We start from the raw sequence: 144,179 nt of genomic DNA on the forward strand, positions 1-144,179 counted from the left end.
ATACTTGGGCTTCACAATCCCTAAGATTAAAAGATGAATTCTGAAATTTAACCTGTTCAGGATCCCGGGCATACAGGTACGTCCTGACACCCTGGGTCTTAAGGACCCAGGACGTACATGTACGTCCGTGGGAATTTCAGTCCCCGCTGCGCGCCGGGCAGGGACCGGGTGACTGCTGATATCGATCAGCAGGCACTCCGCGCAAATGCCCAGGGGGGTCATCAGACCCCCCATGTCGGCAATTGGCGCAAATCGCAAGTGAATTCACACTTGTGATCTGCGCCTATTCTGGGTCATACGGGTCTATGGTGACCCGGTTACCCAGAATATAAGGGAGATCGAAGTTGTCCAAGACACCTATAATCCCCCTGAAGGGATAGGAGTCAGGTGGCAGGTGTACCACCCCTCCTATCCATGCTATTGGTCGTAAAAAGCGACGACCAATAGCAGATCGGGGGCGGCGGGGTTAACTTTCGTTTTCCCCATTCTGCTCACCCACAATAGGCAGGGCAGAACAGAGAAACCGAAGGGGACCAGGCGCCGAAGTCCACTTACCCATCGGTGGAGGCTGCGGAACGCGATCAGCTGCGGTGATCGGCGCTGGCGGCATGTCGTGCGGCTGGCTCCCTGGATCCTACGGAAGTCGTGAGTTGCCTAGCAACATCTGGAGGGCTACAGTTTGAGACCACTATACAGTGGTCTCTACACTGTAGCCCTCCAGATGTTGCAAAACTACAACTTCCAGCATGCCCAGACAGCTGTTTGGGTATGCGGGGATTTGCAGTTTTGCAACAGCTGGAGATCTACAGTTTAGAGACCACTGCACAGTGATCTCTATACTGTAGCACTGTAGATCTTGCAAAATTACAACTCCTCGCGTGCCCACACAGCTGTTTTCTGTCTGGGCATGCTGGGATTTGTAGTTTTGCAACATCTGGAGGTCCACAGTTTGGAGATCACTGTGCAGTGGTCTCTAACTGTAGCCCTCCAGATGTTGCAAAACTGCAAATCCCAGCATGCCCAAACAGCAAACAGCTGTCTCGGCATGCTGGGAGTTGTAATTGCGTACCTCCAGCTGTTGCATAACTACGTCTCCCAGCATCAGTACATGCTGGGAGTTGTAGTTTTGCAACAGCTATAGGCACACTGGCATTAGAAAATACTGAGTTAGGTGACAGAACCTAACTGGAGGTTTTCCAACCAGTGGGCCTCCAGCTGTTGAAAAACTACAACTCCGAACATGCACGGTCTGTCAGTACATGCTGGGAGTTGTAGTTTTGAAACAGCTGGAGGTTTGCCCCCCCCCCCCATGTGAACGTACAGGGTACATTCACACGGGCAGGTTTACAGTAAGTTTCCTGCTTCAAGTTAGAGCTGTGGCAAATTTTCCGCCGCGGCGCAAATTTCTAGCTCACTGTAAACCTCTGCCAGTGCTAATGTACCCTAAAAACACTACACTATCAGATAATAAAGGGTAAAACACTACATATACACCCCCTTACACTGTCCCCCCCCCCCCAATAAAAATGAAACACTTATCGTACGGCAGTGTTTCCAAAACAGAGCCTCCAGCTGTTGCAAAACGACAACTCCCAGCATTTCCGGACAGGCACTGACTGTCCAGGCATGCTAGGAGTTTAGCAACAGCTGGAGGCACCCTGTTTGGGAATCACTGGCATAGAATACCCCTATGTCCACCCCTATGCAATCCCTAATTTAGTCCTCAAATGCGCATGGCGCTCTCTCACTTCAGAGCCCTGTCATATTTCGAGGAAACAATTTAGGGCCACATATGGAGTATTTCCGTACTCAGGATAAATTTCACTACAAATTTTGGGGGGCTTTTTCTCCTTTTACCCCTTATAAAAATGAGAAGTTGAGGGCTACACCAGCCTGTTAGTGTAAAAAAAGAAAAAAAATTACACTAACATGCTGGTGTTGCCCCATACTTTTTATTTTCACAAGTGTTAAAAGGAAAAAAAAGACCCCCAAAATTTGTAATGCAATTTCTCCTGAGTACGGAAATATCCCATATGTGGGCGCACAACAAGCAAAAAAAGAAATACTCACATATGACCCAATTTTGGAAACTACACCCTTCACGGAACATAACATGGGGTATAATGAACCTTAACACCCCACAGGTGTTAAATGAAAATTTTTCAAAGTTGGATGGAAAAATGAAAAACTATTTTTTTTCACTAAAATGCTGGTGTTACCCTAAATTTTTCATTTTCACAAGGGAAAATAGGAAAAAAGCCCCCCAAAATTTGGAACCCCATTTCTTCTGATTAAGAACATACCCCATATGTGGATGTAAAGTGCTCTGCTGGCGCACTACAATGCTCAGAAGAGAAGGAGCACCATTGGGATTTTGAAGAGAAAATTTGTCCGGAATTGAAGGCAACGTGTGTTTACAAAGCCCCCATATTACCAGAACAATGTACCCCCCCCCCCCACATGTGAGCCCATTTTGGAAAGTACACCCTTCATGTAATGTAATAAGGGGTACAGTGAGCATTTACACATCCGACTTTAACAAAAAGTCGTCAAACACCTGTGGGGTGTTAAGGCTCACTGTACCCCTTGTTGCGTTCCTTGAGGGGTGTTGTTTCCAAAATAGTATGCCAGTTCTGGCAGCATAGGGGCTTCCTAAATGTGAAATGCCCTCCAAAAACCATTTCAGCAAAATTTGGTTTTCAAAAGCCAAATGTGACTCCCCCTCTTTTGAGCATTGTAGTGCGCCAGCAGAGCACTTAATGTCCACACATGGGGTATTTCCATAAACCAGCACCATAGGGGCTTCCTAAATGTGACATGCCCCCCAAAAACCATTTCAGAAAAACTCACTCTCCAAAATCCCATTGTCGCTCCTTCCTTTCTGAGCCCTTTACTGCACCCGCCGAACACTTGACATTCACCTATGAGGTATTTCCTTACTCGAGAGAAATTTGGTTACACATTTTAGTAAGAGTTCTCTCCTTTTACCCCTTGTAAAAATTCAAAAACTGGGTCTACAAGAACATGCGAGTGTAAAAAATGAAGATTTTGAATTTTCTCGTTCAATTTGCTGCTATACCTGTGAAACACCTAAAGGGTTAACAAACCTTTTGAAAGTCATTTTGAATACTTTGAGGGGCGCAGTTTTTATAATGGGGTCATTTATGGGGTATTTCTAATATGAAAGCCCTTCAAATCCACTTCAAATCTGAACTGGTCCCTGAAAAATTTCGATTTTGAAAATTTTGTGAAAAATTGGAAAATTGCTGCTATACTTTGAAGCCCTCTGATGTCTTCCAAAAGTAAAAACATGTCAACTTTATGATGCAAACATAAAGTAGAAATATTATATATGTGAATCAATATATAATTTATTTAGAATATTCATTTTCCTTATTAGCAGAAAGCTTCAAAGTTAAAAAAATGAAACATTTTCAATTTTTTCATAAAATTTTGGAATTTTTCCCCAAGAAATCATGCAAGTATTGACAACATTTTACCACTGACATAAAGTAGAATATGTCACGAAAAAACTATCTCGGAATCAGAATGAAAAGTAAAAACATCCCAGAGTTATTAATGCTTAACGTGACAGTGGTCAGATGTGCAAAAAATGGCCGGGTCCTACAGTGAAAATTGGCTGGGTCCTTAAGGGGTTAAACCGAAAGATTTTGGGTAGCTAGTGCTACCATAAAAAAAAAAATTCTCAGACCCAGGCCCAGCAGCATCAGTTAACCATATATTGCCTGAATGACACAGCCTGGATGTTACGCCGAGCGCTCCGGGTCCCTGCTCCTCCCCGGAGTGCTCGCGGCGTTCTCCTCTCTGCAGCGCCCCGGTCAGACCCGCTGACCAGGAGCGCTGCACTGACACTGCCGGCAGGGATGCGATCCGCATAGCGGGACGCGCCCGCTCGCAGGTCGCATCCCAATCTACTTACCTGTCCCGTTCTCCGGCTGTCACGTCCCGGCTCTCTAAGATTTAAAGGGCCAGTGCACCACTAATTGGTGCCTGGCCCAATCAGTGTAATTGCTCCCATCTGCTCCATGCCTATAATACCTCACTTCCCCTTCCCAGCATTGCCGGATCGTGTTGCCTCAGTGCCAGTGAAAGCGTTTTCTGTGTTTGCCTTACCAGTGTTACCAGACCTTCTGCCGTTTCCCTTGACTTCGTACCTTGCCGCCTGCCCTGACCTTCTGCTACGTCTGACCTCGCCTCTGTCTAGTCCTCCTGTCCCACGCCACTCTCAGCAGTCAGTGAGGTTGAGCCGTTACCGGTGGACATGACCTGGTTGCTACCGCCGCAGCAAGACCATCCCGCTTTGCAGCAGGCTCTGGTGAATACCAGTAGCAACTTAGAACCGGTCCACCGGTACGGTCCACGCCAATCCCTCTCTGACACAGAGGATCCACCTCCAGCCTGCCGAATCCTCACAATGGAGTTGGCTGAAGCATGAAGATACCGTATAGTGTCTGAATGGCACAGCCTGGAGTTGGGAGCAGCACGAGTAGATACTAGGGCTTTACAACCCCTAAGATTAACCCCTTAAGGACTCAGCATTTTTCAGTTTTGGAATTTTCCTTTTTTCCTCCTTACCTTTTAAAAATCATAACCCTTTCAATTTTCCATTTGAGGCCTAAATTAGGAATTTACAATAGGGTTGGCCCCCGATACAAGGCGCTTGTCTCCACCAAAACCCTATGGCAGTGTTTCCCAAACAGAGTGCCTCCAGCTGTTGCAAAACTCCCAGCCTGCCTGACAGTCAATGGCTGTCCGGCAATACTGGGAGTTGTTGGTTAGGCGTGTAAGGGTGTGTATGTAGCGTTTTACTTTTTATTATGTTTTAGTGTAGTGTAGTGTTTTTAGGGTACATTCACACAGGGGAGAGTTCACAGTGAGTGTGAAGCTGCGGGGAGTTTGAGTTGCGGTGGAAAATTTGCCGCAGCTCAAACTGGTAGAAGGAAACCCACTGTAAACTCGCCCATGTGAATGTACCCTGTACCTGTACCACTCCAAGAATGCACTGACAGACTATACATGCTGGGAGTTGTAGTTTTGCAACAGCTGTAGGCACACTGGTGGGGAACCACTGAGTTGGGAAACAGACTCTAGCTCAGTGATTCCAACCTGTGCACCTCCAGCTGTTGCAATACCACAACTCCCAGCATGTACAGTCTGTCAGTACATTCTGGGAGTTGTAGTTATGCAACAGCTGGAGGCCCAAGGGTTGGAATCACTGAGTTAGGAAACAGACTCTAGTTCAGTGTTTCCCAACCAGTGTGCCTACTGCTGTTGCAAAACTACAACTCCCAGCATGCACTGACAGCCGAAAGGCATGCTGGGAATTGTAGTTTTGCAACATCTGGAGGGCTTCAGTTTGGAGAGCACTGTATAGTCGACCACGGTTTTAGGTCCGGTTGGAAAAGCTAATACGGGGCAAAAATGAGCCAACCGTAGCAAACGTTTCACTCCAGTCGGCACATTGAAATTAATTACCATACGGGCGCATACGGCCGGGATACTGGAGCGTACAGTTTTAGCTACCCCCAGCCGTATGCACTCCAGTATGTGAACCCACCCATAGCAAAGGGGTGGGATACTTTCCTATTGGTTGCTGGGTATGTTGCTAATCTCTGACAACTGTATTTGCATCATTCTCATTGGCCACAAGCTAAAAGAAAGGAGTGATCAATATTCACGAATATTCGCATTTGCGAATATTCTCATATCGCGCTCCAGTCACACACAGTAGTATTAGAGCTTTCTTTACACCACACAAGCTGGGAGCAGAGAGGGATGATCACTGTGATGTGTACTGTGAAAAAAATACGAATATTCGTAATTACGAATATATAGTGCTATGTTCGCGAATATTCGTGAATAAAATTTGCATTGCGAATATTCGCGAGCAACACTAATTATGATGGTTTTGTGACATCATTGGCCTTACAGTGGCTGAATCTATTCAGTAGTCGAAAGAAGAGGTTTGGGTCTGCAGCGTCGCTGGACATGTCCGATTTTACCACATCTGTAGCAGTTGATAGTTTTGCCGAATGGTCTTCGTTGTGCATCATTCCGAACACGGTTCTGAGGAGAAACAGTTCGGTCCTGAGGGACATAATTATGAACTGGGTATTGAGTAGCTTGCGGTTGGGTTGCTCCATTATACTTGTTAGTGCATCTTGAAAGATTGACATATCCGAGCTCTTCTTAGTAGGTGCCACTTCATTTTGTTTTTCAATAGCACAATGAGTAAGAGCTGCTTTGGTACAAGTGTCACATATTCAGGCCTGATGTCCATAAGTCTTTTGTTGGTAGCATCATGGAGGCCTGTAACAAAGTTGCTAATGAACAGTGTCTTATGGAAGTTGCTTCCTAGGTCATAACCTTGATCCTTGAACAGATTAAGTCGTCTGGAGAAAAACTTTTCAGCTGATTCCTTGGTTCCTTAGAGGCATCAGAGACATTGGTGGAGCTTGAAGCTAGTCTGTCTCTGACCCAGGATTGTAGTTGTCGGCAGAATTCTATTCTAGAAGAGTGTGTCTCCTCGTCCACAATAGCAGAACTATCAAGGCTGGCTGGCGGAAATGATAGGCCGAAAGGCGTCTCCAGTTTTGATAGAGACTAGATTATATTAATCCTTCCATACTGATGAATAGATTTGTTGAATTTGCATGATTCTTCTGTAGAAAGGCATTGGCTGTTTATCTGGGTCAGGTAGTTGGGTGACAAGATTATTTACTTGCACCGAGGTGAACATATTTATAAAAAGTTTATGAAAGAGGTTTCTCAGACCCTTTATTTCCACCACTATAGGTAAGTGGTATTGGCATAGTTTGCGGCAGACTGGGTTCACCGAAACTATGCAGGAGATCTCTGGAATCATCAGGCTGTATGGGTAAGAGTTTAGATGGCGTGGATCTGGATAATCCATGTTGTAGTTTATCTGAATCATCATGTGGCATTGGGTGTTTACGCAAGAGGTTAAATTTCTTGAACAAGTTGACAGCATCCACCAGAGCTTGGACTGTTTCGTATGTTTTTGAGATAAGCTTGATTTCTTGCAAGGTTGGGATTGGCTTGTGATTCTCAACACTGGACACTATTGCATTGGCACAGATATTAGGAGGAAATCCAAGGAGTCCAGAACTGATGGGTGGAATGGCCAGAGAGGAAATTCCAAGGAAGGAAATCCTTCTCTCCAGCTAGATCAAGAATGTGGTGTATTGTGGACTGAAGCTGCCTTATGCAGGCATCATGTTGGGCAGAGGAATATCTGGGACCCCACAACATGTATTATCATGTTGCAAGGCAGTGTCCCTGTAATGGCCAGTTGGGAGGTTGAAATGGGCCCCTGTTGTAGTACCAACAGATCAGAGTCATGCTGTGTACTAGTCCCCCCTGCATGCACTAAGGCCATCATTATGCGGAAGATACAGATTTGCAGGGTTAACTATAGCTTGCACTTGCTGGGTTTCCATGCCAATCAGGAGTAGGATGTTATTCCAGATCTTTGTTCCAAGGGCCGGTTGAATAGATTCAGACATCATACTTGATCTAATGGTTTGGTACATGTTACTGTTGGAGGTATTGGGAGGATCGTGAAATTGCACCACAGAAGGTGTGATTGTATTAACAGGTGAAAGTGGTATCTTTCCAGGGGACTGATGATGATGATGATGATGATCAGTGATAGGAGATTGATGATTATGATTATCATTGGTAGGAGACTGAAACTGTGCATGGGGTTCATCTTGGGCTGTAGGACTGTCTTCACTGGGTAGAGAGGTCTGACTTCTTGGTGAGGCACAGCAATAATTAGCAGAATGAAATACAGAGCTTTCTGGTGAGGGCTGATCCGGGAGTGTGTGGGTTTGATTTGGGTATATGCCAGTGATCTGGTCATTACGTACTCCCATCCTGAGTCATACCTGGAAAGAGATAAAGTACTTAAGCACTAGGATGACTGCTAGAGGAAGTTCCGTTTGGAAACCTTCCAGCAACTAGCAAAGCCTGTTTGGGTGTACTGGATGAGGGTTCATTACAGCGAGTAAGTAGATTGGGTAAGCCCAGATGGCTGACAGTAGAGGAAATGGATGAGACAGCAATTCCTGGTCCCCCCAAGATGGCTGACAGCACAGGAAGTGGGGCGAGCAGTACTTCCTGGCACTCCAAGATGGCTGACAGCACAGGAAGTTACTGTAGTAACATGGCCACCACTAGACGGAGATTGAAAAGCATATAGGTTGAGTACATTTTGGGGGGGGGGGGTTCCATTTTTGCAAAATACGGAGATGCTGTGGCAGTACATGGTGGAGCATTTACAGGCCAGGCTTGGCCAACGGAAACACAGTGTTTTGCTGACCACAATGGGGACACAACCAACAGCTAGGATCATCATCATTATCAAACGGTGATACGTCTCTATTCTTGTACTACAAATACATAATCACATTTCTATTCTCATCTATGTACTCCTCCTCCACATACATGGACCCAGGGAGGAAGGGAGCTTGCAAACAGCTCATATTTTACCCTTTAAAGTTAACCAGTGCAGGAATTGAACAGTTTTAAAGCCTTTTAAGTATCAGGTTGAGTGAGGGTTGCAAATTACCCTATTAGCAAAATCTCTCAGTGCACTGGCCGTACACAAATTGGTATCCAGCACTAAACAAAACAGTGTACATTTGTCAACCAAAGTTTGCCTCCTGATGCTAATCTCTGGTACACAAGTACACTGAACTGGGGGGGGGGGGGATTTTGTTTACACGTGGCTGCATTAAAATTACAGGCAGATTAACTCCCTCCCTATTGCATCTAATCATAGATTTTTTTTTAACCAGCTACACTCAAGCACCATGAACTCATAAATTAGACCAGACAGCGGGAAAATACTCTGCCACTAGGGTTTGTTTAAGAGGTTCGACAAGACCATTAGTGTTGCTCGCGAATATTCGCAAAGCGAATTTTATTCGCGAATATCGCATATTCGCGAATTCACGAATATAAGTGAATATAGCACTATATATTCGTAATTACGAATATTCGTTTTTGTTTTTCTTTCACAGTACACATCACAGTGATCATCCCTCTCTGCTTCCAGCTTGTGTGGTGTAAAGATTAGGCTCTAATACTACTGTGTGAGACTGGCGTGCAAATTTTCGCATATGCAAATTTTTGTTTATGCTAATTTTCGCATACGCGAATTTTCGCGTATGCGAAAATAAAACGAGGGTATTACGAATATGCGAATATTCGCGAATATATGACGAATATTCGTCCATATATTCGTGAATATTCGCGAATATTTGCGAATTGGAATATGGCCTATGCTGCTAAACACTAAAGACCATCTGTTTGGCTTCTCAAAGCCACTCAAAGCAGCAGACTTACCGCGTTCTGTAGGGTTCATCACGCCCTTTGAGTGGCCCCAGATTCCTCTGGATGGTTAAATCTGTCGCTCCCCCAGACTTGGTCTTCTCGCGAGTGTGGTCCTGGGAACAAATTTCATCCTCGGCTCGGAAAGGAGTCACGGCACCAACTGATAAGGATGGTCCCAGAGGAGGCTTTCAAATGTAATTGACTGTGCTGCTATATATTTTGCTAAGTGTTGGCACAAGAAAATATACACCACACAGGATGGTGGTATACACTCTTCCTTAGTAGGAAACTCAGCTGTTCCCCAAAGAGTTTATTACATGAAATAAATTTGGTTTTTACATTTGGAAAAAAAAGGAGGGTTAGTTATGATATCACAATTAGCATGTTACATTTTGATTGGTTGTTCGATTATTGTGTCCGTATATGTTAGCATATCTATTGTCCATTAATTTCTTGGCAGAAGTTTCTCTGCTCGTCAGATATTTTGTCTTTCTACTCCCGCATGGTGTCATCTCAAGGCATATATTCGGAGTCACGAGCAGATAGCATTCTGATGTATATGGGTTAAAGGGTGGGTAACAGATATATTTTTCCTGCAGCAATGGCTTATTAGTATTAGTATATTGATCAGTCATTAGAAACATAAGGGTCATCCCTATCAATTCCACAAGTAAAAACCAAACCTCCCCAGCAGATGATCCCCAGCCTGTAGGAGCTCTATTAGCTGATTAAGAGCCTAGGCCAGTGTTTTCCAACCGGTGTGCCTCCAGCTATTGCAAAACTACAACTCCCAGCATGCCCGGACAGCCGAAGCCAAAAAAAATACAGCTATACCAACCATCAACCCAGCTTGCTTATAACCTAAAGCCTGCACACTGCCTGTAACCATGACAGCCAAAGCCCCTAGTTAATGTGGTGTCCCAGCCATCACCCCCTACCGTTGGAAGATATAACCTGCCGTAGCGGTGCTGCATGCTACCTGCTGATGTTCACAAGCTCCGTTCTTCTCGTGGACTTCGCTGGCTCCTGAATGCTATCTGTTACACCTGCTCCTGAATGCTGCGGAGTAGCTGAATCCGAATCAGAACTCCTGCCAACAAGAACGCAAACCGTTATGATGTCGGTTTTGGAGACGACCTGAGTGCTTTAAGTAGGGACAGTAGCCCCTCCCACAACAGGTGTGAAAGCCTAACACATCAGTGGCACATTAGACATCATTGAACATGACATCAACTGCTGCTTATGAGTGCGGTGTGAATGAGTTGCCCCTCCCACAAATACGGCTAATTTAGCCTAACATATATCCATTACAATTACACATATGAAGTTTCATTCAATTCCAATCTCCTCCTTATTATTTCTGTCAATAAGTGTACAATATAATATATCCTCAAAAATGGAATAAGCAAATATAGTCTTACTGTCATTTGAAAAAAAACTGTGTCCTGAGACTCGCTGTGATCCGTATAAGCCAGTGAAGTGCATGGCGGTGCTCTACACTCCTCAGCCGGCCCCATGTCCAACTTATTAATTTCATAGACTAAAGCAGTGAATGTGTAAGATTTGATTGGCAGCTGGGAAGTGAAGTGACTGTAACTGAATGACATGTTAAAAATGTTTTCATATGACAGTAACACTATATAATACCTACAAAAAATGTATGAACAATTAGGCATACATGCCAATACTGTTCAAACATTTCCTAGTATTGACCTTCCTTATTGTCTCTCCCTCTTCAGTGACTATTATACTTATATCTAGTTATGATTTACTACACAGCTTTTGATTCAATGTAGTTTTACAATATCTCACTTCATATAAATTACCTTTTACAGGAATTATATTGCTTCTCACCAGATTTATGCTGTCCATATATTACATGACACCATTTAATATATCCAATTTAATGCAATGGAAGATCATTGACAAGATTATGCAATTAAATTGCTTCATAACAGAGCAAAGATTACCATAACATAGATGTATTTACTAAAAATAAAAAAAGGGTCAAAAAATGATTGAAAGGAGTAGCGAGATACAACACTTAGATGTGATGATTTCTCAACCATGAGAAGACACTTAAAGAAGCACCCCGGGGAAAATGTTTTTCCACTCCTTGCTTTAGAGAAATAACATTAAAGGGTTGCAGTACTCACTTTCTCATTGGATTGTTAAGTTTCTTCTATTTTACACCAGTTCCAGTCCCTGTTGCCTGTTGCCCTCAAAGTGACTTGATGATGGGGGGGGGGGGGGGGGGGTTGATAAAAGCTAGGTTTATTGGTAACGCCGTTACCAATAAGGCGCTACCAATAAACCAAGCTTTTACTATCAAGTAATGGCCATACTTGTATTGAACTCTTAGAGGGGAAGCGCCAACTAGCATGAATCAGTTTTTTTCTGTTATCGGCTGGCACTCACAAACCTTCCTTATACAGTATATCACCTGGGGATTATTTTGGTCTCCTGGGAAGGATGCTACGGCAGCTGGCCTCCGGACTAGGAGCGGTTCTACATGCATTTTGATGCATTGTGCTCTTAGCACAACGCGATCCGGTAAGCAGAAACAAGAAATGCACAGTGTGAACACTGCTTTTAATTTACTGCACTAGGAGCGCATTTTCTTCCTTTTTTTTCTTTTTCACATAGCTTAATATGAGGGACATAATATACAATGGGGACAATATGAGGGACACAATATACAATGGGGGACAATGCAAGGAACACAACATATAGTGGTGACAATATAAGGGACATAAAATACTATTGGGGAAAATAAAACAGACATAATATACAATGCGGGACAATTTGAGGGACACAATATACAATGGGGACAATACGAGGAACACAATACACAATGGGTAACAATATAAGGGACATGATATACAATGGGGGACAAGATGGGGGACATAAAATACTATTGGGACAATATGAGTTGCATAATATACTATGGGGGCAATGTGAGGGGCATAAAATACTATTGTGGGTTATGTGAGGAGCATAATATTCTATGGGAAAAATATGAGGCACGGTGAGAGACAGAATGAAAGGCACTGCTACTTCCAGGTGTGTGGTAATGCGGGATCCCTATTACGAGACTACGGCCGTGGGTGGTGCACAACTCTCTCGGGAAGTGTATACACAATGCAATCACAGCGAAGCAGATATTGAAAAAGGGCAACTCACTACGTAGTAGTAAGAAACAAACGGCTTTATTCTTTAGACATCGGTGCAGGTATGCGGCAGCACTTCGCCTCGCAGGGCGGACGCCAGCCTTGTTCAGGAAGAAGGTGGTAACAATTGTTTCGCGCATGTGCGCTTCAACAGACGATGGCCTGTTGAAGCGCACACGCGCAAAACAATTGTTACCACCTTCTTCCTGAACAAGGCTGGCGTCCGCCCTGCGAGGCGAAGTGCTGCCGCATACCTGCACCGATGTCTAAAGAATAAAGCCGTTTGTTTCTTACTACTACGTGGTGAGTTGCCCTCTTTCAATATCTGCTTCGCTGTGAATGTAAAAATATGAGGGGCATAATATTCTATGGGGATAGTATGAGGGGCATAATACTCTATGGAGGCAATGTTTGGGGCCTGCTACTCGATAGGGGCAATGCTGAGGCCTTTTAGTATATGGCAGTGTTTCTCAATTCCAGTCCTCAGGGCCCCCTAACAGGTCATGTTTCAAGGATTTCCTTAGTCTTTCACAGGTGATATAATTGTGGTGATGCCTGATTCACTGACCATAATTATGTCACCTGTGAAAGACTAAGGAAATCCTGAAAACATGACCTGTTAGGGGGCCCTGAGGACTGGAATTGAGAAACACTGGTATACGGGGAAACAGAGGGGTCTAATATTATATGGGGCAGTGTAATACATATAGGAGGGGGGGGGGGGGGGTTGTGGATTGGTGCTGCAGTGAGGAACCTAAAATGTTTGTCTGGCAGTTTCGGTGGAGATCAGTTGTGATCGGGAAACGTCTTCATGATGACCAAGGACAGATGGAGAAGAAAGAGGAAAGTGAACGAGAAGACTCCCCCTCTGAGTATGTGACTGTAATGACTTATATGGTCACTCTATGAGGGACAACAATATAGCCATATTAGTCAGTGTTAATGGTAGTGGGCATGGTGTGACAGAATTATTTTTCCCTTGTATATTGATGTTATTGTGATACTGGTCCGTGTGATTTCTTTTTTTCTTACAGTATGGTGGTATTATTTAGTCACTGCAGAAGTAAGTTGTTATCCTGGAGTGTATTTATTATTTTATACACGATACTATGATAAAAATCCACCATGTGCCACAGGGGCCCCAAAATTTCTGATGGCAGCCATGAGTAGTTTACTTTAATCATGTTGGGGGTGTGGCTCGCTCATGGATGGACATGTGTAGATTTAGTTCCATGTCCCTGCCGCCTGAACTTGCGGACCCACGGCTGCTATAGGTTGTATTTCCTGGAAGGCTTCCTTCAATGCTGTGACTTCCACTATTCCTCCTCACTCCATCTCCCATTTCTGTGGCCCAATGGCTTCTCAATCTAAAGCTAGCTCTGTGTCCGGGACAGAGCCAGCAAAGTGCTCTCGCTCCGCAGCACTGCTCTCCTTCCTTTCCTCTTATTCTGGGGCTCTACTTACTACTGGGATTCTAAGGACTTTGAATAAGAATGGGATCTCAAAGCCTACCTCAAAGCCCTGCTGAACTGGAGAGGGTGTAAAGGAGGGTGACAAAGATAATTAATGGCAAGGGAGGACTAGAATGCCAGGTTATCAAGCTTGGGGTTTTTTAGTTTGGAGAAAATACATCTTAGGGGCGTTCACAATGTACAAATATATGAATGGACAGTACAGAGATCTTTCTAGGAATCATTTTGTACCTAGGCCAGTAAATCTGACCTTAGGGCATCCTCTACGTGTAGAGGAAATAAGGTTTCATCATCATCAGATTTAGATTCTTTACTGTAAGTGCAATAAGACTATGGAACTCACATGATGTTGTGATGTCTGACTCAATAAACAAGATCAAGGGGGGCCTGGATGTTTTTCTGGATACATAAAATATTAAAGGGGTACTCCGGTGGAGAAAAAATGTTTTATCAACTGGTGCCAGAAAGTTAAACAGATTTTTAAATTAAATGGAAAGATAACACCAGCGCTGAATAGATCCTGTACAAGCTGCCTAGATACAACAGGTGGTTCTCGGCTAAAACCACCAAAAATGGAGCTGAATACAATATATATAAATGTGTATCGGCGCTCTAATAATAAAAACTATAAATAGTAATATAGGCTCACTTACTAAAATCCTGATGGGGAGTGTACTCAGAATCTCTGCCCAGAAGGAGGTTCTTGTCTCCACTTAAAAATCCTGCAAAGCTGTAAATCCGTATCCTCGATAGTATGGAGCTTGTCCCGTTATACTTGCTTTTTCTGCTTAGAGTAGTTTACAGAAGTCCGTGGTTCCAGTCAGCCTATTAGCCGGGAGATCTGCCCCAGCCGGTGGCGTCTTACCGGCTTGCTGTACTGTTTGTGGATTACGAAGTGCTGTTACCTAGCGCTGCGAGTGACGTCACTACTACAGGGAGAGCGCAAAGCCAAAAAGCATCTAATGCGTTTCGGAAAGTAACGCTTTCCTTCATTATAGATGGATTATCCTCCTAGGTCACAGTGACTTATAGCAGTACCGTATTCCACACCCTCACTGAGACTTAATGAGAGTATTACTACCACCATTCAATGGTTCCCTCCTGCTTATACATCCTTTATATTAGGGGTACCAAATGTCCTTGTATAGCAAGCATTCATTAAAGGCATCTAAAACGCACAATATGAACCTGGTCCAATACATTCTTCAGGAAATATGAATATAAAGGCTGATCTGCAAAAAAATTAAGGTGTAGCATTCTTACATATGCGCAAATAATTCAAAATCAATATTGAGTCCATATGGAATCAAGGTATTTAAATTAAAAATCCATTTTCCTTCAGCTCTTGACATAGCAGCGATATAATCGCCTCCCCTCCAGTGTTTTTTCACATGTTCCATTCCAAAAAATTTTGAATAGGCAAAGGAAGCATTATGGCAATTTTTATGATTCGGCAAGCTGGAGGTGGATCCTCTGTGTCAGAGAGGGATTGGCGTGGACCGTGCCGGCGGACCGGTTCTAAGTTGCTACTGGTTTTCACCAGAGCCCGCCGCAAAGCAGGATGGTCTTGCAGCGGCGGTAGCAACCAGGTCGTATCCACCGGCAACGGCTCAACCTCTCTGACTGCTGAGATAGGCGCGGTACAAAAGGACAAGGCAAGAGCAAGGTCAGACGTAGCAGAAGGTCAGGGCAGGCAGCAAGAGTCGTAGTCAGGGGCAACAGCAGAAGGTCTGGAACACAGGCTTTGGACATACACTAAACGCTTTCTCTGGCACAAGGCAACACGATCCGGCAAGGAAGTGAAGGGGAAGTGAGGTTATATGGACAGGGAACAGGTGGAAGCCAATTAGACTAATTGGGCCAGGCACGCGCGCGCCAGAACGTGACAGCCGGGGACCGGGACGGGTAAGTGGCTTGGGATGCGATTCGCGAGCCGGCGCGTCCCGCTATGCGAATCGCATCCCCATCGTGAATGTCAGTGAAGCGCTCCCGGTCAGCGGGTCTGACCGGGCCCTGCAGAAAGGAGAACGCTGCGAGCGCTACGGGGAGGAGCAGGGACCCGGAGCACTCGGCGTAACAGTACCCCCCCTTAGGTCTCCCCCTCTTTTTGTCTCCTTGTCCCTTCAAATGAGACGAGAACATAGGGGACGCCTCTTGAGTTTCCTTCCGGAACAAAAAGAAGTCCTGGGTAGCTACATCAGCGGCAGGTAAACCAGAAGAAGTGGGAATGGGGAGGGGGGGCAGAGGGTGAAGCTTGTCACGGGGCAGAGTGTCACCAGGAAGGGGGCTATGAGGAGCAGATGTGAGACATCGTTTGTGACAAGCAGGACCCCAATCTCCCCGGTGGTCCAGTCAAGGGTGGGAGAATGACGCTGGAGCCATGGCAGACCGAGGAGGACTTCAGAGGTGCAGTTGGGCAGAACAGAAAATTCTATTTTCTCGTGATGCAGTCCAATGCTCATAAGCAGGGGTTCTGTGCGGTAACGCACAGTGCAGTCCAACTTCACTCCGTTGACCAAAGAAATGTAGAGCGGCTTGACGAGACGGGTCACCGGGATGCAGAACCTATTAACCAAAGAGGCCAGAATAAAATTTCCAGCAGAACCAGAGTCCAAGAAGGCCACAGCTGAGAAGGAGGAGTTGGCAGAAGGAGCAATCTGCAAGGGCACAGTGAGACGTGGAGAAGCAGAATTCCCACCAAGGGACGCCACTCCCATTTGAACAGGGTGCGTGCGTTTCCCAGACGTGGAGGACGAATAGGACAATCCACCAAGAAATGTTCGGTACTAGCGCAGTACAGACATAAATTTTTATCTCTGCGGCGAGTCCTCTCTTCATGAGTCAGGCGAGACCGATCCACTTGCATAGCCTCCTCGGCGGGAGGCACAGGGGTAGATTGCAAAGGATACTGGGAGAGAGGTGCCCAGAGATCAAGGTCCTTTTCCTGGCGGATCTCCTGGTGTCTTTCAGAAAAACGCTTGTCAATGCGGGTGGCCAAAAGGATAAGTTCTGACAGGTTAGCTGGAATTTCTCGTGCGGCCAGTACATCTTTGATGTTACTGGATAGGCCTTTTTTAAAGGTCGCGCAGAAGGCCTCGTTGTTCCAAGATAATTCAGAGGCGAGGGTACGAAATTGGATGGCGTATTCGCCTACAGAAGAATTTCCCTGGATCAGGTTCAGCAAGGCAGTTTCGGCAGAAGAAGCTCGGGCTGGTTCCTCGAAGACACTACGGACTTCAGCGAAGAAGGACTGGACAGAGGCTGTGGCAGGATCATTGCGGTCCCAGAGCGGTGTGGCCCAAGACAAGGCCTTTCCAGACAGAAGACTAACTACGAAAGCCACCTTAGACCGTTCTGTAGGAAATTGGTCCGAAAACATCTCGATATGTAGGGAACATTGAGACAGGAAACTACGGCAGAGTCTAGAGTCCCCATCAAATTTGTCCGGCAGGGACAAGTGGAGGCTAGGAGCGGCCACTCGCTGCGGAGGAGGTGCAGGAGCTGGCGGTGGAGATGGTTGCTGCTGTAGCAGTGGCAGAAGTTGCTGTAACATGGCGGTCAACTGCGACAGCTGCTGTCCTTGTTGGGCAATTTGCTGAGATTGCTGGGCGACCACCGTGGGTAGGTCAGCGAGACTTGGCTGCGGCAGCTCAGCGGGATCCATGGCCGGATCTACTGTTAGATTCGGCAAGCTGGAGGTGGATCCTCTGTGTCAGAGAGGGATTGGCGTGGACCGTGCCGGCGGACCGGTTCTAAGTTGCTACTGGTATTCACCAGAGCCTGCCGCAAAGCAGGATGGTCTTGCAGCGGCGGTAGCAACCAGGTCGTATCCACCGGCAACGGCTCAACCTCTCTGACTGCTGAGATAGGCGCAGTACAAAAGGACAAGGCAAGAGCAAGGTCGAACGTAGCAGAAGGTCAGGGCAGGCAGCAAGGGTCGTAGTCAGGGGCAACAGCAGAAGGTCTGGAACACAGGCTTTGGACATACACTAAACGCTTTCTCTGGCACAAGGCAACAAGATCCGGCAAGGAAGTGAAGGGGAAGTGAGGTTATATGGACAGGGAGCAGGTGGAAGCTAATTAGACTGATTGGGCCAGGCACCACTCATTGGTGCACTGGCCCTTTAAATCTTAGAGAGCGCGCCAGAACGTGACAGCCGGGGACCGGGACGGGTAAGTGGCTTGGGATGCGATTTGCGAGTGGGCGCGTTCCGCTATGCGAATCGCATCCCCATCGTGAATGTCAGTGCAGCGCTCCCGGTCAGCGGGTCTGACCGGGGCGCTGCAGAGAGGAGAACGCCGCGAGCGCTCCGGGGAGGAGCAGGGACCCGGAGCGCTCGGCATAACAGCAATCCAGATAATGTTTCGATAATGAATGACCCGCAAATCTCCTCTGTATATTATAGATGTGTTCCCCTATAAGTTTTGCCACATAAGTTTTGCCACATGGGCATTGTATTCCATAGATCACACCCTTTGTTTTACAGTTTATGTGCGTTTTTATAGTCTTCTTATATGAACCGTCTCTACTTTCAACATCCAATATTGCTTTTTTCTTCTTAGTAATTTTACATCCTTTACAGGAATGGCATGGATGAAAGCCTGATTTCTGGAAAAATATAGATTGACTCGAACTAATAGGGTCTTTGAGATTTTTTGTAGTGGGTGCTATTCTGTTACCAATATTAGATGCTTTCTGAAAAATGAAGATGTGTGCCTTTGGTAATGTCTCGCGCACTACCCTATCTCTGTGCAAAATTTCCCAGTGTTTACGCACAATTTTACGAAAAGCAGAACTTTGACTATTGTACGCTGTGATGATAGGAACCATAATTTTATCTTGTTTATTTTTATTTTTATCCTCGGTTTTGTCCTTGTCAGCCAGTAGTAAATCCCTATCTATTTCCCGGATCTGTTTGATTGTGTCCTCTAAAGTGTCCCTCTTATTTCCTTTCTCAAGGATTTTTTCTTGTAGTTCCTTGGCTTTCTTTTTGTACTCCTTAATTTGTGTACAATTTCTACGGAGACGGATAAACTGGCTTCTGGGGATATTATTAAGCCATGCAGGCAAGTGAAAGCTATTAAGATCAATATATCTATTGCTATCTGTTACTTTTGTGAAGGTTTTGATGTGGATTCCATTATCCTTAATAAAAATGGTGAGGTCTAAAAAAATTAATCTCTGTTCGACTAATGGTAGGTGTAAAAGAGAGATAAAAATCATTTTTATTTAAATTATTTAAAAACAACTGTAACCCATGTTCAGACCCCTTCCAGATAAAAATGATATCATCACTGAAGCGATGCCAGAGGACCAGGTCTGACGCCGGGCCCATGGTAGGGAGGATGTTCAAATTCTCCCTATGACCCATGTAAAGGTTTGAATAACCCTGCGCAAACTTGGTGCCCATAGCGGTGCACCATGTCTGCAGAAAAAATTCACCTTCATATGAAAAATAATTGTGATTTAAAATAAAAGATATGCACTCCCCAATAAAATCAATTTGGTCAAGGGGTAATGTGTTGTCATAAAATGTTCCACTGCTGCTCTTCCCTTCTTGTGCTCTATTATCGTATATAAAGACGTGACATCCAATGTACCTAATATGTACTCCGGAAGCCACGTCAACCCTTCCAATACTTGGAGAATGTGTTTTGTATCCTTCAAATAGGCAGGTAACTGGACCACATATTTCTGTAGCTGTGTGTCAACATACTTAGACATATTCGAAGTTAGACAATCAATGCCTGATATAATAGGACGCCCTGGTTGGTTTAGTGGTGGACTTGTGGATCTTTGGGATATGATACAAGGCTGCGATCTGTGGGTACCTAATGTTGATGAATTCAGCTTCTTTTTTATTAAGGATGCCTTTTGTTGTCCCCACTTGGATCAAATCCATAAGTTGCTTCTTAAAGGGGGCTGTAGGGTCACCCGGGAGTTTCTAATAACGTTTTTCCATCCTGCAGCAAACGCATTGATTCTTCATGGTAATCCTTGGTGTTCTCTATTACTATACTGCCCCCTTTGTCGGCAGGCCTTATTATGATGTCATTATTATCTTATAGAGCTTGTATGGCATCCTGTTCTTTTTTAGTAAGATTAGATTTCTGCTATCGTGGTTTATAGCATCTGATATCTCTAGTAACTAGATTTTCAAATACTCGGAACGAGTCCGAGTATTCATTATTTGGATGGAATGTTGATTTGTTTTTTAGTGTAGTTTGTTGATACCTAGATGGACTACTGGTGTTACTGCTACAGATAGGTTCCGCATAAACTTTTTTATCCCTATGTATGCCTCAATCTTGTTGAAGGTACTCATCGGAGCAAACTTAAGGCCTTTTTGTAGTAATTTGGTTTCATTTTTCTCCAAGGTATAGGTACTAAGATTGTAAATTTTTTTTGGGAGGATTCTTTCTCCATAACTGTAGTCCTTATTTTAGTTCTTATTGATGCATCCCTCTTTTTTTTGGTGAGTTTCCCTCCTTCGTACCTCTCTTGTGGATTTTTTTCCTCTCTTTTGAAAAAAATCTACGTTTTGATTCTTTTTGACCGATGTTTGTGTCTGTTCGACATAAGTCCTTGATGGTTGTGTTTTATTACTACTCATATTATTTTGAGGTCCTTTCGTTTTTGGGTCCCTTTTATTGATACTGTAAGTACCCATATTTGTATTTACCCCAGTGTTATTTTTGATTTTAAGCCTAACTACTGGTTCAGGTTCAGACATCCCTATTAGTTCCAGTTCAAGCTGTGAACTCTGTTCTAAGGGTGCATATCTATTCATAATGGATGCCTGTATCTGTTCTGACTGTGCAAAGGTATTTTGTTGTACTGGGTGTGAATCTCCAGAGGCACCTTGTACCAAGACACCTTCTCCCTCATGATTGGAGAGGGTGTCCAGTAATGATGCAGTTGGTGTCGGACAAATAGAAAATACTCTACTGTCATGTTCAGAGTTAGTATCCGGAACACTTACTTCTCCAATTTCATCAATAGTATGGAGATCTAATTCTCCATTAGATTGAATGATATCACTAAGGAATTGTGAGTCATCTGGTACAGAATCACGCATAAATTTGTTACGTTTCTCTTTAAATGCTAGGTCACAGTACTCCGTAATCCACTAACAGTACAGCAAGCCAGTGAGACGCCACCGGCCGGGGCAGATCTCCCGGCCAATAGGCTGACTGGAACCACGGACTTCTGTTAACTACTCCAAACAGAAAAAGCAAGTATAACGGGACAAGCTCCATACTATCGAGGATACGAATTTTCAGCTTTGCAGGATTTTTAAGTGGAGACAAGAACTTCCTTGTGGGCAGAGATTCTAAGTACACTCCCCATCAGGATTTTAGTAAGTGAGCCTCTATTACTATTTATAGTTTTTATTATTAGAGCACCGATACACATTTATACATGTTGTATACAGATTTTTAAATGACGTCTATTAAAAAATCTTAATCCTTCCAGTACTTATTAACTGCTGTATACTACAGAGAAAGTTTTTTTCTTTTTGGATTTCTTTTTTTTTTTTTTTTTTGTCCACGATGGTCTCTGCTGACACCTCTGTCCGCATCAGGAACTGTCCAGAACAGGAGCAACTGAACTGGGCAGTTCCTGATACAGACAGAGGTGTCAGCATAGAGCACTGTAGACAGAAAAAAAAGGAATTCCAATAACAAAAGAACTTTCTTTGTAATATACAGCCACTAAGAAGTACTGGAAGGATAAAGATTTTTTTTTAGAAGTAATTTACAAATCTCAAGGTAAAATATAGTATAATCACTCCTCAAAGATTTCACCTACAAAAGGTGCATACTGATAATTCAAGAATTGCAAAATGTATTATAAATTTAGATTTATTTGAAATGACAATGTAAAAAATGTATAAAAAATATATAAAAAAATATATATGCTGGCACTAATGCAAGAATATACCACCACTGGGCCCTAGTGGGGATATTCACACAATATATAAAATTCAGAACATTATTCACATTTATATAAAATTCAGAACATTATTCACATTTCTAAATTAGCATCAGTCTAATACTACGGCATCCAATGGTTCGGCAACTGATAGTTCAATGTAACGGCAGTCTGTATGATCTTTTTATAATTATATGGTCCGATCTCAGCTGGACATAAAAAAGACTGCTATGAGTCCAACAAACCAAACTGTCACTGACTTCAATACATGTATCAGTGTGGTAATTGTTACGATCTCACCAAATCCTGGGACTGCCAGATGAATACTGCTGTAGTAGTCTGCTGTGATGGTGCAGGCAGCGATGTTGGAGCTGTCGCTGATTCAGGGGTGCGCTTGGCATAGCGCGTTATGTACCAGCCGTACTCCCCCTCTATGATGGACGGGCAGATGCAATGTTGGTATATTGTGGCGTCCCTCGTGGTGGATGAAATCCTGGCGGGGATAGTTAGCACCCCACGAACTATCCCCGCCAGGATTTCATCCACCATGAGGGACGCCACGATATACCAACACTGCATCTGCCCGTCCATCATAGAGGGGGAGTACGGCCGGTACATAACACGCTATGCCAAGCGCACCCCTGAATCAGCGACAGCTCCAACATCGCTGCCTGCACCATCACAGCAGACTAATACAGCAGTATTTATCTGGCAGTCCCAGGATTTGGTGAGATCGTAACAATTACCACAGTGATACATGTATTGAAGTCAGTGACAGTTTGGTTTGTTGGACTCATAGCAGTCTTTTTTATGTCCAGCTGAGATCGGACCATATAATTATAAATAGATCATACAGACTGCCGTTACATTGAACTATCAGTTGCCGAACCATTGGATGCCGTAGTATTAGACTGATGCTAATTTAGAAATGTGAATAATGTTCTGAATTTCATATAAATGTGAATAATGTTCAGAATTTTATATATCGTGTTAATATCCCCACTAGGGCCCAGTGGTGGTATATTCTTGCATTAGTGCCAGCATATATATTTTTTTATATATTTTACATATTTTTTACATTGTCATTTCAAATAAATCTAAATTTATAATACATTTTGCAATTCTTGAATTATCATTATGCACCTTTTGTAGGTGAAATCTTTGAGGAGTGATTATACTATATTTTACCTTGTGTGAACAAAGAAGTCGTCCAGCTCCCAAGATGCAATAAAAGAAGTATTCTTTATTGATCCAACAGATAGGATTGACACATAGAAGCAGAAGCGTCTGACGCGTTTCGCACAGAGCGTGCTTATTCGTAAACTGGCTTCTCAACTTAACACACAGTTTAAAATACAAGTAAGAAGGGTCACATGACCCGTTACATCATTGGTCCGATACAAGGCATTGCATAAAACCTGGACAGTGGAAGAGTGAATGATGGTCTCCATGTCTTAGTGGGTGGCTACCTGAGATCCATATCCATAGCTTTCCGTGTGTCTTCATATTCCAGTGTCCAAGTTGCTAGACGCGGTAAAATTATGAATCACCTCCTCAAGAGCGTTTTTGATCTAGAAATATATAAAGCAATCACACTGGGAGATTTATAGTATATTGCATATTAATTTTACTTTGAGTGTTGCTGAGGGTAACCACCCAAAAACTTCAGAGACGACCTTCGCTTCTCCACTTTACAGAATATGTAAATTCTTCCTGATTTATCTAAAAGGTAAATAAATAAAGAGATTACAGGACTGTTAGAATACACATAATGAACAATATGAGCCATATTGGACAATGGGAACAGGGATATATAAAATAACATATTCATAATTGTATACTCTGAGAAATGAAAAGGAGATAACAATTTTTTCAAGATAAATGAATAGTTTAATATCCTATAGAGGCTACGAACACGTAACAACTAAGTCTAGCCTCTTATTAAGTCCCTTTGGCTGTCTGGTTTCCAATAGGAACATCCAATATGTTTCCCTATTGTACAGTTTTCTTGTGAGGTCTCCACCCCTAGGGCCTAACCGGACCTTCTCCATGCCTGCAACTCTCAAATGTTTGGGGTCCCCGGCATGGTTGTCCCTGAAATGCCTAGTTAACATAGATACACCAACCGAATTATTATCTATGTCTGAGACATGCTTCCTAAACCTGGTCTTTAGGGAGTTAGATGTACAACCCACATATTGAACACAGCATGCCAAACAGGTAGCCACATACACCACATATTTGGAATTACAATTTATGTAATCTTTTATTTTGTGGGTGGCTCCCGTATGGCATGAGGTGACTTCTTTGGACACTTGCATATATCCACAGGTAAGGTATCTGTTGTGGCCACACCTCCAATTTCCAGCTTCATGTAACCAAGTACGGTTTAATGTGGGCGTACTTTGAAAAAGACTGGGAGATATAGTGGATCCTATCTTTGGTCCTCTTTTAGACACTGTAGATATGCCCCCTGCAACAATTTCTCTCAAGATGTTATCTGTTTCAAGTATTGGTATGTATTTTAAGATGCAATATACAAGGAGAAGGTGAAAAAAGTCGGCAGACTCACCACGGCTTCTTTTTTCAGGGTTGCTTCTTTATTAAATACTCACATACAAAACTTTGTGCGAAGGGGGGAGAGAGGATCACATGGAGGGGGGTATTCACTGTCTGGCGACAGAATCTGTTTCACTCGATAGTCGAGCTTCCTCTGGCCATGATTTTTAGGAACACTGTGCTGCTTCTTATACAGGTGGGTAACCAGGTTCAATCACTTAGAACCTCCCATCTGTCTTGACGTCAGACTTCAAGGTGTTGGCTTTATATCCAGCCCTATAACACCTTTACTATGTCAACGTCATAAGAATACAGCGTATAATAACATACATAGAAGGAATGGGGAAAAGAGTGCATTAAAAACTAGGTACATTAAAAACAAGGTGCATAATCTATCTTATCATTAAGGCCTATGGGGCCGGTTGCTGATGTGCGGATTATCCAGTAAGTTTCTCGTTGCAACAGTAAGCGATCAGTGTCTATCCCTGGTCTGGGTTTAACTCTCTCAATGCCGGAAAAAGATAATACTTCAGGCTTCCCTTCGTGAACTTCCACCATATGGGATATAAAACGAGGAGCTCCCTTTAGTGTGCGAAGCGAATACATGTGTTCCCTTATTCTCGCACAGAGCTGACGGATCGTTTTTCCAATATAGTGGTAGCCACAGGGGCAGAACATAACATAAACCACATATTTTGTTCTACAGGTTATTAGATCTGTGACAGTGTGTGTTATGGATCCCATGCGCATTGTTTTCAACTCTGCATTATATTTACAAAAGTTACATGTTCTACAAGCGTAATTTCCCTTTGGTGTCAATTGTTCTAGCCACTGTGTCTCTTTTTTAGGAGGCATTCTTCTAGTTTTTTGTAATATATCTCCTAGCGATTTATTCTTTCTGTATGAGATAAGCGGTTTCCGACTAGCTACTTCTTTCAGATCAGGGTCTCCTTCTATTATATGCCAGTTTCGTCTGACTGCCTGTTCTATAACTTGATTAAGTGGTGAATTTTGAAAAGTGAATGCAAAGCGTTTATTAGTGGGTACTGATTCTTTTTCTTTTTTGGTGCTCAGAAGGGTTTTTCTCTGGCAATTATCTGCTCGTTTGCGACCTTCTTTTATTAGGGTCCTCGGATAGGACCGTTCCAACAGGCGTTTTTCTAGATCATCTGCCTGTTCCCCATAAATCTCATCCGATTCGTTGTTTCTTCGTAATCTTACGAATTGTCCGTAAGGGACACCCCTCTTCACTGAGTCTGGGTGCGAACTACCATAGTGGAGAAGGGTGTTCCTCGAAATGGGTTTCCTATAGCCTTCGCTGGTGAGCCGCTCTCCCTGTACCTTAAGTTTTAGGTCTAGGAACTCTAATGATGTTCCCCCGTATTGCGAGGTGAAGGACATATTTACTGAATTGGTTGTATTTAGATATGTGACAAAATCGTAAAATTGTGCCTCTGAACCTGACCATGCTATAAGGATGTCATCCACATAACGCATGTATAATTTGATACAGGCGATATATGGATTCTTAGAAGAATAGACGATCTGGCTTTCCAAAACGGCCAAAAATATGTTTGCGTACGTGCAGGACACCGGGGTACCCATCGGGGTCCCGGTGTCCTGCCTGTACCACTGATCAGCAAATTTGAACGTGCTGTTCGATAGAAGGAAGGAAAGGGCTTCCTCAATGAACAGGATAAATTCGTTAGATTTGTTCGACCATTTTAAGAAGTCTTTAATAGCTCCTATGCCCGATTCTGACGGAATACGGGTATATAAGCTGACAACATCAATGGAGCATAAGCTCCAACCCGGTTCCCAAGTCATTGTTTGAATATTCTGTAAAAGGTGGAGAGTGTCCTTAATGTAAGCTGGTATAGATGGAAGAAGTGGAGATAGTAACCATTCTAGATAGTGGGACAAGTATTCAGTTACAGACCCCACTCCCGAGACTATCGGGTGTCCCGGGGGTGGGGTCTGCTCTTTATGTACTTTTGGAAGATGGTACCATGTTGCTGGTTTGGGTGACTCAGGTACTAATCGTTCTGCATTCTTTTTTGATAGCATCCCTTGCTCTACAAATTTGTGTAACAGTGTAGTAAGACCTTTCAAAATTTTTGGTGTTGGGTCTGTTTTAAGGGGGGTGTAAGTAGACCTATCACTTAATTGCCTTTCGGCTTCTAGTGTATACATGGTCTTATACATTAATACGACACTCCCTCCTTTGTCAGCCCTAATAATAACTAGGTCTTCTCTCTTTTTTAGGGCATTGAGAGCTATTTGTTCTGCAGTTGACAGGTTCACAGGAGTTTCTCTGTACAATATAGATCTGACGTCTTGTAAAACTGAATTTTGAAATAAATCCAGTTGTCCTCCCGGGGGTATCGGGGGGTTAAATCTGGACTTTTTACCCTTGGTGAAGGCACTCCGACAGTGCCCAGACTGGGCTCTGTTCGCAGGGTCTTCAAAATCGTGGGCTAGCATCTCAATACATTTCTTATCCATTAATGTACATTCTATGGGAAAAAAACCCAAACTATCTATTTTAGCTGGAGAATCTGCTTCACATTCACTCTGCTCATAAGACTTTTTATTCAGGAAAAACTTAAATAGATTAATGTCCCGTAAAGACTTGGCTAGGTCTATCTCAAAAGTAACTGGGTCAAAACGTTCTGTCAAACCGTAGTTCAACCCTCTGGATAATAGGGTCAGTGTTGCTTCATTCAGTGTCTCTGAGGTGAGATTGATAACATTAGATATGGAAGATCCGGAAAAGTCCTCCTCATTAATACATCCTATAATTCTGTTCTTCTTTTCTTTGGTTCTTTTTGATCTCTTCCTCCGTCCGCGCCGTGTGGACCTTGTCCTAAAGGGTGGGAGATGTCATGTTTTTCTTGTCTTACATCTTTTGGATCCTTGGCTATATTCACATTATATGCGGTTTCAGTGCGGTTGTTAGGGTAATATGAAGCGGGTCGACGTGATTGACGATAATTCTTACTAGTAGATGTAGTAGCTTTTCCATGCCACTGAAATTCTTTTTCTTGGTCGTAGTCGGTTTTATCTCTGAGGAATTTTTCCCGTTTCTTTCTTTTCACGTCTTCCTGTAGTGACAGAATCCTGTTTTCTAATTTAGGAAAAAACGCTTGTTTTTGTTCTTCTGTAGCTCTTTTTGTGTATTCTGTTTTTGCTCTGTTAAGATCTTTGTTAATTATGTCGTGCTCTATTCTGTTTCTAGTTAGCACGATCTGTAGTAGCTTAATGGAATGCTCGTGGTGCGCCTGTTTCCACAGGGTGACAAATGTGAGGTCCTCCTGGAACTGAGCTGGTGCTTTGTACGCTCTAAGTCCTCGTGGAGATCTCTCACTGTGCAGGTAGGACTGGAGTGAATTAATAGTCCAAAAGATGTTAATTTCTTTATCGGATAGATTAAGAATACGTTGCTCTAATGATTTCACTTCAATGAGCTCCACATCCTCTTTATGATTGCATTCCAAAAAATACCCCCCTGGGTCCTCTCTCCCTGTGAGTAAAATATCCTCCATTTTTCTTATCATCCCGTCCGTATCTGTGTCCATGTTTTGTGGCGTGGTGTCAGTCATAGGTAGCGTGCACAAGAACAAAGGCAAGTTCTCAAAGACAATACAGGCAAAAAACAGAGATATCAATGTCCGGCACTGCTGCTGACCACCAAGAAGGACCTGGATCTAGGATGAGTAGGAGTAGTCCCCGAAGCTAAGGTAGTGCTCTGACTTGTGAGACGAGTCAAATACAATATACAAGGAGAAGGTGAAAAAAGTCGGCAGACTCACCACGGCTTCTTTTTTCAGGGTTGCTTCTTTATTAAATACTCACATACAAAACTTTGTGCGAAGGGGGGAGAGAGGATCACATGGAGGGGGGTATTCACTGTCTGGCGACAGAATCTGTTTCACTCGATAGTCGAGCTTCCTCTGGCCATGATTTTTAGGAACACTGTGCTGCTTCTTATACAGGTGGGTAACCAGGTTCAATCACTTAGAACCTCCCATCTGTCTTGACGTCAGACTTCAAGGTGTTGGCTTTATATCCAGCCCTATAACACCTTTACTATGTCAACGTCATAAGAATACAGCGTATAATAACATACATGGAAGGAATGGGGAAAAGAGTGCATTAAAAACTAGGTACATTAAAAACAAGGTGCATAATCTATCTTATCATTAAGGCCTATGGGGCCGGTTGCTGATGTGCGGATTATCCAGTAAGTTTCTCGTTGCAACAGTAAGCGATCAGTGTCTATCCCTGGTCTGGGTTTAACTCTCTCAATGCCGGAAAAAGATAATACTAAAAATCATGGCCAGAGGAAGCTCGACTATCGAGTGAAACAGATTCTGTCGCCAGACAGTGAATACCCCCCTCCATGTGATCCTCTCTCCCCCCTTCGCACAAAGTTTTGTATGTGAGTATTTAATAAAGAAGCAACCCTGAAAAAAGAAGCCGTGGTGAGTCTGCCGACTTTTTTCACCTTCTCCTTGTATATTGTATTTGACTCGTCTCACAAGTCAGAGCACTACCTTAGCTTCGGGGACTACTCCTACTCATCCTAGATCCAGGTCCTTCTTGGTGGTCAGCAGCAGTGCCGGACATTGATATCTCTGTTTTTTGCCTGTATTGTCTTTGAGAACTTGCCTTTGTTCTTGTGCACGCTACCTATGACTGACACCACGCCACAAAACATGGACACAGATACGGACGGGATGATAAGAAAAATGGAGGATATTTTACTCACAGGGAGAGAGGACCCAGGGGGGTATTTTTTGGAATGCAATCATAAAGAGGATGTGGAGCTCATTGAAGTGAAATCATTAGAGCAACGTATTCTTAATCTATCCGATAAAGAAATTAACATCTTTTGGACTATTAATTCACTCCAGTCCTACCTGCACAGTGAGAGATCTCCACGAGGACTTAGAGCGTACAAAGCACCAGCTCAGTTCCAGGAGGACCTCACATTTGTCACCCTGTGGAAACAGGCGCACCACGAGCATTCCATTAAGCTACTACAGATCGTGCTAACTAGAAACAGAATAGAGCACGACAAAATTAACAAAGATCTTAACAGAGCAAAAACAGAATACACAAAAAGAGCTACAGAAGAACAAAAACAAGCGTTTTTTCCTAAATTAGAAAACAGGATTCTGTCACTACAGGAAGACGTGAAAAGAAAGAAACGGGAAAAATTCCTCAGAGATAAAACCGACTACGACCAAGAAAAAGAATTTCAGTGGCATGGAAAAGCTACTACATCTACTAGTAAGAATTATCGTCAATCACGTCGACCCGCTTCATATTACCCTAACAACCGCACTGAAACCGCATATAATGTGAATATAGCCAAGGATCCAAAAGATGTAAGACAAGAAAAACATGACATCTCCCACCCTTTAGGACAAGGTCCACACGGCGCGGACGGAGGAAGAGATCAAAAAGAACCAAAGAAAAGAAGAACAGAATTATAGGATGTATTAATGAGGAGGACTTTTCCGGATCTTCCATATCTAATGTTATCAATCTCACCTCAGAGACACTGAATGAAGCAACACTGACCCTATTATCCAGAGGGTTGAACTACGGTTTGACAGAACGTTTTGACCCAGTTACTTTTGAGATAGACCTAGCCAAGTCTTTACGGGACATTAATCTATTTAAGTTTTTCCTGAATAAAAAGTCTTATGAGCAGAGTGAATGTGAAGCAGATTCTCCAGCTAAAATAGATAGTTTGGGTTTTTTTCCCATAGAATGTACATTAATGGATAAGAAATGTATTGAGATGCTAGCCCACGATTTTGAAGACCCTGCGAACAGAGCCCAGTCTGGGCACTGTCGGAGTGCCTTCACCAAGGGTAAAAAGTCCAGATTTAACCCCCCGATACCCCCGGGAGGACAACTGGATTTATTTCAAAATTCAGTTTTACAAGACGTCAGATCTATATTGTACAGAGAAACTCCTGTGAACCTGTCAACTGCAGAACAAATAGCTCTCAATGCCCTAAAAAAGAGAGAAGACTTAGTTATTATTAGGGCTGACAAAGGAGGGAGTGTCGTATTAATGTATAAGACCATGTATACACTAGAAGCCGAAAGGCAATTAAGTGATAGGTCTACTTACACCCCCCTTAAAACAGACCCAACACCAAAAATTTTGAAAGGTCTTACTACACTGTTACACAAATTTGTAGAGCAAGGGATGCTATCAAAAAAGAATGCAGAACGATTAGTACCTGAGTCACCCAAACCAGCAACATGGTACCATCTTCCAAAAGTACATAAAGAGCAGACCCCACCCCCGGGACGCCCGATAGTCTCGGGAGTGGGGTCTGTAACTGAATACTTGTCCCACTATCTAGAATGGTTACTATCTCCACTTCTTCCATCTATACCAGCTTACATTAAGGACACTCTCCACCTTTTACAGAAGATTCAAACAATGACTTGGGAACCGGGTTGGAGCTTATGCTCCATTGATGTTGTCAGCTTATATACCCGTATTCCGTCAGAATCGGGCATAGGAGCTATTAAAGACTTCTTAAAATGGTCGAACAAATATAACGAATTTATCCTGTTCATTGAGGAAGCCCTTTCCTTCCTTCTATCGAACAGCACGTTCAAATTTGCTGATCAGTGGTACAGGCAGGACACCGGGACCCCGATGGGTACCCCGGTGTCCTGCACGTACGCAAACATATTTTTGGCCGTTTTGGAAAGCCAGATCGTCTATTCTTCTAAGAATCCATATATCGCCTGTATCAAATTATACATGCGTTATGTGGATGACATCCTTATAGCATGGTCAGGTTCAGAGGCACAATTTTACGATTTTGTCACATATCTAAATACAACCAATTCAGTAAATATGTCCTTCACCTCGCAATACGGGGGAACATCATTAGAGTTCCTAGACCTAAAACTTAAGGTACAGGGAGAGCGGCTCACCAGCGAAGGCTATAGGAAACCCATTTCGAGGAACACCCTTCTCCACTATGGTAGTTCGCACCCAGACTCAGTGAAGAGGGGTGTCCCTTACGGACAATTCGTAAGATTACGAAGAAACAACGAATCGGATGAGATTTATGGGGAACAGGCAGATGATCTAGAAAAACGCCTGTTGGAACGGTCCTATCCGAGGACCCTAATAAAAGAAGGTCGCAAACGAGCAGATAATTGCCAGAGAAAAACCCTTCTGAGCACCAAAAAAGAAAAAGAATCAGTACCCACTAATAAACGCTTTGCATTCACTTTTCAAAATTCACCACTTAATCAAGTTATAGAACAGGCAGTCAGACGAAACTGGCATATAATAGAAGGAGACCCTGATCTGAAAGAAGTAGCTAGTCGGAAACCGCTTATCTCATACAGAAAGAATAAATCGCTAGGAGATATATTACAAAAAACTAGAAGAATGCCTCCTAAAAAAGAGACACAGTGGCTAGAACAATTGACACCAAAGGGAAATTACGCTTGTAGAACATGTAACTTTTGTAAATATAATGCGGAGTTGAAAACAATGCGCATGGGATCCATAACACACACTGTCACAGATCTAATAACCTGTAGAACAAAATATGTGGTTTATGTTATGTTCTGCCCCTGTGGCTACCACTATATTGGAAAAACGATCCGTCAGCTCTGTGCGAGAATAAGGGAACACATGTATTCGCTTCGCACACTAAAGGGAGCTCCTCGTTTTATATCCCATATGGTGGAAGTTCACGAAGGGAAGCCTGAAGTATTATCTTTTTCCGGCATTGAGAGAGTTAAACCCAGACCAGGGATAGACACTGATCGCTTACTGTTGCAACGAGAAACTTACTGGATAATCCGCACATCAGCAACCGGCCCCATAGGCCTTAATGATAAGATAGATTATGCACCTTGTTTTTAATGTACCTAGTTTTTAATGCACTCTTTTCCCCATTCCTTCTATGTATGTTATTATACGCTGTATTCTTATGACGTTGACATAGTAAAGGTGTTATAGGGCTGGATATAAAGCCAACACCTTGAAGTCTGACGTCAAGACAGATGGGAGGTTCTAAGTGATTGAACCTGGTTACCCACCTGTATAAGAAGCAGCACAGTGTTCCTAAAAATCATGGCCAGAGGAAGCTCGACTATCGAGTGAAACAGATTCTGTCGCCAGACAGTGAATACCCCCCTCCATGTGATCCTCTCTCCCCCCTTCGCACAAAGTTTTGTATGTGAGTATTTAATAAAGAAGCAACCCTGAAAAAAGAAGCCGTGGTGAGTCTGCCGACTTTTTTCACCTTCTCCTTGTATATTGTATTTGACTCGTCTCACAAGTCAGAGCACTACCTTAGCTTCGGGGACTACTCCTACTCATCCTAGATCCAGGTCCTTCTTGGTGGTCAGCAGCAGTGCCGGACATTGATATCTCTGTTTTTTGCCTGTATTTTAAGATGATTTGTCTGATTTTATTGAATTGTACACTATATGGTGTGACAAGGAACAGTTTTTTGTTCCTTTTTATATTTGCCTTTCCTCTTTTAATTTTCTCTTTGTTGGTCATGATAACTGAATCTGCACTACTGCTTGCATTTATTTGTAAGGTGGGTGGGTCCGTTGGTTGGTTAATCTGCCTTCTTGAGTACCTTAATAGGTCCTCCCTGGGGATCAAAAGTTTGGACACCCCAAGTAAAAATTTGTATTAATGTGCATAAAGAAGCTAAGGAATGATGGAAAAATCTCCAAAAGGCATCAAATTACAGATTAGACATTCTTATAATATGTCAACAAAAGTTAGATTTTATTTCCATCATTTACACTTTCAAAATAACAGAAAACAAAAAAATAGTGTCTGCAAAAGTTTGGGCACCCTGCAGAGATAATATCTTGTACTGCCCCCTTTGGCAAGTATCACAGCTTGTAAACGTTTTTTGTAGCCAGCCAAGAGTCTTTCTTGTTTGAGGTATCTTTGCCAATTCTTCCTTACAAAAGTCTTCCAGTTCTTTGAGATTTCTGTGCTGTCTGTCACGCACTGCTCTTTTAAGGTCTATCCATAGATTTTCAATTATGTTGAGGTCAGGAGATTGTGAAGGTCATGGCAAAACCTTCAGTTTACGTCTCTTGATGTAATCCCCCGTGGATTTCGAAGTGTGTTTAGGATCATTATCCATTTGTAGAAGCCATCCTCTCTTTAACTTCAGCTTTTTCACAGATGGCATCAAGTTAGCATCCAAAATTTGCTGAAATTTTATTGAATCCATTTTTCCTTCTACTCGGGAGATGTTCCCTGTGCCACTGGCTGCAATACAACCTCAAAGCATGATTGATCCACCGCCATGCTTAACAGTTGGACAGAGGTTCCTTTCATTAAATTCTGTTCCTCTTCTTCTCCAAATGTACCTTTGCTCATTCCGGCCAAAAAGTTCGATTTTAACCTCATCTGTCCACAGAACTTGTTTCCAAAATGCATCAGGCTTGTCTATATATTCATTTGCAAAGTTCAAACAGTGATTTTTGTGGTGAGGATGTAGAAGAGGTTTTCTTCTGATGACTCTTCCATGAAGACCATATTTGTACAAGTATCTCTTTATAGTGGAATAGTGTACCCCAACTCCAGTGTCTGCCAGATCGTTCTGGAGGGATTGTGCAGTCAAACATGGGTTTTGAATTGCTTTTCTCACATTCCTGAGAGCTGTTCTCTCTGATATTTTCCTTGGTCTTCCAGATCTTGCTTTAACTTCCACTGTTCCTGATGACTGCTATTTCTTAATTACATTCAGAACAGAGGATATTGACATCTGAAATCATTTTGCTATCTTCTTATAGCCTTCTCCAGCTTTGTGAGCATCAACTGTTTCAGATTTCTAGACAACTGCTTAGAAGAACCCATGGTGCTGATTGTTGAGGCAAGGTCAGATGAGTCTTGGCATTTAAAACCTTTGAGATTGACATCACCTGGTCTTCCCAGATGATGATTGAGAGCAATCCATGACACTGGCAGGTCTCAGCTTTGCAAAGGGGCAGTGCATGCTATAAATTCTGCAGGGTGGCCAAACTTTTGCAAAAGCCATTTTTTTTTGTCTTCTGTTATTTTGAAAGTGTAAATGATGGAAATAAAATCTAACTGTTGTTGACATATTATAAGAATGTCTAATCTGTAATTTGATGCCTTTTGGAGATTTTTCCATCTTTCCTTGGCTTCTTTATGCACATTAATGCAAATTTTTACCTGAGGTGCCCAAACTTTTGATCCCCAGTGTACTGTATTTTTCCAGAGGAAGGCAAAAAAAAAAAACAGTGCCCCACAAAAATTCCTTCACGACTCCATTATGGTAATCATAGTAGATCCCCGGATCAACATTATATCACCATAAATCTATTATCCATAGCTTTTTAAGGGGTACTACGGTGGAAAACTTTTTTTTTCATCAACTAGTTCCAGAAAGTTAAACAGATTTGTAAATTAAACAAAAAAATTGGTGCAGCTCACAACCAAAAATCTGAGGATAGTGTGATTAAGTACCGGAACCCACCGGCCAAAATTAATATAAAGGTAAAATATATACAAGATACTGGTTCCGCTCACCACCTATTAGGGAACATGCATCAGCTGAGCACGGACGTGCCGGTCCCGCCCTCAGCCAAGTACGAAATGTGAACAAAGAAGTCGTCCAGCTCCCAATATGCAATAAAAGAAGTATTCTTTATTGATCCAACAGATAGGATTGACACATAGAAGCAGAAGCGTCTGACGCGTTTCGCACAGAGCGTGCTTATTCGTGCTTATTAACACACAGTTTAAAATACAAGTAAGAAGGGTCACATGACCCGTTACATCATTGGTCCGATACAAGGCATTGCATAAAACCTGGACAGTGGAGGAGTGAATGATGGTCTCCATGTCTTAGTGGGTGGCTACCTGAGATCCATATCCATAGCTTTCCGTGTGTCTTCATATTCCAGTGTCCAAGTTGCTAAAATTATGAATCACCTCCTCAAGAACGTTTTTGATCTAGAAATATATAAAGCAATCGCACTGGGAGATTTATAGTATATTGCATATTAATTTTACTTTGAGTGTTGCTGAGGGTAACCACCCAAAAACTTCAGAGACGACCTTCGCTTCTCCACTTTACAGAATATGTAAATTCTTCCTGATTTATCTAAAAGGTAAATAAATAAAGAGATTACAGGACTGTTAGAATACACATAATGAACAATATGAGCCATATTGGACAATGGGAACAGGGATATATAAAATAACATATTCATAATTGTATACTCTGAGAAATGAAAAGGAGATAACAATTTTTTCAAGATAAATGAATAGTTTAATATCCTATAGAGGCTACGAACACGTAACAACTAAGTCTAGCCTCTTATTAAGTCCCTTTGGCTGTCTGGTTTCCAATAGGAACATCCAATATGTTTCCCTATTGTACAGTTTTCTTGTGAGGTCTCCACCCCTAGGGCCTAACCGGACCTTCTCCATGCCTGCAACTCTCAAATGTTTGGGGTCCCCGGCATGGTTGTCCCTGAAATGCCTAGTTAACATAGATACACCAACCGAATTATTATCTATGTCTGAGACATGCTTCCTAAACCTGGTCTTTAGGGAGTTAGATGTACAACCCACATATTGAACACAGCATGCCAAACAGGTAGCCACATACACCACATATTTGGAATTACAATTTATGTAATCTTTTATTTTGTGGGTGGCTCCCGTATGGCATGAGGTGACTTCTTTGGACACTTGCATATATCCACAGGTAAGGTATCTGTTGTGGCCACACCTCCAATTTCCAGCTTCATGTAACCAAGTACGGTTTAATGTGGGCGTACTTTGAAAAAGACTGGGAGATATAGTGGATCCTATCTTTGGTCCTCTTTTAGACACTGTAGATATGCCCCCTGCAACAATTTCTCTCAAGATGTTATCTGTTTCAAGTATTGGTATGTATTTTAAGATGATTTGTCTGATTTTATTGAATTGTACACTATATGGTGTGACAAGGAACAGTTTTTTGTTCCTTTTTATATTTGCCTTTCCTCTTTTAATTTTCTCTTTGTTGGTCATGATAACTGAATCTGCACTACTGCTTGCATTTATTTGTAAGGTGGGTGGGTCCGTTGGTTGGTTAATCTGCCTTCTTGAGTACCTTAATAGGTCCTCCCTGTCTATAGCATCCACTTTGACCCTAGCTGTTTTTAGTACTGCTTCTGAATACCCCCTGTTTTTAAACCTACATGTTAGCTCTTCAGTTGCAGTGTGCAGTGCAATCGGATTGGTACAATTTCTTTTGATGCGGCACATCTCACCAAAGGGTATGTTATTTAGCACATGTTTAGGATGGCATGATGTAGCCATCAACACAGAGTTGGTGGCCGTCTCTTTCCTGTAAGGAAAGATGTCGATAACCTGTGCATTGCCTGAAACCCTAATGTCTAGGAAATTGACCTCTGTTCCTCCAAAGTGATAGGTAAAGCCCAAATTCAGGTTGTTGTTAGTGATGTACTTGATGAAATTCTGGAAACGGTTTTCTGTGCTTTCCCATATAATCAGAAGATCGTCGATAAATCGACCGATCCACTTGATGTCCTCCTTAAAGGGGTTGTCCGCATTAAAAACATACATTTGTTCCCAATGGAACATGTATATATTGGGGAACGAGGGCGAGTTTTTGGCCCCCATCGATGCTCCCCTGGTCTGAAGGAAGAACTCATTATCAAACATGAAAAAATTATGTTGCAAAAGAAAATCCGTGGCTATAACGAGGAATTCCTTCAGACCAGGGGAGTAGTTACTAAATCTGTCCAAATGTATTGACAGAGCTTCTAAACCCTTATCACGTGGAATTGAAGGATACAATCCTATAACATCACAAGTTACCCATGAATATGAGCTTTCCCATTTGATTTTACTGAGGATATTGATAGTATGTTTCGTGTCTTGTAGGAAGGTTGGTGTGATGGTAGTCAATGGTTGTAAATGATGGTCCACCCACTCCCCCAATCGCTCCACAAGGGATCCAATGCCAGCCACAATGGGCCTGAGGGGAGGTGGAAAGAGCCCCTTGTGGAGTTTGGGGAGTGAGTGGAACACCGGGATGACTGGACTGGTAACAAATAAAGATTCCTCCAGCTTTTTGTCTATGGCCCCTAGTTCTACTCCCTCTTTTAGTACCTTCTTGAGAGCATCTTGAAAGGCTCTGGTGGGATCTCCTTTCAATTTGCAGTATGTGTTCCTGTCTGCCAATATATCATTATTTAGGGTCTTATATAATCCCGAATCTAGGACTGTAATGTTGCCCCCTTTGTCTGAGTTACGCACCACTATGTAAGGATTAGCCTCTAGTTCTTTCATGGCTATTTTTTCGCTTCTGTCCAGGTTGCTGTAACCCCTAGTAACTGATACCTTGTTATGCAATTCAACTAAATCTCTTTCCACCAACTCCTGAAATTTATCCAGGGCCTCCGAACGGGAGGCCACAGGATAAAACCCAGGGTTGGAGGAATAGAGAGGACGGATCGATGAATCATCAACACTGGCATTTTCTGAATATAAACAATTTAAATGTAGCATTACTGTTTGATCCGTAAAGTTGGTACAAATTGGTTCTACATGCCCTCTAGAATTAAACAATGTATCTGAGTCTCTCTCCGCATCAACACCCTCTAATTCAAAAAAAGTGTCGATGCAGAGTAAGACTTCTGGCCAGTTTGTTAACATCTAGCAAAGTGTTAAATAGGTTAAAGTTACATGTGGGGACAAAATTCAGTCCTTTGCTGAGGAGGTTAATTTGAGCCTGGGATAAGATACACGCAGACAGGTTTACAACCGGGCTCACCTGGGAGTTAGAAGAGACCTCAGGGGATAACGCTTGTTTCCTATGGCGACGGCCTGCTCGTCTGTAGTTACGGTTTTTCTTTTTGGTGCGGCCGTCCAGTTTTTTGACATCGGTGTCTCCCGAGGTGGGGCTTGTGGTGTTGTCCCTCTTCTTGTGACGGGGTTCGGTTCCAATGGACTCCCCTGTTCATCCTCATGTGAAGTGTCGGCATCTGAGAAACTGACGCTTCTTGCTGCTTTAGAGCGAGGCTGGCGTCTGCGTCTGGACTTAGAGCTCTGTGCGAAACGCGTCAGACGCTTCTGCTTCTATGTGTCAATCCTATCTGTTGGATCAATAAAGAATACTTCTTTTATTGCATATTGGGAGCTGGACGACTTCTTTGTTCACATTTCGTACTTGGCTGAGGGCGGGACCGGCACGTCCGTGCTCAGCTGATGCATGTTCCCTAATAGGTGGTGAGCGGAACCAGTATCATGTATATATTTTACCTTGATATTAATTTTGGCCGGTGGGTTCCGGTACTTAATCACACTATCCTCAGATTTTTGGTTGTGAGCTGCACCAATTTTTTTGTTTAATTTACAAATCTGTTTAACTTTCTGGAACTAGTTGATGAAAAAAAAAGTTTTCCACCATAGTACCCCTTAAAAAGCTATGGATAATAGATTTATGGTGATATAATGTTGATCCGGGGATCTACTATGATTACCATAAAGGAGTCGTGAAGGAATTTTTATGGGGCACTGTTTTTTTTTTTTTTTTGCCTTCCTCTGGAAAAACACAGTACACTGGGGATCAAAAGTTTGGGCACCTCAGGTAAAAATTTGCATTAATGTGCATAAAGAAGCCAAGGAAAGATGGAAAAATCTCCAAAAGGCATCAAATTACAGATTAGACATTCTTATAATATGTCAACAACAGTTAGATTTTATTTCCATCATTTACACTTTCAAAATAACAGAAGACAAAAAAAAATGGCTTTTGCAAAAGTTTGGCCACCCTGCAGAATTTATAGCATGCACTGCCCCTTTGCAAAGTTGAGACCTGCCAGTGTCATGGATTGCTCTCAATCATCATCTGGGAAGACCAGGTGATGTCAATCTCAAAGGTTTTAAATGCCAAGACTCATCTGACCTTGCCTCAACAATCAGCACCATGGGTTCTTCTAAGCAGTTGTCTAGAAATCTGAAACAGTTGATGCTCACAAAGCTGGAGAAGGCTATAAGAAGATAGCAAAATGATTTCAGATGTCAATATCCTCTGTTCTGAATGTAATTAAGAAATAGCAGTCATCAGGAACAGTGGAAGTTAAAGCAAGATCTGGAAGACCAAGGAAAATATCAGAGAGAACAGCTCTCAGGATTGTGAGAAAAGCAATTCAAAACCCATGTTTGACTGCACAATCCCTCCAGAACGATCTGGCAGACACTGGAGTTGGGGTACACTATTCCACTATAAAGAGATACTTGTACAAATATGGTCTTCATGGAAGAGTCATCAGAAGAAAACCTCTTCTACATCCTCACCACAAAAATCACTGTTTGAACTTTGCAAATGAATATATAGACAAGCCTGATGCATTTTGGAAACAAGTTCTGTGGACAGATGAGGTTAAAATTGAACTTTTTGGCCGGAATGAGCAAAGGTACATTTGGAGAAGAAGAGGAACAGAATTTAATGAAAGGAACCTCTGTCCAACTGTTAAGCATGGCGGTGGATCAATCATGCTTTGAGGTTGTATTGCAGCCAGTGGCACAGGGAACATCTCCCGAGTAGAAGGAAAAATGGATTCAATAAAATTTCAGCAAATTTTGGATGCTAACTTGATGCCATCTGTGAAAAAGCTGAAGTTAAAGAGAGGATGGCTTCTACAAATGGATAATGATCCTAAACACACTTCGAAATCCACAGGGGATTACATCAAGAGACGTAAACTGAAGGTTTTGCCATGACCTTCACAATCTCCTGACCTCAACATAATTGAAAATCTATGGATAGACCTTAAAAGAGCAGTGCGTGACAGACAGCACAGAAATCTCAAAGAACTGGAAGACTTTTGTAAGGAAGAATTGGCAAAGATACCTCAAACAAGAAAGACTCTTGGCTGGCTACAAAAAACGTTTACAAGCTGTGATACTTGCCAAAGGGGGCAGTACAAGATATTAACTCTGCAGGGTGCCCAAACTTTTGCAGACACTATTTTTTTGTTTTCTGTTATTTTGAAAGTGTAAATGATGGAAATAAAATCTAACTTTTGTTGACATATTATAAGAATGTCTAATCTGTAATTTGATACCTTTTGGAGATTTTTCCATCATTCCTTAGCTTCTTTATGCACATTAATACAAATTTTTACTTGGGGTGTCCAAACTTTTGATCCCCACTGTAGGGTTTTAGGTTCCATTTGATGAAATGTACCTTTTTTTCAACCTTATAAACTATAAAAACAACAGGTGAACTTTGCTCATCACTTGTTTGCCCACCCAAACTTATGCCATACCCACGACTACCATGGGCATAATAATAATAATAGGATCCGGGGAATACCTGAGTCGATCCCACCTCCTGAGCTTGATGGTGTAATTGAGAAACTGTTCCTGGCTATACTTGCGGATTACACTATCTTTAGCATTGGACTGGACCATGTTCACAGGTCTCTAAGCTCGAAGCCACCTGACACTGCTCCCCCTTGAAAAAACTTCTGCAGGGTGCATTTTTATAAAGTCAAGGACCTTATTATGATTGCTGTCCAGGACAAGGATCTCTTTAAGTTAAAGAGCTCCCAAGTCACCCTCTTTCCAAACTTGTCTCTCCGCACCATAAGGCTTTGAAACCCCTTTTAGAACAACTTATTGATTGTTGGTATTGTGGCATTAAAATCGAACTCCGGAACGCCAACTTTTTAGTGCTGGCTTGGGCTGGGGCGGCTGTGTGGCTGTCAGGACTGTGCTGGACTACGACAGGAGTGTGCTTAGTGCTGACGCTGCTGTCATGTGACTAGAGGACAGAGCAATAGGGACTTGCGTGAATGTGCTGGCACAGTCAGAAGCGTAGTGCGGCAGGGCAGGGTGGAAGATCATAGTCTGTGCTTGAGACACAAAGAGTCAATCAGGACTCAAGCAGCAGCCGAAGGGCTTTGGCAGCCTCAGTTCAGTTCAGGCTCAGCTGGGGAGCAGGCATCTGACAAAGCAGCAAAAAAGAAATGGCCTCCCCCCCCCCCCCCCCCCCCCCCCCCCTGGGAAGAATATAAGTATTGGGTGTGCCCATAAGATCATAGGGAAAACCCCTTATTTGTATAGATAATTCAGTAGAGACAGTATGTTCATGAGGTATTCAGCAAGGGTTGAGCCCCCTTCGATCTCAGGCTCCTTAAGATGCAGATAGTAAGAATATGATGTGAGAGTTTGTAGTTAGTCTTAGTCTTGTTTATTTAATTTTTTTGGATTATGTTTGTAAAAACTTCAAATGTGAAATTCTCATTGTCAGACTATGCAGTGGTCCCTCGGATTGTCCTGGTGGAGGTCAATAGCTCATTCTGTTTTAAATAAATTTCCCAACTTACATATTTTATTTTGTCTAGAAGCAAACCAATCATCTAAGATCTGATGCTTGATTTTAAGCAGTGTAATTACAGAAAAACTGTCACCTGTTCACCCACACTTAACCGGATACACCGGGTTATAGTGTGGGTGAACAGGAGACCGGAGTGGGGTTTCTGACCTTTATACGTACCTGAAGTCTGGCACCCGGTCCCTCTGAAGTTTGGCCTCTTCCAGCGCTGAATTGCGTGCTGGAGGCGTGCCCGCCAGCTGGATTTGAATATTCATCACGAGTACAATTCAGTCCAATTCAGCTCTGTAAGAAGCCAAACTTCAGGTACGTATATAGGCCAGAATCCCTGCACTGTTCTCCTGTTCACCGACACCATATCCTGATGTATCGGGTTTAGAGTGAGTGAACTGGTGACAGTTTTTCTTTAAATAATGAACGAGACAGGAATATAAGCTTTATAAAAATTATAATTCAAAAAATGTATCTTGCACTGTTACTTTTAATATCTGTTTAAATAATTCCTTAGAGAGGTTCATATCATTGCAATTGCCCTTTGCAAAATCCTAACTTGCTTTGATTTTATTTTACAGATAAAGGCCAAATGTTGGCAGTTTTAAACATGTTAAAGGTCATTCTTTTCTCAGTTTGCTGTACAATAATCAGCATTATCCTTACTCACACAACCACAAAATCAGACGGCATAATTCCATAAATGCTCAAGGCAAAAAACAATGGTTCATACAAATTTTTAAGTTCTTATTTTTCTTGTCTATCAGAATATTTGTAGCATTATACTCTTAGAGAAAACAAGTATTGAGAAATATGTTTTAGAAAAGACACATTTGAAAAGACACAAGACTGAATTTTGTTCATATTTTTAACTTCCTTTATCCACTGCCATCAATATAAAAAAAACATAATTTAATGCACATTATTTTCACCCTGGAAGCCTGCCATACAATAATTTGGTGCATGGCTTTAACACCTGTTGTCTCATTGTTCGAAAATATAATAACTGTGAAAGATACAAAACATGCAGCAGGGACTGTGTGTAAGATTGCAGCAAGCTTCTGATGTGAAGGAGAGTCAAGGTCATGCATTTCAGGAAAGATCTATTCTTTTGTAGAGTTAGAAATATCCAAGGTAAATTGTCATTGTAGACCTTAATATATATTTAAGACTTTAAATTTTAATATATTCAATATGAGAAGATAAACTAGAATTGTATGGTCACCTAATAACTGCTGATGATTCTTTTAGGGCTTTGAATTGTCATTCACTTTTGCTAAATTTTGTTTAGAATTTTTAAGAAAATTTTTTAGTGTTTCAGTATTTTATTTATGATTATACCTTTTGACTGTTAACATTTTTAATTATGCATTATATCGTCATATAGTTTACATATCTGGCAGTTAAATGAATGTTTCCGATAAACATTGAATTTTGGAGAAGCTTTAAACTACAACTGTTATGAATTACTAAAGAGATTTTCTGCTAAGATTCCAATATATCACCTGAAAATACACAGTTCTTTTTTTATTTATTATGTACACATTTATACAACAGCTGTGTGGGATAATATGTCTGCTAATGCACGTTTGGGAAAAATATTAACTGACCACTAACTGCCTTAAGGTGAAAATGGATGTAATAGGGTAGATATAAATATTATATGTCAAGCAATCTAATTTGATGCTTCAGTGATTTCATTAGCAATTAGAATAGGAAATTAGCGTCCTACAAACACTGCTTATTAGTTGGAAATAGATTATTTTATAGAAACAGTTTCTAACTCATTAAAAGCAAACAGAGAGAAAATTTGGTTGATGGAACTAAAATATTAGGATATTAAAACCATTTTGACCAAATATGTATTAACGTCTTTAAGCTTTTTTAATAAAAAATGTCATGCTTTCGCACATTTTTTAAAAATTTGCTGCACAACATTCGGAAGAGCTGAGGGCAAATTTAACTATTTGGATGCTGTAATACACTACATGTTTGTAGTAGTAATGGAACTCGACAGCACCTTAAAAACCCCATGCCAACGGTGAAGTTTGGAGGTGTGAACATAATGGTATGGAGAGGCTTTTCAGCAAAAGGCGCTGGCAAACTTCACATATTTCAAGGAAGGGGAATGGGCAAATTCCTGGAGACATTCTTGACAAAAATCTGCTGGTATCTACCAGGATGATGAAGATAAAATGAGGGTGGGCACTTCAGCAAGACAATGATCCCAAACACACAGCCAAGGAAACTCTCAAATGGTTTCAGAGAAAGAAAATGAAATTTCTCCAGGGTGGGCCATTTATATGGATTCACCTTAATAAAATGGGAATGGTTGTGATATTAACTTCCTGTTTGTGGCACATTAGTATATGTGAGGGGGGAAACTTTTCAAGATGGGTGGTGACCATGGGGCCATTTTGAAGTCGGCCATTTTGAATAAAACTTTAGTTTTTTCCATAGAAAGAGGGTCATGTGACACATCAAACTTATTGGGAATTTCACAAGAAAAACAACGATGTGCTTGGTTTTAACATAGCTTTATTCTTTCATGAGTTATTTACTAGTTTCTGACCACTTATAAATGTGTTCAATGTGCTGCCCATTGTGTTGGATTGTCAATGCAACCCTCTTCTCCCACTCTTCACACACTGATAGCAACACCGCAGGAGAAATGCTAGCACAGGCTTCCAGTATCCGTAGTTTCAGGTGCTGCACATCTCGTATCTTCCCAGCATAGACAATTGCCTTCAGATCACCCCAAAGATAAAAGTCTAAGGGGGTCAGATCGGGAGACCTTGGGTGCCATTCAACTGGCCCACGATGACCAATCCACTTTCCAGGAAAGTGTTCATCAAGGAATGCTCGGACCTGGCATGTTCCCTGAGTTTTTCCAGCAAGATGGTGTACCACCACATTATGGGTGTCAGGTCCGATCATTCCTAGATGAACAGTTTCCTGGAAAGTGGATTGGTCGTCGTGGGCCAGTTGAACGGCCCCCAAGGTATCTCGATCTGACCCCCTTAGACTTTTATCTTTGGGGTCATCTGAAGGCAATTGTCTATGCTGTAAAGATACGAGATGTGCAGTACCTGAAACTACGGATTCTGGAAGCCTGTGCTAGCATTTCTCCTGCGGTGTTGCTATCAGTGTGTGAAGAGTGGGAGAAAAGGGTTGCATTGACAATCCAACACAATGGGCAGCACATTGAACACATTTTATAAGTGGTCAGAAACTTGTAAATAACTAATGAAAGAATAAAGTTACATTAAAACCAAGCACGTGATTGTTTTTCTTGTGAAATTCCCAATAAGTTTGATGTGTCACATGACCCTCTTCCTATTGAAAAAACTAAAGTCGGATTCAAAATGGCCAACTTCAAAATGGCCACCATGGTCACCACCCATCTTGAAAAGTCCCCCACCCCTCACATATACTAATGTGCCACAAATAGGAAGTTAATATCACCAACCATTCCCATTTTATTAAGGTGTATCCATATAAATGGCCCACCCTGTAGAGTGGCCGGGCAATCAACTATCTTAAATCCCACTGAAAATCTATGAAAAAACTAAAGATCATGAATCATCGAAGAAGCTCACAGAGCCTTAAAGATTTGAAGACTGTTTGTTTGAAACAATAGGCCAAAACCCAACCAGAGCAATGCCTTCAACTAGTTTCTTCAAACAGGAGGCATCTTGAAGCTGTCATTATCAAAAAAGACTTTTGTACAAAGTATTAAATAAATATCAGTAAGCGTGTTCGATACTTTTTCCCTGTGTCATTTGACATTATTACACATAACTTAATTTTTGATCTTATTTGTTTTGGTCTATTTGAGTGTATGGAATACTTGAGCTGCTACCAAAAACTGGTGAATATTTGATATTTCAATAGCACCTTTGGAAATATATTTAATGAGAAAAATGTTGCTGTGTTCAATATGTATTTACCCCACTGTATTTTAAAATAGTGTCTATTCCTCTGGGAACTATTCTACCTAAACTATGTAACTAAACTTAAACGGGCACTGTCAGATACAAAAACTTTTGATATGTTGTAAAGCATGAAAAACCAATAGGTTTTACAATGCTTTTATTAGAAAATTTTCTGTATTTCATACTGAAAAAGCCAGCCAAACAACTGCCCCCCTGCCTACTTGGACACATACTAGTACTGCTGTGTCTGAGAGAAGTTCAGACTATTAAGCTAAATTAAAAGTGTAATAAAAAAAATAAAGGTGCTAGACACATACAAATTTGATGTTTATGGTCAGGATTAGGTACTCAGTGATATATTTTAAAAAAAGATTTTTTTTTTTGCATCTGACGGGTACGCTTTAAGAAAGAAGTAAATTCTCCATTAATAGTGAGAACTAACCCTAACACTACTAAAAAGTATAATATGTTAAAGTAGCCATGTTATTGTAAGTATATATATATATATATATATATATATATATATATATATATATATATATATACCGTGTTTCTCCAAAACTAAGACCGGGTCTTATATTCATTTTAGTCCCAAAAAACACACTAGGGCTTATTTTCAGGGTAGGGCTTATTTATTTATGGGGGGCTGCAGGAATGTGGAGGATGGGAGGCTGTAGCAGTGTGGAGGATGCCCCACTCCCCCCCCCCCCATCTTCCACACTGCTACAGCCCCCCATGCTCCACACTCCTGCAGCCCCCCATCCTCCACACTCCTGCAGCCCCCCCATCCTCCACACTCCTGCAGCCCCCCCCATCCTCCACACTCCTGCAGCCCCCATCCTCCATTCTCCTGCAGCCCCCCATCCTCCACACTCCTGCAGCCCCCCCCATCCTCCACACTGCTACAGCCCCCCATCCTCCCCTTCCCCCGTCGTCCTCCACACTCCTACAGTGCCCCCCACCCCTCTGCCATAATAAACTACGGTACATTACACATTTCATCCCCAGCGGAGACCAGCACTTCCCCACCTTCGTCCGTACCGTCCGCAACTTGTACTGTACTTGTTCTGTACGGGATCTCCTTCTGTTGCCTGTTGCTTAGCAGCCAGGGGCAGAGCGTGACGTCGGCCTGCCCCGGCTCAACTACGGTAACTTGCCACGACCAGCTAAAGGAGGTGAGGAGGGGTGGGGCTTCTGGTCTGCAGGAATTACTGATAGCCGCGATCCAGATCTGGACCACGGTCTGCCAGTTGATTACCCCTGGCCTAGGACTTATTTTTGGGGTAGGGCTTATATTGCAGCCCACCCTGATAATCCTGCTAGGGCTTACTTTCGGGTAGGGTTTATTTTCGGGGAAACAGGGTATATATATTTTCATATTTTAACTAGTTTACAAAAAGATACATAAACAGTTCAAGAATTATGTTTTGAAAGGGTATCAACAAAGTTGTGCTAAGCATGTGATTAGCAAGATTTTAGGGAAGCCTGGGCCACCTGCCCCACCACTATGCATTAACACTGGCTCCCAAGTGCATTGTTTAACCAGCAACCTGGTTTTCATCTTTAAAGGAATACTCCCCTGGAATTTGTTTCTTTTTAAATCAACTGGTGGCAGAAAACTGATTTGAAAATTACTTCTATTTAAAAATCTTAATCCTTCCAGCACTTATCATCTTCTGTATGATCCACAGGAAGTTGTTGTTTTTTTCTTTTTGAATGTCCTTTCTTTCTGTCCAAAGTGCTCTTTGCTGACACCTCTGTTTATTTTAGGAACTGTCTGGAGCAGGATAGGTTTGCTATGGGGATTTGCTATTATTCTGGACAGTTCCTAAAATGGACTGAGAGCACTGTGGTCAAACAGAAAAGAAATTCAAGAAGAAAAGAACTCTGGAGCATACAGTAGCTAATAAGTACTGGAAGTTTTATTATTCCAGTGTTAAAGGGGAATTCCAGGAAAAAAAACTTTTTTTTTAATTTAATTTAATTTTTTTTTATATCAACTGGCTCCAGAAAGTTAAACAGATTTGTAAATGACTTCTATTAAAAAATCTTAATCCTTTAAGTAATTATCAGCTTCTGAAGTTGAGTTGTTGTTTTCTGTCTGCTTGCACAGAGTAGAAGAGGTCTGCTATGGGGATTTGCTTCTAAACTGGGTGGTTCCCGAGACACGCGTCATCAGCACTTAGACTGAAAATAACAACTCAACTTCAGCAGCTCATAAGTACTGAAAGGATTAAGATTTTTTTAATAGAAGTAATTTACAAATCTGTTTAACTTTCTGGATCCAGTTGATATATGAAAAAAAAGTTGTTTCCTGGATAACCCCTTTAAGATTTTTAAATAGAAGTAATTTACAAATCTGTTTAACTTTATGGCACCAGTTGATTAAAAAAATATATTTCTTTCCAGTGGAGTACCTTTAAGCCTTGTACAGGGATTTGAACTTCTCTGCAGATACCTACCAATGCGCTACATGCTCCCAGTTTAGATGGTGCGTGTCCTTTTGGGTCTTATGGGACAATCATCATTCGCACCCTCACTGCTTAATAATGCTCTATAATTAGCCTTTTGGTTGGTATGCTAAACTTTGGCTCATGTTATGTAATTTCTATGAAAAATACAGAAGATCTTCTTATGCTACAGTAGGTCTTTGTAACAGATGTATCTTTCTCTTAAAGGGAACTGCTCATTTGATTACATTTTGCAGGAAGACACAACAATTTGTCAAGCGTGTATCAGTCAGTTTTATTGGGATCCACCAAAATAGATCAGATTAAAACAGGTTAAAAAAAAATCCCCAGATCTTCCACATAGCTCACTTGCAAATAATGGCTAGTACATGATGTGTTAGTCACGATGCCGGCTGGCAGGTAGTGGATCCTCTGTGCCAGAGAGGGATGGCGAGGACCGCGCTAGTGGACCGGTTCTAAGCCACTACAGGTTTTCACCAGAGCCCGCCGCAAAGCGGGATGGTCTTGCTGCGGCGGTAGTGACCAGGTCGTATCCACTAGCAACGGCTCACCTCTCTGACTGCTGAAGATAGGCGAGGTACAAGGGAGTAGGCAGAAGCAAAGTCGGACGTAGCAGAAGGTCGGGGGCAGGCGGCAAGGTTCGTAGTCAGGGGAGATAGCAGAAGTTCTGGTACACAGGCTATAAACACACAAAACGCTTTCACTAGGCACAAGGGCAACAAGATCCGGCAAGGAAGTGCATGGGAGGAGGTTAGATATAGTCAGGGACCAGGTGGAAGCCAATTAAGCTAATTGGGCCAGGCACCAATCATTGGTGCACTGGCCCTTTAAATCTCAGGGAGCTGGCGCGCGCGCGCCCTAGAGAGCGGAGCCGCGCGCGCCAGCACATGACAGCAGGGGACGGGAACGGGTAAGTGACCTGGGATGCGATTCGCGAGCGGGCGCGTCCCGCTGTGCGAATCGCATCCCCAACGGCCATGACAGAGCAGCGCTCCCGGTCAGCGGGACTGACCGGGGAGCTGCAGGGAGAAAGACGCCGTGAGCGCTCCGGGGAGGAGCGGGGGCCCGGAGCGCTAGGCGTAACAGTACCCCCCCCCTTAGGTCTCCCCTTCTCTTTGTCCGGTAACTGCCTCCCCTGGGATGAGGACACCGGGAAAGGATGGAGGGATTCCTCAACGGCAGGCAGAACAGCAGGAGTAGGAATGGGGAGAGGGGGCAGAGGGCGAGACCTGGCACGGGGCAGTGTGACACCAGGACGAGGGCCATGAGGGGACACAGAGGCTTGCCTGATGGGACTGGGAGGGGGGGAGAGGCATTTCCTGTGGCAGGCAGAGTCCTTAATGACCTTAGGGGGACCGGATACAGGAGGAACCACAGGGTCACGGCAGGGAGTACTGGGAACCGGTTGAAGGCAGTCCTTGGAACAAGAGGGACCCCAACTCTTGATCTCCCCAGTGGACCAATCCAGGGTTGGGGAATGGTGTTGAAGCCAGGGTAGTCCAAGGAGAACTTCAGAAGTGCAATTAGGAAGGACAAAAAATACAATTTCCTCGTGATGAGGTCCGATGCACATTAGGAGGGGCTCCGTGCGGTAACGCACGGTGCAATCCAACCTGGCTCCGTTGACCGCGGAAATGTGGAGTGGCTTGACAAGACGGGTCACCGGGATGCGGAATTTATTCACTAAGGACTCCCGAATAAAATTCCCAGAAGCTCCAGAGTCCAGGCAGGCCACGGCTGAGAGGGGAGAGCTGGCTGAAGTAGAAATCCGAACAGGCACCGTGAGACGTGGAGAAGCCGACTTAGCATCAAGAGACGCCACACCCACGAGAGCTGGGTGCGAGCGTGCGTTTCCCAGACGTGGAGGACGGATTGGGCAATCCACCAAAAAATGTTCAGTACTGGCACAGTACAGACAAAGATTCTCTTCCTTACGGCGATTCCTCTCTTCCAGGGTCAGGCGAGACCGATCCACTTGCATGGCCTCCTCGGCGGGAGGCCTAGGCGCAGATTGCAGTGGAGACTGTGGGAGAGGTGTCCAGAGATCTAAGTCTTTTTCCTGGCGGAGCTCTTGATGCCTCTCAGAAAAACGCATGTCAATGCGAGTGGCTAGATGAATGAGTTCATGCAGGTTAGCAGGAGTCTCTCGTGCGGCCAGAACATCTTTAATGTTGCTGGATAGGCCTTTTTTAAAGGTCGCGCAGAGAGCCTCATTATTCCAGGATAGTTCAGAAGCAAGAGTACGGAATTGTATGGCGTACTCGCCAACGGAAGAATTACCCTGGACCAGGTTCAGCAGGGCAGTTTCAGCAGAAGAGGCTCGGGCAGGTTCCTCAAAGACACTTCGAATTTCCGAGAAGAAGGAGTGTACAGAGGCAGTGACGGGGTCATTGCGGTCCCAGAGCGGTGTGGCCCATGACAGGGCTTTTCCAGACAGAAGGCTGACTACGAAAGCCACCTTAGACCTTTCAGTAGGAAACTGGTCCGACATCATCTCCATGTGCAGGGAACATTGCGAAAGAAAGCCACGGCAAAACTTAGAGTCCCCATTAAATTTGTCCGGCAAGGACAGGCGGAGGCTAGGAGTGGCCACTCGCTGCGGAAGAGGTGCAGGAGCTGGCGGAGGAGATGATTGCTGCTGAAGTTGTGACTGAAGTTGCTGCACAATGGTGAATACTTCCGACAGCTGGTGGGTTAGATGGGCGATCTGTCGGGATTGCTGGGCGACCACCGTGGTGATATCAGAGATATAAGGCAGAGGGACGTCAGCGGGATCCATGGCCGGATCTACAGTCACGATGCCGGCTGGCAGGTAGTGGATCCTCTGTGCCAGAGAGGGATGGCGAGGACCGCGCTAGTGGACCGGTTCTAAGCCACTACAGGTTTTCACCAGAGCCCGCCGCAAAGCGGGATGGTCTTGCTGCGGCGGTAGTGACCAGGTCGTATCCACTAGCAATGGCTCACCTCTCTGACTGCTGAAGATAGGCGAGGTACAAGGGAGTAGGCAGAAGCAAAGTCGGACGTAGCAGAAGGTCGGGGGCAGGCGGCAAGGTTCGTAGTCAGGGGAGATAGCAGAAGTTCTGGTACACAGGCTATAAACACACAAAACGCTTTCACTAGGCACAAGGGCAACAAGATCCGGCAAGGAAGTGCATGGGAGGAGGTTAGATATAGTCAGGGACCAGGTGGAAGCCAATTAAGCTAATTGGGCCAGGCACCAATCATTGGTGCACTGGCCCTTTAAATCTCAGGGAGCTGGCGCGCGCGCGCCCTAGAGAGCGGAGCCGCGCGCGCCAGCACATGACAGCAGGGGACGGGAACGGGTAAGTGACCTGGGATGCGATTCGCGAGCGGGCGCGTCCCGCTGTGCGAATCGCATCCCCAACGGCCATGACAGAGCAGCGCTCCCGGTCAGCGGGACTGACCGGGGAGCTGCAGGGAGAAAGACGCCGTGAGCGCTCCGGGGAGGAGCGGGGGCCCGGAGCGCTAGGCGTAACAGTGTTTAGAGGTATAAAGCTCTTCCTCGGATGTGGTATGGCAGTATTACAACAAAAAACAAAAGAAGCATACAATAGTGCCATTATGACATCACAGGGATCAGATGCCATAGTTGCTAATCTCTGAATTATTATTTGTAAAACACAAGATCAATACATAAAAGAAAGACTAATAAAATCTTTATAATCTATAATGTATGAAATAAAGTTAATGAGCTGGCACAGAGAATATGGATATAATTGCACTCTATTCCGTAACACGGACCAGTTGGGTAACTGCTATGCAATGACTACAGATAGCCTTCCTTCTATTAGTCTCTCCTCACCAATGCTACTCTCTCATTTCCTTGACTACTGATACTACCACTGCCCGTCTCCACACCTGTTTACCTTCTGACTTGGAATAATTTAGTAACTACATAACAGTGTACAATTGAAGGAAGGCAGTTTGTAGTCATTGCATAGCAGTTGCAAAATTGGTCTGTGTTAGGGTACGCTCACACGAGCGGATTTTCGCAGCGTATTTCGCTGCGGATCCGACGCTGAAGGACCCTCTGTATTCTGCCTTCACATGTGACTGCTCGTAGCGGCAATACACCGCTACGTGCAGACACACTGAAGCGATGTGCGAGTCGCTGCGCATGCGCGGTGTACTCGCACACATCGCGGCCGCTCTCCCTGCTCAATGAGCTAGGCCGAGAGCTGCCACGATGTGCGAGTATACTGCGCATGCGTGCGCGACTCGCACATCGCACTGTCTGCTCGTAGCGGCGTATTGCCTCTCCGAGCAGGCACATGTAAAGGCAGAATACAGAGGTCCTTCAGCGGCGGATCTGCAGCGTAAAATACACTGCAAATACGCTCGTGTGAACGTACCCTTAGGCTAGGTTTGTACTTGTGTTTTTTTGCAATAGCAAAATAAAAACGCCCATTCTGCCACATGGCGTTTTTTTTTTTTGTGAAAAAACGATGCGGCCAGATGAGGGAATAGGGAACTGAAAAATGTCGTTTTTCAGTTTGGCGTTTTTCAAAAATGACCTCTTGTTGAGACTTTGCCATTTTTTCTGGAAAATATTGGTGTTTTCCTCCCATAGAAGTCTATGGGAGTGAAAAAGCGCCAAGAAAAATGCCATGTGAGTTTTTGTCAGCGGTTTTTATTCTTTTTTGGACTTAAGCGATCCAAAAAAGTGATGGAGATACCTTTTTTTATAAAAATTTCATAGGGTACCATTAAAAAAATTTTATAAAAAAGATACAGTAGTGATGGAAAAAATTGTATTTAACAAAATTGATCTTTTTTAAACCAAAATTTTTATAAATTTTTAAACAGGGATCAATTTATGTGGGTAGGTAGGGCACTAAAAATGTAGCCGACAATAATAATTTTTTTTTTTTTTTTTAAACATTTTTTAGGTAGTACTACTACTCCCAGCATGGAACACACTGTTCCATGATGGGAGTAGTAGTACCTGTACTAATTGACAGATCGCCCTGACTCCGTTGCGATCCTCCTGTATAATGTATAGATGCGGCTGGCTTCTCTTCTACGGTCCCCTGCACTGCCGTATATATACACCTATTCATATTTCCCACAACTCTGTGCAGGGGTGCAGGGGACCATAGAAGAGCGACTGGCCATATCTATACATTATGCAGGATAATCACTGCAGGTGTCAGGAGTGACACTCGCTGCCATCTGGTCATATATCTACTGCCCAGCGAGAACTTACAGTGAGCCTGAAATGTGTATACAGTATACACATTGTTGGCTCACTTAACCACTTGCTGAGCTGTGCGCCCAGCAAGGAAAGAGTTAACTTACACTGCTGGACAGTGTAGGTTAACCCTTTGGGCAGTATACACTATATACAGCTATAAATAAATAGCTGTATATAGTGTATAAAGAAGACGAAGTCCGATTACCTCCCTCCAGTCCTGGCTGGGTCCGTGTAGCTCCGCTGCCTAGTGATGACGTCATTAGGGGTGGGGCTTCAGACGGGAGCCAGGCTGGTAAGGGTGTGAGGCTCTGTTCACATTGTACATTATGTAAAATTGTGAACAGACCCATCTGGCAGTGTCTTTCCAGACAGGGAAACTCCAGCTGTTGCTAAATTACAACTCCCGGCATGCCCAGACAACCGAAACATGCAACAATTGGAGGCTCCCTGTTGGGAAACACATTGCATCATGGGCACTCTCCCCAGCGGAGTGCGCCAAAAATGTACTTATCAATTTTTTTGTGTTTTTTTTTCTTCTTGTTTCAGATCTGTGTATGCAGAGGATTACTGCGGATTCGTAGGACTACTGCGAATGAACTGGATTTTGTTAACGAGTTAACAAGTTAACAAGTGCTGTGAAGGAGTGTTTTTTAAAATAAAATAATTTTTCCAATGTGTCGTGTTTTTTTTTCTTATTGAATTTTCAAGCTTGGTAGTGGAAACCGTCTTATTGACGGAATCCATTACTAAGCCGGGGCTTAGCGTTAGACCCCAAAAAAGAAAAAAACGCATTGGGTTTCCCATATTTTTATTCTCAGCCAGATACCAAACAAGCAGCAACAGCCTGGCGTTACCAGGGTGGGCGAGGACCATTATTACTGGCCCTCCCCAGCCTATATAACGCCAGCCTGTTACCGCCTAGGCGCACCATTTTTGATGCTCCAAGCCTGTTGGTACCGACTCTTCCAGGCACCCCTGTGGCGGTGGGTACCTGGTTAATAATTAGGAGGTTAGCACTAGCGGTTTTGGGGGCTAACGTTAAGCCCTGGCTTGGTAATGAATTCCGTCTATTAGACAGCTTCCACTACTTAGCCTAAAAATTCAATAAAAAAAAAAACACAACACATTGGAAAAATTATTTTATTTTAATAAACACTCCCCCACAGCCCTTCTTAAACATTTTATTAAAAGGAAAAAAAATCCAGTTCATCTGACATAATCCATCGAATCCGCCATAATCCTCTGCATACACGGATCTGAAACGAGAAGAAAATAAAAACACAAAAAAATAGGTTAGGACATTTTTGCCACTATTCGCTCGGGAGAGCACCCATAATGCAATGTCTTCCCAAACAGAGCCTACAATTGTTGCAAAACTACAACTCCCAACATGCCCACACGTCAGTCACCCCACCAATTGAAACACAAATGAGATGCATCCATTCAAAAGACCTGTTATTTTCAATCAGGTTGCCTACAGTTGATGCATTAGTTGCAGACTGATCTAACTCCCACCAAGTGATCCCTCCACCCATTGATCTAGCAAAAGAGGAAACCTACATGTCACTCCCTCAATGTGACCAAAATTATTATGCCCTAGGAGACTTGTAATTGAATGTACAAACCAAAATAATCCTCCAATGAGGCTGCAATAAAGATAGTATTGATATTGATCCAAGGATTCATCCACATAGAGACAGAATTATATAATAAAATATAACTTTTACTAATATCCATATAAAACATTAATTAAAAATTAATAAAAAAATATTTGCATAGTGATGGACACATAGAAAGGTAACAAAAAAGTATGAATGGCCCACTTATATGAGGATGGGGGATAGGGTAACAGGTGAGTAACCTAGCACTAGACAGCCTACCGAGCCAACACTCGGTAAGTGGAGGATGTGGAGACCACCTAAATATTGTTTATGGAAAACAATGTACAATAACTACTCATGCTCCTTTACCAACGCATTTCACCCAAATGTTGGCTATGGGTTCATCAGGGGTAAAGGAGAGTTTATAGTACAATAAATACATACTCAAACAAATAACACAGTAAACACAAACCGGCCTTGACAGTTAATACAATTAGAAACAAACAGACCATAGAGATAGAGGAAACTGTCACACATTGGGTTAATGAATGCTAGTTAGAGTAAACGTAGGTGTATCAGAGTGACAGGTCATGGATGATTAATCAACAATGGACTGTCGGGGTCAAACAGATGGTAGCATAGAAGGTCCACAATAGATGGACAAACAATAGATGGATGATAATTGATAATTTACATCTATATATATATATATATATATATATATATACATATGTATATATATATATATATATATATATATATATATATATATATATATATATAGATCACAGAATAATGCAAAAATGATGCACACAAGGGAAGAAGTTCACAATCCTTGTCCTTAGTTTAAAGCGTACCCGTCAGATCACTCAAAAAAACAAAACTGTTATATGTTACTCATTATCTCATCCTGATCATGTACATGTACTTTTTTATGTGTCTATGACCTACATTTCTCTCAGAATTAGCTTTATTTCTGAAATACCTTAATTTTGTCCACCAGAAGCAGGGGGGAGCGGGTACTCACTGTGATAACCACTCCCCCTCCTCCCCCTCCCTCACTCTCCTCAGTCCAGTGCTTCCTAACCAGGGTGCCTCCAGCTGTTGCAAAACTACAGCTCCCAGCATGCCCACACATCATTTTGCTGTGCAGGCATGCTGGGAGTTTTAGTTTTGCAACAGCTAGAGGCATATGATTGTAGTCCCCCCTTTCTTACATACACACACACACACACACACACACACACGCACACACACACTGGCTTCATATATTCTTACACATACACATTAGATAGACACACTGATATACACACATACACATATATACACACACACATACATGCTGGTACACTTACTTTTTTGTCTGCAATGCAATGTGTTTCTCTCATACAGCAGACATCAGTGAGAGCCCGGCAGCAGTCTATCTCCCCCCCCCCCCTTCCCCTCCCCTTCTCTTCACATGAGTCTGCAGTGTGTACAGCCCCTCCCCCCTCCAAAACGTCCAGGAAAAAGCAGTGTACAGAGAAGGACTGAATGCATCCCAGAAGGCGGGGGGGGGGGGGGGGCAGTTATTTGAATGGCTTTTTCAGTGAGAAATACTGAAAATTTTCTAATGAAAGCAATTGCAAAATCTATTGGTTTTGCATGCTTTACAACATATCAAAAGTTTTTATTTCTGGCAGTGCCTATTTAATTTCACATAGACACCTGATGTCACAGAGGCACCTGCTGTTTAGAACATTAGAAATCACACCTCCAGCTAATGAAAATGGCATGTGATATTAGCAATATGCCGCGAGGTGTGCACAGCGCATCTGAAAATTCTGTGACCAAGAGAACAATCAATTGGACCCTAATATCTGAGTGACCAACAACTGATAAGGGATGTTATAAAGCGGTGAGTACCGGATACCCATCTAAGTGGACTCCCAGTCTTGTGATACCAATGCTAGATAGACTGGAGGCATGGACTGGAGTCCCGGGCGGCGCTAAATAGCGCAGCGGGTAATAGATAAATTACATCCATTACGGTCGATGGCATGGTAAAAAACGGCATCCCCTTAAATGGCCGTGTCGGCCGGAAGTGACATAGTGGCGATTGAGCCGAGTCGGTCCAGAATAACCCCCCCATTGAAGTAGATAGGCTCCCTGTCATCAGCTGACTAGTGAGTCAGGTCTCGGCCCTATTGCAAGCTGGGAAAAATCTGAAACAGTCATTTTGTCTGCTGTTGAAAATAAATATTGGGGTGAAAATCACATAAGAATTGTGAGAAAACCATCACACAGGTACAGACACTATATTATGTACCACACTAACTTTACAGCCCCTGTAGCATAGTCAAATAAAAAAAAAATCCTGGAAAACCCCTTTAAGTTCAGGGTATCATCATTTTTTCTTCAGGTCAGTTTCATTATTTTAGTTTTTAAAATGATTCTGTTGGGCCCTAATTAGTGATGAGCGAATCAAAGTTGACGAACCCGAATTCGTTACGAATTTCATGAAATATTCGATTTGCAACGAATGCGAATATTGCCGCGATTCAATCATGCGAATCGCTGCATTAAACTGCATTTTACAGCGTTCCAGGCTAAATGAGACCTAAAATGGCGGATCCACATGTCACTACATGGGTCAGGGGATTATGGGAGGGCAGGAAAGTACGACGGGAAGGGAGGTAGGCGGGATGACCCTGAATCACATGCGAGATGCAGCCTATCAGCATTCATTGACCCCTGTGATGTCACAGCCCTATATAATTGGCAGCTTATTTCATGCCATATGCACTGCAGAAATAGGACAAACTGCGTGTCTGTGTGTGTTACACAGACATGCTCAATTACTTATACCACAGCGTTCCACTGCCAACTTTCCTCTCTCTGCAGCGCCCCGGTCAGACCCGCTGACCGGGAGCGCTGCACTGACTCTGCCGGCGGGGATGCGATTCGCATAGCGGGACGCGCCCGCTCGCGAATCGCATCCCAAGTCACTCACCGGTCCCCGGCTTTCACGTCCTGGCGCGCGCGGCTCCGCTCCTTAGGGCGCGCGCACGCCAGCTCTCTAAGATTTAAAGGGCCAGTGCACCAATGATTGGTGCCTGGCCCAATCAGTCTGATTAGCTTCCACCTGCCCCCTGTCCATATAACCTCACTTCCCCTGCACTTCCTGGCCGGATCTTGTTGCCTTAGTGCCTAGAGAAAGCTACTACTGTGTTTACCATTACTGTGTTCCTAACCTCCTGCTATTACTATTGATTACGAACCTTGCTGCCTGCCACGACCTTCTGCTACGTCTGACCTTGCTTCTGCCTAGTCCTTCTGTCCCACGCCTTCTCAGCAGTCAGCGAGGTTGAGCCATTGCCGGTGGATACGACCTGGTTGCTAACGCCGCAGCAAGATCATCCCGCTTTGCGGCGGGCTCTGGTGAATACCTGTAGCAACCCTAGAACCGGTCCACCGACACGGTCCACGACAATCCCTCGCTGACACAGAGGATCCACATCCAGCTAGCCGAATCATAACAGTAGATCCGGCCATGGATCCCGCTGACGTGCTGCTGCCAAGTATCGCTGACATATCCACGGTGGTCGCCCAGCAATCCCGACAGATCGCCCAACAAGGTCACCAGCTGTCGCACTTGACCACCATGTTACAGCAACTTCAGTCGCAGCTACAGCAGCTGCAACAGCAGCTACCATCTCCTCCGCCAGCTCCTGCACCTCCTCCGCAGCGAGTGGCCGCTCCTAACCTCCGCTTGCCCCTGCCGGACAAATTTGATGGGGACTCTAGACTCTGCCGTGGTTTCCTGTCACAATGTTCCCTACATTTGGAAATGTTGTCGGACCAATTTCCTACAGAACGGTCGAAGGTGGCTTTCGTGGTTAGTCTCCTGTCTGGGAAGGCTTTGTCATGGGCCACACCGCTCTGGGACTGTGATGATCCTGTCACCGCCACTGTACAGTCCTTCTTCTCTGAGGTTCGCAGTGTCTTCGAGGAACCAGCCCGAGCTTCTTTTGCCGAAACTGCCTTCTTAAACCTGGTCCAGGGTAGTTCTTCTGTAGGCGAATACGCCATCCAATTTCGTACCCTCGCCTCTGAATTATCTTGGAACAACGAGGCTCTCTGCGCGACCTTTAAAAAAGGCCTATCCAGTAACATAAAAGATGTGCTGGCCGCACGAGAAATTCCTGCCGACCTGCATGAACTTATCCATTTGGCCACCCGCATTGACATGCGTTTTTCTGAAAGACACCAGGAACTCCGCCAGGAAAAAGACCTTGATCCCTGGGCACCTCTCTCACGGTATCCTTTGCAATCTACCCCTGTGCCTCCCGCCGAGGAGGCTATGCAAGTGGATCGGTCTCGCCTGACCCTTGATGAGAGGTCTCGCCGTAGGGATAAAAATCTATGTCTGTACTGCGCTAGTACCGAACATTTCTTGGTGGATTGCCCTATTCGTCCTCCACGTCTGGAAAACGCACGCTCGCACCCAGCTCACGTGGGTCTGGCGTCTCTTGGTACGAAGTCTGCTTCTCCATGTCTCACTGTGCCCGTGCCGATTTCTCCTTCTGCCAACTCCTCCTTCTCAGCCGTGGCCGTCGTGGACTCTGGTTCTTCTGGAAATTATTATTCTGGCCTCTTTGCTTGATAGGTACTACATCCCGGTGGCCCGTCTCGTCAAGCCGCTCTACATTTCTTCGGTCAACGGAGTGAAGTTGCACTGCACTGTGCGTTACCGCACAGAGCCCCTGCTTATGAACATTGGACTGCATCACGAGAAAATTGAATTTTTGGTCCTACCCAACTGCACCTCTGAAGTCCTCCTCGGTCTGCCATGGCTCCAGCTTCATTCTCCCACCCTGGACTGGACCACCGGGGAGATCAAGAATTGGGGTCCTGTTTGCCGCAAGAAATGCCTCACATCTGCTCCCAGCCCCGTCTGTCGGGCCTCAGTGTCTCCTCCTGTGCCTGGTCTCCCCAAGGCTTATCAGGACTGTGCCGTGCCTCCTCATAGCCCCCGTCCTGGTGACACCCTGCCCTGTGACATGCTTCTCCCTCTGCTCCCCCTCCCCATTCCTTCTGTACTGCCTGCTGTTGATCTGTATACCCAGGACTTCTCTGTCCTCCAGAAGGAGACTCTACAATCGCTCCCAAAGTCCTCGTCCCTGGTGGAGCGACAACCGGACAAAAAGAAGGGGAGACCTAAGGGGGGGGGGGGGTTCTGTTACGCCGAGCGCTCCGGGTCCCTGCTCCTCCCCGGAGCGCTCGCGGCGTTCCTCTCTCTGCAGCACCCCGGTCAGACCCGCTGACCGGGAGCGCTGCACTGACTCTGCCGGCGGGGATGCGATTCGCATAGCGGGACGCGCCCGCTCGCGAATCGCATCCCAAGTCACTCACCTGACCCGGTTCCCGGCTGTCACGTCCTGGCGCGCGCGGCTCCGCTCCTTAGGGCGCGCGCGCGCCAGCTCTCTAAGATTTAAAGGGCCAGTGCACCAATGATTGGTGCCTGGCCCAATCAGTCTGATTAGCTTCCACCTGCCCCCTGTCCATATAACCTCACTTCCCCTGCACTTCCTGGCCGGATCTTGTTGCCTTAGTGCCTAGAGAAAGCTACTGCTGTGTTTACCATTACTGTGTTCCTGACCTCCTGCTATTACTATTGACTATGAACCTTGCTGCCTGCCCCGACCTTCTGCTACGTCTGACCTTGCTTCTGCCTAGTCCTTCTGTACCACGCCTTCTCAGCAGTCAGCGAGGTTGAGCCATTGCCGGTGGATACGACCTGATTGCTACCGCCGCAGCAAGACCATCCCGCTTTGTGGCGGGCTCTGGTGAATACCTGTAGCAACCCTAGAACCGGTCCACCGACACGGTCCACGCCAATCCCTTGCTGACACAGAGGATCCACATCCAGCTAGCCGAATCATAACAAACCTTATCACTGGAGGCAGGAAAGATTTTTTTCCACAAGAAATCATCTGCTGCTTATAATAGTCTGTAGTCGGTTTAAAAACCAGTTCACACCATTCTTAACACTCTGTAACAGAGTGTAATTTAGGGTTTAATCCCCATTTTTTTTTTTTTGTCGTGCTGCAATGTTATGTCCTGCTGCTGTGCAAAAATATGTTTTTTCAGCGGACTGTACTGCATTTGTCTGCCCTCATGCGTGCATACCACATACCTACATCAAAGCAGTCTACTATTTTGTATCTGTAACAAGTCTAGATACTGGGAAAGTCCAACGTCTGGTGTTTTACAAAAATAGAGTTTTTTGGCTTCTTGTTGCGCATTTTTTTTGCCCTCATACGTGCATAACGCATACGTACATCTAATAAGTGTACCCTATTGTACCCGTTAATCTGTCAAGGGCCTACATACTGTGAAAATCCAATCAACAGTGCTCACTGGCTGGTGTTTTACAAAACTTACAGAGTTTTTAGGCTCATTGTAGGGCATTTTTCTGCCCTCATAAGTGCATACCACATACCTACATCAAAGCACTCTACTATTTTGTATCTGTACATCTGTAACAAGTCCAAATACTGGTAAAGTCCAGGCAAAAGTAATCACCGGTTGGTGTTTCACGAAAATAAGTTTTCCAAGTGTACTATAGAGCCTTTTTATGCATACCACATACCTAGAAATAAGTAGTGTGCTTTTTTGCACCTGTTAATCTGAAACAAACCTACATACAGTGAAAGGCAAGGGAATAGTAACCACCGGCTGGTGTGTTACGAAAATACGTTTTCCAAGTCTACTATAGAGCCTTTTTTTTGTCATATGTGCATAGCTAATCTAAGTAGTGTGCTTTTTTGAACCTGTTAATCTGCAACAAGCCCACATACAGTGAAAGGCGTGTAGTGAAGCGTATTTTACTCCCCTTCTATACGCACTAAGTATGTCAGGCAGAGAAGTGCCAGGACGTGCTCAGAGGAGTGGAAGATGCCTAAATTTATCAGGCAGAGGTCGCAACAGACTAGGGGTGAGTGGAAGCAGGATTTGCAGCGAGAGGCCTGCGCTCCCAGTATCAGCTACCGGTCGTGTCTCTACCGACAAGCCATCTGTCATCGTTGATTGTTTGGCGCGGTCATCCACGTCATCACAAGGAACATCTGATACCCCCAGTAAACAGTCGGTGGGTTCCTCAGACACAACTCTCAGTTGGCATGGCCCGGGAGCAGTCCCTGTCCGTCCATTGCCTCTGTCCTATGCTGTTCCCACCCCTAAAGAATTATCTTACTCAGTGGGTTCAGCTCCACTATTCAGTGAGGAGGATGTATTAGACGACAGTCAGAAGCTACTGCCCAGCCAAGAAGTGGAGGGGACATCTGCCTCTTCCTACGCTAGGCAAGCAATTATTGATGAGAAGGGGGAGGTGGTGTTTCCAGCATTAAGGGTCCTGAATCATACACTGTTGAGGAACCTGAGGAGGACATCAGTGACATGCAGACAGAACTCGATGATAATGAAGCCGATCGCACTTGGAAGCCGGGTGCAGAAGGGGCTTCATCAGCAGCAGCAGAAGAGGGTTGCAGGTTGCCCGTGAGGCAGCAAATGAGCCAGCAAGGTGGTAGCATGGTTGGCAGTCAGCATAGTGGCAGAAGTGGAAATTATGGAGCCAAACGTGCCCGGGGTAGGCCACCTTCTTCGTGGCAGGGGTTCCTGGAGACTGTGGCAGTAGCAGTCAAGTATGGCATACTGTTGGTGGTAAAATAATTTCCTTGGCGGTCTGGCAGTTTTTCATCAAGCATCCTGAGGAAGTTAACACAGCCAGATGCAAGATATGTCGGCAGAAGGTGAAGCAGGGACAGGGTAGCAATGTTGGCACCAAAGCCCTGCGTCAACATATGATGCGCTACCATAAAGCAGCCTGGGACAACCGTGGCTCAGATGTGGTGGTCCAGCCTGCAGCATCACCCAGTGGCACGCCACTCCCTCTTTCACCCAGCCAAGGGTCCAAAACTCAGGCGAAGGGAGTGTCATACCCTCCTACTTGTAGTCAGCCATTCCGCCAACAATCCATAGGTGAAGCCATGTCCAAGAGTATGCACCAACTCATCCAATGGCACAGAAGCTGAATGTCCTCCTTTCCAAGTTGCTGGTGCTGCAGTCCCTCCCATTTCAATTGGTGGACTCTGCACCTTTCAGAGAATTGATGGCTTGTGCCGAGCCGAGGTGGAGAATTTCTTTGCAAAGAAGGCAGTACCAGCCCTGTATAATTGTGTACAAGAGAAGGTGTGCCAGTCCTTGAGCCTATCGGTGTGTTTAAAAGTGCATGGCAGCGCCGTTGTGTGGAGCTGTAACTACGGGCAGGGACAAAACATGTCTTTTACGGCCCACTGGGTAAATGTGGTTCCTGCACAGCCACAACAGCAACTTGGACAGGTCACACCCCTTCCTCCGCCTTGCTCTCGCTCTCAGGCAGTTGGTCCCGTGCGACTCCGCCTCCTCATCCTCCACCGTGTCCTCCACTGCACGTAAAATCTCAGTGGCCCTTCATCGTACCATGTGTGTAGGGCACGGCCGTGTCACGCTGTTCTTCACATGGTTTGCCTTGGCGAACGGAGTCAGCTAGAGGAGCTAGAGGGATATTATGAGGAAGGCGAGACAGGGGACCCAGACACACCGTGGCAGTATGCAGTGGAGATGGAGGCAGGGAGTCCCTCCGAGTCACTGGCGCAAATGGCACAATGCATGCTCAGTTGCTTGCATAGTGACCCCCGAATTGTCAAAATTCGCCAGCGGGATGGCTCTCCACCTTATTGGATCCTCGCTACCGTCACAGAATGGGGGCCTTTTTTACACCCACTGAGAGGGAGGACAAGCTGAACTATTACAGAGAGATCCTAAGTAGTCAGTTGGCCAATGCCTATCGGCGACATGGTCCATCCACTCGCAGGTCTGACTCGGGGGGCCCTCTGCGCTCACCTTCCACTGCCATGGCTGCTGGGGAGGGGAGGGGTGGCAGGAGCAGTAGCAGCTCCACTATCAGCAGCCTAAGCCTACAGTCAGTGATGAGTAGCTTTCTTTACCCGCATAGTGAAGCAACTCATCAGCAGCAGGTGGACATGGAGCAGGACCTGAACCAACAGGTGGTGGCATATCTTGACATGGCAATGCCAACAAACCTTGAAGATCCGCTGGACTTCTGGGCAGCCAAACTTGATTTATGGCCGCAACTAGCAGAGTTTGCCGTGGAAAAGCTGTTCTGTCTGACCAGTAGTGTGCCATCAGAGCGGGTGTTTAGTGCGGCCGGGGCCATAGTCACCCCAAGGCGAACTCGTCTGTCCACTAAAAATGTGGAGAGACTGACCTTTGTGAAGATGAATCAGGCATGGATCAGCCAGGATTTCCACCCACCAAAGCCAGATGCCTCAGAGTAGATTGACAATGCTGCTTCACCAACACTTCACAATTATGGTTATGAAACCCTATTGGGTTATTAATTAGGGTTATGAAACCCTCTTGGGTACTGCAAATGCCTGCTCCGGACTGATCCGGTTTCTTTCATGAACTACTTACCTTACTGATGCTTCTGGCCTTGGGCCTTTAATTTTTGGATGTTTAGCAGTAGCTAAATACATGCTTAATGCAAATTTTAACATTGATCTTTAAATGTAAGGGGTTATGAAACCCTCTTGGGTACTGCAAATGCCTGCTCCTGACTGATCCCGTGTCTTTCAGGAACTACTTGCCTCACTGATGCTTCTGGCCTTGGGCCTTTAATTTTTTGGATGTTTGCACTAGCTACATACATGCTTAATTGAAAATTAAAAATTGATCATGCAATGTAAGGGGTTATGAAAGCCTCTTGAGTACAGCTGATGCCCTCTCCTGACTCTGTGTTTCAGGAACTACTTGGCTTATCGATGCTTCTGGGCTTGGGCCTTAAATTTTTGGATGCTTAGAACGAGCTAAACATATGCTGAAATTTCAACATTGATATGTGTGGTGTCCCGGTACCACATCCTATACGGTACCTGTATATAGGTCCCCATATCCAGAGTCCCTAGGACGTTGGGGTCCTTCTTATTTAGTCCACCCCTTGTCACCTCTCATCTAGATAGTAGCTATCTTACAGTTTACTCAGGATTTATATAAATATAATTGTATAAATGTGTATACGTGGTTAATTACCTGTGCGGAGCGTGGCAGGACCTGCGGGTCAAGTAATCAGGTAAACTCTATGGTTTTTTGCTTAAGGACCTTTGGAGGTCCCTGTGACTTATTGCGCCCATAATTCCTTGCAACAGTGAGTGACAGACCAACTAAAACGGCCCGCCCCTGCCCATATAAGGGAGTGGCGGCCATAGCTCACTCTCGTGTTCCCCGGGCTTTCATGAGAGAAGGATCTGCACTGCTGTCATCAGTGAGTTTAGGCCTGAGCCTTGCGGCGACGGCTGATCATTACTAAACCGTGAGTGTATCAATCCCTAAGCACTCCCAAGCAAGATCACTGGACCTTATCTATCCCCTAAATCCGGAAGGATCTTCGCAATTAATCCTAAATTCAGCGACTTATAAAACAAGTCAAGGTCCGCAACAACTGCCAGTCACTGAAGTGTATAGAGACTGCATTGATGAGACTGTTACTGTTCATTGGATGTATCGCAAGCCTTTAAGTAACGTATATCCAAGTTCAAGTTCAACTATCTTGTGGATCTTCAGTCATTATTCATATGCACCTGTCGTTACTGGGAAGGGCGGCGATAGGCCACAGAATTATCTCAGCATACTAGCCCTCCGCCTGGCATCACGAACTATAACGAACTTAACACCTGATATATCAAAGCAATACCCTGACTGCATTACCCCTACCCCAGAGGCCTACCACAAAGCCTTTTTGGCGTTTCACAAACAGGATTCGGATGTGTGCCTACTACAGTGTCCACTAGTGAAAGTGTACTCCCCCCAGAAAAATAACTTTATTCATGTACTGTGATTTATACTCCGGAGTAAGGGGATGCGCGCACGGTGCTGTGTAAAGGAAGTGTGCATGTAAAGTAAGGGGGAGGCGAACAGCACAGCGGAGTTACAAGCTGTGAAAGGAAGAACTGAAGTGAGCGCGGGGCCCTCCTGCCCACGTGATCCAGAGACCCCGCCCACCGAAGCTCTCGGTGCCGCAGAGGCCATTTTGTTTGATTCTAGTGCCGGAAACCAACAAAAAGAGAGAGTTCAGCGCGGGAAAAGGCGCAGAGTGCGACAACGGGTTGGAAGCTGTAAAGAGCCGGAACAGTACGGGACTCTGAGACACCAGATTGCCGAATTGAAGTCCTATATAGAGTCACTTCAGCTGCCGATCAACGGACTCAAATTTCAATTAAAAGCTATTGAGTTTCAAGTCACAGCTCTCAAATTTGAAATCTACGCTCTCAAGTTCCAGATTAGAGAACAACTGCGTATCTCCTCGGGACCTAGGAATTCAAGATCTGTTTAAAGGGCCAGCATACCAGATACAGAGATGTCAGAACCTGCAGCCCCACAGTCTCCATCTGAACAGCAAGGGGGCGATGCTTCAGTGGCCCCACCAATGGGGTCTCCACCCCAAGTCAGAAGGGTGTTGCTGCCTTCACCAACACCTTGTACCTCACAAAGACGTACTCTACCTGTGATTCCAGCAAGACCTCCATCACAGGTGGAGCAGGACCCAGCAAGTCCACCTCCAGTCTCTCCCTGTTGCTGCACCTGTCTTCTTGGGGAATCCTGTGCTTCCCACCTACAATGGTGACCCTTTTACATTGAGAGACTTTAAAGAAAAGTTTTACAGCCTCTTCGGATTTTATGCATTACCCCCTCACTAACAGATACAGCTGCTTCTGGGACAGCTCCAGGGACCCGCCTTGGAGGAACTTCGCACCTGGCCGGCGGCTGATAATGCCACAGTGGGACAGATTTTTGAAGGACTTTCTCAAGTATTTGAATCTCATTCTCCCTCGGAGGTACGCCTCAGACTATATGAACAACGTCAGAAGCCGGGTGAGACTCTCAGAGCATATGCAGTAGCTTTACAGAACGCATTAGAGGCGGTACAGAAGTTGGACGGCATCACGCCCGATCAGGGCAACTGAGTACTGATGGACCGCTTTACAGAAGGGGCACTGAACAAATGGGACAAGGCCCAACTAAGGATGCTGGCTGTGCAAAATCCCGACATGGCTTTCCCAGCTTTTAAGAGACTAGCAGTTAAAGTGATAGATTCAGGACCTCAGACAGAGGAGGCTAGTGTTTCCGCTACAGAATCTCCGGGGCCCTCGCCCCAGCCGCCTGTCCCTTCTCAGTCAGCCCCGCCAACACCTTCTTCTAGCCCTTGGACAGCTGACCTACAGGACATTAAACAGGACTTTGAGCAGTTAGCCAAGGCCTTTAAAGAAATGGCGGTAAAGCCAAACCCTTCTAGATCTGCAACCCCGCCACCGAAGAGACCTGACCCCCGCCCTGCTGGTCCACCTGATACTCCTCCTGTGAGACCACCTGGAAGTCAGAGACCTGTCTGAAGCTATTGTAACAAGAATGGACACTGGAAGAGCCAATGTTGGGCTTTAAACGGGCGTCCCCTGGGGTCGAGGACCGCACCCCAGGAGTAGTGGCTGAAGGTCCAGAATCAACCAGCGACAAGAAAGGACTGTCTATGTATGTAGCTTCTTGTCCTTATGTACAGGTGATAGTTTAAGGTATCCGGTTACAAGCTCTGATAGATACGGGGTCTCAGGTGTCCACTGTTCCGCAGGGGGTTTTCTATAAGTATTGGGGCCCAAAAAGGTTGTGTGAACCTCAGGAAGCGGAGTTTAGAGTAATTGCAGGGAACAGGAAACCAGTACCCAGGCATGGCTACTGGGAGCCCACGGTGCAGGTGGGAAAGCATGTCCTAGAAAGGCAGGGTGTGATTATCACCAATGTTAGGGATGAAGGAGCAGCTGATTTCATCTTAGGTATGAATATTATGAGGCGCTGTTTTGATGTTATTGTCTGTGCACTGCATACATCTCTCCCTCACTTGTCACCCCCAGGTCGGCGAGCTGCCCAACACCACCTCAAAATCCTCCAAGCAGAACAGAAGTTTGTGAATCATCAAGGAGAAATCTGTCGAGTAAGGATTCAAGATATACGAGCCGTTAGTCTACAGCCACAGACGGAGACAGTTATTTGGTGTCGTGCCCGACCCGGGGTGAAAAATCAAGATTACCAAGCGCTCTTGGAGCCCATCCTACTGGGAGATTGCCCCTTGGTGTGAGCCGCTAGAAGCCTGGTAACAGTACGTAATTGGAAAGTTCCGGTGAGACTTATTAATCGCTCTCAAATTGCTGTCCGACTACCCAGGTATACCCTGGTAGCTACCCTGCACCATTTAGACGTCAGAGATGTGGTCTCGAAGTCACAAGTCATTCAACGAGGACCTGACCAGAATCCTGGGGAACCTTGGTGGAGCCAACTACAAATAGGAGACGAAGATACCCCAAAGGAACAGGTGGAAGGAGTCATCCAGGTCGCTAAGAAATATCAAGAAGCTTTCAGCAAGTTCCCCTCAGACTTTGGCAGGACCACCATGATCAAACATAGGATCCTCACTGGGGACAGTCCACCCATTAAGGAAAGACATCTCCCTGTGGCTCTTGGGATGTATCAGACCATAAAGAAAATGCTCGTGGAGATGAAAGAAGCTGATGTCATCCAGGACAGCCAGAGTCCTTGGGCTGCACCTTTGGTCCTGGTGAAGAAAATAGATGGGACTATCCGCTTCTGCGTGGACTACCGGAAGTTGAACAGAATAACTCATAAGGATGCCTATCTTATCCCCAGTATTGAAGAATCCTTGACTGCATTGGAGTCTGCCGCCTACTTTTCCACACTGGATCTGACTAGCGGTTACTGGCAGGTGCCAATGGCGGAAGAGGATCGAGAGAAGACCGCATTTGTGACCCTCATGGGTCTCTTCGAGTTCAAAAGTATGCCCTTTGGACTGTGCAATGCACCGGCTACTTTCCAACGCTTAATGGAACGATGCTTGGGGCATCTTAACTTTCAGAGTGTTCTGTTGTATTTAGATGATGTCATCATCTATTCCCGGACATATCAGGAACACCTGGATCACCTGAAAGAAGTTTTCCAAGTCCTTATCCAACATGGACTCAAAGTTAAACCTTCCAAATGTCACTTGCTAAAGCCACAAGTACACTATCTGGGACATGTCGTCAGTGCTCAAGGAGTCCAACCTGATCCAGACAAAGTGAGTGCTGTGAAAGACTGGCCTACACCCAGGACGGTACGGGACGTCCGAAGTTTCCTGGGATTTGCTGGTTATTAGCGACGCTTCATCCCCCATTTTGCTCAAATTGCTGGACCCTTAACCGAGTTAATGAGAGGGACTGCCTGGGACAATTATAATGGGAGGCTCCCCATACAGTGGGCTGAAGAACAAGAAGATGCCTTTCGAGCCCTGAAGTACCCCCTCACGGAACCCCCCATTTTGGCGTATCCTGACTGCAGCCTGCCATTCCGTTTATACACAGACGCTAGCTTCGAAGGTCTGGGAGCAGTCTTATCTCAGGTGCAAGATGGCAAGGAAAGGGTGATTGCCTATGCCAGCCGACATCTCTGAGGTGCTGAAAAGTATGACGCCAATTATAGCTCCTTCAAACCGGAGCTCCTGGCCCTGGTCTGGGCCATTACTGAGAAGTTTAAAGACTATCTGGCTGCTACTCCCTTCACGGTCTACACCGATAACAACCCCTTGGCTCATTTGAACACTGCTAAGTTGGGAGCTCTTGAACAGCGGTTGGCTAACTATGTAAGTATGTAACATTAAGTACCGCAGCGGAAAAAACAATGTTAATGCGGATGTACTTTCTCGCATGGCCCCGGGAGAAGCACCTCCTGCTGAAGATGTGTGGGAAGATGTGGAAATGCCTCCCTTCTACCAAAAGTTCATGAGCCAGAGTGCTCTAACTGCCCAGGCGGGTGACGGACCTGAATCTCTCAAAGTCCATGAAGATTTGTCTACATGGAAGACACTTCAGGATGAAAGCCGAGTTATCGGGGACCTCCTAGACTATTGCCTCCACAAGAAGGTGCCCACTCGGGCGCACTAGCCCCAAGAGGACTTTGAATTGAAGCGACTGTGGCGACAGAGGAATTGCCTGTTCCTGCACAAGGGGTTGGTCTACCGAAATTCCCTGGACCCAGTCTCCGGAGACCGCATACATCAGATTGTGGTTCCCAGAAGAGATGCAGCCATGGTCCTGAATGCCTATCATGATCAATCTGGACACTTTGGGGTCCATAAGACAGAGGCCACTGTCCGAAGGAGATTTTACTGGATTGGGATGCGGGGAGACATCGAGAAATGGTGTGCCGAGTGCTCCGTGTGCAATGTTATCAAGAATCCCCGAAGGGACGCAAGAGCCCCCTTACATCCCATCTGTACAGAGAGGCCGAACCAGATTGTTGCCTTGGATCATGTGAAGCTGGCCCCCACTCGATCTGGCTAATGTCATGGTCTAACCATGGTGGATCATTATTCCAAGTGGGTGGTCGTGGTCCCTGTCAAGGATCTTAGCGCCAAGACTGCTGCTCAGCTCTTCTATCGTCATTGGATCCAACCTCTGGGGTGTCCCAAATCGGCCCTCACGGATCGGGGAATCCGTGTTCCAAGAACTTTGCCGGTTGCATGACTGCAAGAAGCTCCGGACGACGGCCTACCATCCCCAAGGGAATGGGCTCTGCAAGAGGATCAATCAATTGTTCATCCAAATGCTCAGAGCTGCCTCTGTCTCAAAGCACGAAGAGTGGCCTCAGCTGTTGCCTGAACTCCTAGAAATTTACAACAACACTGCTCTAGGTGGAATACGCCTTTTTTCCTGATGATGGGCCGACACGGCCAATTGCCAAAGGATCGGACCTTCGGGCTGCAGGTACCTTTCAACAATTCCCCTCAGGTTTCCCAAGGTTGGGTGTCAGAGCATCAATGAAGAATTGAGGAAGCCAAAAACATTGTTGAGAAGAAAATGGGTGAAGTTCATGAGCGCCAGCAGAAAGATTATAATCGACATGCTTCGGCACAGCCCTTACAGCTTGGAGATAAGGTGTGGCTCCGAAAATTCCCTAGAACCCATAAATTGGACTCATTGTGGGAAAAGGAACCCTATACCATTTCTGCAGTCCCTTACCCTGAAACGGATGTATATGAGGTACAGAAAGAAGGGTTCGAGCCACAGGTGGTCCACAGGAATAGAATAAAAGTGTGCCTGAAAGAGGGTATACTTGGCCCACCTCCTTCTACTCCTCCTGCTACTTCTACTCCACCTCCAACAAGGCCGGTGAGAGAATACGTGATGGGAGAAGGAATTCATTCCACGATGGACGTTCCTTTGTTCACATCTCAGCAGCCTACCATGTATTGGGGTATACCGTTTCCAGCTCCATCCAGCCAGCTGCCACTGGTTGCTCCACCCAGACAGTTGCCAGCAGCCGTCCCACCTAGCCAATTGCCAATAGCTGTTGCTCCCTGTCAACCACCATTGGTTGCTACGCCAAAAATCAGTCCTGCTCAGGTGACTGCTCCAAGTCTTGATGCACCTACTCCACCTGTCTTCAGAGAACCCCCCAGTCCAACCAAAGATATTGCTTCTGTTTCCAGCCCTCCAGCTGGTCCCTCAGGGACTGAAGTTCTTGAAGGATCCCCAAGTGAAGGAACTCCTGACGACTCGGAGGTGGTGTTGCGGCGGTCTCAAAGGACCACACAGGGCAAACTACCCATAAGGTACATTTAGTACCTGCACACATAGTACCTTTGATAACCCACTTCAATGCGCTGCCCATAACTTTTCAGTACTCTAGATTACTGACTTAAATGTACTACCTCAAGTTTCCCTAGTACATACACCAAAATAAATATCTTAGGGATTTAGGGATTGTAGCCTATTGAAATTCAATTCCTGCCACTGTTAGGTACACTTCTTCTTCTCCTTCTTTGCGTGTGTGAGATGCTCTGCCTGGCCAGTAGGTGCTCTTGCGAATATGGAATGAAACACGTAATTCTTAAAGTAACCTATGTAACACCCCTACCCCTTAATTCCCTGGTTGAACTTGATGGACATATGTCTTTTTTTCGACCGTACTAACTATGTAACTATGTAACTATGTAACTATGTAGGTTATGTGAAGTGCTCTAGGGGTAAGTAGCGTGTAGCCGATAGACCCTAGCAGCCAATCTTACTGTGACCTAGATTCCGGCTAGCCAGTATCCCTTATGTGTACTAACAGGCAACTCATTGTTGGCAAAAAGATTAAGATGTGTGAGATAATAAAAAAAAGAAATTGTCTAGTCAGGTTGACGCTAAAGGTATATAGAGCTGTACTAATGTCTAGTTAGCCTCATAAAAATGTGTAGAGAGCTAATAAAATGTCTTAGGAGCTAGCAACTACGTGTCAGATAGATGCCTAATTGTCTAGTAAGTTTTAAAATGTAAAGTAAGCTTAATAAAAATGTATAGGAAGTTAGAGACTAAAGGTTAGATAGCTTCATTTATGTCTAGATAGCATTCATGTCTAGATAGCATTAATGTCTAGATAGATTTCTATTGTTTAGTCCAGATACTAGTAAGAGTGTCAGATAATGTAAATGTGTTCAATGTTTACTTAGGATGTATAGCAAATTCATAGATCATCCTGTTACAGTGGTCCCTCAACATACGATGGTAATCCGTTCCAAACTGACCATCGTTTGTTGAAACCATCACATGTTGAGGGATCCGTGCAATGTAAAGTATAGGACAGCGGTCTTCAACCTGCGGACCTCCAGATGTTGCAAAACTACAACACCCAGCATGCCCGGACAGCCGTTAGCTGTCCGGGCATGCTGTGTGTTGTAGTTTTGCAACATCTGGAGGTCCGCAGGTTGAAGACCGCTGTTAGACGAAGTTGTACTCACCTGTCCCCGCCGCTCCGGATCGTCACCGCTGCATGGGATGTCGGCAGCAGCTGAAGCAGTCAGTGCTGCCGGATAGCCGTTTATGCGATGGCCCGACATAAAAAAGCCTCGTATGTTGATGCTGCCTTCAACATGAGATAACCTCTGAGAGGCCATCGCATGTTGAAATTATCGTATGTCGGGGCCATCGTAGGTCGAGGGGTCACTGTACATAGTTACATAGTTATATAGTACGGTCGAAAAAAAGACATACGTCCATCAAGTTCAACCAGGGAATTGAAGGGTAGGGGTGTGGTGGGATATTGGGGGAAGGGATGGGATTTTATATTTCTGCATAAGCATTAATGTTATTTTGTTCCAGGAATGTATCTAACCCTGTTTTAAATTTATTAATCGTTCCTGCTGTGACTAGTTCCTGAGGTAGACTGTTCCATAAATTCACAGTTCTTATGGTAAAGAAGGCGTGTCGCCCCTTGAGACTAAACTCTTTCTTCTCCAAATGGAGGGAGTGCCCCCTTGTCCTTTGAGGGGGCTTAACCTGGAACAGTTTTTCTCCATATTTTTTGTATGGGCCATTAATATATTTATATATGTTTATCATATCCCCCCTTAAACGTCTCTTCTCAAGAGTAAACAATTGTAACTCCTTTAATCGCTCCTCATAGCTAAGATGTTCCATGCCCCATATTAGTTTAGTCGCGCGTCTCTGCACCCTTTCCAGCAACACAGTGTCCCTTTTATGGACTGGTGACCAAAACTGAACAGCATATTCCAGGTGAGGTCGTACCAATGCTTTATAAAGGGGGAGTATTATGTCCCTGTCCCTCGAGTCCATGCCTCTTTTGATACATGACAATATCCTGCTGGCCTTGGAAGCAGCAGCCTGACATTGCATGCTATTCTGTAGTCTACAAGTACACCCTGATCCTTCTCTACCAGTGACTCTGCAACTTTAACACCCCCTAAGACATACGATGCATGCAGGTTATTAGTACCCAGATGCATAACTTTACATTTATCCACATTGAACCTCATTTGCCAAGTGGATGCCCAGACACTCAGTCTATCCAAGTCATCTTGTAACCTATAGACATCCTCTATAGACTGTACCGTGCTACAAAGCTTGGTGTCATCTGCAAAGACAGAAACAGAGCTGTTAATGCCATCCTCTATGTCATTGATAAATAAATTAAACAACAGCGGGCCCAGTACTGAACCTTGGGGTACACCACTAATAACCGGGGACCAATCAGAGTACGAATCATTGACCACCACTCTCTGGGTACGATCCATGAGCCAGTGTTCAATCCAGTTACAAACTAAAGTTTCCAAGCCCAAAGACCTTAACTTACCTGTCAGACGTCTATGAGGGACATTATCAAATGCTTTAGCAAAATCCAGAAACACTATATCCACAGCCATTCCTCTGTCAAGGCTTCTACTCACCTCTTCATAAAAGCAAATTAGATTGGTTTGACAACTTCTATCCTTAGTTAACCCATGCTGGCTATCACTTATAATACAATTATCCCCTATGTATTCCTGCATGTAATCCCTTATAAGTCCTTCAAACAATTTACCCACAATGCACGTTAAACTTACCGGTCTATAATTTCCTGGGGAAGACATAGAGCCCTTCTTGAAGATTGGTACCACATTAGCCTTGCGCCAGTCCCTTGGCACAATACCAGATACCAGAGAATCTCTAAATATTGTGAACAAGGGTACAGATATTACTGAACTTACCTCTCTAAGAACTCTTGGGTGTAATCCATCTGGTCCTGGAGATTTGCTTACATTTACTTTACTTAACTTACCTTGTACCATCTCTACATTAAGCCAGTTCAGTACATTACATGATGTGTTACCAGCACTGACCTGTCCAATGTCAGCTCCTCCTTCTTCCCTAGTATATACAGAACTAAAGAACCCATTCAGTAGCTCCGCCTTCTCTTGATCGCCCGTGACAACCTCCCCATTATTATTATTAAGGGGTCCTACATGCTCTGTCCTTGGTTTTTTTGCATTTATATATCTAAAAAAAATATTTAGGGTTAGTTTTGCTTTCTTTGGCCACCTGTCTCTCATTTAGAATTTTTGCTGTTTTTATTACATTTTTACAGATTTTATTAAGCTCTTTGTACTGTTTAAATGTTATAGCTGACCCCTCAGATTTGTATTTTTTTAAGGCTATTTTTTTGTTGTTTATTGCTCTTTTAACATCATTTGTCAGCCATGCAGGATTTAGTTTCAATTGTTTATATTTGTTCCCCTTTGATATATGTGTACTCAAGTAGAAAACAGACATGGTGCACATCTACAATCTTGTACAATGATCCAATTGCTTCTCAGCATAATTTCAAAAACGAACAGGTTGTTAGTATATACGTTTTGATCAAAAAGTACAAAGCCCACTCACCACGTCAAGGCCACCTATTTAGAGTGGGTCCCTAACGTCCCTAGCATAAAATGGCGTAGCACTGGTTGGCGACCACCACCGCCGCGACACCAGTGCCCACAGGGGGAACGACCCACTGGCAGAGCGGCCCCAACACCACTCAAACCAGTCCATGGGTTGCACCTTCCCGCAGACACGGTGCCACGGCAGCAACGGACGCCGCACAGCACCACACCAGTGTGAACAGGATGTTATAGCACACTTACCATGCTCTCCCAGTCAAACTGGGAGGCTGCCAGGAAAGAAAAGGCCCATGTGTAGCTAACTACTACTTATAGAGGGTTGGGCTGAGGGGGTGGGGAAGAGTGCAGACATGTTTAAAAAAAAAAAAAAGAGGGGATAGAAAACACAATGTGTACTCAAGTAGAAAACAGACATGGTGCACATCTACAATCTTGTACAATGATCCAATTGCTTCTCAGCATAATTTCAAAAGCTAACAGGTTGTTAGTATATATGTTTTGATCAAAAAGTACAAAGCCCACTCGCCACGTCAAGGCCACCTATTTAGAGTGGGTCCCTAACGTCCCTAGCATAAAATGGCGTAGCACTGGGCGACGACCACCACCGCCGCGACACCAGTGCCCACAGGGGGAACGACCCACTGGCAGAGCGGCCCCAACGCCACTCAAACCAGTCCATGGGTCGCACCTCCCCGCAGACACGGCGCAGCAACGGACGCCGTACAGCACCACACCAGTTTGAACAGGATAAGTACACACTTACCATGCTCTCCCAGTCAAACTGGGAGTCTGCCAAGAAAGAAAAGGCCCATGTGTAGCTAACTACTACTTATATAGGGTTGGGCTGAGGGGGTGGGGAAGAGTGCAGACAACATGTTCAAAAAAAAAATACTTAGCTGTATAGTTATTTAGAGTTGATTAAAAAAATTTCCCATTTACCTTCTGTATCAGTATTTGACAACACCTCCCCCCAGTCTATGTCCTGTAGTGCAGCTCTCAGCCCAGAGAAATTTGCCTTTTTAAAGTGATATGTTTTTGCCTTCCCCGTCTGTCTTTGTTTTCTACATTTTAAATCAAAAGTAACTATATTGTGGTTGCTATTACCAAGGTTTTCCCACACAGTTACATTACCAACCAGCTCTGCGTTGTTGGAAATGATCAGATCCAACAAGGCATCACTTCTTGCTGGGTCCTCCACAAACTGGCCCATAAAATTATCCTGCAATAAATTTAGGAATTTTCTCCCCTTTGAAGTTTTAGCCAACCCCCGACCCCAATCTATGTCTGGATAGTTAAAATCTCCCATTATTACCACTGTACCGGCCCGGGCAGCCCTCTCTATTTGTTTATACAGCCGACCTTCTATTTCCTCAGTGATATTAGGGGGTCTGTAGATTACTAGTGTTGCTCACGAATATTCGCAATTCGAATATTATTCGCGAATATCGCATATTCGCGAATTCGCGAATTTCGCGAATATAGCGCTATATATTCGTAATTACGAATATTCGTTTTTTTTTTTTTGTTTTGTTTTTTTTTTTTTTCACAGTACACATCACAGTGATCACCCCTCTCTGCTTCCAGCTTGTGTGGGGTAAAGAAGGCTCTAATACTACTGTGTGAGACTGGTGTGCGAAAATTCGCATATGCGAATTTTCACACGTGCTGGTTTTGTATATGCTAATATTCACATATGCTAATTTTCGCAAACGCGAATATTCGTATATGCGAAAATAAACCAAGAATATAATGCATATGCGAATATTCGCGAATATATGACGAATATTCGTCCATATATTCGCGAATATTCGCGAATTCGAATATGGCCTATGCTGCTCAACACTATAGATTACACCAAGTATTATTTTTTCAGTATTTCCCTCCTTTTGTAATTCTACCCACAGTGATTCCACATCCTCAGAATCATCAGACACTATGGCATCGTTCACACTGACTTTCATACCACTTCTTACATACAGACAGACTCCACCACCTTTCCTGTTCATTCTATCCTTGCAAAACAATGTAAAACCCTGCAGATTGAAAGCCCAGTCATGCCAGGAGTCCAGCCATGTCTCAGTGACCCCAACTATATCAATATGTTCCTCCAGTATCAAGGCCTCCAGTTCCCCCATTTTATTTGATAGGCTTCTGGCATTTGTGAACATACACTTTACATTTCCATCCTTTATGTTATTGGGGTTAATGGGATTCAAGGGTATATGTTTTATTTTCCTATGAAGCCTATTCCTATTAACTATTCTAACCCCTCCCTCCGCTCCACCCCCAGGTACATTAATAATTCCCACCTCTCTATCTACGCTATCTTCCCCCTCTTTGCTGTAGGTTCCCTCCCCCCATGTCCCTAGTTAAAACACTCCTCCACCCTTCTAGCCATCTTCTCCCCAAGCACAGCTGCACCCTCCCCATTGAGGTGCAGCCCGTCCCTACGGTAGAGCCGGTAACCGACAGCGTTCTCCATGAACACAAACCCCTCCTTCCTACACCAGCTTCTGAGCAACTTGTTTACCTCCCTAATCTCTCGTGGCTCGTGGTACTGGTAGTATTTCATAAAATACTACCTTGGAGGTCCTTGCCTTAAGCTTGCGGCCTAAGTCCCTGAAATCATTTTTAAGGACACTCCACCTACCTCTTACTTTGTCATTGGTACCAATTTGTACCATGACTGCTGGGTCCTCTCCAGCCCCGCCCAGCAACCTGTCAACCAGATCCGCAATGTGCCGAACTCGAGCGCCCGGTAGACAACACAATGTTCGGTGATCCCGGTCTTTGTGCCAGATCGCCCTGTCTGTCCCCCTAATAATTGAGTCCCCTACCACTAGTACCTGTCTGGCCTGCCCTGCACTCCTCCCTACCTCCTTACTGGAGCAGACACCCCCCTGGTGGTCAGGGCAGTATCCTGCTGCAGTACTGCTAGCTCTGAAAATGCATCCCCCTCATCTGCCAAGCGGGCAAACTTGTTGGGGTGTGCCAGTTCAGAACTAGCCTCCCTGACACTTTTTCCCCTACCCCGCTTTCTAACTGTAACCCAGCTAGCTGCCTGACTGTCCTGCAACTCTGTCCCACTGTCCTCCCCCACCTCTACCCCCAAGAGTGCCTGCTCAGTGAGCAGGAGACTCCTCTCCGGGTTGTCAATGCATCTCAATGTTGCCAGTTGTTCCTCTAGATCCAGAATCTGGGCTTCCAAACCAACAACTCACTCACATCTCACACAACAATATTCACCCTCGAACTGCTGCTCAAGGATTGCATACATTGTACAAGATGCACACCGGACTGCATTTTCTAACATGGAGGCCATTCTAGGTTTGGGGATTGCAAAAATATCAGTAAATAAAAACAAAACAAAAAAAAAAATGTGTCAATTAAACTCCCTGAATTTAAAGTCCCTTAATGTTAAGTCCCTCTCACTTTTATACCCACGCTCACTTGTATACTTCACACTCTTGTATACAGCTCAAAACAATCACGGCTCAAACAATCGCTTGTATACTTCCCTCTTAGAGTTAGCAGAGACTTCCTTGCTGTTTCACTGCTGGGAGAGACTGGATGTTCTAGTCCTAGTCCCTCTGTCATAGGGGACAGGTATCGAGGTCGACTTATCTTAAGTAAGGGGGTTTGTGGTGTCCCGGTACCACATCCTATACGGTACCTGTATATAGGTCCCCATATCCAGAGTCCCTAGGACCTCAGGGTCCTTCTTATTTAATCCACCCCTTGTCACCTCTCATCTAGATAGTAGTTATCTTACAGTTTACTCGGGATTTATATAAATATAATTGTGTAAATGTATATAGGTGGTTAATTACCTGTGCGTAGCGTGGCAGGACCTGCGGGTCACATGATCAGGTAACCTCTATGGTTTTTTGCTTAAGGACCTTTGGAGTTCCCTGTGACGTATTGCGCCCACAATTCCTTGTAACAGTGACAGATATTCGGACCAATTAAAACGGCCTCACCCCGGCCCATATAAGGGAGTGGCGGCCATAGCTCGCTCTCGTGTTCCCGGGCATTCATGAGAGAAGGATCTGCTCTGCTGTCATCAGTGAGTTTAGGCCTGAGCCTTGCGGTGACAGCTGATCATTACTAAACCGTGAGTGTATCAATCCCTAAGCACTCTGCAAGATCACCGGACCTTATCTATCCCCTAAATTCGGATGGATCTTCTCAATTAACCCTAAATTCAGAGACTTATAAAACAAGTCAAGGTGCGCAACAACTGCCAGTCACTGAAGTGTATAGAGACTGCATTGATGAGATTGTTACTGTTCATTGGATGTATCGCAAGACTTTAAGTAAAGTTTATCCAAGTTCAAGTTCAACTATCTTGTGGCCCTTCAGTCATTATTCATATGCACCTGTCGTTACTGGGGAGGCGATAGGCCGGAGAATTATCTCAGCATACTAGCCCTCAGCCTGGCGTCACGAACTATAGGGTTAACCTTAACCCCTGATATACCAAAGCGATACCCTGACTGCATTACCCCTTCCCCAGAGGCGTACCACATATGTCAATGTAAGGGGTTATGAAACCCTCTTAGGTACTTCTGATGTCTGCTCCTGACTGCTCCTGTGTCTTTCAGGAACTACTTGGCTTACTGATGCTTCAGGGCTTGGGTCTTACATTTATGGATGTTTTGCACTAGCTTACATACATGCTTAATTGAGATTTCAACATTGATCTTTCAAGCTTAGGGGTTATGAAATACTCTTGTGTTCTGTTGATGCCTTTTCCTGGCTGTGTCTTTCAGGAACTACTTGGCTTACTGATGCTTCTGGGCTTGGGCCTTCCATTTTTGGATGGTAGCACTACCTAACATGCATCTTAAATAGAGACTTCAACATTCACCTTTTACTTTTAGGGGTTGTGAACCCCTCTTGTCTACTCATGCTGCTTCCTGCTCCACTCTATCAGCCCATTGATCCTGTGACAGTGATCGACTCCACCTCCTCATCCTCCACCATGTCCTCAGCCTCCACTGCCCGGACAAGTCTCAGACTCTCAGTGGCGGTGTCATGCTGTTCTTCACATGGCTTGCCTTGGCGAAAAGTGTTGGAAACATCTAACGGCCACATGAGCCTTGTGGGGGCTTGTTAGATTTTTTCCCTTTGTACCCACATGCCGGGTTCTGGGACACTAAAACTTGGGAGTTAAAAGTTAAATTTCGGAATCATTAAATTAAATTTCAAATTCTTAAACTTAAATTAAAAAAATCATACATTTCAATGGTCTCCTCATGCTTCAGTCAATTCCAGGCTGTGTCATTCACGCAATATATGGTTTACTGAAACTGCTGCTGGGTCTGGGACTGAAAATTTTGTTATGGTAGCACTAGCTATCCAAATTCTTCATTTAAAATTTCAAAAATTCTTATGTTTTTTTTTTTTTGGGGGGGGGGGGGGGGGGTTGTGAAGCCCTGGGGTCTCCTCATGTTTCAGTCAACTCCAGGCTGTGTCATTCAGGCAATATATGGTTTACTGATACCACTGCTGGGCCTGGGTATAAAAATGTTGTTAGGGTACGTAGCACTAGCTATCCAAATTCTTCATTTTAAATTTCAAAAATTCTTGTATTTTTTCTTGGGCATTGTGAAGCCCTGGGGTCTCCTCATGCTTCAGTCAACTCCAGGCTGTGTCATTCAGGCAATATATGGTTTACTGATACCGCTGCTGGGCCTGGGTCTGGGAATAAAATTTTGTTATGGTAGATAGCACAAGCTATCCAAATTCTTCATTTTAAATTTAAAAAATTATTGTGTTTTTTGGGGGGGATTGTGAAGCCCTGGGATCTCCTCATGCTTCAGTCAACTCCAGGATGTCAGTGAAGGAGGAGGAAATCGGAAGCTGAGATTGCGCTGTTGCAGAGAAGATTCAAGGATACTGGTAGAAGTCTTAATTTCTTTTATTCTATTCACACAACGCGTTTCTGGATATTAATAATCCTTTCTCCTGTTTGCAATAATCACTCAGAGTACAAGCCAAATGTCCCCTTTGAGGTTGTAGACTTTAGGACTCCCATTAGAGATTTAAGTTCCTCCCAGCCTCAGCCTGTAGACTGATTTACACCAGGTGTAAATCAGTCTACAGGCTGAGGCTGGGAGGAACTTAAATCTCTAATGGGAGTCCTGAAGTCTACAACCTCAAAGGGGACATTTGGCTTGTACTCTGAGTGATTATTGCAAACAGGAGAAAGGATTATTAATATCCAGAAACGCGTTGTGTGAATAGAATAAAAGAAATTAAGACTTCTACCAGTATCCTTGAATCTTCTCTGCAACAGCGCGATCTCAGCTTCCGATTTCCTCCTCCTTCACTGTCTCTTACACGCCGGTGGATCCAGCGTGGGAAGCCGCAGCAGTTGTTACATTAAGCCCACATCAGCGTTGTGCCTGGAAGATGCACAACCTGACCAGGTGAGTGCGTTCCTCACTCACCCACATTATTCCATTTGGTCTGGAAGATCGCACACAGAAGCGCTCTGTTGTTTTTTGTCTTATAACTCCAGGATGTGTCATTCAGGCAATATATGGTTTACTGATATCGCTGCTGGACCTGGGTCTGGGAATAAAAATTTTGTTATGGTAGGTAGCACTAGCGATCCAAAATCTTTGGTTTAAATTTCTGAATTCATCTTTTAATCTTAGGGATTGTGAAGGCCTAGTGTCTACTCATGCTGGTGCCAACTCCTGAATGTGCCATTCAGCCACTATATGGTCTCCTCATGCTGCCAACACCTCCAAACTGTGTCATTCAGCCACTATATGGTCTCCTCATGCTGCCAACACGTCCAAGCTGTGTCATTCAGCCACTACATGGTCTCCTCATGCTTCCAACACCTCTACGCTGTGTCATTCAGCCACTATATGGTCTCCTCATGCTTCAGCCTCATCCAAGCTGTGTCATTCAGCCCCTATATGGTCTCCTCATGCTGCCAACATCTTCACACTGTGTCATTCAGCCACTATACGGTCTCCTCATGCTGCCAACACCTCCACGCTTTGTCATTCAGCCACTTTATGGTCTCCTCATGCTGCCCAAACCTCCACGCTGTGTCATTTAGCCACTATATTGTCTCCTCATGCTGCCAACACCTCCACGCTGTCTCATTCAGCCACTATATGGTCTCCTCATGCTGCCAAAACCTCCACGCTGTCTCATTCAGTTACTATATGGTCTCCTCATACTGATGCCACCTCCAGGCTCTGTCATTGTGCCGCTCAGCTGCAGTGATTCTAAAAGCAATGCCAGTAATCTGCATGTTATTCTGAATAACAGTGTTATTTCACTACCCCAGCACACTCCATATGCGTGTTAGAACACAGCAAAGTGTTCCATACCCCTATTGAGGCTCACTGTAGGTCAGAAATAGCTGTTTTTGATATATAGTTTCATTGAGAATAAATTCGGATCAAAAAAATTTTGGGGGAAAATTCGGCAAATCGACCAAATCGATTTTTTGAAAAGTTCGCTCATCTCTAGTAATAACTTACATTTTTTTTGTGAGAAGGACCTATCTTCCTACATGAGGTTCCTTATCTATTTACATCGGTTTCCCCTTTCTACCTAAGGGGGGGGGGGAGGGAGACACTCATCTACCCACAGAGTGGCACCTGGTTATCCACATGGGAGCACCGGTCTACTTACAAGAGGAGGCACTTATTTATTTAGGTTGGGCATATTTCTACCTATCTGGAGGCAATACATACCAAAGGGAGCACTTTTCAGCCTACTTATCTTCTTATTAGGAGACTTCTGATTAAGTGATCACTTTGTGGTCATGATGTGACTGTATTTTATGTCCCTTGCAGACTAGTATTTTTGTTATTTTATGGTTTTATTCAGTATCAGTATATAGTAACACTATTTGCTAAGTGTGGTAATAATTCATGGTCATGGTGTGGTAGTATTTTTTGTCCCCTTGTGGTAGTTTTTTTTTTGTGTGTGTTGTGGGGGTGGAGTGGGGACTTTAGTACAATTTGTCTTATCTGCCTACACAACCAAAATACCTTGACCCTTACGTTCATATAGTAATCTCTGCAGTAAATATGCAATATCTTGTTTGGGGGCCCACTCATGCTGGACCCCTAGCTATGCGATATGTACTGTACATTTCCCATGACACTGGAGTACAATTCACTAATACTGTATTTGCAGCCTAGTAAAATTCTCTAGACTTAGTGAGAAAAGTTTAGGCCCACACTCAAACCTTCCCTTGCTGGAGGAAAATGTGTACCTTACATGTGCCTACCTTATTATAGATTTATTTTATTTTTGCTGTGTTGACATTTTGCAGCTGAAAATAATTATATTAAATTCCTTTTAGTCACAGGCTAAATGAGCCTCAGCATTTGAACTGGCACACATAATTTGACATGGCAATTTGTAAATGCAACTAAATGTATTAATCAAAGTATTTTTGGGAAGTGTGGCTTAGAATAGCAACAAAGGCTGTAAGTGATAAATATCGCACAGTGTATTAAGTTGATGCATATGATAGTCAAGGTGATCTTCAGCTAGAAGCCCAGTCTAAGAGCTCCTAAGGATTTTTAAAGTAAAGTTCTTATCTTTTATATTTCAGCAATATTGTGCTTTCTTCGTAGCAAACATTGCGTGAGATCTTTATTGGATTGTGCCTTTCTTTGGTCTTACTTTAGGGCATACAAAATAACAATATAGAAATGTATTGACATTGTTGGTATAACTATTTTATCTGGAAACATTGCCAGTATAATGGATAAGTTATATTTTCACTGAAAACTGTGTAAATATGCTTTCCTAACTTCTAACACAGCATGCATTTTGTGTCACTAAGAATGAAAGTAATTGTGTATCCCCAAGAAATGTAAACTTTTTATTTACAGCACTGACAATTAACCTCTTTTAAAGTGAATAGGCAGTTTAAGGGTAAGGTCACGCTTGCCATATTTTGCAGCGTATTTTGCTGCTGCATATTTTTCTACCCATTGAAGTTAATGAGCTACTACTAAAATTTTTATTTTTTTAAACTTAATAAAAGGGTTTATGAGGAGTCATGGGGGAATTTTATTTATTTAAAACATGTTAAATATACATTTTTTGCAAAAAAAATTTAAACAAATTGGTTTTTAGTATACGTTGTCACATTCCTTTTTTTTACTATTTTGTATTGTTTTATATATTTGCAATATGTATTGATATAATTTTTATTTATTTATTTGTGGAGTATGGATAAACTGTTGGGATACATTGTTGTTATGTGTGAAAGGAATTTTGTAGTTTCTTTCATGTCATGTCTTTACTCTCAATTTTTTCTGTGGTATTAGCTATATATGAATTTATTAATTGATTATTTATGCACATGTATATTTATGTGTATATGTATAGCACAATTATAATATAGATTGATTATTTTTTTACTTAAAAAAATTGCTATTTTTTCTGTAATAATGAAGGGATTTATGTCCTTTCCAGCCCAAGTACACTGGCTGTGCGGGCATCATGATGCTAGACTCATTTTCTGTTGAAACTTTAGAAAATATGTGCAGTTTTTCTAAAAATGCCAGGGACACGCCCCTTTTCAGTGGCTACCCCATTTTTTTGGACAGCCACGTTCCTTTTCCGGTGTGAGGTGAGATTTTCAACCCCGACTCCGCTCCCCAAAGTTTTCCGAAATTAGAGTGGGGAGGAGCAAGGGCAGAGCCCGTGGTCGCACGTCTGCAGGAGATAATGAAGCCATGCCCCCTTATCTCCCCCTCCCAGAGGATGGAGGATGCAGCTCTGCATTAGACAAGAAGACAAAGCAGGGCGAAGAGAGAGAGGACGTACACAGCTCGCTCCCTCCCCTCCCCTCCCCCTGCTCTTTCTTTGGACCTAACTTACCACGGGGAGGTTGCAAGTTTGCATGGGGAAACCCTCGCTCCTCCCCGCTGTAACTTCGGAAAACTTTGGGGAGCAGAGGGGAGGAATGGTCCGACTTTTGCATGGGTTTGAAAATTTCACCTCACACTGGGTTTTCACAATAAAATGGAGAGTTAGTCGGGTTTTTTCAATTCTGGCGCAAATTTTGGTACAAATTCTGATGCAGACAGTATTTCTGGCCCAATGTGCCAGAATATGTTGCACAAACCTACAAAACATGTCAGGTTTGCAATAGTAAATGAGGGCCATTGTGCGCAGACTCTAAAGATAACTATGGCTATGCATCCTTTCGGCATTGCCTCTCTGCGTTTGCCTGGGATGTCACGTGTGAGCGTAATGACGAAGATGCTGGATGCTGTACCGGAAGCCGGAAAAGACAAGCGGGTGCGCAATGTGTCTTTAGGAGGGGGGCATTGCCAGGTACTTGTATCTCTTACAGGGCCGGTGCAAGGATTTCTGCCAACACAAGCGAAACTCAATTTTGGTGCCCCCCTCCACCCCCGGCCACCAGAACTCCCACACGCGAGTACAGATAATGTAGCAGATGTTACCTGCAGTCCTATGTAACACCACAGATAACACAGGGATAACTCTCTGAGTATAGATAATGTAGTAATGTGACCTGCAGTCCTATGTAACACCACAGATAACACATTGATAACTCTCTGACTACAGATAATGTAGTAGATGTGTCCTGCAGTCCTATGTAACACCACAGATAACACAGTGATAACTCTCTGAGTACAGATAATGTAGTAAATGTGACCTGCAGTCCTATATAACATGCAGATAACACAGTGATAACTCTGTAACAACCCCCAGCGTCTCCCCCCCCTTATCAATCATACATATACAAGCCCTCCCCCTCCTCAGAATCCTCACCCTCGCCCCCAAACCTTCCGATAGCTTCCCCCCCTGCACCCCATCTTTGTATTTTTGCTCATCCCAGCCTCCCCTCCCGAACCTCATCCTTAGTCTTCTTTTATTTATTTTGTACCTTAATTATGTGATGCTCCGTTGCTCCTGATCAGGGCCGGCCCAAGGCATTGTGCTGCCTGGGTCCAAGAGTAAACTGCTGAAGAAGAAAAGAAAAAAAGAAAAAAAAAACTACAGCCGCCATAATAGCCCCTACAAAATTCAGTATTTTTTTATATCATTTTATAACAATGATGGCGCTCTCCAGGTGCACACTGACAACTCTCAGGGCACCTGGACAAAAAAAAATAAAGAAGCAAGACTCCTGCCCTGGGTCACACCACTGCCCTGCTCCTATTCCAACAAAATCCCACCTAATGCTCCACACCTACACAGTGAATGATGGGAGATGTCATTTAGCAAATGCTGGGTGCACCCTAGCATAAAAATGCCACCCGCCCGCTGTTGCATATCTACAACTCCCAGCATGCCCTTTTCAGTGAGGACATGCTGGGAGTTGTAGTTTCACTCATCATAACTGTAGAACTTATAAGTGACTACAGCTCTGATAGGACACAGTGAGGAGAATGTACAATAATATCAGTGACTACAGGTGACGTCTTCTCTATAGTCTTCCCTTATCTAATTCAGATGGTACATACTGCCAGGACTTGTTACAGCTGAATCTTCTCTCCTCAGAATGTGACGCCCAGATGGCTCCTCACTATGTCAGCAGGCCCGGCGCTTGCATTAGGCAGACCAAGCGGTCGCTTAAGGGCGCAAGGAGCAGTGGGCGGAAAAATCAAGGACTTATTTTTTTAATGCTTTGTTGCGCCGCCCGTGCCGTGTGTCCAAAAGCACCCCCCCTCCTTCAGCTGCCACCCGCCCCTATCCCGTAGCACCCCCGAACCCCCTGTCGTCCAATGCGCCCGCTCCTGTCCTGTAGCACCACTGTAACACTCCCCCCTCGTCGTCTGATGTGCCCGCTCCAATAGCGCTCCATTACCTCCCCACAGTTGCTGCGACAGCCCGGGCATGCTGAGAGACGTCGTGCTAGTGACGTCACTCCGCAGACCCGCGAAGGAGGACGCCGTCGGAGAAGACCGGCGCCGGAGAGGACTCGTGGGCCACCGCCGGAGAGGAGAAGCGAAGCCTATGCCAGGTAAGTGTTGCCATGTGTCTGTGTGCCAGTGTGTGTGTGTGGGGTGGGGGTGGTCAGTGTATGTGTGTGTGAGTCTGTGTGTGCCAGTGTGTGTGTGGGGTGGGGCTGGTCAGTGTGTGTGTGTGTGTGTGTGAGTCTGTGTGTGCCAGTGTGTGTGTGGGTGGTCAGTGTGTGTGAGTCTGTGTGTCTGTGTGTGCCAGTGTGTGTGTGTGTAAGGGGGGGGGCAGTGTGGGGTGTTCAGTGTGTGTGTATGAGTCTGTGTGTGCCAGTGTGTGTGGGGGGGGGGGTCAGTGTGTGTGTGTGGGTGGGGGGTGTCAGTGTGTGTGTGGGGGGAAGTCAGTGTGTGTGTCACACACCCACACACACTGACCCCCCCCCCCCAACACACACACACAGGGACAAGCACCTTTAATGAATAACCCCTAAAAATTTACTTTTATTGGTGACTATTAAAATAAATACCCAGAAATAAGTGAGTTAAAATTGATGGCCAATAGGTTATAGTAATATGAAATAATAGTGGGAGTTCACCCCTCACTTGTGAATTGTATAGGTACTGCAGATACCACAAATCCTGAAATCATTAAAACAATTACACCGTATTGCCAGCCCCTACATGTTTCGCCATTACAATGGCGTTCTCAAGAGGCAAACAGTGGCAATGGCGAAACATGTAGGGGCTGGCAATACGGTGTAATTGTTTTAATGATTTCGGGATTTGTGGTATCTGCAGTACCTATACAATTCACAAGTGAGGGGTGAACTCCCACTATTATTTCATATTACTATAACCTATCTGCCATCAATTTTAACTCACTTATTTCTGGGTATTTATTTTAATAGTCACCAATAAAAGTAAATTTTAAGGGGTTATTCATTAGTGGTGTTTGTCCCTGTGTGTGTGTGTGTGGGGGGGGGGGGGGCAGTGTGTGTGGGTGTGTGAATCTGGCGCACACACACACACACACACACACACACTGACCCCCCCCCCCCACCCACACACACACACACTGACCCCCCCACACACACTGGCACACACAGACTCATACACACACACTGACCACCCCCACACTGACCCCCCCCCCCTTACACACACACGCACACACTCACTGGCACACACAGACACACAGGCTCACACACACTGACCACCCAAACCCCACACACACACTGGCACACACAGACTCACACACACACACACACACACTGACCACCCCCACCCCACACACACACTGGCACACAGACACATGGCAACACTTACCTGGCATAGGCTTCGCTTCTTCTCTCCGGTGGTGGCCCACGAGTCCTCTCCGGCGCCGGTCTTCTCCGACGGCATCCTCCTTTGCGGGTCTGCGGAGTGATGTCACTAGCGCAACGTCTCTCAGCAGGCCCGGGCTGCCACCGCAACTGTGAGGAGGCTATTGGAGCGGGCGCATCAGACGACGAGGGGGGAGTGTTACAGTGGTGCTATGGGACAGGAGCGGGCACATTGGACGACAGGGGGTTCGGGGGTGCTATGGGATAGGGGCGGGTGGCAGCTGAAGGAGGGGGGTGCTTTTGGACACACGGCACGGTGGTGCAACAAAGCATAAAAAAAAAAAGTCCTTGATTTTTCCGCCCCCTGGTCCTTGCGCCCTTAAGCGACCGCTTGGTCTGCCTAATGCAAGCGCCGGGCCTGCTGACTTAGTGAGGAGCCATCTGGGCGTCACATTCTGCAGAGAGAAGATTCAGCTATAACAAGTCCTGGCGGTATGTACCATCTGAATTAGATAAGGGAAGACTATAGAGAAGACGTCACCTGTAGTCACTGATATCATTGTATATTCTCCTCACTATGTCCTATCAGAGCTGTAGTCACTTGTAAGTTCCACAGTTATGATGAGTGGAACTACAACTCCCACCATGTCCTCACTGAAAAGGGCATGCTGGGAGTTGTAGATATGCAACAGCGGGTGGGTGGCATTTTTATGCTAGGGTGCCCCCAGCATTTGCTAAATGACATCCCCCATCATTCAGTGTGTAGGTGTGGAGCATTAGGTGGGATTTTGTTGGAATAGAAGCAGGGCAGTGGTGTGACCAAGGGCAGGAGTCTTGCTATTTATTTATTTTTTTTTGTCCAGGTGCCCTGAGAGTTGTCAGTGTGCACCTGGAGAGCGCCAGCATTGTTATAAAATTATATTAAAAAATACTGAATTTTGTAGGGGCTATTATGGCGGCTGTAGTTTTTTTTTTTTTTCTTCTTCATTGGGGGGGGCCAGCATTTTACTCTTGGACCCAGGCAGCACAATGCCTTGGGCCGGCCCTGCTCAGGAGCAACGGAGCGTCACATAATTAAGGTACAAAATAAATAAAAGAAGACTGAGGATGAGGTTCGGGAGGGGAGGCTGGGGAGAGCAAAAATACAAAGATGGGGTGCAGGGGGGAAGCTATCGGAAGGTTTGGGGGCGAGGGTGAGGAGTCTGAGGAGGGGGAGGGGTTGTATATGTATGATTGATAAGGGGGGGAGACGCTGGGGGTTGTTACAGAGTTATCACTGTGTTATCTGCAGTGTTACATAGGACTGCAGGTCGCATTTACTACATTATCTGTACTCAGAGAGTTATCACTGTGTTATCTGTGGTGTTACATAGGACTGCAGGACACATCTACTACATTATCTGTAGTCAGAGAGTTATCAATGTGTTATCTGTGGTGTTACATAGGACTGCAGGTCACATTACTACATTATCTGTACTAAGAGAGATATCCCTGTGTTATCTGTGGTGTTGCATAGAACTGCAGGTAACATCTGCTACATTATCTGTACTCGCGTGTGGGAGTTCTGGTGGCCGGGGGGTGAAGGGTGGGGGTCGACTTGGGGCGGGGGGGACGCCAAAATGGAGTTTTGCTTGTGTTGGCAGAAATCCTTGCACCGGCCCTGCACACACACTGACCACCCCCACCCCACAAACACACACACACACACTGACCACCCCCACCCCACACACACACACTGGCACACAGACACATGGCAACACTTACCTGGCATAGGCTTCGCTTCTCCTCTCCGACGGTGGCCCACGAGTCTTCTCCGACGGCGTCCTCCTTCGCGGGTCTGCGGAGTGACGTCACTAGCCACTGTGGGGAGGTAATGGAGCGGGCACATCAGACGACAAGGGGGGAGTGTTACAGTGGTGCTACGGGACAGGAGCGGGCGCATTGGATGACAGGGGGTTCGGGGGTGCTACGGGATAGGGGCGGGTGGCATCTGAAGGAGGGGGGGTGCTTTTGGGCACACGGCACGGGCGGCGCAACAAAGCATAAAAAAAAAAGAAGTCCTTGATTTTTCCGCCCCCTGGTCCTTGCGCTCTTAAGCGACCGCTTGGTCTGATCCCTTATAAATACTTCTTGGTTGCTAGTAGTGTTGAGCGGCATTGGCCATATTCGAATTCGCGATATTTTGCGAATTTATGGACGAATTTTCGTCATATATTCGCTAAATTCGCATATTCCTAATATCCGCGTTTTATTTTCGCATATGCAAAAATTCGCATATGCGAAAATAAGCTTATGCGAAAATTAGCATATTCAAAAATTAGCATAAGTGAAAATTTGCATATGCGAAAATTTGCACGCCAGTCTCACACAGTAGTATTAGAGCCTTCTTTACACCACACAAGCTGGAAGCAGAGAGGGGTGATCACTGTGATGTGTACTGTGGTAAAAAAAATATTCTTAATTACGAATATATAGTGCTATATTCGCGAATAAAATTTGCATTGCGAATATTCGCGAGCAACACTAGTTGCTAGGTATGATACTGTGCCCTGTGAACAAGAAGTACGCAAAACATGCTAGGGAAGTGTTTTCACCTGCAGGTAATGGCTGGGAGAGTGGTGGGCTGATGGGGCCTTGGGAATTAGATATGTGTTCTGTTGTGGTGTATGCTGTATTTTTTCATGTGTTTGCACATTATACAGGCTATTGAGCTGTTGGGACTGTGCAATATAATTGTTTTTATTTCTATTTAGAATTTGAATTCTTCTATACCTTCTTACTATTTGTTATTAGGCTAGGTTTCCACTTAATTTTTTTGGGCAAAAACACAAATATAAATGCCCATTCTGCCGCATGGCAGATGTTAGCTGCGGCCAGATGTTAGCTGCAAGTCAATAGTTAATTGCAAAATGCCATGGCGTTTTTCAGTTTGGCGTTTTTTTTTATCCTTTTGGTATTTTTGGGCTCTTTGGCAGTTTTTTAAAAATGACCTCTTGTTGAGACTTTGGCGTTTTTTCGGGAAAATCTTGGCGTTTTCCTCCCATATAAGTCTATGGGAGTGAAAAAACGCCAAGAAAAACGCCATGTGGGTTTTAACTTTGGCGTTTTTGCAGGCGGTTTTTATTCTTTTTCGGACTTTAGCTATCCAAAAACGAAATGGGGATACTTTTTTTTAATTAAAATGTCAATTTCAAATACAGTATTGATGAAAAAAATTGTATTTAACAAAATTTATCTTTTTTATAGCAAAATTTTAATTAATTTTTAAACAGCGGTCAATTTATGTGGGCAGGTAGGGCACTACAAATGTAGCCGACAATAATAAAAATGTAGTGTGTGTGTGTTTTTAACATTTTTTTTTTTTACATTTTTTAGATAGTACTACTACTCCCAGCATGGAACACACAGTTCCATGATGGGAGTAATAGTACCTGTACTAATTGACAGATCACCCCTTGCAATCCTTCTGTATAATGTATAGATGCAGACGGCCGCTCTTCTATGGTCCCCTGCACTGCCGTATATATACACCAATTCATTTTTCCCTCAGAGCTGTGATTGGCCAGATGGTTCCATCCAATCACAGCTCTCTGTGGAAAATATGAATATGTGTGTATATATACGTCAGTGCAGGGGACCATAGAAGAGCAGCCGCATCTATACATTATACAGGAGGATCACAGCGGGTGTCAGAAGTTAAACTCGCTGCGATCTGTCTATTAATGCAGGTACTACAGCTCCCAGCATGGAGCAGAGTGTGCTCCTTGTCGTGAGCACTAGTAACTTCAGTAAGGGACAGATCACAGTGGATGTCACTCCTCCTGACACCCTCTGCGATCCTCCTGAGGTGAATCTCAGGGCTACAGAGCAGAGAGAACAGCTGATGCTGAGCCATAGATATGAATCGTATATCTACTGCCCAGCAAGAACTTACAGTGAGCCTGCAATGTGTATACAGTATACACATTGCTGGCTCACTTAACCCCTTGTTGAGCTGTGCGCTATGCGCAAGCCAGCAAGGAAAGAGTTAACTTACACTGCTGGACAGTGTATGTAAACCTTTGGGCGGTATACACTATATACAGCTATCTATAGATAGCTGTATATAGTGTATACAGAAGACGAAGTCCGCTTACTTCCCTCTAGTCCCGGGCAGGTCCGTGTAGCTCCGCCCCTAGTGATGACATCATTAGGGGCGGACCTACAGACGGGAACCAGGTTAGTAAGGCTCTGTGAGCTCTGTTCACATTGTACATTTGTATAATGTGAACAGACCCTTCTGGCAGTGTCCTCCCAGACAGAGAGACTCCAGCTGTTGCTAAACTACAACTCCCAGCATGCCCAGACAGCCAAAGGCTGTCTGGGCATGCTGGGAGTTGTAGTTTTGCACCAATTGGAGGCTCCCTGTTTGGATTAAGGGCGCTCTCCCCAGTGGACAGCGCCAAAAATGTACTAACCTATTTTTTTGTGTTTTTCTTTTTTTTTTCTTTCATTTCTGATCCGTGTATGCAGAGGATTACGGCGGATTCGATGGATTACAGAGGAAGAACTGGATTTTTTTAATAAAATGGTTAACAAGGGCTGTGGGGAGTGTTTTTTAAAATAAAATTGTTTTTTCAATGTGTCGTCTTTTTTTATTGAATTTTCAGGCTTAGTAGTGGAAGCCTTCTTATTGACGGAATCCATTACTAAGCCAGGGCTTAGCGTTAGCCCCAAAAACAGCTAGCGCTGACCCTCAATTATTACCCCATTACCCACCGTCACAGGGGTGCCGGGAAGAGCTGGTACCAACAGGCCCGGAGTGTCAAAAATGGCGCTCATGGGGCTAGGCGCTAACAGGCTGGCGTTATTTAGGCTGGGGAGGGCCAGTAACAATGGTCCTCGCCATCCTGGTAACGTCAGGCTGTTGCTGCTTGGTTGGTATCTGGTTGGTACTGAAAATATGGAGAACCCTATGCGTTTTTTTATTTATTTAAAAAAAATGCATAGGGTTCCCTGTATTTTCAGTACCAGCCAGATACCAACCAAGCAGCAACAGCCTGACATTTCCAGTGTAAAAGGGGCTATAGGAGCAGGGAGTCCTGTCAGTCTGGTGACAGGATTCCTGGCTCCTGTATAGTATACACGAGTACACTATGCCCCCCTGTATACTATACGGCTGGGGGAGGTGAGTGGTGATGCTGTACATCACTCCTCATCTCCTTAGACTCTTCTTACACTTACGCTCAGCATCTGATCCACAAAGTGGTACCTGAAGATAGTGAGAAAACTGCCACAGAGGACAAATTGGCTGTTTCCACACACCAGGAAAAACGCCAGAAAAAATGCCAGAAAAAATGCCAAAACGCAGGAAAAAGCTGTGGCAGCTTTTCTGGCATTTTTGCTGCCTTTTTTTAGGTGTACAAAAAAACCTTTTAGGTTTTTTAGGTGTACAAAAGTGGAAACCTAGCCTTACTTTGGTTTTTATACATGGATTTAGCTATGCCACTCCCATTATACAAATTTTTTTGAGCAAAAACACTAGTTGCTCAACACCATTATTCCTTGCCATTCCCTTGCAGGACTTTTTTAATGCCGCATTTGTGTTTTTATGTATTTTATGTCGTATTTGTTGTATGTACCAATAAAAATTATTATATTTTGGATTTGGTTTTGTTAAGTCTACCTTTTTTTCTATGGGATTTATAGATTTCTCTACCAACTACAAGACTTGATACATTTGAAGTTAATACCTTTCTCTGTACCAACTACAAGACTTGGTACATTTTTCTATTACTATTCAAGACCATATAACAGGAAGAATGACCATAAAAACTGAGCATACAGAATATGCACACAGAATAAGTGCAAATAAATTAGAACAATTGTACACACAAATATGTCCAAAAACGAAATGGTGAGAAAAAAACTATGAAACAAAAATGTCAAAAAATCTGGAGATAGTTGCTGTTCAGTCTCTTGTAGAATTACAAAATTTTAATTGCAGAAGTGATCAATTTTAATTCTCACTTCAAGAAAACACTATGAGGCACATGGGGACCAAGCTGATCCCAAAATGACTTCCTATCAGAATCATAAGGTAACTTCAAATAAAAATATAAATATTACCCTAGTAGGTAGATATCAAGATAAGATACACTCCCAATGGGCCCACATATAATATGCAAAGATAATGTCATTCAGTCGATAGCACTACCCGGTGGAGCTATACATAATATGCAAAGCAACAGTTAGCTAGTGAATAACAACCTCCAAATACAAGATGCTAGGATAAGAGTCAAAACTGCTTCAATGTGCAGGGACAGATTATAGGGACTTACCTTTCCAGATATTCTGCTCGCCTGGTCTTGTTGTGTCAGCTGTAACTGCTGCATACAGCATGTCTTTAGCAATAAGACGAAAAGTTGGATGTCCTTTTACATTTCAGTGTCTGTAGGAAGGTCGACTGGGACTAAAAAGAAACCCTGGCACACATACCCTACGCAGAAAACAGATGTGCACAACGTGCAGCAAATTTTTGCCCATAGTCACATGGTCAAGGAAAGGTGTACCCTCACTTTTAGCAAATACATATATAGGTTACCACTATTAAAAAAAACCAATATAACCAATATTCCCCCATACAGTGACTATAATTACAGTACATTTATATCCAGTGACTCACAGGAGGTGTTTTCTCTAATCGGTGGTGTTTCATTTTTTTTTATCTGCCCCAGACCCCCATGAAGATTTTTTCGAGTAAAGAATTATCTCACAGTGCTCTTAGTTTTCTACACAGTAGTGGTGCAAACTCTAATGTTACCCCACACTAACAGAACCCCCGTTTGTGCCCCCATACATTAATATTGTTCCCCTTTTGTACCCCCACATAGTTTTACTTTTTTTACCCCCCCCCAGACAATAAGTATGTAGACCACCCATAGATATATAGGTACACTGCCTGTACAGAAGGTAGGTAAAGCTAATAATAGCTAGATCCCTTGTTAAATAGGTAGCAAGGCTCCATTACAGACCTTTAAATATTAGCTAGGTAGCCCCCTATATTAGTTATGTAGGTAGCCCCCCCCCCCATATTAATGTAGCAAGTAGGTAGTTAATAGACCTCCATATTAGATAGCCAGGTAAATATGTAATATATAGTGTTTTCTCCATATTAGCTAAGTTGGTAGGTAGGTGGTAGGTAGTCCTCTCTATGAGCAGGGCAGAAAGGTAGGAGGTAGCCCCTGACCACCATATTGGTTAGGCAGGTTGGTAGCGGGTAGACCCAATATTAGCTAGGTATGTAATAGATAGCCCCCATATTAGCTGAGCAGGTAGGAAGCAAATAGCACCCCACATTATCTGGGATGGTAGGTAGTAGACAGCACAGCCCCCCACACACACACCATATTAACTGGTTGGATTGTAAACATTATCTATGAAAGTAGGTGGGTAGTGGCTAGCTCTCCCATTTTAACTGGCTAATAGCTAGTTAGTAGGAAGTCCCTTACCTTTAATATTGCCCCCTTTGCAGTACAAATGTGAAAATAAATAAATAAAAAATAAAATAAAAACATAACTTTGCCACATTTTTATACTGAACAACCACTTTGGTCTGCTGTATGCTGTGTGGTTATATGACATCACTGCACTGTCTACACCAGGAAACAGATGTCCAAAATGACGCCCAGCATCTTGTGGCTGCCGAGTGTTCAGACAGTGATTTTAGCTGACATCAGGACATTCTATATGTGCATCATGGTCTCTATAGACAAGGCCCTGATGATGCTAGTGTCAAGAGGCCCTTGTGTTCTAGTTTGGGAGGACATTTACCGACTTGGCTGGAAGGGTGCAGGCTTGTGACAAGCATTGGTACTTATGGCCATTACTAGTCGGATAACCTCAATTCTTATTGCAAAATCTATTTTAAAATTTTTATACAGTGAAACCTCTTTGAAACACGGCCTCCAATTGCATTTACTAGGGAGGTGGTCTTCTCAAAGGATGCATGATAAATAAGGAACTGAGAATCTGTCACAGAAAGTCTGGTCTGGGTAAGGGTGGTCTTTTCAGGAGGTTTCATGGTATTTGTATTTATTATGTAGGCTTAAATATATATTTATTTATTTATTTATTTACTTATACAAATCTTTTTTTATTTTTTTATTTACAGCATATAGCAGTCTATGGATCCTTTTAACAAGTGAAATTAATTTAAAAAAAAACTAACTGACTGACGTCATTACAAAGTAGAATTGGTGGCGCAAAAAATAAGCCATTATATGGATTTTTAGGTGTAAATTTGAAAGAGTTATGATTTTTTAAAGGCAAGGAGCAAAAAACGAAAATGCAAAAACGGAAAAACCTCCGGTCCTTAAGGGGTTAAGGAGTTAATAACTCTGGGATGCTTGTACTTATGAATTTGATTCAGAGATTGTTTTTTGGTGACATATTCTACTTTATGTTAGTGGTAAATTTTCGTCTAAATTTGCATCATTTCTTGGGGAAAATGGGATAGGGGAGCGACCGCTTTGCACATTTCCCAGACGATTCACATTACGGTTCACATAAACGAAGTATGAACCCAGCCTTTGGATCCAAAATGACACCTGTTTGAGAGTTCCTTTGTAACCCCAAGAGACTGTTTTAGAATATTTCGCTGCCAGAATCTACTTTAGATGCCATGTTCTTCAGGATATGGATCAGGATATGTGCATGTATTATTAAAATGTGATCTATACAGCTTACGCTTTCTAGAAATATATGAATATGGCATTACTACAAACTGCTAAAATGTTGTCGAAAAGACACTGGATGTGCTTTGAATTTTGTTTAATACTACAGGGTGGGCCATTTACCGTATATACTCGAGTATAAGCCGACCCGAGTATAAGCCGAGACCCCTAATTTCAACCCAAAATCCCAGGAAAAGTTATTGACTCGAGTATAAGCCTAGGGTGGGAAATACCTCATCCCCCCCTGTCATCATCCAGACCCGTCATTAACATCCTCATCATCATCCCCTTGTCATCATCCCACACATCCCCCCTTCATCATCCCCTTATCATCCCACACATCCCCCCTTCATCATCCCCTTATCATCCCACACATCCCCCTTCATCATCCCCTTGTCATCATCCCACACATCCCCCCTTCATCATCCCCTTATCATCCCGCACATCCCCCCTTCATCATCCCCTTATCATCCCACACATCCCCCCTTCATCATCCCCTTATCATCCCGCACATCCCCCCTTCATCATCCCCTTATCATCCCACACACCCCCCTTCATCATCCCCACCCCCCTTCATCATCCCCACACCCCCCCTTCATCATCCTCTTCTCATCATTCGCCCTCAGTGGTCTTCAACCTGCGGACCTCCAGAGGTTTCAAAACTACAACTCCCAGCAAGCCCGGGCAGCCATCGGCTGTCCGGGCTTGCTGGGAGTTGTAGTTTTGAAACCTCCGGAGGTCCGCAGGTTGAAGACCACTGCGGCCTTCAACATCATCCAGCCCCCTCTCACCCCCTTTAGTTCTGAGTACTCACCTCCGCTCGGCGCTGGTCCGGTCCTGCAGGGCTGTCCGGTGGGGAGGTGGTCCGGGCTGCTATCTTCACCGGGGGCGCCTCTTCTCCGCGCTTCCGGCCCGGAATAGAGGCGTTGCCTTGACAATGACGCAGAAGTACGTTGGCAATGAACGCACCTCTGCGTCGTTGTCACGGCAACGTGACTATTCTGAGGCCGGGCCCGAAGCGCTTAGAAGAGGCCTCCCCGGTGAAGATAGCAGCCCGGAACCAGTATCCCACCGGACCACCTCCTCACCGGACAGTCCTGCAGGACCGGACCAGCGCCGAGCGGAGGTGAGTACTCAGAACTAAAGGGGGTGAGAGGGGGCTGGATGATGTTGAAGGCCGCAGTGGTCTTCAACCTGCGGACCTCCGGAGGTTTCAAAACTACAACTCCCAGCAAGCCCGGACAGCCGATGGCTGCCCGGGCTTGCTGGGAGTTGTAGTTTTGAAACCTCTGGAGGTCCGCAGGTTGAAGACCACTGCGGGTGGGGGAGTTCACTCGAGTATAAGCCGAGGGGGGTGTTTTCAGCACGAAAAATCGTGCTGAAAAACTCGGCTTATACTCGAGTATATACGGTAACTTTCTTCTGGTCTATAATGTGCCATAGCATTACTTCTATTACAGAACGCATTGACCATCTGTTACTGAAATCATTTATGTTATCTCTTGTGTGTTTCTCAGATGTTGTTTGAATTCCATTACTGTACACTTAGCAGTCTGACCTAATCTTCAGCAGCATTATCCATGGGAAATCTTCGCTTCTCTTTCACTTAGTTTGTTCTATAAAAACTTTGTAATGGTCAAATGTTATAGTATCTTTCATTAAAGGGGTATTCCAGGAAAAACCTTTTTTAATATATCAACTGGGTCCAGAAAGTTAAACAGATTTGTAAATTACTTCTATTAAAAAACCTTAATCCTTTCAGTACTTATGAGCTTCTGAAGCTAAGGTTGTTCTTTTCTGTCTAAATCCTCTCTGATGGCACCTGTCTCGGGAAACGCCCAGTTTAGAAGCAAATCCCCATAGCAAACCTCTTCTAAACTGGGCGTTTCCAGAGACAGGTGTCATCAGAGAGGATTTAGACAGAAAAGAACAACCTTAACTTCAGAAGCTCATAAGTACTGAAAGGATTAAGATTTTTTAATAGAAGTAATTTACAAATCTGTTTAACTTTCTGGAGCCAGTTGATATATATATAAAAGTTTTTTCCTGGAATACCCCTTTAATGTCACCGATGTGACCACGAATACAAATATCAACCATTGACTTACAGTAAAAAAAAATTCAAGTGAAATAATTTCTATTCTAACCTCTTAAGGATAAAGAGCATACAGGTATGCCCTTGCATCCTGCTACTTAAGGATAGAGGAAGTACTAATACGCCCTGGTCCTGTTACTGAAGTTTCAAGTGTGCTCACGAGCTGAGCATGCTTCATACCTAGTACATCCCAGATGCTATTAGCAGCCAGGACTCACGGTTAATCCATCACTGATCTGGCCAATTCCCAGAATTAATCTTTTTTAAATACTGAGATCAAAATTGACCGTGGAGTCTAAATGCAAGATTGAACTTTGTTGGTAGCTCAGCGGAGCTGATCGGGACATCCGAGGCGAAATTGCGGGTCCCGATCAGCTGAGTGGATGGGGGGGGGGCCTTACCTTCGGTGCTCTAATGTCCCTGCCAGCCATGGCAGGCTAGAGCAGCAGAGCACCTATAACACTGATCAATGCTGAGCCAAAGCTCAGCATTGAACAGTGTATGCAATCACAAGCTTGCATGTTATAGCCCCCTGTGGGGACAAAAATAAAAAAAGTAAAAAGTGTAAAAAAAAGAGTTAATAAAAGTGAATTAACCCCTCCTTCTCTAATAAAAGTTTAAAGTGAAACATGCACACCGAAGTAATGATATGAATAAATGCACTGTTTCCATACAGACCATACGTAGTTTGTTTGCCAAGAAAGAAGAAGGTAAGGTTTTCTTTTGATTCTCTAATTTCTTTTGACTATTGATTAATTTGTCTAAATGCAAATTTTTTTCTTATAAATATGTCCTAATTTCATAAATGAGCCCCAGATGTATGCCTTGTGTGCATTCCAAAGTAATGTAGCTGATATTTCTGGTGAGGAATTTATATTAAAATAGAGCTCCAAGTTTTTCTCTATTTCTTTGCCATATTTAGTGTGCTGCATTAAAAATATGTTATTACAACACACATGGAATGGCACGCAATGGCACTCCCTTTTCATATAACTCCAAAGAAATAGGCTTGTGATCTGCCCACCCAAAAGGCGCAATTGTTGCAGACTTTAAGCTTCTCAACAATTCCTGTCAATCAGAAATAGATTGATTCTTGAATATGAATTGTGTACCCCCAAATAGCGTGTATAGTCCTTTTCTGCTTCATGCAGCAAACGCCAAGCATCATACATATTTTCTCTATGAAATAAACTAGAGAGAGCTACTGAGTCCGCTCTGTTTTGTTGTTGATGAATCCAAACAGGGGTCAGGTACGGCATTAAGATCTCCACAGATTAACACTCGTCCTTGTTTATATTTCGCTATAAAACCAACGATTTTATTAAGAAATCGAATATGTCCCCTGTTTGGAGCATACACTATTGCGATTATATGAATATTATTGATAGCACAAACTAGTACGATATAACGATCGTTTGTATCAATTAGTTTAAAGATTTATTCATATGTTACAGAGTAAATGATTGATAATATTATTCCTCTTGATTTAGTAGCATGATGCGAGGGATACACCAGGGGAAATTGCGTGCTGTGGACCTAGGACGCATCTTTTGAAATAAGGTGCGTTTCCTGGATGCACAGCACTTTGCACCGTGATTTCTTTGCCTCTGACCACATATAAGCCCGTCTTTGAGGCAAATTTAGCCCATTAATATTTAAAGACAACATTTTTAACAACATGGCAATTTAATCCGAGTGCAATTCTTTATAGTTAATCCAGCCACCATATCAAACCAAGAAAAAGATCTATGCCTCACAATAATTAAATTTCTCAATTAAAAACTTCCTACTATCAAAAGAAAAAGAGAAAAAAAACAGAGAAAAGGACAAAAAGAAACCACAAAAAGAAAAAAAAAAGAAAAAACATCCATAATAGACAATGCATAATTTTAAGTGCTCCTGAGCTAAGTATAGTTTTCCAATAAGTGAAATCTTCACATAAACTGAAGATGTTCTCTTTTCATCAGATTGGGGCATTCCATAGTAAAGGGAAAAAAACTAAATAGAACAAAAACAAAAATAAAAGAATCCTTGTAGCCAATCATTGGCCTAGCAGGAGCATTGTGCTATCTCCTTATAGGTAGCACTGTTGGATTTAATAACTCAGTGTCACTGGGGATGTCCTCTCTTTCACAACCTTTATTGTTTCTTCAAAGAGCCTGCTATTTGCCACTCTGGCTGAATATGTTCCATTTTAGCTGATGCAGACTGAGAAAGTTTATCTGTCTGTATTCCCCACTTGCTTAGCAGGTTTATCACATCTTCAGGATTGCTTACAATATGGATAACCCCACTTATACTGCATATTTTGTGCTCTTAATGCCTTAGTAATAGGTTGGAATTTTCTGCGCAATTGTAGTGTCACAATTGATAAATCAGAGAACAACATAATCTTACTATATTTTTCAGGGGAAGAGTTCCTGATTTTGACAATTAATGTCTCTTTGACATGGAAATAGTGGACTCTTGCTAGCACATCTCTAGGGATATCAGATGAGATATGTTTCGGCCGAAGGAGCCTATGTACTCGATCTAGGATCCTCTCACCTGGTGGACAGTTAAGTAGGACCACTTCTATGAAGCTTTGTATATACATCTTCAGATCCTTGGCTGCTACCGTTTCAGGGATCCCTGAAATTTTATGTTATTATGGCGCGAGCGGTGCTCCAAATCTGCCACCTTAACACTCAGCTCCTGTACTTCCGCTCTAGTTCCCAGTAAGAATCTTTCAGCTTATTATGTGAATTAATTATCTCCATAGTTTTATTCTCTGTCATGTCCACTCTTTCCCCCAACTCCAGTACTGCATCATTCAGGTGTTGCAATGTTAAGGCAATATTAGCCTGTATAGTGTTACTGAATGCCTGTAGCATGTTCTTTAAGATAAGATAATGTCTGTTACTGGAGTAGCAGATCTCATCCCCCCCCCCGCCCCTTATTTCCTTCACTGCTGTCACCCCCTTTCCAGCATCATATCTACACTCCTCTGATGTTCCATATTGCCCACTGAGGATCTATCAGATTTAACATTTATAGTCTTGTACCTTATCTCTTGGTGTGCACAGCTCTTTATCTTTCCTTTATTCATTTCCATTCCTTTCCTGGCTTGGGGTGGTGTTGTAAACAGAGAGAGGGATGTCTGCTGGTGCTCCCCCTCATCTGCACTCTAACATCTGATTCAGAGCTGCTCTCTCTTCGTCTGCCTCTCACTCTGGCAGTTTGCCTGTCCCAGTCACACGGCTCCTGCTATCCCAGATGGCTTGGCACACACGCTCATACGGTGACATGATGGTCAGCAGCCAAGGAATGCCCCCCTACATCTCTGTCTCTTTCATCCTCTACAGTGAAAACAACAGACTATTTTTGGTCCTTCATAACAATAAAAGTGTTATAGGGTCAGAAGAGGACAATTTTAAGCATGTTAATTTACTTACATAGAGTTCTAATTTGTTTATTTAACCCCTTAACGACCACGGACTTCCCACACCAGGATGTACATTTACGTCCTATGTGTATGACCGCGAGCATTGGAACGGTGCTTGCGTCATACACGCCAGGTTCTGGCTGCTAGTAGCAGCCAGGGACCCGCCGATAATGGCCAACATCCACGATCGCGCGGATGTCCGCCATTAACCCCTCAGATGCTGTGATCTGTATTGATCCCGGCATCTGAGGGGTTAATGGCGGACATCCGCGCGATCGCGGATTTCCGCCATTGCCGGAGTGTACCTAAGCCATATAGGTCAAAAACACTTCTGCAAAAAGCCGAAGAGGCATTTCTCTGCCTTTTCTACACCAAAAATGGCTTTAAGTCTGTTGATAAATCAGACACCCCCCCACCCCCCACCCCAAGTATGAGCCAAGAAATGCCCTCCTTCCAGCGGCAACAATTAGACAATGCATTTTATTAACTCTCAAAAAAAGTTTTGTTTTTTGTTTTTTTAACTGTTCATGTGTTACTGCTGTTGCCTGAACTACTAGTAATCAGTTTCAATCAGCGACAATTAGACAAGGGGGAGATCTATCATTCTGATTTATTCTCCGCAGTAGTTTAGACATTAAAATTTGTCGAGGTCTGGTATAGCAAGCAAAAAACGTATTCATTTAGATTGTATTACGACCTGGGTCGGCTTGGTCTGAGGTTTTGGCTTTCTTTGCGTCAATTAAACCTTTTTGCGCCTTTTCTAGAGAAGTTACAGTTGATAAATGAATGACCACCGCATTTTGTGCACTATTATAGACCACTATGCTTGTTGGGAAGAGAAAAGCTCCAAACCAAAAGTCGCATAAAAGACTCAACTAAATCGACTGAGACTTTCTGAGAGACAATTGGGGAGATTTATCAAAACTTGTGCAGAGGCAAAGTTACTGAGTTTCCCCTAGCAACCTATCAGATCGCTTCATTCATTTTTCAGAGGCCTTGTTAAAAATGAAAGAAGAGAGCTGATTGGTTGCTAAGGGCAACTGGGCAACTTTTCTTCTGCACAGGTTTTGATAAATCTCCCCCAATATTTAGACCATCTCAGACGGTCCAAACTGTTTGATAAATCTCCCTGTTTGCAAACTCAAAATAAAATATTTCATAGGGATGATTTTTTACCAACTAAATATATATATATATATATATATATATATATATATATATATATATATATATAAATTTAGATATATAGAAGAAAATATGGTCGCAGCACTCCAGGAGTAGTGAAAAAATATATAAGTGGCTTTATTCATACAAAAAACAGCAGCAACGTTTCGGCTGCCTGTGCAGCCTTTTTCAAGCATAGAAAGTTACCCAAGTGATGGGTTTAAATACATGTTCACAGCAATCAATCAATTAATACAGTGGTACATTAATAAAACATCATTAAAAAATACAGTACAAAAATACAAAGTGGTATCGTGCAAAAAATTTACTTAGTGCACTTTAGGTACGGGGCGGATTTCTCCATCCAGGTGGTAGTGCAGTGATCTAGTGATAGTGTTTAAAATCACATTGAAAAAGGCATAATCACTTAATAGACAGTATATATCACTATTAATATCAATAAAAGGGGCAGGGGTCATGGCAGGACACTCACCGGATGTTGAAATCATAATGGAGTATACACGCCATGTTGGCGTGTGTGTAAAAGCAGTCATGCAATGTCCGGCAATAGCCTCCGCCAATTGGCAACCCAGCCGTGCGGTCACGTGATGCGCCATCACACAGGGCTACTGTGCATACGCACCAACGTCACCAACAACAGCTGGGGCCATATTGGTCGAGGGAAAAGCCATTGCCATGACTGAAGATCAGTGTACACCAATCGGCTACCCCCTGCGCGTCCGCTCGGCATGACGCGCTGCGCTAGTCAGCGTATACGCGTCTGTCTGCGGGCACACAGCAGGAGCCATATTTGAAGAGGGAAAAAGATACATAGGTCGATGGAGAACCCACCAGGCAGACCTATTGTGTCTGGCCGTGGGTCAGCCACCAGTCGACTCAATATTTGCTGATCAGATCCTCCGGCCCCATGCAGTTAGAGCTCAGTCATACCTGCAAGACATGACAGATTTTTTACAGAAGATAGGATCAATTTCTGTGCCTACTGATGCCATCATTGCCACCCTGGACGTGGTCAGCCTGTACACCTCCATCCCACACGATGGGGGTGTGCAAGCTGTCAGTTCCAGCGTGAAGGCAGATTTTTCCACCTAACAGGTGGAATTTATAATCACGTTACTTAAATTAATTTTGTACAATAATTACTTTTCATTTAATGACATCTTCTACCTCAAATTCTCCGGCACCGCCATGGGCACAAATGTGGCGCCCACATATGCAAATGTGTACATGGCGGTGCTAGAGGAGAAATTCGTATATGCCTCCCACCACTCCAGCCACTTGCTGGGGTGGTGGAGGTATATTGATTACGTGTTTTTAATTTGGACCGGGACTGATGAGGAGCTATTAAATTTTCACCTTTACCTGAATGTGGTGGACCCTAACATACAGTTTACTTTGTCTTCATCACACTCTGCCATTCACTTTTTAGACACGAATGTGTCAATAGTGGATGGCAGATTAGTGACCAATTTATATGTGAAACCTACAGATTGCAACACCATTTTGCACTATAGTAGTCACCACCCCAGGCCAATGGTGCGGTATCTACCGGTCAGTCAGATGATCCGGGCGAGACGCATCATTGGCTTGGAGGAACAAGTAGAACCCGTCTTAGGCAAAATGGCACAAGACTTTGAACAAAGAGGTTACCCACGGAGATTACTTAATCAATGTAAAAATCAAGTGAGGAACATGGACCGGGATGTACTTATGAAACAGACTGCTAAAAATAAACCTCCTCGGGTTCCATTTATCTCTACATTTAATGATCACTCTGGCCAAATAGCAACAATCTTAAATCGACATTGGCATATATTGACGTTCATTTTTCCTGAGATTCCGGATTTTGTTCCGCCACAGTTAACCTTAAAGACAAGGTGGTTAAGTCCGATGTCTCAGTTAGACAAAGCCCTCAAAGATATCTTACCACGAGTAATAAGGGCTCTTTTCCGTGCAGACAATGTGTGAATTGCAGTCACATGTTGAAGGGTTCTACCTTTATACACCCTCAGACTGGCAAGATCTACAAATTACATCATTATCTCACTTGTACTTCTGATTATGTCGTATATGCTTTGACTTGCCCATGTGGTCTCCTCTATGTAGGGGAGACCACATGGGATTTCAAAATTAGATTTAATTATCACCGGTACACTATCCGGAAAGGTCGCATGGACCTACCAGTGTCCAAACATTTTACCGAGGTTGAACATTCAGAGAAGGAACTCAAGTTTATACTGGTCGATCATATACCACAATTAAAACATGGGGGAGACCGAGTTAGTCTCCTCAAACGCAGAGAGTTAAAATGGATATTTGAATTACGTTCCCTTAGACCGGGAGGGTTAAATATAGATTTTTCAGTGACACCTCAAATTTATTACTCTGGCAGATGATTCTCTCAGTACCCCATGAGGATACAGAAAGTGACCCTATCATTTACTTAAGGTTTTCTCTTTTTATCTTTACAGGTTGTCAGAAGGGTGGATGGCAGGACCTCTCACCAAGATGTTTCATTTTATTAAATTGTTATGCATATACTAATTTTGTTATTTAAACAGACACTTTTTCCCAAAAAAATTATTGATTAAAACAGACACTTTTTTCACTCTGTTGTATTGACCTTACTTTCTTTTTTCTTTATTCTCTATTTTCTACTAATTTGATTATTTTTATCATTTTACAATTTTATTTTATTTACAATTTTTTTTTATTTAATTTTTAATTTTTGTTTATTATTTTTTATGAGTATTCCTATTTTGGGTCACTGCAATGTGACCAGGAGGGGGAGTCCATTGGATGCCGATGGCCCCTCCACAACACTAGCCGACCTCCTCCAATTCTAATGCTTTAACACTGGGACTTGAGGCCTCCACCCCATTACTCTAGCAGGCAACCTGCTACATAACCTGTGACAGGTTTAAGCCTCGAGTAGTCCGGCCCTACATGGGTTTTCCCACGGATGACCGGACACTGGAGTGGGGGCAAACCATAAACTTTTAATTTCATCTATCTATTGAGGAGGTTGGATAGACCATTGTCTATTGCTCTGTTATCATTCTCCATAATTATGCTAATTTTTAAATTTTATTTCTTCTTTTTTAATTTTTGTTTTATTATTACATTTTTTTTTATCGTTAATTGCTTATTTTCACTTTTTCTTTTCCTTTAATCTTTTTACTATTAATCCTCTGCCACTCTACTTTATCTATAGATTGATCTTTTTATCTCTTGTTTAATATTCAATACTATGCCCATACTTCTACATCTGTTTGAGCCTTTTTCCCTCTTCCAATATGTCTCCTGCTATGTGCCCGCACACAGACGCACATGCGCTGACTAGCGCAGCGCGTCATGCCGGGCGGACGCGCAGGGGGTAGCCGATTGGTGTACACTGATCTTCAGTCACGGCGACGACTTTTCCCTCGATCAATATGGCCCCAGCTTTTGTTGGTGCGCATGCGCAGTAGCCCTGTGTGACCGCATGGCTGGGTTGCCAACTGGCGGAGGCTATTGCCGGACATTGCGTGACTGCTTTTACACACACGCCAACATGGCGTGTATACTTCATTATGATTTCAACATCCGGTGAGTGTCCTGCCGTGACCCCTGCCCCTTTTATTGATATTAATAGTGATATATACTGTCTATTAAGTGATTATGCCTTTTTCAATGTGATTTTAAACACTGTATCACTAGATCACTGCATTACCACCTGCACGGAGAAATCCCGTACCTAAAGTACACTAACTTAATTTTTTGCACGATACCACTTTGTATTTTTGTACTGTATTTTTTAATGATGTTTTATTAATGTACCACTGTATTAATTGATTGATTGCTGTGAACATGTATTTAAACCCATCACTTGGGTCACTTTCTATGCTTGAAAAAGGCTGCACAGGCAGCTGAAACGTTGCTGCTGTTTTTTGTATGGAATAAAGCCACATATATATGAGTGAATTTTTTTTTAAAAATAGATTCGGCCAATTCGCCGATTTTTCCCGAAAATTTTTTTAGTCCTGAATTTATTTGCGGCAAATCACTATTAAAAACGAAAATTTCTGGCATACAGAGAGCCTCAACAGGGGTGTAGAACACTTTTCCTTGCTTTAACATGCATAGGGGGAGTGCTGGGTTAGTGAAATAATACTGTCATTCAGTATGACATGCAGATTATTTTTGAAATGTCCTTCATGCCATGAGAATGTAGTAACAATAGTTACCTTCCATTCTGGACTTCTTACCTGGCTTTTATGGATCAAAATTACTGTATTTATCGGCGTATAACACGTACTTTTTAGGCTAAAATTTTTAGCCTAAAGTCTATCTGCGTGTTATACGCCGATAAGCCGCTGCAGTTCAATGATTTAAAGCGGGCGCAGGTCACTCGTCATTGCGCCGCGCAGTGCATAGCAACGGCGCAGGGGATGCACACCGGAGGCCTGAAGCAGCGCGGACCCGACCCCAGCAACAGGTAATTATACAACCGGGGATGGGGGAGGCAACGGGGCAGCGGCCCCGGCAATGGGTGCCGCTGCCCCTTCTCTCCCCCTGGCTATCGGCGCCGCTGCCCCATTGGCACCGATAGTCAGGGGGAGAGAACGTGCAGTGGCGCAGATAGCCAGCGGGAGAGAAGCGGTGGCAGCAGGGCTCTAGACCCCAGGAAAGGCAGGGGGAGAGAAGCGGGCAGCGACGGCCTCTCTTCCCCTGCCTTTCCTGGGGGTGTATCGGGGTATACGCATGCACACACACGCACCCTCATTTTACCAAGGATATTTGGGTAAAAAACTTTTTTTACCCAAATATCCTTGGTAAAATGAGGGTGCGTGTTATAGGCCGGTGCGTGTTATACCCCGATAAATACGGTATATTAAATTTTATTTAAAAAATGTTAAAGTCTTTAAACAAAGTCTGCAAACTACAAGGCGATCAGATCAGTTCAGATAAGATAAATCATAAGTAACACATTGTGACATGATGTGCATTACAGACAGAGCTATAGCTAGCTCTTTTTGCTCCTGAGGCGAGAACAGAAAATTGTGCCCCCCATTTTGGCTTGGGCACCCCTTGGAAAAAAAATTTGCGGGACACCCTTACCAAATAATTTTTTAAATATGTTTCCTATGTAGATTACAGTACGGTTCTATGCAGCGACTCACAAATGGCCCCGCTTTATATAAAGGGAGCAGACACAGGGCATACAGGTATGCCCTGGGTCCTTAAGTGGTTAACAAGGCCTTTTGCAAAATGAAATAAGAAATCTGATTCATTGCTATGGGCAACTGGGCAACTTTTCCTTTGTACAAGTTTTGACAAATCTCCAATGTTTCCAGCCTCACTCAAATGCCTCCACCCCCCCCCCCCCCACAAGAACACACAATGCCTCCTGCATTACCCCATACAGGGACAGAGGGGTGTACATGGGAGACCGGGGTGTAGAGGTGTGTACATGGGTGACAAAGGGGCATACAGGGGTAACATGGGTTGTACAGGGGTGACAGAGGGGTTTAGAGGGGTGACATAAGGGTGTACGGGATAAAAGAGGGGTGTTCGGGGGTTAAAGAAAAGTTACAAGGGGTGACAGAGAGGTGTAGAGGAGTGAAAGAAGGGTGGCAGTGCTCTACCTGAAGCTGAATAGGCCTCTGTCAGTGCTGCCCCTGCGTCTTCCCTTCATCCACATCATTCTGCTGAGGAACCAGGGAGAATCCAGAGTCCAGAGCTGCTCCACAGAAGAGGGAGGATACAGGAGGTTTGGAGCTGCAGCATCACCCATCCCGATACTGCACACAGACTTCCCTCCCATCTGGCCTGCATACCTGTGACTCACAGGTGCGCAGGACTGGGCAGAAAAATCTAAAAATGTTACCGCCATATTTCCCACCAGAGTTTCCTGGCACCCTGGTGGGGAATCAATGCCTCAGTGTAATGTGTGCTGGACCCCCTTGTGCCCCCTTGCAACAGCGCATCTGAGGCAATCGCCTCATCGGAGCTACAGCCCTGATTAAAGAATATGCAAGTGCAAAAAATACAGACTTCAAAAAACACTAAGATCTGTGATAAAAGTGCTATAAAAAAAAAGGTAGTGTTATATGTGACAAGGTCATTAAGGGTGGATTTAAAAGGGGGGCAGTTTCTGCAACAGTCCGCTCCATAAACCTGAGTGAGGGGAACTCTGAGATTAAAGTTTTGCCACCAGTTAGTTTCAAAAAAATTTATCCAGATTTGTTATTTTCTTCTACTTAAAAGTAACCAATTAATGACGGCAGATGGGTTGCTGGTGAAGACATGACCGCTAGCTGATACCGGGAGCTCAGGCCTCTTGCTGTGACTCCTGCTGGGACTCGCCCATAGTCTGCTGCAACCTCTGCCTGATGAATTTAGACCTCTGCCACTCCTCTGTGCGCATCCTGGCACTTCTCTGTTTGACATACTTAGTGCGTATATGAGGGGAGTACAATACGCTCCGCTACGCTTAAAACAGTATGTGGTATGCACTTATGAAGAGAGAAAAATGTGCTACAGTATGCTTAAAAAAGTATTTGTGTACAACACCAGCCAGTGAGTACTTTTGCTTGGCCTTTCACAGTATCTAGGCCCTTGAGACTTTAACAGGAAAAAATAGTACACCACTTAGATGTATGTATGTGGTATGCCCTTATGAGGGGAGAAAAATGCTCTACACCTAAAAAAGTATTTGTGCACAAATCCAGCAGTACACACCAGTGCTGCAGCACACAGTTGCTGTGTACTACACCAAAATTGCACTTACTCTCTCAATCTCACTCCCTTCCCACCAGTGCTTCTAGGTGAATCGCTGCAGTAAGAATGCTTTTCTGTGAAACACACACTGCTCTCTGTCCCTCTGTGCAACAGAATGCTGACTTGACTAGGAGGTGAATCCCTGCTGGAAAAAAAGCTTTTCTGTGCAACACACAGTGCTGTCTGTCCCTATCTATCTCTCTGCCATTAAAGGCTGAAGTGACTGGCCGCAATATGACTGCCGATTATATAGGCGGTGACATTACAGGGATGACTGGCTGCTGATAGGCTGCATGCTGCATGTGATTTAGGGGCATCCTGCCTACCCTTGTTCCCGCTTTCCCAGGATTCCTTGCCCCATGTCCTGGAGCCTGGACCAAACTAAATGAAGTTTAATGAAACGATTCGCATGATAGAATCATTGCAATATTTGCATTCGTTGTGAATCAAATTTTCCCTGAAATTCGTAACTAATTCGGATTCATCAAATTCGATTCGCTCATCTCTTCTTGCAACCAATTCTTATTTTGCACTTGCACTATGCTTGGTCAGTATGTTTTAATTCTAGTCTCTATATTAAAGTTCCCTCACTTTTTTCTGTATTGCCTTTATTTATATTGAACTAGCTGAGTACCCGGCGTTGCCAGTTTTTTCCTTCCTAATCCTTGTTGGGTAGGAAATTCTACAAAGGAGAAAGCTTTTGACTTCATATCCCGTCCTCATATATTGTAGTCATATCCCAACCCCATATGCCGACCTCATATCCCGACCTCCTATCCTGACCTCCCATCCCAACCTCCTATCCCGACCTTTTATCTCGACCTTATATCCTGTCCTCATATCCCGACCCGTAATATGTGTACCAGGTATTGAAATATCTCCAGCCATACGGAAGTTATGTGGGAACAGACATTTCCCATTGATTTGCATGGGACTTTATGGGGGACTCAAATGGGGGTAGTTAAAGGTTAAATTAACTATCCTATATTTTAAGTGGACATATAAGTAAAATGTGACCAAGTATTATCGAAATATCTCCAGCCGTTTGGAAGTTATGCAGTAACATATATTTCCCATAGACTTGCATGGGCTTAAAACAAAAACTCTGACCCTGGCAAATGGGGGTGAGTAAGGGTTAAATCACCTATGCTATGTTTGTCGATGACATGTGTGCCAAGTTTGATGTTAATATTTTTAACCGTTTGGACGTGATGCTGGAACATGCACACACACCCATTGAGTTTTATTTATATAGACTAGCTGAGTACCCGGCGTTGCCCGGTTTTTCCTTCCTACTCCTTGTTGGGGAGGAAAATCAACAGAGGAAGCTTTTGACGTCATATCCCGTCCTCATATCCCGTCCTCATAAAGTGACCTCCTATCCCGTCCTCCTGTTGTGACTTCCTATCCCATCTTCCTATCCTGTCCTCCTATCTCGACCTCCTATCCTGACTTTCTATCCCGTCCTCCTATCCCGTCCTCCTATCTCGACCTCCTATTCCGACTTCCTATCCTGTCCTCCTATCCTGTCCTTCTATCTCGACCTCCTATCCCGACCTCCTATCCCGACCTCCTATCCCGTCCTCCTATCCCGTCCTCCTATCTCGACCACCTATCTCGACCACCTATCTTGACCTCCTATCCCGACCTCCTATCCCGACCTCCTATCCCGTCCTCATATCTCGACCTCCTATCCCAACCTCCTATCCCATCCTCATATCCCATCCTCCTATCTTGACCTCCTATCCCAACCTCATATCCCGTCCTCATATTGAAATAGCTCCAGCCGTACGGAAGTTATGTGGAAACATACATTTCCCATTGATTTTCATGGGACTTTAAACAAAAACCCTGACCCTCACAAATGGGGATAGTTAAGGGTTAAATTAACTATCCTATATTTTAAGTGGACATAAAAGTAACATGTGACCAAATATTATCGAAATATCTCTAGCCATTTGGAAATTATGCAGTAACATATATATTTTCCATTGACTTGTATGGGACTTTAAACAAAAAACCCTGACCCTGGCAAATGGGTGTAAGGGTTAAATTACCTATCCTATGTTTGTTGTTGACATATAAGTAACATGTGTGCCAAGTTTCATGTTAATATCTTTAGCCATTTGGACGTGATAAACATGCACAATGGAACATACACACACACACATTGGCCCTGATTTACTAAGAGTGGAGTGTTTATTCTGGAGTGATTTCAATATCACTCGTCTTTTTTTCAGGCTTATTTACTATTCTGTCGCACATGTCGGTTATTTTTTTGTCGCACGTTTTTTTGTGTTGCACTAGTCAATTGTGTCGCACAAACTCCAAGCTAAAGAAATTAGTTGTGTGAGTCAAAATGGTTTAGACTTGTTTGCTTAAAAATGTTTTCATGACTCAAAAGTATTCCTGTGTTATAATTTTTCAAACATACAACAATTATCCTTGTTTATCAGCTTGGGTGTTAAATTGATTTAAACCTAATATTGCAAATGTGTTAAAAAGAAAAAAAAATATATAAACATTAACTATCACAAAAGCATTCAATATTTTATTCATAAAAGTGTTGAACTGTACAAAATGTTTTCCAGTTATAAAACAAGTTACTTCCACACAAAACACAATGGCAAACAGTCCCTTGTTAGAAATTACTTCATTTTTTGAATTTCACTTGGCCTCTTGGCAGTCGGTTATTGTGAGAGGCAAACTCACACTTTTTCTCAAGTGATTTTGGAAGTACTCCGAGTATTTTTGGGGTTTTGTCGGTAAAACGCCAATTTTTGCATAAAACACGCCCATTTCAAGTGAAAAGAAACACTCTCAGTGTTTTCTAAAATGTTGGTTGTGTGAATAAAATTTAGTCACATAATTAGTCGCACAGACGTTGCGACAAAAATTTAGGTGCGTTAACCGAGAAAAAGAGTCGGTTGGACTTTAATAAATGAGGGCCATTGAGTTTTATATATATATAGATTAAGTGCATAACATTTTGATACTGGCATTTTACCACCATTATTGTAAATGCAGGTCCTGGATATGTTGTCTTTTCTTATGATGTATGTATTCCTCCTTTCATTACTTGGGGATTTTATATTTTTTGATTAAATAAATATATACCTTTTTAATATATATTTTGAAGTGACTCCATATTTGTTTTTTGGTGTTTGATTTGTGCTAAAGGGGTACTCCACTGAAAAAGTTTGTCTTTTTTTTTTTTTATCAACTGGTGCCAAAAAGTTAAATAGATTTGTAAATGACTTCTATTAAAAAAATTCTTAATCCTTCCAGTACTTATCAGCTGTTGTATGATCCACAGTAAGTTCTTTTCTTTTTGAATTTCCTTTCTGTCTGACCAAAGTGCCCTCTACTGACACCTCTGTCCTGGTCAGGAACTGTCCAGAGTAGGATAGGTTTGCTATGGGGATTTTTAAATCAAAGTAATTTACAAATCTCTATAACTTTCTGTCACCAGTTGATAAAAAAAATGTTTTTTCCATTGGAGTAACCCTTTAACTCAGCCTCACCTGACAATGCAAAAGCAGCCCACGTGCCTGCTGCTGCTGTAATGCTGTAGTGCAGTGGCTCTATCTGTGGTTGGGCTCTGAAAACACATTAGCTGAACTTAGCCTGATATATCTTCTTCTCACCCTGAGTATAACCTAACAAGCAAATAGCCCACACACCACCACAATGCAGCTGCTGTATTTCTTTAGTAATGTTATATGGTGTTAAAAATGGAGAGCAGAGCTGCTACTCTTCTCTTGTTTGCATCTCTCCCTAAAATGACTTCTGCAGCTGCATGGATAGTTTTATTTTGTGCCTCTATCCAATCCCTTTACTACCTTATTGGCTGAGAGCTGTATGCAAGCCATTATTGGCTAACTTGAGGTCATATGATCTTGCTACTTGCAAAGTATTTTGATCTATCCTGACATCACATTTGTGGCCCTTCTTTCTCTTCTAATGTTAAAGGAGATATCCAAAGGAGATATCCAGAGGTGAAAAACGTATCCCCTATCCTAAGCATAGGGGATACGTTTCAGATTGCGGGGGGTCCGGTGGTTGACACCAGCTCTCTGGTGCAGCGAGTCGGGGCCCAGTACAAGAGATCGCAGGGGGCCCCAGCGGTCGGACCCCCCGCAATCTGAAACTTATCCCCTATCCTTAGGATAGGGGATGAGTTTTTCAGCACTGGACTACCCCTTTAAAAGGGCATCAATAACATCATGAGTTCAATCCCCTTTCCTTCTCACATGACATTTGAACCATGTGTCACCAGCTTCTGCTAAAGCAGATCAGGAAATATTCAAAGAAGCATTAAAGCAAATATTTCTAAAATGGTGCATTTGTGTTCTATTTTTTCTTTCTGGGGCTTCCAAACATGCTGAGAAGGGCAATGTTCGAAGATCCACATTGAGAGTAAATGGCGCACTGGCCATGCACACGCGCAGTGGGCACCATGTGTATAGGAAATTACATCTTGAGATGGGAATTTCCCTTTAAAACTAAAGATTAGAATAAACCAATGACTTACTACAAAGAATAAGGTAATCCAAAGGTTTATGTGGGTGTAGAGTTTATAATGAATTCATTTCATTGCTACTAGCCTCTAAATTCCATCAAATGTTTATTCCCTGGAACAAAAAGAGATCATATCTAAATATTTGATGAAAAGGGTTGTAGAATCTGCTGCCAGTGTCTCTAACAAAAAATAAATAAATAAATAAATAAAACAATATAGAAACCTTACAAAGAGTTACAGCATCTCATCCAAAAGTAATGAATGCAGATAAGAGAGGGGGAGTTTTATTCATGAATAAAGTACATTTCTATGTGTTGCTAACTGGCTCAGATCTCTCAAATCTGATCCTACAACAATTCTGTGATACCACTCTCCATACTAAGGCTAATTTCAGATTAACAGAAGAATAAAAAGACATTTTTCTAAGTAAAGGAAAAATAAAACAGATTGCTACTTTTATTTTTCAGAGGCCGTTTTTTTAAAATTAAAGAAGCAGCCTGATTCATTGCTATGGGCAACTGGTCAACTCTTTCACTGAACAGGTTTTCATATGCATATTATGTCTCACATGATGTTAGATCTGTGATCTGGCTTCCTGTAAATTACAAAATGACATTTTCACCCACCAGATCCCTCCCAGCAACTCATAGATCCCTCTGCCCAAAATATCTATATTTTCCCGGAGCTGTTCTCTCTGGGATCAGGCGATAGGGTCATTAAATACCTCTAATGAGGCTGTGTTCTTTTTTTGCCTTTATTTTTACAATGAGGCAAAAATTATGATATTTTGCTGCAATTAGGCGAATCATGGTAAAGAGTAGCAATTTCACAGTTTTAATAATATGTGTGAAAATGCAGTAAAATTTCACTTGTGAACCCAGCCTTAAAGGGGTATTTCGGGAACTAAACTTATCCTTAACCACTGAAAGCGTACCCGTCAGATCCAATATTAATATATCACTCAGTACCTAATCCTGACCATGTACATTACATTTTTATGTGTCTAGCACCCTTATTTATTTTATTACACTTTTAATTTAGCTCACTAGTCTGAATTTCTCTCAAAGGGAGGGGGCGTGGCCTCACTGTGTAGGTCTCCGCCCCCTCCCTCAGTATGCTGTCTGCTCACATCTCCTCTGGCATTCGCAAAACTACAACTCCCAGCTTGTCCTCACTGACAGTAGCGGAACACAAGGTGACAGTGGGAGGATTTTTCCTCTAGCTGTGAGCCCTGCACTCACAGCTGTCAATCAAGGAAGTGTGTCCATGACATAGGTGATGATGCATGGACACAGCAGGACTAGTATGTGACCAAGCAGGTGGGGGGGGGAGTTGTTTGACTGGCTTTTTCAGTATGAAATACTGAAAATGTTATAATGAAAGCAATTTCAAAACCTATTGGTTTTGCATGCTTTACAACATATGAAAAGTTTTTGTATCTGATAGTGCCCATTTAACCCCTTAAGGACTCAGGGTTTTTCCGTTTTTGCACTTTCGTTTTTTCTTCCTTACCTTTTAAAAATCATAACCCTTTCAATTTTCCACCTAAAAATCCATATTATGGCTTATTTTTTGCGTCACCAATTCTACTTTGCAGTGACATTAGTCATTTTACCCAAAAATGCACGGTGAAACGGGAAAAAAAAATCATTGTGCGACAAAATCGAAGAAAAAACGCCATTTTGTAATTTTTGGGGGCTTCCGTTTCTACGCAGTGCATATTTCGGTAAAAATTACACCTTATCATTATTTTGTAGGTCCATATGGTTAAAATGATACCCTACTTATATAGGTTTGATTTTGTCGCACTTCTGGAAAAAATCATAACTACATGCAGGAAAATGTATACGTTTAAAAATGTCATCTTCTGACCCCTATAACTTTTTTATTTTTCCACGTACAGGGCAGTATCAGGACTCATTTTTTGCGCCGTGATCTGAAGTTTTTATCAGTAGGATTTTTGTTTTGATCTGACTTTTTATTCATTTTTTAATGGTATAAAAAGTGACCAAAATACGCTTTTTTGGACTTTGGAATTTTTTTGCGCGTACGCCATTGACCATGCGGTTTAATTGATGATATATTTTTATAGTTCGGACATTTACGCACGCAGCGATACCACATACGTTTTTTTTTGTTTTTTTTACACTGTTTTATTTTTTTTATGGGAAAAGGGGGGTGATTCAAACTTTTATTAGGGAAGGGGTTAAATGACCTTTATTAACACTTTTTTTTTACATTTTTTCTGCAGTGTTATAGGTCCCATATTATGACCGTTATTGTCACGAACCGAGACGTGCGGGTGGTAGGATTATCTATAAAATCACTATTTGTCTACACTAGACCGAAATCTCAAGCCGACAGGAAGCTATCAATCCAATCTGGATATGCTACAACTCCCAAATATAATCTACTATCCCCCGTAGTATATATAAAAACAGGAAAAAGATTAATCCAAATCTATAATGTAGCCGAACCGGTAAGTAAATTTAAGACTATAACTTCAATCTCTTCAAGGACAATGTATGTCCGTTTTACCAGACATAAGGCGGTACTTAATAAATGAATGATTTATTATGAAAGAAAAATATTCACAGTACATGTAAAAATTGATGTTAACAAGACAAAGTTTCACCACACAGAAAATAAAATAAAAGGGAAAAAACATAGAGTCCTTACTTACAAAAGTTAGAGTTCTATCCCATGGGGTCTGGTAGGAAATGGCGTCTGGCATCCAAAATTAGATCTCGTCCCCCATGCAAGCGCCCCTAGTCCCCCCAGGTCTGCAGTTTTATATCCTGCTATGGACAAGAGACACCTCTATGTTCAGCCCCTGGGCAGGACAAGGAGGAGAGATTGATTCTGCCCCCTTCCTCCTGATAACCTTCTGCCCAAAGAATAGGAAATTACCCCTAACTGTTATCATGGGTCAGGCACCCACATCTTTTTGTTATATTTGGGTTCTCCATCAAATCCTCTTTCTAGGGGTACCTGACATGACCCCCTTATTGTGTATGATTTACCCAGTGCATACAGTTCGAGCAGGGATCAATACACAAGGGTCATGTGAGGACTCATTTTAAAGGTATTATGATGGAGAATCTAACCGTATAAGATAGGGGCTGCGAGCATACTTCCCTGACCCCCCATATTTCATATTTGGAAGATATGGCATCTACAACAATTGATCTATTGACATCAGGCCTTGGAGTCTGCTTGGCTGTGAAGGTGTTACCTCTCCTGTCATAGAGCAGATGTGTTAGTGAACCCCCTGCTAGGATTAGTCACACCTATACCCAGGCTGGATAGACATGTAGGCTCCATGGTGCCCTGATCAAAGAGAATTAATTGCCCCCCACTGGCCACTGGATGCTATCGCTCAGATTGTCGTCTCCGGACAGTTAGACCAAAGAGAAGGGATTCTTTGAAATGTTCAGTGATGCAGATAGGTGTGTAATGGAATTAACAGTTGTGCATACCGATAGAAATATTGCAGAACATGTATCACAAATGACAAGCAATCACAATGCAACATGAATACATATTTTGCCATGGTATATGACAGTTATGAATTGCCAAAAATATATATATATTTTTTTCTGGGCCCGACTATTTTCCCAGATATGAGTTCTTTGAAGTAGTGGTAGAAATAACGTTTGCAATATAATAAAATAATAATGCAGTTATTATAAAAATGATATGTTCATTTATTGGTTACAATTGATTAAACATTAAAGAGTAATAAAAACAGACCATAATATAAATGAAATGATATAAAGAATATCAATGACATAAGGTCAGATATAATTCAATGATGTATTAGTATGTTATTTACCAACATTAAACTTAGTCACAGAAGTGGGTTAGTTTAGATATCAGTATATTACTTTGTGTAGAGATCATTTCATTACATGATATCTAATGGGCATTTTACAAGTGTAAACATGGGAATAAACCTCGCCCAGTTTTAACCACAACTATCTCTAGTAAGATACGGTACTAAATATAATTTATAGTACGCTACTACTTAGGAAGATTTAAATTAAGTTTCCTCGTGGCAATTATTATGTCATGGGGGAGCAGAGGAAGATCCCATTTGACTATGCTAATATGCAATATGATCATTGCATTGATCCCCATAAGACGTGCCCCGTTCATCTGTAGTAGAAGGGGATGTGGCTTATAAACTACTATTACATCTTATAATAGTTATCTATAAGCCATGTCTGCTCCTCCCCATAAGATAATTTGGTCCACGTTAAAAATGAGGTAACTTAATCAAATAAGAAACCTGTGTATCTTATTAAGAGTACTTTTGGAGAAAAGAAAGATGGCTTCCCGGGGTCCATGGAAACGTCTGTATTCATAACCGGTTAGCAGAGAAGGATGGGCTTACTGGCTCTAGCTCTCTCCCTGATTCTTCATGGCTCCTCTCCTTCAGGTAGCCTTTAGGAACTTCTGTGATGAGGGTGTGTTCTGCAGTTATTTTTCTAGTCCTCCTTACACCTGCTTTTAACTTGTTGTTTGACTTAAAGATCCACCCAATCAATATCAGATCATCCATGATGACTGGTGTGTGTGTGTGTGTGTGTATGGAGATCAGGGCTAGTCACATGTCTAGTCACATAACATCTGAGCTAATCATTAATTATAACCTGTATATTCTATGTGTGAATACATTCACCATAAGTGATAGATATATCTATATCATGTATCATGGCTACTATATTTATCATTATTGTCAGGATCCGGAGTGGTATGCAGGGATGACACAGGTAGTGGATCCTCTATGTCAGTGAGGTGATGGCGTGGGCCGTACCAGGGGAACGGAATCTAAGGGGTTACTGGTTTTCACCAGTGCCCGCCGCAAAGCAGGATGGACTTGCTGCGGCAGGTAACCCCCCGGTCGTTCCACCCAATAGCGACTCAACCTCACTGACTGCTGAGTCAGGCGTGGTACACAAGGACTAGGCAAAAGGCAAGGTCAGACATAGCAGAAGGTCACGGCAGGCGGCAATGGTTCGTAGTCAAGGGCAACAGCAAGGGTCTGGATTCACAGGCAATGGACACACGGGAGCGCTTTCACTGGCATAAGGCAACAAGATTCGGCAAGGACAGGAAGGGGAAGTGGATATTATAGGTTCTGCAATGAATGGGCCAGGCACCAATTAGTGGTGCACTGTCCCTTTAAATTTCAGCAAGCCGGCACGCGCGCGCCCTAGGGAGCAGGGCAGCGCGCATCGGGAGGAAGCAGACTGAGGCGTGAGGTGAGTGACATGGGGCGCGATCCGAGAGCGGGCACGTCCCGTGCCTCGGATCGCGTCCCCTCCGGTGACAAGGGAGCAGCGCTCACGGTCAGCGGTGCTGACAGTACCCCCCCTTGGGTCTCACCCTCTTTTTGGAACCGAGGAATCTGTAGATTAGTTCCTTGTCTAAAATATTGGCCACGGGTTCCCATGATCTTTCTTCAGGGCCACAATTCTCCCAATCCACCCAAAATTTTTTTTTACCTCGGACGACCTTGGAGGCGGGGATTTCCTTGACGGAGAAGACATCAGAGGAGCCAGAGATAGGAGCAGGAGCAGTGACCTTGGGAGAAAAGCGGTTAAGTACGAGAGGTTTGAGAAGAGAAAGAGTTAGGAATACGAAGAGAAGGGGGAAGATGAAGCTTGTAGGAGACAGAATGGATTTGATTCTTGATTTTAAAAGGCCCAAGGTACAGAGGACCAAGCTTGTAGCTAGGGACACGGAAACAGATGTATTTGGCGGAGAGCCATACTTTGTCACCGGGGGCAAAAACAGGAGGAATTCTTCTCTTTTTATCGGCATGTCTCTTCATGCGAGATGAGGCCAGTAGAAGCGACTTTTGAGTTTCCTTCCAGATGGAGGAGAAATCTTGTGTCAATTCATCCACGGCAGGAACTCCAGATGAAGTGGGAATGGGGAGGGGGGGAAGTGGGCGATGGCCGTACACCACAAAAAATGGAGATTTGGAGGAAGACTCAGAATTCTTGAAGTTGTACGAGAATTCAGCCCAGGGCAGAAGGTCGACCCAATCATCTTGACGGGAGGAAACAAAATTCCGCAAGTAGTCACCAAGAATCTGGTTTACTCTTTCCACTTGTCCATTGGATTGGGGGTGATAGGAGGAAGAGAAATTCAATTTGATCTTTAATTGACTGCAGAGTGCTCTCCAAAATTTTGAAACAAATTGAACACCTCTATCAGAGACAATATGCGTGGGAAGCCCGTGGAGACAAAAAATTTGTAGAAAAAATTGTTTCGCCAACTGTGGCGCAGAAGGTAGACCCGGAAGCGGGACAAAATGAGCCATTTTGGAAAAGCGATCAACGACCACCCAAATGACAGTGTTGCCATGAGATTAAGGTAGGTCAGTTATAAAGTCCATAGCTATATGAGACCATGGCTGTTCAGGCACAGGCAGAGGAAGGAGAAGACCAGCCGTCTTCTGGCGTGGAGTCTTGTCACGTGCACACACTGTACAGGCCCGTACGAAATCGGTCACATCTTTCTCCAAGGAAGACCACCAATAGTGTCTGGCAATTAGCTGTATGGACTTTTTGATTCCAGCATTACCCGCCAGGTGGGAGGAATGACCCCATTTGAGAGTCTGGAGGCAAAGACGTGGAGGAACATAAGTCTTTCCGGGAGGAATTGGCACCAAAGAAGCTGGGGCGGAGACGACCAGACACTAAGGAGGTATGATGTGTTGAGGAAGAACTTCTGATTCCGAGGCATCAGTGGTACATGATAGAGCATCAGCCCTGACATTCTTGTCCGCAGGACGAAAATTAATTTGAAAATTGAAACGGGCAAAGAACAATGACCATGTAGCCTGGCAAGGATTTAACCGCTGGGCGGATTGAAGGTAAGACACATTTTTGTGGTCAGTGTAGATGGTGATGGGATGCAAGGATCCTTCTAGAAGATGTCTCCACTCCTCAAGTGCCAACTTAATGGCCAATAGTTCACGGTCTCCAATGGAATAGTTCTTTTCAGGAGGAGAGAAAGTCTTGGAGAAAAATCCGGCACCAACTGAGGATGCGTCAACCTCAAGAAAGAATTGCTTCAGAGGATCTGGCCTGGACAGGACTGGAGCAGAAGTGAAGGCGGTTTTGAGGTGTTTAAAGGCTTCCTCCGCCTGCGGTGGCCAGGATTTCGGATTAGCATTTTTCTTGGTGAAGGCTACAATAGGTGCAACAATGGTGGAGAAGTGGGGAATGAATTGACGGTAATAATGAGCAAATCCGAGAAATCGTCTGATGGCTCGCAAACCAGTGGGACGTGGCCAATCTATTACTGCAGATAGTTTATCAGGGTCCAATTGAAGACCTTGACCGGAGACTATGAATCCCAAGAAGACTCAAAAAGACATTTCTCAATCTTGGCATAAAGATGGTTTTTGCGTAGGCGCTGAAGCACTTGACGGACATGGAGGCGATGTTCCTCTAGGTTGGTGAAAAATGAGAATGTCATCAAGATAGACCACCACACAGGAATACAGCATGTCCCGGAAAATCTCGTTGACAAAGTCCTGGAAGATTGCTGGGGCGTTGCATAGACCAAAGGGCATGACAAGATATTCAAAGTGTCCATATCTGGTATTGAAGGCGGTTTTCCATTCATCACCTCCACGAATACGGATGAGATTATAGGCGCCCCTTAGATCAAGTATTGTGAAGATCTTAGCTCCACGCAATCGATCAAATAGTTCAGAGATGAGTGGTAGAGGATAGCGGTTTTCACTGTGATCTTATTAAGACCGCGGTAGTCTATACAAGGGCGTAGAGAGCCGTCTTTCTTGGCAACAAAGAAGAATCCAGCTCCGGCTGGAGAAGAAGATTTCCGGATAAAACCTCTTTTGAGGGTTTTCCTGAATGTACTCTGTCATGGCTTGTGTTTCCGGGGCAGAAAGTGGGTAAATCCTACCACGGGGCGGTGTGGTACCAGGGAGCAAGTCGATAGGGCAGTCATAGGGTCTATGTGGAGGTAAGACCTCTGCTTGCTTTTTACAAAAGACATCAGAATAGTCCTGATAGGCCTTAGGTAGACCTGGCAATGGAGTAGCAATGGAGACTTGGCAGGAAGGAACTGGGTGTAGACATCGCTTGTAACAAGAAGATCCCCAACTCTTAATGTCCCCGGTGGCCCAGTCGAGGCTAGGCGAGTGATGTTGGAGCCAGGTCAAGCCCAGAAGAATTTCTGAAGTACAGTTGGGCAGCACAAAAAATTCAATATGTTCATGATGGTGAACTCCAACACTCATGAGCAGCGGTTGAGTGCGGTAACGCACGGTGCAGACCAGTCTCTCTCCATTGACGGATGAAATGAAGAGAGGTTTGACAAGACGTTTAACTGAAATATTGAATCTGTTGATTAGGGAGGCTTCAATGAAACTTCCTGCTGAACCAGAGTCCAAGAAGGCTACGGCGGAGAAGGAAGTATTAGTATTAGCGGGTATAGCAATCCGCACAGATATAGTCAGTCGTGGAGAGGAAAAATTCCCACCTAGCAACGCCTCTCCTACGTTAACTAGGTGCGAGCGTTTCCCTGACGCGGAGGACGAATAGGACAGTCCTCTAGGAAATGTTCGGTACTAGCACAGTACAGGCACAGGTTTTTGTTCCTACGGCGAGTCCTCTCTTGTTGGGTCAGGCGAGACCGATCCACTTGCATAGCCTCCTCGGCAGAAGGCACAGGAACAGATTGCAAAGGACGCTGGAAGAGACGTGCCAGGGGAGGAAACCGCCTGGTGCGGACAAGATCCTTTTCCTGACGAAGCTCCTGGCGTCTTTCAGTGAAACACATGTCGATGCGGGTGGCCAAATGGATGAGTTCAGACAGGGTAGCAGGAATTTCTCGTGTGGCCAGAACATCTTTGATGTGACTGGATAAGCCTTTCTTGAAGGTTGCGCAGAGGGCCTCATTATTCCAGGATAGCTCAGAGGCGAGGGTGCAGAACTGAATGGCGTATTCGCCCATTGAAGAACTCACTTGGACAAGATTTCATAGGGCTGTCTCGGCTGAGGAAGCCCAGGCTGGCTCCTCAAAGACACTGCGTACTTCTGAGAAGGAGTGGATAGTAGCAGTGGCAGGATCGTTGCGGTCCCAAAGCGGTGTGGCCAGGGTAGGTAGGTAGGTTAGGTGGTCAGGTAGGGACAGGCGGAGTCTGGGAGCGGCCACTCGCTGCAGAGGTGATGCAGGAGCTGGCGGAGGAGATGGTTGCTGTTGTTGAGGCAGAAGCTGTTGTAGCATAGCAGTCAACTGAGTCAGCTGTTGTCCTTGTAGCGCGATCTGCTGAGATTGCTGGGCGACCACGGAGGTTAGGTCAGCGACACTGGGCAGCGGGACCTCAGCGCGATCCATTGCTGGATCTACTGTCAGGATCCGGAGTGGTATGCAGGGATGACACAGGTAGTGGATCCTCTATGTCAGTGAGGTGATGGCGTGGGCTGTACCAGGGGAACGGAATCTAAGGGGTTACTGGTTTTCACCAGAGCCCGCCGCAAGGCGGGATGGACTTGCTGCGGCAGGAAACCCCCAGGTCGTTCCACCCAATAGCGACTCAACCTCACTGACTGCTGATTCAGGCGTGGTACACAAGGACTAGGCAAAAGGCAAGGTCAGACGTAGCAGAAGGTCAGGGCAGGCGGCGACAGTTCGTAGTCAAGGGCAAGGGTCTGGATTCACAGGCAATGGACACACGGGAACGCTTTCACTGGCACAAGGCAATAAGATCCGGCAAGGGCAGGAAGGGGAAGTGGATATTATAGGTTCTGCAATGATTGGCCAGGCACCAATTAGTGGTGCACTCCCCCTTTAAATTTCAGCAAGCCGGCACGCGCGCGCCCTAGGGAGCGGGGCCCTGCGCGCCGGGAGGAAGCAGACGGAGGCGTGAGGTGAGTGATATGGGGCGCGATCCTGTGCCTCGGATCGCGTCCCCTCCGGTGACAAGGGAGCAGCGCTAACGGACAGCGATGCTAACCGGAGCGCTGCATGCAGAGGCACGCCGTGAGCGCTCCAGGGAGGCAGCGGGACCCGGAGCGCTCGGCGTGACAATTATATGATATACTATTCCTGAACAACTTATCAGGAAACTCAAATTACATAATTGGACATCCCACACATTATTTAGATAATTGAATACAGCATTTAACTACATAGCTGTATACATGATAATAATAAACATTATAATACCACTATCTATCAGTTATATATATATATATATATATATATATATATATATATATATTGTATATATTGTTAAATATATCAATACTGTATAATAGGGCAAGATAGCATATTCATGCTACATATATCATATTAAAAGATCATATATAGGAATGCTTTATAAAAATACATTAATATTAGCCTGTAGTTCACCTTTTGGCTGGCTGAAACTGCACCTTAGATTGGTGTTAACACTTCTAGTGACAATGGGATCATATAAACTTCCTTGTATCTCAGGGTTGGTAACTCCAGGGCTATTGTGTTTAAATCTTAACTAACACAGTTAAGATAGAAACTCTCAAGTATTTGTTTCTCTCAAGACTTTTGTCATTTTTTTTAGATAGCACTGTCAATAAACCATCATCTGACTCGTTTGTCAAACCCCTAGTTCCTATTTACATGTCTCTTAGAAGAGATGACACCTTTTCAAACATTGACAGGAACACATTTCTAGAGAGATACTTTTGGTCTTTCAATGACTCCACTTAGGCCTTCTGAGAATTCATACAAAATGGTGGACACATTGCCATGTTATTAAAACATAGTGATTCATTTTTGGGCTTACAATAAGTATGACACAGCTCCCAGAAAAATTAAAGGGGTTATGCACCATAAAGTGATTTTAGTACTTACCTGCCAGACAATAATGGACATGCTTAGTAAGAATCTGTGCTTGTGTTGGGGCTAAATGGCTATGATGTGAGATTGCCATAATGCTGTGGCTATCTTTTTGTGAACTGGGTATTTCCTGTTGAATTTCATTCTCAAATTCCACATCCCATAATTCCATGCTTGTAAGTTTGGGGTCACTTTCCTCCCTCCCACACATCAGTCACCCCACCATTCAAATACAAATGAGTTGCATTCCATTCAAAAGACCAGCACCTTCTAACCATGGTGCCTACAGCTGTTGCAAAATAATCTATCTCCCATTCAGCAGTCGCTCCACCCATTGAAGCAGACAGGCTCCTTCTCATCACCTGACTAGTGATGTCATGTCTTGACGCACTGTAACCCGAGTAATTTTGTATGATGTTAAAAATAAATATTGGGGTGAAAATCACAGAATTGCGAGACCACCATCACATACAAGCAACACTGTGTGTGGACAGCTCTCTCCCTCGTGTTTCCAGCACCAGCGCACGGGCTAGCCGGCAGCGTCCCCAGACCGGATCAACGACATAACAAAGTACGGTAAAACAACAGGTATTTTATTGTAGGATCAGCGAATACAAACTTGCATCAGGCAGGAACCAACGTGTTTCGGACCGTTACAGGTCCTTAGTCATGGCATAACACACAGGATAAAATCAAAACTTTAAATACTTTCTTAGGAACATCACATGCATCATGACATCACACTTAATAAAGACATGTGGAAAACATGAAAATGGAACAATGGATGTGTATGTATACATGAATTCAGGCAGAAAAAACCTACACAAAAAATGAATGTAATTATATAACATCCCTACACAAAGTAATAAACAATACCATCACATACAGGTACAGACACTATATTATGAATTAACTTTACAGCCCCTGTAGCAAGGTCAAGTAAAAAAAATCTGGTGATGCCTGGCATTAACCTCTTAGATGCGGTGATCAAAGTTGATTGCCACGTCTAAAAGGAAACTAAACCGTTCCCAGCAGCTCAGTCAGGCTGTACGGGACAGCCGCAGTGAAATCACAGCGTCCCGAACAGCTGTATGGACGGGGGGAGGGTCCCTACCTGCCTCCATCTCTGTTCGATCAGCGCTATGCTGCTCCATGTCTGAGATCCAGGCTGTAGCAGCAGAGCGCCGATAACACTGATCAATGCTATGCTATGGCATAGCATTGAACAGTGTATGCAATCAGAAGATTGCATGTAATAGTCCCCTATGGGTACAAAAAAAATTGTGTAAAAATAGTTTTAAAAAAAGTTAATAAACGTGATTTAACCCCTTACCTAATAAAATATATATGTAAACATAACTAAACATAAACATATGTGGTATCGCCGCATGCGTAAATGTCTGAACTATAAAAATATAATCTTAATTAAACTGCATGGTCAATGACGTATACGTAAAAAAAAATTCCAAAGCCCAAAATTGTGTATTTTTGGTCATTTTGTATACCCTAAAAAATGTATAATAAACGATCAAAAAGTCCCATCAAAACAAAACTGTACCAATAAAAATTTCAGATCACAGTGCAAAAAATAAGCCTTCATACCACCCCGTATGCAGAAAAATAAAAAGTAATAGGTGTCAGAAGATGACAATTTTAAACATACTAAAGTAGTGAAATAAAATAAAACCTATATACTGTAAATGAGGTATCTTTGCAACGGTATGGACCTACAGAATAAAGATAAGGGGTCATTTTTACCAAAAAGTGCACTGCGTAGAATCAGAAGCTACAAAAACTATTTTTTTTCTGGCTTTGCCATAGATTTTGTGGGGAAATGATTGATGTCATTACAAAATTAAATTGGTGCAGCAAAAAAAAGTCCTTATATGGGTCTGTAGGTAGAAAATTGAAGGCGTTATGATTTTTAGAAAGTGAGGAGAAAAAACAAAAGTGCAAAAATGAAAAATGGCCTGGTCCTTAAGAGGTTAAAGTGGTACTCTGCCCCTAGACGTCTTATCCCCCAACCCCTTTGCCACCGGCAGGACCCCCACGATCTCTCCTGTAGCACCCCGTGTCATCTTGTGAACGGAGCATACCTCGCTCCATGCCTGATGACGGGAATATCGTGACATCACGGCCCTGCCCCCTCATGACGTCATGCCCCCTTAATGCAAGTCTATTGGAGGGGGCATGGCAGATGTCACGCCCCCTTCCACAGACTCAAACTGGGGGGCGGGGGGTGACATTACGAGGGGGTGGGGCTGTGACATCACGATACTCCGGTGGGGGTTTCCAGCGGGGGGGGTTCCCAGCTGGGGTTTCCCAGCGGTGGGACCCCCGCGATCAGACTTCTTATCCCCTAGTACCTCTTTAATGTGATCTGTTTGCATTAGTTTTTTCCAATCCATTTTTAATCATTTATTACTTGTGAGCATGCTCAGAAGAAGTGTGAGCAAAAAAAAACTGACAAAAATGAATAATATAGGATATAAACGGATACAAACTGATGCAACTGGATTCCACGTGTCCTTTTTTTTGTTTTAACCCCTTAAAGACATAGCGTTTTTCCGCTTTTGCCCTTTCGTTTTTTCCTCCTTACCTTTTAAAAATCATAATACTTTCAATTTTGCACCTAAAAATCCATATGATGGCTATTTTTTGTGCCACCAATTCTAATTTGTAATGACATCAGTCATTTTACCCAAAAATCTATGGCGAAACGGAAAAAAAATTTAATTGTGCAACAAAATGGAAGAAAAACTTATATAGTTTAGATTTAGTCTTACTTCTGAAAAAAATCATAACTACATGCAAGAAAATGTATACATTTAAAATTGTCCTCTTCTGACCCCTTTAACTTTTTTATTTTTCCACATATGGGACGGTATGAGTGCAAATTTTTTGTGTGGTCATTTGAAGTTTTTATTGGTACCATTTTTGTTTTGATCAAACTTTTTGATAATTTCTTATTCCTTTTTTATGGTATAAAAAGTGACCAAAAATACGCTATTTTGGACTTTAGAATTTTTTGGCGCATACACCATTGACTGTGCAGTTTGATTAACGACGTAATTTTATAGTTCTGACATTTACACATGCGGCGATACCAAATATGTTTATTTTTATTTACACAGTTTTTTTATGGGAAAAGGGGGTGATTCAAACTTTTATTAGGGAAGGAGTTAAATCATCTTTATTAACTTTTTTTTTTTTTAAATGAATTAAAAACATATGTGGACTCCCATCACTGCCTCCTGCAACTCCCACCAGTCCACCACTACCAGCTGTCCTACAACTCCCACCAGTCCACCATTGCCTTCTGTACACTGGCTACTACAACTCCCACCAGTCCACCATTGCCTGCTGTATGCTGGATTCAACTACCGCCAGCTCACCATTATACTTGCTACCACTGCTACCAGCCAGGCCTACATATACACAACATCCCCAATCCTGTTGCAACTCCCAAAAGGGAGAACTTTTGGGACGTTGAAAAAATCCACTGTGTCTTCACTTAGCAGACTCAAATCTGGTTGAAACTCTGAAAAAGGAGAATTTTTGATAATGTTTTCAACTTTTAAAGTTTACTAAAGCTATTTCTTCACTGTTTACTGTTTCTTCCATATTTGAGACACATCACCAATCCTGTTGCAACTTCCAAAAAGAAAAAAAAAATCTACTATTTAATGTCTACTATAGTTATTTCTACTTCACTGTCTACAAGTTCTTCATTATTTGGAGACTACTTGGTGTCCGCACAGTGCCGGCAGCATGTACAGTTTTTCACGTTCAGATGGACTTTCTTGGCCCCCGACATGTAAGTGTACTATCTGTTTTTATTACATTTACCGCTCTGAACTCATATGAACTTTGCACACACCTGGATAGAGGATTGCTCATACCCCACCATAACCCACGGCTGGCAGGACAGCCATGAGTATTCATTTTATGAATAACTCTTACATTTACTGTATTGTCATATTTGTATCTTGTGTTACCAGATCACTTCTTTATTTACACTCATGTACCTCTATACCATCATTTGTTAATGTATTACCATGACAATGATGACGCTCTGGCTGAGTCTTTTGAAATCATCAGCTGGTGCATCCACATGCCTTTAAATAGTTTTAGCTTGCCATTGTTTAGAAGATAGCTGAGGAAGGCTTATTATGCCAAAATGTGTCCTGTATTACATGTGATGAAATAAATACTTCTGTTTACATTGCATTTGGTAAGTGTTGAGACTACCTTTGTTCTGGATATGATGCAACCACATGCACCACCACACCAGCAATTGTGGTGACACGTATCTATCAATGCAGAAACACTGACCGTAAAAATCTGATAGATGTCATCTTATTCATACTTTCAAAGGTATAGATGTGCACACATTACACTCCATGTACGTTGCTAGAGAGATCACATTTGATATATTGCAATTTATATATGAGTATATCTTCTATGATTTTTGTGTAACCTCAGAAACAAAAGTTCATTTATGTTTTCATTTGTGGCTACCTTAAGTATCCAGCCGTGTTTTGATTGTACAATTGATGTGACAAAAAGGCTAGGTGAAAGTATACTGTTTAAACAAACAACAAAAAACGGGGTCTCAAATGGCTGGAGGTGCTCAACCCCAAATGCGGTTGTGCATTTATACTGGGGGAGCAGATCCTGCCCTTGAAGTCCGTTGCTAGGGGTGATCCCCAGCATAAAAATGCATACAATGGAGGATGCCTTAATAGAATCCTACACCAGATAGACGGTGTGGATGTGTAACAATTAAAATAATGCAATACAGGAATATGGGTGCACTACTGTGGTAGATGTATACAATGACATTGGCTATTGTCACAGTGAGTGCTCCGGTCATCACCTCCGGACTGGAGCGCCCACTGCTTCTGCCCTCCGTTCCGGGGTCCCGGCGTCTCTCGGTCAGATGCACTGACCGGGAGCGCGGGTCCCACATTGGCAGAGACGCGGCTAGCGTGGCGGCTGGTTCCCTCTCACAGGCCGCGTCCCTGTTCTCTTTACCCGCTCCCCGCGCGGCGCTCTGCTCTCCTGTATCCCGGTGCGCGCGACCCCGCTCTCTAGGGCGCGCGCGCACCGGCTTCAGTAAATTTAAAGGGCCAGCACACCGGTAATTGGTGCGCTGGTTCCTCACCTCCCACTGTGTCCTTCCCATAAAAGGCTTTGCGGTTGGCTCTGGTGAAGACCAGTAACTGCTTTGAACCGGTCCTCCAGTACAACCCGTGCCATCGCCTCTCTGGTCCAGAGGATCCACTGCCTATCCTGCCAGTACGTGACAGTAAGATCCGGCCATGGATCCCGCTGATGTTCCACTGCCAAGTCTAGCGGACCTCACCTCCATTGTGGCCCAGTAAGGTCAGCAGCTGGCCCAGTTGACTGCTATGATGCAACAGCTCCTGCCTGCTCAGCAACAGCCTGCTGCATCACCTCCGCCTGCAGTTGCCACTGGGTCCAGAATCCGTTTGTCCCTACCTGACAAATACGACGGAGATCCTAAACTATGCCGAGGGTTCCTGTCACAGTGCTCTCTTCACCTCGAGCTACTGTCAGACCAGTTCCCATCTGAGCGAGCCAAGGTAGCCTTCATCCTCAGTCTACTCTCCGGGAGGGCCCTGGCCTGGGCTACACCGCTTTGGGACCGCGCTGATCCAGCCAGCGCATCCGTCCAGAGCTTTTGTCAGGAGTTTCGTAGTGTTTTCGAGGAACCTGCCAGGGTTTCCTCTGCTAAGACTGCTTTGCTGAACTTGTCCCAAGGAAATTCTACTGTGGGTGACTATGCCATGCAGTTCCGCACCCTTGCCTCCGAGCTGAACTGGAACAATGAAGCTCTTTGTGCTACCTTTAAGAAGGGACTTAATTGTGACATTAAGGATGTCCTTGCTGCACGTGACCTACCTACCACCTTGAGTGACCTCATCTTGCTAGCAACAAGGATCGACAAACGTTTCTCCAAGAGACAAGAGGAACTCCATCTTGAGAAGGAAAAAGCTCGTCCTAAACGCTGCCCTCGTCTAACTCCTGTGTTCCAGCGTCCACCTCTACCTGTCTCTGGGTCTTCGGCTGTGGAGGCCATACAGGTGGACCGGTCTCGTCTGACCCCGCAAGAACGGAGTCACCGTAGAGACGAGAATCTGTGTTTGTACTGCGCCAGTACCGAGCACTTCCTTAAGGACTGTCCTCTTCGTCCTCCACGTTCGGGAAACGCTCGCACCTAGTGGATGTGGGAGAGGCATTACTAGGTGTGGATTCTTCCTCTCCACGTTTCATTATATCCGTGCAGTTGTTCTTTCGACCAAGTCCTTCTTCTCTGCTGCTGCCTTCTTGGATTCCGGTTCAGCCGGCAACTTCATCCACGCCTCCTTGGTCGACAAGTATCAAATTCCTATAACCCGTCTGCCCAAGCCGTTCCTTATTTCTACGGTCAACGGGGAGAGACTCTCTGCTACGGTACAATACCGCCCCCAGCCCCTGCGGATGGACATTGGGATATTCCATACCGAGACTCTGGAGTTTCTTGTTCTTCCCTTCTGCTCTTTTCCGAACTCCTGCTGGGTTTACCATGGTTGCAACGCCATTGTCCTGTCTTGAATTGGTCCACCGGAGAGATTCTGCGTTGGGGTTCCTCCTGCTCTGACCGGTGCTTCAAGTCTGCTCCTATCAAACAGATCCCGCCAGTGCCTCCCCAAGCCTTATCACCATTTTGTGGACGTCTTCTGTAAGAAGCAAGCGGAGACTCTTCCTCCTCATAGGTCTTATGATTGTCCCATTGACCTGTTACCGGGCTCTACTCCGCCTTGGGGCAGAATTTATCCTCTCTCACCTCTAGAGACTCAGGCTATGTCGGACTATGTATGTGAGAATTTACATAGAGGATTTATTAGGAAATCTTCTTCTCCTGCTGGAGCCGTTTTTTTCTTCGTGTCTTAAAAAGGATGGTTCTCTCCGTCCCTGCATCGATTATAGAGGACTCAAAATCACCATTAAAAACCGTTACCCTCTGCCTCTAATCTCTGAGCTGTTTGACCGTCTCAGAGGAGCCAAGATTTTCACCAAGTTGGATCTCCGCGGGGCCTACAATTTGATCTGCATTCGAAAAGGAGACGAGTGGAAGACCGCTTTCAACATCAGGGACGGTCACTTTGATTACTTAGCGGTGCCTTTTGGACTTTGTAACGCACCCGCAGTCTTCCAGGAGTTCATTAACGACATCTTCCGGGACCTTCTCTACACTTGTGTTGTAGTTTATCTGGATTTATTTTTTCATCCAATCTGGATCAACATCGAGTCCATGTCCGACAAGTTCTCACCCGACTCAGAAGTAACCGCCTCTATGCCAAAATTGAGAAATGTCTGTTTGAGCGTACCTCCTTGCCATTCCTGGGGTATATCCTCTCTGCCCAAAGTCTGCAAATGGATCCAGCCAAGCTATCTGCGGTTCTGGACTGGCCATGCCCCTCTGGTCTCAGAGCCATACAGAGATTCCTGGGTTTTGCTAATTACTACAGACATTTTATTCCTCATTATTCCACCTTGGTGGCTCCTCTTCTGGCTTTGACTAGAAAGGGTGGCAATCCCAAGACCTGGCCTCCTCATGCTGAAGAGGCCTTTCAGTCCCTGAAAAACGCCTTTGCATCTGCACCTGTTCTTTCCCGGACAGATTCTTCCAAGCCATTCTATCTTGAAGTGGATACAACCTCGGTGGGAGCTGGAGCCGTATTAACTCTGAAGTCTTCCAGGGGCAAGACCATAACTTGTGGCTTCTTCTCTAAAACCTTTTCTTCCGCCGAGAAGAATTACGCTATTGGGGACAGAGAACTGTTGGCAATTAAATTGGCCTTGGAGGAGTGTAGACATCTTCTCGAGGGTGCTCCTCACCCTGTGACCATTCTCTCGGACCATAAGAACCTAGTCTACCTCCAGTCTGCTCAGAGACTAAATCTCCGCCAAGCCCATTGGTCCATCTTCTTCGCCCGCTTCAATTTCCAGATTCACTTCTGTCCCGCTGCCAAGAACATCAGGGCAGATGCCCTTTCTCGCTCTTCAGATGTGGTGGGTGACGTAACCACTCCCCAACACATTATCCTACCAGAATGTCTCATCTCGGTGGCTCCTGTGGACTTGTGGCTTCTTCCTCCGGGTAAGACCTATGTTCCTCCTCGTCAGAGGTTGCAAGTTCTCAAGTGGGGTCACACTTCCCTCTTTGCCGGTCATCCTGGAATTAAGAAGTCTCTTCTATCAATTTCTCAAAGATATTGGTGGCCTTCGCTAGAGAGAGACGTCACAGAATTCATCCAGTCCTGTGCGATCTGCGCCCGTGACAAGACTCCTCGTCAGAAACCTGCGGGTCTTCTTCTGCCCCTTCCTGTTCCAGAGACTCCTTGGTCACACATCGCCATGGACTTTATCACTGATCTTCCCTCCTCCCATGGTATGACAGTCATTTGGGTTGTGGTTGACCGATTTTCGAAGATGGCTCATTTTGTGTCCCTGCCTGGTCTTCCATCCGCACCTCAGTTGGCCAAACAGTTTTTTCTACTCATCTTCCACCTCCACGGTCTTCCCAGACACATCGTCTCTGACCGTAGGGTGCAGTTCGTTTCCAAGTTTTGGAGAGCTCTCTGTGACCAACTCGGAGTCAAGCTGGATTTTTCTTCCTCGTATCACTCTCAGTCCAACGGCCAAGTAGAACGGGTGAACCAGACTCTGGGAGATTATCTACGCCATTTTGTGTCCTCCCGCCAAGATGATTGGTCGGACTTACTCCCTTGGGCAGAATTCTCTTAATTTCAAACAATCTTCCGCCACCAATAAGTCTCCATTTTTTGATGTTTATGGCCGTCATCCTCTGCCTCCTCTGCCTAGAACCTCCGCCCCCTCCTCTGTACCAGCTGTAGAGGACCTCCTTCTGGACTTCACTTCTATTTGGCGAGAGACCCACGCAGCCCTCCTCAAGGCCTCGGCCCGTATGAAGCTCCAGGCCGACAAAAGTCGTAGAACTCCTCCGGAATTCAGTCCCGGTGACAAGGTGTGGCTCTCCTCGAAGTACATTAGATTTAAGGTACCAAGTTACAAGCTGGGCACCCGTTACTTGGGTCCCTTCAGAGTAAAGAGCCGCATTAATCCGGTGTCCTACCAGCTCCATCTTCCTCCCTCCCTCAGAATACATAACTATTTCCATGTCTCCTTTCTCAAACCTGCTATCTTTAATCGCTTCTCTCCTAAACTTCTTTCTCCCACCCCTGTCACTGGTACCTCAGATATTTTTACTGTTAAAGAAATCTTAGCCACCAAGCTCGTTCGGGGGAAAATATTTTTTTTGGTCGACTGGGAGGGCTGCGGTCCTGAAGAGAGGTCTTGGGAGCCTGAAAATAACATCTTGGACCGCAGTCTTATCCTCAACTTTCTTGGTGCCAAAAAGAGAGGGAGACCTAAGGGGGTATTGTCACGGCGAGACTGGGCTAGCGTGGCGGCTGGTCCCCGCTCACGCGCCGTGTCCCTGTTCTCCTTACCTGCTCCCCGCGCGGCGCTCTGCTCTCCTGTATCCCGGCGTGCGTGGCCCCACTCTCTAGGGCGTGCGCGCACCCCCGCTCTCTAGGGGGTGCGCGCGCCGGCTTCAGTAAATTTAAAGGGCCAGCGCACCGGTAATTTGTGCGCTGGTTCCTCACGTCCCGCTGTGTCCTTCCCATAAAAGGCACCTGCCCCTTCCTGCCCTTGCCGGATCTTTGTGCCTTGCACCTCTGAGAAAGCGTTACCTACTGTGATTGTTGCCTTGCCAGTTGCTGAACCCGTTGAACTCGCCTGTGAACCCTTGCTGCCTGCCCTGACCTCTGCTACGTCCGACTACGCTCTTGCCCGCTCCCTGTGTACCACGCTATATCAGCTGTCAGTGAGGTTGAGTTGTTACTGGGGGATACGACCTGGTAGTTACCGCCGCAGCAAGTCCATCCCGCTTTGCGGCGGGCTCTGGTGAAGACCAGCAACTGCTTAGAACCGGTCTTCCAGTACAACCCATGCCATCGCCTCTCTGGTCCAGAGGATCCACTACCTATCCTGCCGGTACGTGACAGCTATCCCTCAACACTGATGTTAAAATTGAGACATTTGCCAGTATATCCTCATATGAAGGACATACCAGAGCCCGCACACCAATGCCAAGGTTTCTCAAAATGGCGCGGGACCTAACGCTAATCCTACCTGTGCATGATAAGCAAAACAGGGGCCAGTGGGCAATTACGGCAGCATTCGGTCGACTCACAGCCTCCTCCCAGGTACCCTCCAGCGTGACTGAGCACACATACAATGGGAGGAGGGAAGCAAGCTGCAAGCCCCACCTGAGTTGGCTAATATAGGTGCATGGCCTCACAGGTGCTACCCTAATGCTGCCTGGAAGATATTCAAGGTGCATTAACTATGGAGTTTACACACCTCCAAGTACAAAATTTAAACAAACAACAAAAAACGTGGTCTCAAATGGCTGGAGGTGCTCAACCCCAAATGCGGTTGTGCATTCATACTGGGGGAGCAGATCCTGCCCTTGTAGTCCGTTGTTAGGGGCGATCCCCAGAATAAAAATGCATACAGCCTGCAGCGCACTACAAGTGCCACAATAGAATCCTACACCAGATAGACGGTGTGGATGTGTAACAATTAGAATAATACAATACAGGAATATGGGTGTACTACTGTGGTAGATGTATACAATGACATTGGCTATCCCTCAACACTGATGTTAAAATTGAGACATTCGCCAATATATCCTCATATGAAGGACATACCAGAGCACGCACACCAACGCCAAGGTTTCTCAAAATGGCGCGGGACCTAACGCTAATCTTACCTGTGCGTGATAAGCAAAACAGGGGCCAGTGGGCAATTACGGCAGCATTCAGGCTCTGGTATGTCCTTCATATGAGGATATACTGGCGAATGTCTCAATTTTAACATCAGTGTTGAGGGATAGCCAATGTCATTGTATACATCTACCACAGTAGTGCACCCATATTCCTGTATTGTATTATTCTAATTGTTACACATCCACACCGTCTATCTGGTGTAGGATTCTATTGTGGCACTTGTAGTCCGCTGCAGGCATCCTCCATTGTTTGCATTTTTATGCCTGGGATCGCCCCTAGCAATGGACTAGAAGGGCAGGATCTGCTCCCCCAGTATAAATGCACAACCGCATTTGGGGTTGAGCACCTCCAGCCATTTGAGACCACGTTTTCTGTTGTTTGTTTAAATTTTGTACTTGGAGGTGTGTAAACTCCATAGTTAATGTGCCTTGAATATCTTCCAGGCAGCATTAGGGTAGCACCTGTGAGGCCATGCACCTATATTAGCCAACTCAGGAGGGGCTTGCAGCTTGCCTCCGTCCTCCCATTGTATGTGTGCTCAGTCACGCTGGAGGGTACCTGGGAGGAGGCTGTGAGTCGACCGAATGCTGCCGTAATTGCCCACTGGCCCCTGTTTTGCTTATCATGCACAGGTAGGATTAGCGTTAGGTCCCGCGCAAATTTTGAGAAACCTTGGCGTTGGTGTGCGGGCTCAGGTATGTCCTTCATATGAGGATATACTGGCGAATGTCTGAATTTTAACATCAGTGTTGAGGGATAGCTGTCATGTACCGGCAGGATAGGTAGTGGATCCTCTGGACCAGAGAGGCGATGGCACGGGTTGTACTGGAGTACAGTTTTTTTTTCTAAAAATTAAAGAAGCAATCTGATTTGTTGCAATGAACAACATTTCCACTTTAACTATGTACAGGTTTTGATAAACCTCCCCCTGCAGTATAATCTTCTGTCAAAAGTACTTCCAGTTTGGAAGTCTTTTAAGATTAAAAAATTTGCATTAAAAGGAGGGTACATTCCCTGAGGCCTCCAGCAACCACCTTCTCTGCCCACGCATGTTCTTCTGATTCGGTTGGTAATTATTACTGCCTAATTAAGAGAACTGATTGTCTTGTGGGTGTAAAGAGGCCTTCAGCTCCTGCACTGTCATTCACCTTGTTATTAGTCTCATTTTGGGCTACAGCTTATCTGGCATACTCTTTCCATGCAAGCCTTTGAGATCCTTCTATGTTTCTAAGTGTGGCACCATCATTGGGGGCACAAAGTTTGGCATTATTGTCAAGGGTACAATGATTCATGCTAAGCTCCAACCAGATGTCTAGCTAAATTACAGTATTCCACATCCAAAAACTATTGAGGAGACATTCATGATCCTGTAGACAGATTGTCCTATTAGCAATGCTCTCCTTCTCCTGTGCACAGTAGATATGCACTAGTGTAGTGATACTGGTGACAACATACAAGATTCCTAACACTAAATTTCAATAGATTATTAATTAAACAGATACACTTTCTTAAAACTAGCACATTTCTCAAATGTCATGAAAATGTGTCTTCCACACACAATATTGAGTTGCTGTAACTAATATAAATATGCTTGAATATATTAATTAGTAAAACGTTTTGTTGCTAAACCCCTTAAGCCAGTTTAAACTTTAAGGGGCTCTCTGCTTTGGGCAATTGCAACGTGTTAGAAAAGTCCATTGCCAAAAGTCTAATCACAAAGTGTCCCCCTGCTATAATCTGTGTGAGCACGTAGCAGCAATTATTCAAGGGAAAATTAAAGCATCACAAGTGTCTTTTTAAAGCAAAGGATTGTCTGTGCAAGGGAACAATTACACATACATAATCTGCTGCTCCACAACAGAGAATTCATAGTAGACTTGTTGCAGACACATTGATCTCAATGGGTAGAAACAAAATAGATTAACTTCTGCAGAATCTAATCAGCAGCAGAATGTCCACAGCAGATTATGTACACATGAATGTACCCTAAAAAAGAACTGGACTGAAGTTCAGTAGAGCAAGAGATGCCTTATGTAATGTACCCTGCATTTTTCAGATCCGGCATATACCTTTTTAAATGAAAATATATTTTCAACGAAAAGAGAGGCAAATTTTCAGCAAAGTTCTTTACATTAAAAACTTCTCTTTTAAGGACCCAGCCCATTTATACCTTAAGGACCCGGCCATTTTTTGAACATCTGACCACTGTCACTTTAAGCATTAATAACTCTAGGATGCTTTTACTTTTCATTCTGATTCTGAGATAGTTTTTTCATGACATATTTTACTTTATTTTAGTGGTAAAATGTTGTCGATACTTGCATCATTTCTTGGTGAAAAATTCCAAAATTTGATGAAAAAATTTAAAATGTAGCATTTTTTTTTACTTTGAAGCTCTATGCTTATAAGGAAAATGGATATTCCAAATAAATGATATATTGATTCACAAATACAATATGTCTGCTTTATGTTTGCATCATAAAGTTGACATGTTTTTACTTTTGGAAGACATCAGAGGTTCAAAGTTCAGCAGCAATTTTCCAATTTTTCACAAAATTTTCAAAATCGGAATTTTTCAGGGACCAGTTCAGTTTTGAAGTGGATTTGAAGGGCCTTCATATTAGAAATACCCCACAAATGACCCCATTATAAAAACTGCACCCCTCAGAGTATCCAAAATGACATTCAGTAAGTGTGTTAACCCTTTAGGTGTTTCATAGGAATAGCAGCAAAGTGAAGGAGAAAATGCAAAATCTTCATATTTTACAAGTGTTAATAGGAGAAAAAGCCCCCCAAATTTGTAACCAAATTTATCTTGAATAAGGAAATACCTCATATGTGTATGTCAAGTGTTCGGAGGGCGCAGTAGAGGGCTCAGAAGGGAAGGAGCAACAATGGGATTTTGGAGAGTGAATATTGCTGAAATGGTTTTTGGAGGGCTTGTCACATTTAGGAAGCCCCTATGGTGCCATAACAGCAGAAAACCCCACATACCATTTTGGAAACTACACCCCTCAAGGCACGTAACAAGGGGTTAAGTTAGCCTTCACACACCACAGGTGTTTGATGACTTTTCATTAAAATCGGATGTGTAAATGAAAAAAAAATGTTTTCACTAAAGTGCAGTTTTTTCCCCAAATTTACCATTTTTACAAAGGGTAATGGGAGAAAATGCCCCTCAAAATTTGTAACCCCATCTCTTCTGAGTATGGAATATCCCATGTTAGGATGTAAAATGCTCTGCGGGCAAACTACAATGCTCAGAAGAGTAGGAGTCACATTTGGCTTTTTGAAAGCAAATTTTGCTGAAATGGTTTTTGGGGGGCATGTCGCATTTAGGAAGCCACTGTGGTGCCAGAACAGCAAAAAAATACCCACATGGCATACTATTTTGGAAACTACACCCCTTAACCCGTTAAGGACCAGGGGTTTTTCCATTTTTGCACTTTCATTTTTCCTCCTTACCTTTAAAAAATCATAACCCTTTCAATTTTGCACCTAAAAATCCATATTATGGCTTATATTTTGCGCCACCAATTCTATTTTGCAGTGACATCAGTAATTTTACCCAAAAATCTACGGCGAAACGGAAAAGAAATCATTGTGAGACAAAATTGAAAAAAATGCCATTTTGTATTTTTGGGGGGCTTCTATTTCTACGCAGTAAATTTTTAGTAAAAATTACACATTCTCTTTATTCTGTAGGTCCATATGATTAAAATGATACCCTACTTATATCGGTTTGATTTTGTCGTACTTCTGAAAAAAATCATAACTACATGCAGGAAAATGTATACATTTAAAATTGTCATCTTCTGACCCCTATAATTTTTTTATTGTACAGTGTATGGGTTGGTATGAGGTCACATTTTTTTTGTATTGATCAGACTTGTTGGTCACTTTTTATTCATTTTTTCATGATATAAAAAGTGACCAAAAATACACTATTTTGGACTTTGGAATTTTTTTGCACGTACACCATTGACCGTGCGGTTTAATTAATGATATATTTTTATAATTCGGACAAATGTTTATTTTTATTTACACAGTTTTTTTTAAATGGGAAAAGGGGGGTGATTCAAACTTTTAATAGTGGATGTGTTAAATGATCTTTATTCACTTTTTTTTTTTCACTTTTTTTTTTGCAGTGTTATAGCTCCCAAAGGGTACCTATAACACTGCACACACTGATCTTTTACATTGATCACTGGTTTCTCATAGGAAACCAGTGATCAATGATTCTGCCGCTTGACTGCTCATGCCTGGATCTCAGGCATTGAGCAGTCATTCGGCAATCGGACACCAGGAGGCAAGGTAGGAGACCTTCCTCGTGCCTAACAGCTGTTCGGGACGCCGCGATTTTGCCACGGCGATCCCGAACAGCTCCCTGAGCTAACCGGCATGGTTTCACTTTCACTTTAGACGCAGCGTTTAACTTTGACCGCCGCGTCTAAAGGGTTAATAGCGCGCGGCACCGCAATCACTGCCGCGCGCTATGCCGGGCCCGACCCGCTATAGAAACATAGAATGTTTCGGCAGATAAGAACCATTTGGCCCATCTAGTCTGCCCAATAATCTGAATACTATGAATAGTCCCTGGCCCTATCTTATATGAAGGATAGCCTTATGCTTATCCCATGCATGTTTAAACTCCTTCACTGTATTTGCAGCGACCACTTCTGCAGGAAGGCTATTCCATGCATCCACTACTCTCTCAGTAAAGTAATACTTCCTGATATTACTTTTAAACCTTTGCCCCTCTAATTTAAAACTATGTTGTGGTAGTTTTTCTTCTTTTAAATATGCTCTCCTCCTTTACCATGTTGATTCCCTTTATGTATTTAAAAGTCTCTATCATATCCCCTCTGTCTCTTCTTTCTTCCAAGCTATACATGTTATGGTCCTTTAACCTTTCCTGGTACGTTTTATCCTGCAATTCATGTACTAGTATTCATGTAGAGTATCTATCGTATTTATCGGCCTATAACACGCACTTTTTAGGCAAAATTTTTTAGCCTAAAGTCTATGTGCGTGTTATACGCTGATACACCCCCAGGAAAGGCAGGGGGAGAGAGGCCGTCGCTGCCCGCTTCTCTTCTCCTGCCTTTCCTGGGGTCTAGAGCGCTGCTGCCGGCCCTTCTCGACCCCTGGCTATCGGTGCCGCTGCCCGTTCTCTCCGTCTGACTATCGGTGCCGGAGCCCCATTGCCAGCGCCGATAGCCAGGGGGAGAGAAGCGGTGCCGACAGCCAGGGGGAGAGAAAGGGCAGCGGCACCCATTGCCGGCGCCGCTGCCCCGTTGCCTCCCCCCATCCCCGGTGGCATAATTACCTGGGTCGGGTCCGCGCTGCTGCAGGCCTCCGGCGTGCGTCCCCGGCATCGTTACTATGCGCTGCGCGGCGCATGACGTCAGTGCGCCGCGCCGTGCATAGCAACAACGCAGGGGACGCGCGCCGGAGGCCTGCAGCAGCGCGGACCCGACCCAGGTAATTATGCCACCGGGGATGGGGGGAGGCAACGGGGCAGCGGCGCCGGCAATGGGTGCCTCTCCCCCTGGCTGTCGGCGCCGGCAAAGGGGCGCCAGCACCGATAGTCAGGGGGAGAGAACGGGCAGCGGCGCCGATAGCCAGGGGTCGAGAAGGGCCGGCAGCAGCGCTCTAGACCCCAGGAAAGGCAGGGGGAGAGAAGCGGACAGCGACGGCCTCTCTCCCCCTGCCTTTCCTGGGGGTGTATCGGGGTATACACGCGCACACACGCACCCTCATTTTACCATGGATATTTGGGTAAAAAACTTTTTTTACCCAAATATCCTTGGTAAAATGAGGGTGCGTGTTATAGGCCGGTGCGTGGTATACCCCGATAAATACTGTATATCCTTCTGGAGATACGGACTCCAGTACTGCGCACAATACTCCAATTGAGGTCTCACCAGTGTTCTGTACAGCGGCATGAGCACTTCTCTCTTTCTACTGCTTATACCTCTCCCTATACATCCAAGAACTCTGCTAGCGTTTCCTGCTGCTCTATTACATTGTCTTCCTACCTTTAAGTCTTCTGAAATAATTACTAGTAAATCCCTCTCCTCAGATACTGAGGTCAGGGCTGTGTCAAATAATCTATATTCTGTCTGAGGGTTTTTACGCCCCAGGTGCATTATCTTGCACTTATCCACATTAAATTTCAGTTGCCAGAGTTCTGACCATTCTTCTAGTTTGCCTAAATCCTTTTCCATTTGGCTGATCCCTCCAGGAACATCAACCCTGTTACATATCTTTGTGTCATCAGCAAAAAGACATACCTTACCATCGAGACCTTCTGTAATATCGCTAATGAAGATATTAAACAATATTGGTCTCAGTACAGATCCCTGAGGTATCCCACTGGTGACAAGACCTTGCTCTAAATATTCTCCATTGACTACAACCCTCTGTTGTCTGTTACTCAGTCACTGCCTAATCCACTCAACAATTTTGGAGTCCAAGCTCAATGGCTGTAGTTTATTGATAAGTCTTCTATGTGGGACAGTGTCAAAAGCCTTACTAAAATCTAGATATGCTATGTCTACTGCCCCTCTGCCATCTATTATTTTAGTCACTCAGTCAAAAAAAATCAATAAGATTTGTTTGACATGATCTCCCTTAAGTAAACCCATGTTGTTTTTCATCTTGCAATCCATGGGATTTTAGATGTTCCACAATCCTATACTTTATGAGTCAAAGCGCCAAAAAAGGAAAGGAGATATGTTCATAAATGTATGGGGTCCTGTGGTAAACACTCTAAATATAGAACCAAAAGGAAAAGAAACCACTTGAAAACGGACCATGTATAAACTAAAATAAATTTTATTTAGAATAATATAAAGACATATAATAATTACACACACAGCGTGGACAAACAGAAGTGGGAACCAGGGAGCAGGGGGAGATGAAAAGAAGGTAAAAATTATATATATAGTGTCCAGGTGTGCTAAACAA

General features: G+C 44.0%; 1 protein-coding gene across 1 annotated transcript; it reads right to left on the reverse strand.

The window, feature by feature from the left end:
• Positions 1-35,282: 35,282 nt before the first annotated feature.
• LOC130284250 (uncharacterized) lies at positions 35,283-102,717 on the reverse strand. Its single transcript, XM_056534423.1, has 2 exons — positions 102,604-102,717; positions 35,283-38,696 (listed from the first exon to the last, which is right to left on the reverse strand). The coding sequence occupies exon 2, from the start codon at positions 38,254-38,256 to the stop codon at positions 35,872-35,874; it is 2,385 nt and encodes a 794-aa protein (XP_056390398.1). The 5' UTR covers positions 38,257-38,696; positions 102,604-102,717; the 3' UTR covers positions 35,283-35,871.
• Positions 102,718-144,179: the final 41,462 nt, after the last annotated feature.

This window comes from Hyla sarda, chromosome 8, assembly GCF_029499605.1.
Source record: "Hyla sarda isolate aHylSar1 chromosome 8, aHylSar1.hap1, whole genome shotgun sequence".
Lineage (NCBI taxonomy): Eukaryota > Metazoa > Chordata > Amphibia > Anura > Hylidae > Hyla > Hyla sarda.

Excerpts from the sequence above, each read along its gene's own strand:
- LOC130284250 (XM_056534423.1), bottom strand. The coding sequence starts at position 38,256 with ATGTTAACAAACTGGCCAGAAGTCTTACTCTGCATCGACACTTTTTTT.